General features: G+C 49.3%; 7 protein-coding genes and 1 long non-coding RNA gene across 24 annotated transcripts; 3 read left to right on the top strand and 5 right to left on the bottom strand.

Annotated features, from left to right (window-relative positions):
• Nucleotides 1–3,375: 3,375 nt before the first annotated feature.
• LOC127695197 (alpha-N-acetylgalactosaminide alpha-2,6-sialyltransferase 1-like) lies at nt 3,376–10,111 on the bottom strand. Its single transcript, XM_052197160.1, is given in 9 exon segments — nt 3,376–3,567; nt 3,718–3,817; nt 3,904–3,993; nt 4,189–4,292; nt 4,577–4,715; nt 5,291–5,462; nt 5,554–5,722; nt 6,519–7,005; nt 9,996–10,111. Coding segments are annotated over 9 exon segments (1,569 nt in total).
• A 12,010-nt stretch (nt 10,112–22,121) lies between these two features.
• On the bottom strand, nt 22,122–32,404 carry LOC127695198 (alpha-N-acetylgalactosaminide alpha-2,6-sialyltransferase 1-like). The gene is made up of 9 exons (XM_052197161.1): nt 32,289–32,404; nt 25,305–25,791; nt 24,342–24,510; nt 24,079–24,250; nt 23,363–23,501; nt 22,934–23,037; nt 22,649–22,738; nt 22,463–22,562; nt 22,122–22,313 (listed from the first exon to the last, which is right to left on the bottom strand). The coding sequence occupies exons 1-9, from the start codon at nt 32,402–32,404 to the stop codon at nt 22,122–22,124; spliced, it is 1,569 nt and encodes a 522-aa protein (XP_052053121.1).
• Nucleotides 32,405–55,221: 22,817 nt separating this feature from the next.
• Mxra7 (matrix remodeling associated 7) lies at nt 55,222–79,784 on the bottom strand. The gene is made up of 4 exons (XM_052195792.1): nt 79,435–79,784; nt 68,274–68,331; nt 63,903–63,996; nt 55,222–56,609 (listed from the first exon to the last, which is right to left on the bottom strand). Exons 1-4 carry the CDS (start codon nt 79,714–79,716, stop codon nt 56,495–56,497), a joined length of 549 nt encoding a protein of 182 aa, XP_052051752.1. The 5' UTR covers nt 79,717–79,784; the 3' UTR covers nt 55,222–56,494.
• On the top strand, nt 60,128–68,277 carry LOC127694278 (uncharacterized). Its single transcript, XR_007979820.1, has 3 exons — nt 60,128–60,403; nt 67,708–67,841; nt 68,193–68,277. It is a non-coding gene; the product is annotated as an uncharacterized LOC127694278 (long non-coding RNA).
• A 10,289-nt stretch (nt 79,785–90,073) lies between the features above and the next one.
• Jmjd6 (jumonji domain containing 6, arginine demethylase and lysine hydroxylase) lies at nt 90,074–96,245 on the bottom strand. Of its 3 annotated transcripts, XM_052196500.1 has the most exons (7): nt 95,921–96,145; nt 95,184–95,572; nt 93,640–93,926; nt 93,023–93,120; nt 92,472–92,560; nt 91,623–91,761; nt 90,074–90,402 (listed from the first exon to the last, which is right to left on the bottom strand). In XM_052196500.1, the coding sequence occupies exons 1-7, from the start codon at nt 96,047–96,049 to the stop codon at nt 90,271–90,273; spliced, it is 1,263 nt and encodes a 420-aa protein (XP_052052460.1). In that variant the 5' UTR covers nt 96,050–96,145; the 3' UTR covers nt 90,074–90,270. The 3 variants fall into 3 exon arrangements, with proteins under 3 accessions (XP_052052460.1, XP_052052462.1, XP_052052461.1); XM_052196502.1 differs by lacking the exon at nt 92,472–92,560 and having other exon boundaries at nt 92,985–93,120; nt 95,921–96,245; XM_052196501.1 differs by lacking the exon at nt 90,074–90,402 and having other exon boundaries at nt 91,645–91,761; nt 92,472–92,565; nt 92,985–93,120.
• On the top strand, nt 96,181–101,517 carry Mettl23 (methyltransferase like 23). 2 transcript variants are annotated; one of them, XM_052196503.1, is made up of 5 exons: nt 96,181–96,621; nt 98,654–98,758; nt 99,154–99,391; nt 99,471–99,555; nt 99,647–101,517. In XM_052196503.1, exons 1-5 carry the CDS (start codon nt 96,538–96,540, stop codon nt 99,813–99,815), a joined length of 681 nt encoding a protein of 226 aa, XP_052052463.1. In that variant the 5' UTR covers nt 96,181–96,537; the 3' UTR covers nt 99,816–101,517. The 2 variants fall into 2 exon arrangements, with proteins under 2 accessions (XP_052052463.1, XP_052052464.1); XM_052196504.1 differs by lacking the exon at nt 96,181–96,621 and adding an exon at nt 96,630–96,713.
• Nucleotides 100,170–103,375, bottom strand: Srsf2 (serine and arginine rich splicing factor 2). Of its 3 annotated transcripts, none has more exons than XR_007979866.1 (4): nt 102,802–103,375; nt 102,254–102,564; nt 101,879–101,982; nt 100,170–101,229 (listed from the first exon to the last, which is right to left on the bottom strand). XR_007979866.1 is itself a non-coding variant. In XM_052196506.1 (3 exons), exons 1-2 carry the CDS (start codon nt 103,161–103,163, stop codon nt 102,261–102,263), a joined length of 666 nt encoding a protein of 221 aa, XP_052052466.1. In that variant the 5' UTR covers nt 103,164–103,370; the 3' UTR covers nt 100,170–101,229; nt 102,254–102,260. The 3 variants fall into 3 exon arrangements, 1 of the variants encoding a protein (XP_052052466.1); XR_007979865.1 differs by lacking the exon at nt 101,879–101,982 and having other exon boundaries at nt 100,170–100,612; nt 101,124–101,229; nt 102,802–103,370; XM_052196506.1 differs by lacking the exon at nt 101,879–101,982 and having other exon boundaries at nt 102,802–103,370.
• On the top strand, nt 102,576–123,236 carry Mfsd11 (major facilitator superfamily domain containing 11). Of its 12 annotated transcripts, none has more exons than XM_052196492.1 (14): nt 102,576–102,594; nt 104,216–104,389; nt 104,821–104,876; nt 108,242–108,349; nt 108,953–109,032; nt 109,145–109,241; nt 110,720–110,778; nt 111,231–111,372; nt 113,991–114,031; nt 116,335–116,400; nt 117,441–117,566; nt 119,532–119,706; nt 121,521–121,656; nt 122,066–123,236. In XM_052196492.1, the coding sequence occupies exons 2-14, from the start codon at nt 104,294–104,296 to the stop codon at nt 122,228–122,230; spliced, it is 1,347 nt and encodes a 448-aa protein (XP_052052452.1). In that variant the 5' UTR covers nt 102,576–102,594; nt 104,216–104,293; the 3' UTR covers nt 122,231–123,236. The 12 variants fall into 12 exon arrangements, with proteins under 12 accessions (XP_052052452.1, XP_052052449.1, XP_052052451.1 ...); XM_052196489.1 differs by lacking the exon at nt 102,576–102,594 and adding an exon at nt 103,538–103,879; XM_052196491.1 differs by lacking the exon at nt 102,576–102,594 and adding an exon at nt 103,917–103,960.
• Nucleotides 123,237–139,084: the final 15,848 nt, after the last annotated feature.

Genomic DNA, 139,084 nt, shown 5'->3' with positions numbered 1-139,084 from the left:
TCTGCTACATGGCGTGGGCTGAACCTAGAGTGTTTCCGTCTCTGTACTAACTAGACCTGGGCCTTAGCCTCCGCACAATCTGATCTTCTACAAGTCATGACCTTGGAGGCTTCAGCTTCCAGCCTCTCTGCTAACCTAGGCCTAGAATGTTGCAGCCTCTAAGACTTGTTGCTGGATAAACTCAGTCTTTCTAGCTCTTTCTGAACTCTGGCTGGCTGGTTCAACTCAGCTGTTCTGGCTCAAACTCCTCTCCAAACTGACTGATTCAAATTGGCTTCTCTTGGCTTCTGACTGAATTGCTCTACTTGGAAAGACTGCCTCTGAACTCCATGGACTCAACTGCTCCAAACTCAACTGCTCTGCTCCGAATGGAACTGAACTGAAGTCTCTCTCTCTCTCTCACTCTCTCTCTCTCTCTCTCTCTTTCTCTCTCTCACTCTCTCTCTCTCTCTGCTTGCCTCTCTCCTGCTGTTCTCATGAGAGTTGGGTGTATCCTACCTCTGACTCATTCTGTCAAATCTTTCTCTGATTCCCTTTGTTTACCCTTCAATTGGACATCATTGTTTGGGATTAAAGGTATGCACTAAGGGCATGTTTGTATTGCAGCCAGAGGGATTAGAGGTGTGTGGCACAGCTGCATTCCGGCCAGATCGTGTCTTTGGATGTGAACCCTTGCCAGAGCATCTGTGTTGCTGGATTAACATTCTCTTCAGCACCAAGTGGAGTTTAGAACCCTCAAAGGGCAAAAGGCGTCATTGGATCCCCTGAAGCTGGAGTTACAGGCAGTTTCAAAACACCCAACATGGGCTCTAGGGCTCAAACTTGGTCCTCTGCGAGGGCAGCAAGTGCTCTTGACTAATGAACCGTCTCTCCCACCCCTTATGCAGTATTTAAGTCTTAAATATTCCAGCCATACTGTGCTTCCTTGAATGAATTATTAACTAATTATTTATTGAGTCATAGTTTTGCTGTGTAGCCTAGGCTGGCTCCTGGCTGGGCCTCCCCACTGTTGGGATTACAGACCTGCAACATCATTCCTTCTGTTCACACTTCCTGTGTTTAACTTTTGTTTAGACGGACTCTCCCTGTATAGCTCTGGCTGGCCTATAACTTGTTGTGTAGACCAGGCTGGTGTCTAATTTACAGAGACCTGCCTGCCTCTGCTTCAGGGTTGTACTGTTTTAATTACAAAACCTTTGCAGTATGTTTTAGTCATTTACTTGACAGTTTTCTTTTTCAGATTCCTGGCTGTTCTTACCTGTTTATTCATCCATGGTCAGCTTAGGGACAATTTTCTATCCAGAGAAAACATTTGCCATTTTTGTTGGAATTACACTCTGTATATAAATTAGTGTCTCTGTGCGTAGAGGCAACTAAGAAGTTTATTGCACTGGGTCACCTTCTCCAGGAAGAGTTCTTTACTTGACTGGAGGCTGGAAGTAGGCATTGCATCCCGTGGAACTAGAGTTACAAATGCCTGTAAACTTCCATGTGTGACTGAACTCCAAACCACATGGTGGACTGAGAACCAAACCCAGGTCTTCTGGAGCAGCAACCAGTTATGTAGAGCAGTCATGTCTTAACCACTGAGGCATCTCTCAAGACCATGGCGATCCCCTGTCTTAGGGTTACTATTGCTGCGAAGAAACACCATGGCCAAAGTGATGTAGGGTGGAAGGATTTGTTGGGCTTACAATTCCAGTTCATCACTGGAGGAAGTCAGGACAGGAACTCAAAGAGGGCAGGAACCCAGAGGCAGGGACAGATGCAGAGGCCATGGTGGGTGCTGCTTCCTGGCTTGCTCCCCATGGCCTGCTCAGCCTGACTTTTTTTTCTTTATTCTTCCCCGCCCCCCACTTACAGGGTTTCTCTGTGTAGCCCTGGCTGTCCTGGAACTCACTCTGTAGACCAGGCTGGCCTTGATCTCAGAAATCCACCTGCCTCTGCCTCCCAAGTGCTGGGATTAAAGGTGTGCACCACCACCACCCGGCTTCAGCCTGATTTCTTATAGAAGCCAGGACCATTGATCCAGGGTGTCTCCACCCCCAGTGGGTGTGGTCCTCCACCATCAGTCACTTATTAAGGAAATGCTCTACAGGCTTGCCTGCAGTCTGATCTTAGGGAGTATATTTTCAGTTGCGGTCCCCTCTTCTGTCTAGCTTATGTCACGTTGGCATAGAACCAGCCAGGACATTACCTGTACTATACCTATAAAATATATTGTTCTACCACATCAATACATGCTTTCAGCTTTTCTTGTTTTCAAAATAGGGTTTCTCTGTGTAGCCCTGGCTATCCTAGAACTCCCTCTGTAGACCAGGCTGGCCTGGAATTCACATAGATCTGCCTGCTTCTGCCTCCTGAGTTCTAGAACTAAAATAATTCTTATTCTGCTAATAGCTTTCTTTCTTTTTTTGGGGGGGGGGAAGACAAGGTTTTTCTGAGTAGCCCTGTCTGTCTTGGAACTCACTCTGTAGACCAGGCTGGCCTTGAACTCAGATATCTGCCTGCCTCTGCCTCCCAAATGCTGGGATTAAACGTGTGTGCTACCACTGCCCAGCTAGTGTTATTTCTTAAGGTTTATTTTTATTTTTAAATTATGTGTATATAAGCGTCCTTATGTGGTTATGTGCATAAGGGGGCAGGTGCTGCAAAGTCCAGAGGGAGGCCAGGATCGGAGTTAGAGGCAGTTGTGGGTTGCCTAACGTAAGCACTGGGATCCAAACTCAGGTTCCCTGCTAGAGCAGTGCTCTTAAACCCTGAGCCTTCCAAGTCCTGCTCAGCTGCACTTCCCTGACTTCATCCTGCTCAGCCTTGAACCCTGAGTGCTGGGCAGGTTCCACTTTGCAGAAGTACTGCTCCAGCAAAGCACTGCAAAGGTCAAACCACGCTCTGGCACCCAGTGTTGCTTCCTGGCAGCCGGAGTCACTACTGCACTATCTGAGCAAATCTTAGGCTCTATGGTACCCTACAGGGCAGGGCATTAAGTCTAAATAAAGTTGGCTTTGTTTTGTTTTGTTTTGATTTGATTTGTAGTGTTTTGTTTTGTTTCTCTCCCACCCACTACCAAGCACCTCGATTTGTCTTTTACTGTTATTTTGCTTTCCAGAGTCCAAAATTCTCAAGGCAGTGTTTGAAGAGTAAAGTAAGTGAACTAAATTGTTTGTGGTTTGGGTCAAATTGTAACTGTGGGGTTTGAGCAAGAAATGGCCAGACCCTGCGGTGATTCTAAACCCCTGTCACACACAGTTGTTCCATGAGATTGTCAAAGGGCTTGCAGCAGGTTTGAGTGTGGGGACATGGGTAGGAGCATCTGAGGAACCCTTACATCCTGTGTTGTGAGGGATCGAGGGGGACCCCAGATCTAGGCCCTGGTCAGTTCTTTGCTTTGTCACTCTGCGGGCGCTGGTACAGCCAGATGATGCCCTCATCATGCAGTCGCTTCCAGACCTTTTTCTCTAAGGTAAAGTCATGGTTTATGTAAAAGATGAGCCGTTTCTTCGATGTATCATAGTAGTGGTCAGAGAAGCGCTCGTGGCCCTCCGTGATGAAGCCATAGGCACTCACCTGTGGAAAATGGAGGAGGAGCCGGGATTGCAGGGCCTGCCTCCTGGGGCAGTCTGTCCCTTTGTCCTGGTCCTGGCCCTAGGGCTCTGGATACAGACCCCTTGGGTGTACATGCTCACCCCCATTCCTGTCAGAGGTTTGCAGCCTCACCTTGTCACAGAGATGAAGGGCCGTAAGCAGCAGGAGGGCGCCAGTGGTGGGGCGGTATATTCTCCAGCGGGCAGTGTCCAGGGTCTTTGACCTCAGAAACCTGTTCAGAATACCCAGATTCCCAACAGTCAGGAGCCAGCAAAGGATGTGAGGCCCACGGCCCCTCTGTGGGCTTCCTGCCCTTACCTGTTCTTCATGTAACGGAGAAAGTCTGGGTGCAGCAGCAAGTAGCGATCCAAGTCCAGGGCATCCCGGAACGCTTCCTGGGGCCTGTGTCTGTGGCCAGAGATGGATTTCTCAGGCCCTGTTCTCCTACCTGGCCCGCTGGAGGCCAAGTCACGGTCACGGCGTGACCGCCATCCCTTCTCCAGGAGGCAGAGAGGCAGTCCTACCTGACTAACCCTTTTGAAGTCAGTCACTCACTTCTCAGTGTGCCTGGGGTTTCAGGGGCAGGAGGAGGGAAGTGGGTACCTGAACCAGGAAAGTTTGGTTTTTGCCATGGTCTGATTCAAAAACATGGCTTCCAGCCACTCGTAGTCGCGGGTGCCTTCCAGGAAGTGGAGATATCGGATGTCCTGAAGACCAAAGACAAATGGGAGTGGTCCAGAACTGCCTTGAGGAGCCTGGGCCGAGGGTGGCCTGCCTCTCACTGGGGATTCTGGATCTCCCATGGCCTGAGCGGGTGTTGTCACTGCCCTTGCCCTCCTGTGAACAGAGCTTGGGATGAGCCAGGTTCCAGGCACAAAGAAGGCACTGATAACTCTCCCCTGTCAAGGGGCTGTGTGGCCACGCCCACTGGCAGTCATTGGTCTCCGCTGTCAAGGGGGCTGTGTGGCCACGCCCATTCCTTGCTTCTCACCTTCCCCAGAGGCACATGCTGGAAACCTCTTCTACCCAAAATGAGGATAGACTGGACCAGAGAGAAGGCAGTGAAGCCATAGAAGGATGTCCGGGTCCCCACATCCTGTTCATAGCCTTTAATAACGGCACCACTCAGTCTGCATAGAAAGATCGAACCAGATGATGTGAGTGGAGGAGACACATTTTTTGTGGAGATATGTAAGAAAGATGAATCAGACGGCAGGAATTGTAGACACACTCCATTTCCTAGATGAAGATAGGGGCACATGTCTTAGATAGGGTTTTATACCTGTGAAGAGACACTGTGACCACTATGCCAACCCTTATAAAGGAAAACATTTAATTGCGCTGGCTTACAGTTTGAGAGGTCTAGTCCATCATCATCAGGGAAGGAATATGGCAGATGGCAGGCAGGCATGGCGCTGGAGGAGCTGAGAGTGCCACATCTTGATCCACAGGCAGCAGCAGGAAACCATGTGTCACACTGGACATAGCTTGAACATAGACCTCCAAGCCCACCCCCAGGGACACACTTTCTAAAACATGGCCACGCCTACCCGAACAAGGCCACACCTCCTAATCAGGTCACTCCCCATGGGCCAAGCATTCACCTTGATGAGTCTTTGAGAGCCATTCCTATTCAAACCACCACAGACACTTATCAAGTATCCCATAATAGCACATATTGCCAGGCAATGTAGGGAGAACATACCGGAAAACATAGTCATGGCTGTCTATCTCTTGGCCCATCCGTGAATCATTCAGGATGCCCCCGTTGCCGACTACAGCACAGGTGATGCACTTGGAGAACCCAGAGGGGAGGCTGGCCAGGAGGAGCTGCTGCTGCGGTACCGGCGGGAAGCGGGTCACCACCTTCTGTACCACTGGGACAGGGCAGGGCTCCATTCAGAGCCCCGGAAGGAGGCTGACCCAAGGCAGGAAGCCACCACCCTCTGCCCTGAGGTAGGGACTCACAGGACTGATTGAGTTCCATGAAGCCAAAGGGAGGTGCGAAGTGCTCCAGACGGCTCCACTCGCTCTGGCTGAAGCGTCCAGAGTCCAGGAACAGCGTGAGATTGGGCAGAAAGATATTCTTTAGTCATGGTGACTTGGAAGCCTTGATCTTCACAGAGTCAGGGCAGGTCTATGTGCAGGAAGACAGGTAAGATCAGGCAATGGAGCAGCCCAGGAAACCATGAGCCAGGAGCTACGGATGGGCTCCTGATGACAGAGGCTGGGCTGGGGGGGGTGCAGTTTGAAAGTTTGTGCCCCCTACTCTCTCTTTCACTCTGGACTCCATGGTCTGACTTCCTAACTCTCCATAACTGGGTCCACCTTGGTCCCAGGAAACGTGTCCCCTCAGCTCCTACACAGCTATACCTTACAATTCTGATGGCCACATGTGCATGCAGTGTTCTGTTGGGATGTGACCCTGTTCTGCGTGTATACACAAGCAGGTTTTCAGTATTTCCATCTGGGCAAGGGATTAGGGAGGTGACATGGGGTTGAGCGCTTGCTGTTTTTTTCAGCCTGGAGGACAGTGAAGGTTCCTGTGTGGCCTTTCCAGGGGTGGCAGTGTTCCTGGGAGGGGGGCAGCTGGGCCCTAGGCTGTGTCTCCTTGTCTGTGTCCCATGACCATAGAATAAGGAATCCTGTTCTGGACCCCAGAACTGGCCACACTCCCTTCTCACTGAATGTTGACCTGCCCCAGGTCTTCCTCGAGGGTTCCCGGACAAATCCCTTCCAGCCACAACTTTCTGAGTTGTCCAGACCTTGATTCTGGACCTTCCTTCTCCTCCCTGACTTTCTCTAAGGAGGAAGGATGGGCCAATAGCCAGCGTCAGGCCGAGCACAGGAAGGTCAAGGCTATGACTGAATGCTGAGCCTGGCTGCTTGGGATGGTGGCATAGTACAGAAGCACAGTGAAGGTCCAGACTCACCGTCTGCAGGCTGCCCTCATCCAAGCTATATTCCTCCTCAAAATCCCACCGAGGCTCAGACTTGAAGTCCGAGGCCTTCAGCATTTGTCTTCTTCGTGTGGTGGGGTGTGGGAAAGAGGCAGGGGAGGGGGTGGCCTGGACCACCTTCTCCTCGGCTAGGACAGCTCTTGTGGCCAATGGTCTCTGCCTTGTTGACGGTGCTCCTGTAGCTCTCGATACTTTGTCCACACGTTCTGGAATGGGCATCTTTGCAGCTGGCTCCGCCTTGCTCTGAGGATTCTCTGATGCTGGATTTACAGGCTGCAACTGCCTCTTCTCCCCCTCTCCTCGCTCTCCTTGGGCTGCCTCTCTCTCCTGTTTCTTCAGGTCTACCTCCTTTGTCCTGAGGGAAGTTGTCTCCTCCTGAAGTGACATGATGGGTCCTTGGTGTTTGGCCTTTTGTCGAACCTCCTGCAGACTTGATTCATTGTTCTCTATAAACTGGTACCTGGACAGAGAACAGGTGATAAAGGCTGCATGTTATATAAACCGGTCACAAACATCATGAGCAGGCTGAGGAGATGGCTCAGTGAGTTAGTGTGCTTACTCTGCAAGGATGTACACATGGGTTTGATTTTTGTTTGTTTGTTTGTTTGTTTGTTTTTGTTTTTTTTGAGACAGGGTTTCTCTGTGTAGCACTGGCTGTCCTGGAACTCACTTTGGAGACCAGCCTGGCCTCGAACTCAGAAATCTGCCTGCCTTTGCCTCCCAAGTCCTGAGATTAAAGGCGTGTACCACCACCACCTGGCAGCACACATGGGTTTGAAATCCTCAACTTCCATATTTAGAAAAACAATACACCACAAATACAGCCATTCATGTGCCTGCAAGCCCACATGTTTTCCTGTTTTATCCTCCACATTTTTTATGAGACAGAGTTTCTCACTGAACCTGATGCTCACTGACTTGAGTAGTTGGCCCACCATACCCCACTGATCCTCTGAACATCAGGATTACAGGCTGGTGCCTGTGGGTGCTGAGACTCGAATTCAGGTCCTCACGTCTGTGCACCAATAACTTTACCATCTGCCTATGTCTTACACACAAACAGAATAAAACTCAGAAGTCCCGTAGTTCTTGGGTTCAGGTCTGCTCAGTCTCCCATGAATCTCTCGTTCCTGAGTAGATCCTGGCTTGTTGCCTCCTTAGACTGCAATATCCCTGCTTGCCGAAGTGGCCTCTGGACACCACAGAAATGCTCCTGTCCCCAGGATCTTCTGGCAGGCCCCTTACTTGATGTAACTATCCCCCTTTCTTCTGTAACAAGTGTCCAGCTTCTCCTCATTACTAATAACAACAGCAGACTAATAAACACCAAGTCCCTCATGGTCTTTAGCGACATGTTTTGCTCTCTTCTGATAGACTTTGCATCTCTTAAGAGCTTGCCAGAAAGAAAGGGAGAACAAATGTCACCCACGGCCAGGATCCCTGTGTTCTGCAGCCTCCATGTTGGGTAGGACCATCACTGACCTTTATGGCTCTCATATCCTCCATCCTTGAATAGGTGTGCAAACATGTGTCTTGTACAGTTGTAAAGATCAAAATCACGTAGAAAATGACTCCCATTCTGAATTGACATCATAAAAACGGGTGTCGTCACTTTCCTAATGAGCCTTATAAAGCAATGTAAATCATTCACAGCTCCCTTTCGGCATTTTAAACTTTATTGAATTATCTCTGTGTGTGTAGGTGTAGGTGTATGTGTGTGTGTGTAGACCAGAGGTTGGCCTGTGGTGTTTCTTTAGTAATCTTCTTTGCTTTTTGAGACCGAGTCTATCATTGGCTTAGAGCTTGCTAAGTAAGCTTGGCCGGCCATTGATCCTCAAGGATATACCTTTCTCTGCCTCTCCAGCACCAGGGTTTTGAGAACTCACCACCATGCCTGGATTTCACATGAGTGCTGGAGTCGAACTCAGATCGTCATGCTTATGTGGCAAGAACTTGGCTAATTAAGCCATCTCCCCAGTCCCTGCAAAGCTTTTCCTTTCTTTTTGGGTCTTGGTTCTAAGTGGTGACTGCTGGCCTCAGACTCAGGACACAGCACCCCAGCGCTCGAGGTCATAGCCTGCCCCACCCCACTAGTCTATTGCTATCTGGTTTTTACTTTTGCTGCTTTCCTTCTTCCGTCCCGGCAGCAGCATGGTGACCCCTCCAAGCTGTAAAACCTGTAGTCACCTTTGTGTCCCCTCTTCCTCCTACCACTCCCTTAAACTACCTCCTGAAGTTCACATCTTTCTGGTCCCAGACCCTCCCTGGGCCTCAGTGGCTCAAGTTTCAGCACTTCCTGCCAGAGTTAGCTGCTTAGGCAATCTCTCCACCCCTGCCCTTGATTATCTATTGCTCTGGATGGTCCAAACCCTTGCCTTCTGGAAGCTGCCTTTCTGCCCTAAAAGTCCTTTGCCACCATCCCCTGACCCCACCTTTCTCCTGGGCTAGCAGGGATGCCCTCCACAGTGGGGATGAGACGTCCCCACTGAGGAAGGCTGATGAGATTTCTATGTGGCCCATTCTCTATAGACTCTCCCTCCCCTGCCGCCCATTTACTGCTCACTCACCCAAACTGCATACTGTCTTTGAAGCTTTCCACAGAGCCTCCTAGACTCTCTCTCTTCCAGAGACCTCTCTCCACAGCAACTGTTTGCTCTGTCAATCATTTGGAACTTAATTATATTCACTGTATTGAACATGCTTCAGGTCACAGTAACTTCAGCTGATTAAAACTCATTCTAGGTTTGAGTGGTAGTGCATGCCTATAATCCCAGCACTTGGGAGGCTAAGGCAGGATCATCAATGGGCTATCTTGGGTTATATAGTGAGATATTGTGTGTCTGCCTATTTGAGCAGTAAAACAAACAAAAAAAAGAAGCTATTTCATTGAGTCTGTAAAAGAGGTATCACTGCTGGAAATGTGTGAAATGTTCTAGAAGTCCTTGTGGAGAGCTCACATGGGGCCAAGATGTGGAGGCTCCCCTTCCACCCTGCCAGTGGGCAGTCTTGACTTTTCTGACTCACTTTTCAGGGTGAGAAGGCCTCTGAGACATGGGAAACCCACAGGCTAGGTCTGTGCTTGGGGTTTAGGGGAGTAGAGTGTAAGAGCCAGCGGCACTTCAGCTGCCCTAGTACTCACCAGCCCATGGGGGTAACTTGCCTGAGCTGTGCTGTGTCTGCCTGCCCTCTGTGGACTCAGCCCAGAGTCCCCAACTCCTGCCTGCTTCCCATCCCATCCCCCACCCTTCACCCCCAGCCCCCACCTCTTGCCTGCCTTTGCACTCAAGCCTCCTGGTGTCCCTGGCACCTTGGTCCACACCACCAGCTCCTTCCAGGGCTCTCTATGAGACCCCTGACCTTAACACACATGGAACCTCTAGGTGGCTCAGGGCTCCTCAGGCCTCCCCTCGGGGGCTTTTCCTGGGGGTCACAGCACTGGCATCTTCTTACCTGAAATCCTTTGTGCTTGACTTCTTAATAAAGGAGGGCAGAATGAAAAGCAATGCCAACAGAGTCAGAAGCAGGAAAGCTTGCCTCTGGCAAAGTCCTCCACACCTTCTCTTCATGGTGGGCGGCTGGTCCCTAGAAGCATGTATGATGAGAGCAAGCTTCTGACAGCAGCAGTCAGATGGCCTCCTCGTTCAGGGGAGGGCGACAGAGCCCTGCCCTTTGTCTCTGAGGTGCTCCAAAGAGCAGAAGAGATAAAAGAAGGGTGAAACATTCAAGGAAGAGATAGACCTTCTGTTCAAATAGGTGTCATTTCGAATGGGAGGGACCCTAGGCACAGTTGCCATTTAGGGTCAAGTTTCTTAGGTGCTCAGAAATTGTGACTGGAACTTCACCAGAAATCTGTGTGTCTGAGACTTCCTTTCATTCAGGGTCAATGGACAGCTTCACAAAATTGGTGCCTATAGAGTTCTGGGGGAAAGGCATGGTGGGTAAAACACTTGCTGCACAACTGCGAGGACCTATGTTGAGTTTCCCAGCACCTATGCAAAGCCAGTCAGGGTAGCCCATGCCTGCCCACCCAGTGATTCTATAGCAGGATGGGAGATGGAGGCAAAGGAACCTCAGAACCTCACAAGCCAACTAGCCTGGTGTATGCAGTAGAGAGGGGCCCTGTCTCCAACAATGTGGAAGGTGGTACACACAGAGGGACAAGAAGCCTCAATGACGACTTCTTCAAATGCTGGCACCTGCAAGTCTACCCCTATGCCTACCTGCCTGTTTGTCATGGTGGGCAGATGCGGGGTACAGGGGCAGGTACTTTCTCACTCCAACATCAATCTGAATAAACAGGTTCTCTCCCACACTGGCTCTTCTCAGCCCTGCTCAAAGAGGGGAGGGAGTGGTCTAGGAGGCTAGGGAGGGGGAGGGGCGGAGAGGCTGCAGATTCTCTATTCTTCTCCAGCCCCTGTGTTTCCCCATTCCCAGCTTCTCTTTCTCAACAACCCTTGTATTTCAAACATAAGCCCTCTTTTATCTTAAACTCCTGGCTCTCTCCCTCTCCTCTCTAACCTTTTATTGATTCTTTCTGACTCTCACTCATGTAGTCCAATTCCACTCATCTCCCTATCTTTCCATATTCAACCTTACCTCACCCCAAAACAAAACAAAACAAACAAAATCTTGCTATGGAAGCTGCAGTGTAGTCCATTTACCCAAAGAGCTTTATTTGCAAATGTTCATTGCATGAGCCATTGGTCTGGTATGACATCTCTGGGCTCTGCTATGCTACCCATCCTGGATCCTCACAGGACTCCTCTTATCTAGCCTGATGTTGCCCTGTGTCATGGAGATCCTGCAGCTTTGGATCTCCATCCCCAAAGGATTGGCCTTTTTCACATGCTCCAGCAGTTCATAGATATGGTAGATGTTGGGGTGAGCCAACTCAAAGTCCTGGATCTGGCCCGAGTTGTTCCCCCCTCCAGCACTCCTAAGCACGTACACAAATGTACTCTGCTGTACTCCTCACCCCTATTCCTACCAAGATCCAAACACTGAATTCATGACTCAGGAGACCTACTAGTAAGTAGCCAGCCTGTCATTGTACCCTCATGTATAATCATATAGTCCACTGCTTGTGAGTTTAGATCTTGTGATGCCTACTTACACCTGTTACTTGTGGTTTTGGAGCTTAAAACCTGCTCACCCAGAAGAGTTGGGTCGAAGTATCAGCTCCTGAGTCTGCACTGCATCGCTGGCTGCTCACTTTGCTCTTCAAATCAATCAAGTTTCTCTGGTGAAGAATACTTAGCAGGGTGGTGGTGGTGCACGCCTGTAATCCCAGCACTCTGGGAGGCAGAGGCAGGCAGATTTCTGAGTTTGAGGCCAGCCTGGTCTACAGAGTGAGTTCCAGGACAGCCAGGGCTACACAGAGAAACCCTGTCTTGGGGGGTGGAGGGGAACAACCAAAAAGTTCAAAAAGAAAGAAAGAAAGAAAGAAAGAAAGAAAGAAAGAATGAATGAATGAATGAATGAAAGAAAGAAAGAAAAAAAAGACAGAAAGAAGAAAGCTTGGTGTGTCTGGGTGTTAGATTTTCTTGAGGCCCCACAACAATGCACAATTCAGGCTGTGTGTTTTCTTCTACAAACAAGTTTTGGTGCTTCAGCTACACAGGCTATATGCTTGATCACATGCAGCTAGGAGTTACGTAGAGAGGAAGTATGACAGAATGTATCCTTGCCCCTGATGGGACCAAGGCAAGACGTATATTGCCTTGTGGGCTTTGCTTTTTATACACACCAGACTAACATAATTGGCAACCATAAACCCAGATTAGTACTATCAGGAAACCAAGCACAATCACCAGTGGTGGCATGATCTACCAGAAACAACCAGGCCTCTGCCAAATGGGCACAAGTCACTGGGAGTGACCAGAACCATCCAGGATGCCTGGAGAAGCTGCCATGCCTCTCTCAAAGAAACGAAGACATGAGACCAACAGTGTTGTAAGGCTGGCTATGCAAGCACCCTGACTCTGTCCCTTGAGACCGATTTATATTCTCTCCAAAAATCATGTGTCCTCCCATGGGTCTTACCTCAGCAAAACACCATGTGAGTCTGTATCACATGACACAACCAGAAACTTCTACTTCGATAGGGCCACAGCCATGAGCACCAAACACTAATCATTAGAAACATGGATATTCCTATTTTATGACACAGCAAGACAGGGACAAAGAAGCCTGACAAAGAGCCTATCAAAGGCCTCTCCCTACCTAGGGACTATTCAGGCTCACAGAGGCTGATTTAGGAACATATGGCTTACCTCCTTGTCTTTGCTAAACATATTAGACTTTAGCTATTTTGATAAACTGAGTCATACAAGAAACTGTGATATTCTGCAATGGTCCACCAGGAAGGTAAGGTTGCCAGTGTCCCCATGGGCTGTGTTTCTGATTTAAAGTTTTATTTTGATACTAAAAGAGTATTTAACTCTTAACAATTTAACAATTATTATTTTTTAAGGCTAAATCTACCAGGGGACAAAAAAGCAAATTCTAATTTTATAAGAGCTACTAATTTATTATGAACTGTTAAAAATGTTAACACATGCACCTTAATGATCAGCCACCTCATAAAGGATTAAACTCTAGCTTCTCATTGTAAACAACTTGCATTTGAACCTAGCATAGTTACAAGCACAGTTCTGAGAACATAAAGAGTTTAAGAGATTTTGATCCTCAAACTCTTTAGAGATTCACTGAATATGGCATTTAAAATGTTTATTCAACAGGTTTCCTGTGATGGGCAGAAATGTCACCTCCTACAGGTGGCCACCAAAGAAGACAATGGGGCATAGACTACCTGGGTTGTGGTTATTCTAACCACTGGGAAGAACTTTTCCATCCTCACCTGCTACCAGGACCCTGCCTAAATTGTGGACAAGCAGGACACTGAAGATTTGATTGCCCCACTTTGCCTAGACAAGGCAGCCAAGTCCCCCAAGTTCCTCCTCTACAGGAGAGCCTCTCATCGTTTGGGCCTGGGAGACTAACACTGCCCCGGGATATATCCTCCCAATGAAGTCATCAAGATCATGAGAACCTAGGGTAACTGTCTTAGGGTTTCTATTCCTGTGCAAACATCATGACCAAGAAGCAAGTTGGGGAGGAAAAGGTTTATTCACCTTATACTTCCACATTGCTGTTCATCACCAAAGGAGGTCAGGACTGGAACTCAAGCAGGTCAGGAAGCAGGAGCTGATGCAGAGGCCATGGAGGGATGTTCCTTACTGGCTTGCTTCCCCAGGCTTGCTCAGCTTGCTCTCTTACAGAACCCAAGAATACCAGCCCAAGGATGGCACCACCCACAAGGGGCCCTCCCCTCTTGATCACTAATTGAGAAAATGCCCCACAGCTGGATCTCATGGAGGCACTTCCCCAACTGAAGCTCCCTTCTCTGTGATAACTCCAGCCTGTGTCAAGTTGACACACAAAACCAGCCAGTACAATTGACCCCTTGTCAACTTGAGACACAAACACATCACTGTTAAGCCTAAAACCTTACATTCTTATTCATCCCCAAGATCTAAATAACTTTAAAAGTCCCACAGTCTTTACATATTAAAAGTTCAATCCCTTTAAAATGTCCAATATCTTTTAAAATTCAAGGTCTTAAAAATTCAAAGCCTCTTTACTGTGGACTCCACTAAAATACTTTCGTCCTTCAAGAAGGAAAAATATCAGGGCATAGTCAATCAAAAGCAAAACTCAAACTCCAATGGTTCAAGGTCTGGGATCAACTCAAAATCTTCTGGGCTCCTCCAAGGGCTTGGATCACTTCTCCAGCTCTGCCCTTTGTATCACCCAGCTTGTCTTCTAGGCTCCAGCTGTCTGTTCTCCACTGCTGCTGCTGTTCTTGGTGGTCATCTCATCTCCAATATGCTGGGGTCTTCTGCTGTAACTAGGCTTCACCGATAGCCTCTCATAGGCTATCTTCATGGTGCCAAGCCTTAACTCCTATGCATGACCCTTTCAGTCCTGGGCCATCAATTGCAACTGAGGTTGTACTTTCACCAATGGCCTTCCTTGGCCTCTCACAGTACCAAGCCTCAGCTGCTCTTCATGGCCCCCATCATACCTTTAAAACCAGTACCACCTGGGTGACTCTGACACAGTACCAAGTCCAGCCAGAGAGCAAAGTACAACTGTGGCTATCTCTAGAACACAGCCTCTGTGCTCTCAGAAAACACTTCCCAGAAGATTTCACCTCAGTGATGCTGGTCTCTTCTTAATCACCGCTAATTTCTTTACTCCAGCTAACCAGCATCAATAGTCCCAGTAACACAAAGGTTTGCTTTAGTGGTTCTGGTATCTTGTTAATCACAGCTGATTCTTCAGCCCCAGCTAACCAAAACCACGGAATCTTCTCAATCAAAACATGGCCCTGATAAGAGTCTTTAATCTTCCCTCTGAAATTTCACAAGCCAGGCTTCCATCTTTTATGCTGTTCTCAACATTATCTTCCAAGCTCCTACACAACATCCCACAGAGCTCTTAACACCAAATGGATCGTCTAGCCCAAAGTTCCAAAGGCCTTCCACAGTCCTCCCCAAAACATGGTCAGGTTGTCACAGGAATACCCCACTATGCTGGTACCAATTTATCTTAGTCAGGGTTTCTATTCCTGCACAAATATCATCACCAAGAAGCAAGTTGGGATAGAAAGGGTTTATTCAGCTTACACTTCCACACTGCTGTTTATTACCAGAGGAGGTCAGGACCTGAACTCAAGCCGGTCAGGAAGCAGCAGCTGATGCAGAGGCCATGGGGGTTGTTACTTACTGGCTTAATCAGCTTGCTTTTTTATAGAACCCAAGACTACCATCTCAGGGATGGCACCACCCACAATGGGCCCTCCCCACTTGGTCACTAATTGAGAAAATGCCCCACAGCTGGATCTCATGGAGACACTTCCCCAACTGAAGCCCCTTTCTCTGTGATAACTCCAGCCTGTGTCAAGTTGACACCCAAAACCAGCCAGTACAAGTGGTAATGCTAATATATCTCCTTTTTTTGTAATAAAACATTTTATTTATTGAAAAGGGAAGTAAAAACACTTTATGATAAAATTAAAGATTTACGTGGAAAATATTTCAGATAAACACGTTAAAATTGACAATTTTCATGGGAAATTAAAGAGTAAAGTGATAGGCATGTAAAACATTGCTAAATTAGTTGAAATATGGCATAGAAATATTTTATGATAGAATTGAAGATTTACGTGGGAAATAATTCTGATAAAATTGTAGAAAAATGTAGAAAAACATGTTAGAATTGAAGATTATCATGGAAAATTTGAATAGAAAATTTTATAATAATGGTAGGCATAAAAGTATTCCTAAGCTGATTTAAAGTGGAATTATAAACATTTTCTGATAACCTTGAAGATTTACATAGAAAATATTTCTGATAAAATTGAAGAAATATATAGAAAAACATGCAAAAATTAAAGATTATCAGGGAAATTATATAGATAAAATGATAGGCATAAAGATAATTCTAAGTTGATTGAAGGTGGAATTATAAACATTTTTAGATAACATTGAAGATTTATTTACATGGAAAATATTTCAGGTAAATTTCAAGAAATATATAGACAAACACATTAAAATTGACTGTTTCATGGAAAATTTTACATATAAAATGGGAGATATAAAAACTCTAAATTAGTTGAAGGTGGAATTAGAAACATTTGTGATAAAATCAAAGATTTACATTGAAAACATTTCTGATAAAATAGAGGAAGTATATAGAAAGACATTAAAATTGAAGATTATCATGAAAAATAATGCACATAAAATGGTAGACATAAAAAATATTACCAAATTAATTGACATGGGAATTACAAACATGTTCTGATAAAATTGAAGATTTACATGAGAAATATGTCTGTTAGTCTCTGTCTTTTTATTGGAGAGTTGAGTCCATTGTTGTTAAGAGATATTAAGGAATAGTGATTGTTGCTTCCTGTTGTTTTTGATGTTATTTTTATGTTTGTGTGGGTATCTTCTTTTGGGTTTGTTGGAAGAAGATTACTTTCTTGCTTTTTCTAGGGTGTAGTTTCCCTCCTTGTGTTGGCATTTGCCATCAATTATCCTTTGTAGGGCTGGATTTGTGGACGGATTTTGTGTAAATTTGGTTTATCAAGGAATATCTTGGTTTCTCCATCTATGATGATTGAGAGTTTTGCTGGGTATAGTAGCCTGGGCTGGCATTTGTGTTCTCTTAGGGTCTGTATAAGGTCTGCCTTGGATCTTCTAGCTTTCATCATCTCTGGTGAGAAGTCTGGTATAATTCTGATAGGTCTGCCTTTATAAAGTACTTGCCCCTTTTCCCTTATTGCTTTTAATATTCTTTCTTTGTTTAGTGAATTTGGTGTTTTGATTATTATGTGCCAGGAGGAATTTCTGTTCTGTTTGGAGTTCTGTTTGGAGTTCTAAAGGCTTCTTGTATGTTTATGGGCATCTCTTTCTCTAGGTTAGGGAAGATTTCTTCTATAATTTTGTTGAAGATATTTACTGGCCCTCTAAGTTGGAAATCAATCCTTCTCATTGTATCCTGGAGTTCCTGGATGTTTTGGGTTACCAGCTTTATGCATTTTGCATTTTCTTTGACTGTTGAGTCAATGTTTTCTGTGGTATCTTCAGCACCTGAGGTTCTTTCTTCTATCTCTTGTATTCTGTTGATGCTTGCATCTATGACTCCTGAATTCTTTCCAAGGTTTTCTATCACCAGAGATGTCTCACTTTGTGATTTCTTTATTGTCTCTACTTCCACTTTTAGATCCTGGTTGGTTTGGTTCACTTCCTTCACTTGATTGTTTGTGTTTTCCTGTAATTCCTTAAGGGATTTTTGTGTTTATCTTCTTTAAGGGCTTCTGTCTGTTGACCCATGATCTCCTGTATTTCATTAAGGGATTTTTGTGTTTCCTCTTTAAGGGCTTTTACCTGTTGACTGATGCTCTCCTGTATTTCTTTGAGGGAACTTTTAACGTCTTTCTTGAAGCCCTCTATCAGCATAATGAGATACGATTTTAAGTCCAACTCTTGCTTTTCCAGTGTGTTGGGGTTTCCGGGACTTGCTGTTGTGGGAGAACTGGGTTCTGATGTTGCCATGAGGCCTTGGTTTCTGTTGGTAGGGTTCTTGTGCTTGCCTTTCACCATCTGGTGCTATTGTTGTCTCTGTCTGTAGTTTGTTCCTCCTGTGTGCCTGTAAGCCTGTGTCCTTACTCCTCTGAGCTCAAAAGTGAAAGCACTGCTGGGAGATCTCTCTCTCCTGGTGGGCTATGCTCAGAAGGCTGTGGAGTCTCCAGGCTCCCCAGTGCAAATGGCAGCAGGAAGACTTCTGTCCCAGCTGCTCCACTGAGGATCTTATGCCCTGTGTGCTCCTAGCTGGTCCCCTCCAGACAGAAGGTGGAGATCTCACCTCTGTGCTCAGAAATGGAAGCCCTGCTGGGAGATCTCTCTCTCCTGGCTGGCTGTACACAGAAGGCTGTGGAGTTACCTGGCTCCCTGATGCCATAATCTCCTTTTAGTAAAGTAAAACTTCATGTAACCTTCAGGGAATCAAAGAAGTGATAAAACTTTGATCCACCTGCCTCAGCTCAACTGGACTCCAGTTATCTACAACCAAAGTTTTCTGAGAATGGGGTTTCCCCCTGGTCTTGGGATTCCTCTTCTTCCCCAATTACAAGGAAAATTTAACATCTTTCCTAGTCTGTATTTGTCTCAGCAGATTTTCACTTGTTGACAGGCTCCATCCAGGGAGCACCTGTGCCTGCAAAGTGCTGAACCCTGGACTTGCTGAAAGCTGATGCAAACCTGTCCAACCTATGTGATTGCGCCCTGTCTCTTCAGCTTGGCCAGCTCAGTAGATGCTTCTGATAAATGTCGCATTGCTCAGCCTTTGACTTGCCTTTCAGCCTTCCTGGGCCCTGGCATCAGTGCCCTAATGTGAGCTGGAAGTAGTTACAGAGAAGAATGCCATCACTTGCCTCTGGTCCTCTCCTTGCACCACCCTGCTCCCTCGCCCAACAGGCTGAAATGTCAAGTAAAATTGATTAAATAACTCCCCGTGTAATGCCCCGATTCCTTGTAGGAAACCCAGGAGAGCTCAAGAACTGCAGAGACCACTGTAGTGTAGTTCGAGAGTCTCAACCAGGTTCGCAAACCATCTCATGATGTAGGCCAGGAGTGCGACCCCGAGCTTGAGAGTTAGGCACTTTATATACAGAATAGTCAGAATAGTTAGGAATTCTTTGAAGGTTCAGGGTGAAGGGGGAGGGAAGGCAGGTTAGGTGAGTCATAATTCAGACAGGATACCATTTGGCAGGGTGGAAACCTTGATGCTGAAAGAGGGATTCTTCTGACCTAGAGGTTATCTTTAGTGGAGCTATCATGTACTAGTTTTATGGCTGGCCATAAATGTCTTAGTCTCTAATTGTCCTTTTTTTCCCCCTATGATTTAAGTATGGGACTCTAATCTCTCTACCCCAAGCACAGACACCAGCTGCACCTGGTTTTCTGGGAGAGTGCTGGTCTAGGGCCACTGGAGCTGGCACCTGTGGATCCTTGAGTCCTCTCCAATGGCTAGGGGAAGGAGGGAGGGGAGGGGACGCCCTTCCTTTGCTACAGGGCAGTGAATTGGGAAAAACAAAAGCAGATGCAAGCAGTCCGATTGCACTTAGGGGGTGAGTGCAGAGAAGAGCTGCCAAGCACTTCACCTAGCATAGGGGGAAAGTGGCTACCTACAGGCCAATTGACATACCAGAAAAGTGGGCCCAGATTTGTCAATGTGTAGATTCATTAAACAAAATAGTTCTGCTTTATGATAGGGCACTCGACCTGCTTAATGCAGAAAAAGTTATCATATGGCTTTTTAAAAGTTGTTTCTGTAAAAAACAAACAAACAAACAAACAAAACATTAGGGATTGTAATCTGACTGTATTAGGAAAGAGTATAAAAAGGAGACCAAACTGTAATCCCAGCACTCTGGGAGGCAGAGGCAGAGGCAGGCGGATTTCTGAGTTTGAGGCCAGCCTGGTCTACAGAGTGAGTTCCAGAGCAGCCAGGGCTACACAGAGAAACTCTGTTGGAAAAACCAAATCAAAAAAAAAACAAAAAACAAAAAACAAAAACAAAAAAAACAAAAACAAAAACAAACAAACAAAAAAAAAAAACAAGGAGACCAGTAGCCTGTTGTTCTAGACAGTAAGTCTGATGTCAGCCATCACAGTGCCATTGGTCCTGCTGCTTGTACTAATTTACAATGACTGTTACATCATTGATACAGTAACTAAATGATAATCCCAGTCTGGGTACCATTAAGCTGATGGTTATTAGATCGAAAAATAAACAAAGACCCAAAATAGAGTTGAGGATTTGATCTGAGACACAACTGAAGGAGGGAATGTAATCTCCAAAATTATCTTGAAAGCCCCACCTGCCCAAGGAGCAGGTAATGGGGTGCTGGGAGTTGTGGTTCTTAGGAATATAACAAAAGCCTCATGAGAAATTATGGTGGCCTATGAATTTGCCTTCATATACCCCTGCAACTATCCATCTATATGGTGGTGGACTTCCCTTTTCCCCATCTGAGAGCCTAGGTCAGATCAATCAGTTCTGCTGTTGGGGCTGTCGTATCTGGCTTGGGCCCAAAATGTTGGCATTTTGGTGTTCCTTCTGTAGAGTCTTAACGATGAAGGTGCATTGACTATAAGATCTTGATCCAGAGTTAACTTGTTTGTTTGTTTGTTTGTTTGTTTGTTTTGTTATTAGACAAGCAGTAGCTACCTCAGCCCTTAGACAGGTGGGCCATCCTGTGGCTACAGGGACCAATCAGGTCAGGTACCTCACAGGGCATAGTTCCAAAGGTTGGGTTAGAACTCCTTTTGTAATGTTTTTCTCATGGACAAACAGATGACAAGTTTTTGATACATCTGGAAGTTTTAGTACTGGAAGCCACGTCAGAGCTGTTTCTAAAACCTGAAATGTATCTTATTTCATCTCAGTCCAGAAGAGGCACTTATTGTCCTGTAAATGGTATCTTTAAATGTTTAATAACTCTATTAGCTATATATGACCCAGTCAGCCCCCTAGTAAACAAGGCAGAGTCCTATGGATTGTCTTTTAATCAACTTTAGCACAATTCCTGGGTGAATTACCCTTAATCTATTTTTATATACACTAGACTATTAATTCCCCAGCTGCACTCTGCAAGTTCCTGCTGTGTGAGTCTCACTGGGGTTACTTCTGCTCCATCAGTCCCTCCTCAGAGGGCATTGCACTCAGACTCATGCTCCTGGTCTAAAGACCCCACCTGTCCTCATGTTCTCTCTCTCTCCCCCTTTTCCTCCATCCTCTCTCCTTCTTGGTTTTCCTCTCCTTCTGGAGTAACCCTTCTACCTGGTAACTGAACCCCACTCATCCCTTCTCCCCAGTAACTGTCTGTAGCCACTTTTATCTAGTTCTGAATTGGGGAGCAAGGTTTATGCAGCAAGGGCTGGTATATGCGAGAATCTTCTCATTTGGGGCAACCAGATCTTGGAGTTCAGAATTTAGCATTTGTATATATACACAAGATATGTAAGCCTAAATAAAAAATATTAAGGATGCTGAAAAATATAGAGTAGCAAATCAAGGAGTGTGGATGTCTCCTGTGCTCTTGGCATCGACGGGGCAAGGAAGCAGGGTCAGAGGGTAGTCCCCTTGTTCAGTGGTAGCTCACGGTGCCACATCATCATCTCTGAATTAACACAAAATTCCACTCTGGGGAGTCCTTTGCTGTGGGACAGTCTCCCTGTAACCCAGGCTAAACTTGAACTTGCTGTGCAGCCAAGGCTGGTGTTGAACTCCTGAAAACTTGTAATCTTGTGCATGTACACAGCTATGCATCCAAACCCACAAACACACAAACACACACACTCACAAGAAAAGATTACTAGCATTCAGAGGGCTCACTCTGAAGTTCCGCAGTGCCTTGGATGTGTTCAGCCTACTCACTCAATATATAAGAAATCACATTGTGAGGTTAAAGTGCTTTTGTGGGTGGTGCTGGCCTTTGGGAATCTTTCCTTATTCCTGTTGAAGTAACTTGACTGATTTGATTTATTTATGTATTTATGTATGTATACATGTATACATGTATGTATGTATGTATGTATGTATGTATTGTTTTTTCCAGACAGAGTTTCTCTGTGTAGCCCTAGCTGTCCTGGAACTCACTCTGTAGACCAGACAGGCCTCGAACTCAGAAATCTACTTGCCTCTGCCTCCCAAGTGCTGCGATACAAGGCGTGCGCCACCACTGCCTGGCTGATTTTATTTATTTTAAAGTAAAGCATTACTTTCAATTTTACTTTCCTTTTATTGTCTTTCCTTTTGGGTTTTGTTGTTGTTTTGTTGTGGACAGGGTTTCTTTGTGTAGTTCTGGCAGATCTTGCTCTGTAGATTGAGACTTTTGAAGTGTATGGAGCAGGTCTCAGTCCCGGGAGACAGGTAGGAGCATCTGAGGAACCCTTACATCCTGTGGTGTAAGGGCTCGAGGGGGACCCCAGATCTAGGCCCTGGTCAGTTCTTTGCTTTGTCACTCTGTGGGCGCTGGTACAGCCAGATGATGCCCTCATCATGCAGTCGCTTCCAGACCTTTTTCTCTAAGGTAAAGTCATGGTTTATGTAAAAGATGAGCCGTTTCTTCGATGTATCATAGTAGTGGTCAGAGAAGCGCTCATGGCCCTCTGTGATGAAGCCATATGCGCTCACCTATGGAAAATGGAGGAGGAGCCGGATTGCAGGAGCTGCCTCCTGGGGCAGTCTGTCCCTTTGTCCTGGTCCTGGCCCTAGGGCTCTGGATACAGATCCCTTGGGTGTACATGCTCACCCCCATTCCTGTCAGAGGTTTGCAGCCTCACCTTGTCACAGAGATGAAGGGCCGTAAGCAGCAGGAGGGCGCCAGTGGTGGGGCGGTATATTCTCCAGTGGGCAGTGTCCAGGGTCTTTGACCTCAGAAACCTGTTCAGAATACCCAGATTCCCAACAGTCAGGAGCCAGCAAAAGATGCGCGGCCCACGGCCCCTCTGTGGGCTTCCTGCCCTTACCTGTTCTTCATGTAACGGAGAAAGTCTGGGTGCAGGAGCAAGTAGCGATCCAAGTCCAGGGTGTCCCGGAACGCTTCCTGGGGCCTGTGTCTGTGGCCAGAGATGGATTTCTCAGGCCCTGTTCTCCTACCTGGCCCGCTGAAGGCCAAGTCACAGTCACAGCGTGAGTGCCATCCCTTCTCCAGGTGGCACAGAGGAAGTCCTACCTTACTATCCCTTTTGAAGTCAGTCACTCACTTCTCAGTATGCCTGGGGATTCGGGGGCAGGAGGAGGGAAGTGGGTACCTGAACCAGGAAAGTTTGGTTTTTGCCATGGTCTGATTCAAAAACATGGCTTCCAGCCACTCATAGTCGCGGGTGCCTTCCAGGAAGTGTAGATATCGGACATCCTGAAGACCAAAGACAAATGGGAGTGGTCCAGAACTGCCTTGAGGAGCCTGGGCTGAGGGTGGCCTGCCTCTCACTCGCAACCCTGGCTCTCCCATGGCCTGAGCAGGTGTTGTCACTGCTCTTGCCCTTGTGTGAACAGAGCTTGGGATGAGGCAGGTTCCATGCCCAAACAAGGCTCTCATAAGTCTCAGCTGTCTAGGGGCTGTGTGGCCACGCCCATTCGAACTCATTGGTCTCCCTGGGGCTGTGTGGCCACGCCCACTGGCAGTCATTGGTCTCCCCTGTCAAAGGGCTGTATGGCCACGCCCATTCCTTGCTTCTCACCTTCCCCAGAGGCACATGCTGGAAACCTCGACTACCCAAAATGAGGATAGACTGGACCAGAGAGAAGGCAGTGAAGCCATAGAAGGATGTCCGGGTCCCCACATCCTGTTCATAGCCTTTAATAACGGCACCACTCAGTCTGCATAGAAAGATCGAACCAGATGATGTTAAGTGGAGGAGAGACATTTTTTGTGGAGATATGTAAGAAAGATGAATCAGAGGGCAGGAATTGTAGACACACTCCATTTCCTAGATAAAGATAGGGGCACATGTCTTAGATAGGGTTTTATACCTGTGAAGAGACACTGTGACCACTATGCCAACCCATATAAAGAAAACATTTAATTGCGCTGGCTTACAGTTTGAGAGGTCTAGTCCATCATCATCAGGGAAGGAATATGGTGGATCACAGGCAGGCATGGCGCTGGAGGAGCTGAGAGTGCCACATCTTAATCCACAGGGAGCAGCAGGAGACTGTGTCACACTGGACATAGCTTGAATGTGGACCTCCAAGCCCACCCCCACAGTGATACACTTCTTCCAACATGGCCACGCCTACCCGAACAAGGCCACACCTCCTAATCAGGCTACTTCCCATGGGCCCGAGCATTCACCTTGATGAGTCTTTGAGAGCCATTCCTATTCAACCCACCACAGGACACTTACTGGGTCTCCCAGAATAGCCCATATCGACACACAATGGAGAGAGAACGTACCGGAAAACATAGTCATGGCTGTCTATCTCTTGGCCCATCCGTGAATCATTCAGGATGCCCCCGTTGCCCACTACAGCACAGGTGATACACTTGGAGAACCCAGAGGGGAGGCTGGCCAGGAGGAGCTGCTGCTGCGGTACCGGCGGGAAGCGGGTCACCACCTTCTGTACCACTGGGACAGGGCGGGGCTCCATTCAGAGCCCCGGAAGGAGGCTGACCCAAGGCAGGAAGCCACCACCCTCTGCCCTGAGGTAGGGACTCACAGGACTGATTGAGTTCCATGAAGCCAAAGGGAGGTGCGAAGTGCTCCAGACGGCTCCACTCGCTCTGGCTGAAGCGTCCAGAGTCCAGGAACAGCGTGAGATTGGGCAGAAAGATATTCTTTAGCCATGGTGACTTGGAAGCCTTGATCTTCACAGAGTCAGGGCAGGTCTATGTGCAGGAAGACAGGTAAGATCAGGCAATGGAGCAGCCCAGGAAACCATGAGCCAGGAGCTGGGTGGGCTCCTGATGACGTACGCTGGGCTGGTGGGGTGCAGTTTGAAAGTTTGTGCCCCCTACTCTCTCTTTCACTCTGGACTCCATGGTCTGACTTCCTAACTCTCCATAACTGGGTCCACCTTGGTCCCAGGAAACGTGTCCCCTCAGCTCCTACACAGCTATACCTTACAATTCTGATGGCCACATGTGCATGCAGTGTTCTGTTGGGATGCAGACCCTGTTCTGCGTGTATACACGAGCAGGTTTTCAGTATTTCCATCTGGGCAGGGGATTAGGGAGGTGACATGGGGTTGAGCGCTTGCAGTTTTTTTTCAGCCTGGAGGACAGTGAAGGTTCCTGTGTGGCCTTTCCAGGGGTGGCAGTGTTCTGGGAGGGGGGCAGCTGGGCCCTAGGCTGTGTCTCCTTGTCTGTGTCCCATGACCATAGAATAAGGAATCCTGTTCTGGACCCCAGAACTGGCCACACTCCCTTCTCACTGAATGTTGACCTGCCCCAGGTCTTCCTCGAGGGTTCCCGGACAAATCCCTTCCAGCCACAACTTTCTGAGTTATCCAGACCTTGATTCTGGACCTTTCTTCTCCTCCCTGACTTTCTCTAAGGAGGAAGGATGGGCCAATAGCCAGCGTCAGGCCGAGCACAGGAAGGTCAAGGCTATGACTGAAAGCTGAGCCTGGCTGCTTGGGATGGTGGCATAGTACAGAAGCACAGTGAAGGTCCAGACTCACCGTCTGCAGGCTGCCCGCATCCAAGCTATATTCCTCCTCAAAATCCCACCGAGGCTCAGACTTGAAGTCCGAGGCCTTCAGCATTTGTCTTCTTTGTGTGGTGGGGTGTGGGAAAGAGGCAGGGGAGGGGGTGGCCTGGACCACCTTCTCCTCGGGTAGGACAGCTCTTGTGGCCAATGGTCTCTGCCTTGTTGACGGTGCTCCTGTAGCTCTCGATACTTTGTCCACACGTTCTGGAATGGGCATCTTTGCAGCTGGCTCCGCCTTGCTCTGAGGATTCTCTGGTGCTGGATTTACAGGCTGCAACTGCCTCTTCTCCCCCTCTCCTCGCTCTCCTCTGGCTGCCTCTCTCTCCTGTTTCTTCAGGTCCACCTCCTTTGTCCTGAGGGAAGTTGTCTCCCCCTGAAGTGACATTATGGGTCCTTGGTGTTTGGCCTTTTGTCGAACCTCCTGCAGACTTGATTCATTGTTCTCTATAAACTGGTACCTGGACAGAGAACACGTGATAAAGGCTGCATGTTATATAAACCGGTCACAAACATCATGAGCAGGCTGAGGAGATGGCTCAGTGAGTTAGTGCGCTTACTCTGCAAGGATGTACACATGGGTTTGATTTTTGTTTGTTTGTTTGTTTGTTTTTGTTTTTTTGAGACAGGGTTTCTCTGTGTAGCACTGGCTGTCCTGGAACTCACTTTGGAGACCAGGCTGGCCTCGAACTCAGAAATCTGCCTGCCTCTGCCTCCCAAGTCCTGAGATTAAAGGCGTGTGCCACCACCACCTGGCAGCACACATGGGTTTGAATCCTCAACTTCCGTATTTCAAAAAACAATACACCACAAATACAGCCATTCATGTGCCTGCAAGCCCACATGTTTTCCTGTTTTATCCTCCACATTTTTTATGAGACAGAGTTTCTCACTGAACCTGATGCTCACTGACTTGAGTAGAGTAGTTGGCCAACCATACCCCACTGATCCTCTGAACATCAGGATTACAGGCTGGTGCCTGTGGGTGCTGAGACTTGAACTCAGGTCCTCACGTCTGTGCACCAATAACTTTACCATCTGCACATGTCTTACACACAAACAGAATAAAACTCAGAAGTCCCGTCGTTCTTGGGTTCAGGTCTGCTCAGTCTCCCATGAATCTCTCGTTCCTGAGTAGATCCTGGCTTGTTGCCTCCTTAGACTGCAATATCCCTGCTTGCTGAAGTGGCCTCTGGACACCACAGAAATGCTCCTGTCCCCAGGATCTTCTGGCAGGCCCCTTACTTGATGTAACTATCCCCCTTTCTTCTGTAACAAGTGTCCAGCTTCTCCTCATTACTAACAACAGCAGACTAATAAACACCAAGTCCCTCATGGTCTTTAGCGACATGTTTTGCTCTCTTCTGATAGACTTTGCATCTCTTAAGAGCTTGCCAGAAAGAAGTGGAGTAAAAATGTCACCCACGGCCAGAATCCCTGTGTTCTGCAGCCTCCATGTTGGGTAGGACCATCACTGACCTTTACGGATCTCATATCCTCCATCCTTGAATAGGTGTGCAAACATGTGTCTTGTACAGTTGTAAAGATCAAAATCACGTAGAAAATGACTCTGGTTCTGAATTGACATGTCATAAAAACGGGTGTCGCCACTTTCCCAATGAGCCTTGTAAAGCAATGTAAATCTCTCAGAGCTCCCTTTCGGCATTTTAAACTTTATTGAATTATCTGTGTGTGTAGGTGTGTGTGTGTGTGTGTGTGTGTGTGTGTGTGTGTGTATGTGTATGTGGATACCAGAGGTTGGCCTCTGGTGTTTCCTTAGAAATCTTCTTTGGTTTTGGAGACAGAGTCTATCATTGGCTTAGAGCTTGCTAAGTAAGCTTGGCCGGCTATTGATCTTCAAGGATATACCTTTCTTTGCCTCTCCAGCACCGGGGTTTTGAGAACTCCCCACCATGCCTGGATTTTACATGAGTGCTGGAGTCGAACTTAGAGCCTCATGCTTAAGTGGCAAGAACTTGGCTAATTAAGCCATCTCCCCAGTCCCTGCAAAGCTTTTCCTTTCTTTTTGGGTCTTGGTTCTAAGTGGTGACTGCTGGCCACAGACTCAGGACACAGCACCCCAGCGCTCGAGGTCATGGCCTGCCCCACCCCACTAGTCTATTGCTATCTGGTTTTTACTTTTGCTGCTTTCCTTCTTCTGTCCCAGCAGCAGCATGGTGACCCCTCCAAGCTGTAAAACCTGTAGTCACCTTTGTGTCCCCTCTTCCTCCTACCACTCCCTTAAACTACCTCCTGAAGTTCACATCTTTCTGGTCCCAGACCCTCCCTGGGCCTCAGTGGCTCAAGTTTCAGCACTTCCTGCCAGAGTTAGCTGCTTAGGCAATCTCTCCACCCCTGCCCTTGATTATCTATTGCTCTGGATGGTCCAAACCCTTGCCTTCTGGAAGCTGCCTTTCTGCCCTAAAAGTCCTTTGCCACCATCCCCTGACCCCACCTTTCTCCTGGGCTAGCAGGGACGCCCTCCACAGCGGGGATGAGACGTCCCCACTGAGGAAGGCTGATGAGATTTCTATGTGGCCCATTCTCTATAGACTCTCCCTCCCCTGCCGCCCATTTACTGCTCACTCACCCAAACTGCATACTGTCTTTGAAGCTTTCCACAGAGCCTCCTAGACTCTCTCTCTTCCAGAGACCTCTCTCCACAGCAACTGTTTGCTCTGTCAATCATTTGGAACTTAATTATATTCACTGTATTGAACATGCTTCAGGTCACAGTCACTTCAGCTGATTAAAACTCATTCTAGGTTTGAGTGGTAGTGCATGCCTATAATCCCGGCACTTGGGAGGCTAAGGCAGGATCATCAATGGGTCTGAAGCTATCCTGGGTTATATAGTGGGACATTGTGTTTCTGCCTATGTTCAGTCTACCTCTCTCTCTCTCTCTGTGTGTTTCTCTCTGTTTAAATGTATCTTATAAACATAACTATCTACCAATCTATCTATCTATCTACCTATAAATCTATCAACCTATCTATAAATATATCAACATATTTATCTGTAAATCTATGTATCTATCAACCTATCTACAAATCTATCTATCTATCTATCTGTCTATAATCTACTATCTGTCTGTCTTTCTGTCTGTCTGTCCATCTATCCTTTTATCCACTCCCTTCTTCCTTTGTCCAGGGCTGGAATCAAACCCAAGGCCTCATAGATGCTGGGCAAGTGCTCTACCACTGAGCCACACCTCCTCCACAGCCCTTTCTCCTCCTCCAAGCCTTTCTTCAGGTTATATACATCACAACCTGGCTTAGACAGAGATGTTCCTGCTTGCCTTGAAGATAAGTCAGCCTGTTGGATGTCCCACCTTTTGCTGGCATGACCTCAACAGTCAATATCTGAGGTTTTCCTGGGAAAATCCCTCTGCTCTGCAGAACCTTGAGTCCTTTTCAGGAACCTGCTCCCACACTGCTCTGACAACATCATTGTCTACAAACACATATCCAGGAGTATGTGTTCCACTTCTTGACTTCTCGTGAAGGAGGGAGGCACTAAGCTCCTGTTCCAGTCCTCCCTAGGCCATGAAAACCTGGGACAGAACAGCACAGTTCTGTTTTCTTGTGTTACACAATGGGCAGCTGCATCAACATTCAACCTTCAGAAGTACCTAGACAGCAGTGGCACCAAGCTGTTTGCCAGCCCTTAGCTCAGGTGCATGTGGCAGTGACTGGGTCTGAGGCTCTGGAGTGATTCTCCTGCAGACCACTCCTACTAGAATCTTCTTTCTAGCATCCCTGGAGCCCTCCAAGCCCCTCTCACATCCCCATGTTGTTCTAGGGATGCCCTGACACTGTGACAGTCATTGTCACCTGAAATGCATATTTGAAACTGATCTCTCAAATGACAAAAATAAATAAATGAATAAGTAATACAGAGGTCCGTAAGTGCACAGGCCTGTAATCCTGGTACTCAGAAAGCCGAGGCTGGCAGATAGACCTCTGTGAGTTTGAGGCTAGCCTGGTCTGCATAGCAAATTCCAGGACAGCCAGGGATACACAGAGAGACCTTGTCTCAGAGTCCCCAACAGACACAAACACATCTTCTTACTGTAAGAAGGAACCAAACTGAAGCTGTTTTGAAGAAAACTTCCATTTTTGAATTGGGGTCGAATAAGGTTTTACTCCCAGGGCCTCCCTGGATAACTGACACCGGCTTGGCAGAAAGAGTCATGTACACCGGTAACTTACATCCTGGTTGGCAAGGTGAGACATGAACGGTCTGCGTGTCACCCCACCAGAGTTGAACAACACAACCAATGCCTCACAATAAGTGAGGCACAAAGGCCTGTTCCTGAGGAAGTCCCCATCCCTAAATCCTGATTGGTGGGATAACGTGGCACAGATGTTTGTAGTTTTGTAGTTTGTACCATTCTGGCTTGGAGTCCCAGTTAAGCTCCTGCTTCTGTTCTGTTGCCCTGACTGATCAGTATCGGTCTGAATACAATACAATTTTGCCCTCTGCTTAAATACTTACTAAAATAACCATCAAGTATGCAATCAGCTCCTGTGCCTGCACTGTTGTCCCTGAATGGTTGCTGTTTCCCTCCTAATTCAAATAAAGATCCTGCTTTGCTGGATTCGTGTGCCAGCTTGGGTTGTTTTGGATGATCAGACCCTAACAATACCACAGGCAAAAATAAATACCTTCTAAATGAACTCCTGAAGCTTAGTGAACCAAGGGACAGAGACATTAGCAGGAGACATAAAGTTTTGCATATTTGGGGGGAGCGTGAACCAACCTTTCTCCGTCACAATCTAATGACCATAAAGGAAAGGCACATAATTTAAAAAGTATTCCTCTATCTATCTATCTATCTATCTATCTATCTATCTATCTATCTATCTTTTTTATCCTCTAGATGAAAAGCTTGGCAGTGGTAGCGCGTGTCTTTAATCCCAGCACTTGGGAGGTAGAGGCAGAGGCAGGTGGATTTCTGAGTTCGAGGCCAGCCTGGTCTACAGAGTGAATTCCAGGACAGCCAGGGCTACACAGAGAAACCCTGTCTCGAAAAACAAAAGCAAAACCAAAAACAAACAAAAAAAGTGTTCCTAAGCCAACACACTTACAATCCCAGCACTTGGGTGGTAGACGTAGGGGGACTGGAAATTCAAGGTCATCCTCAGCTGTGTAACCTATGGGCGTCAAACTCAGACTCCGGGATGGAAATGCCGGGGTTTGAATCCCAGCCCTGTGACAGGCAGGGCAGTGTAGTTACTGCTGAGTCACTCACCTTAGCCACCTGTCGTCTTCATAACAAGGAGTGAGAACCTGTACCTCAAGGGTTTAGAACAGGGCCTGGTGCACAGAAAGATCACAGAAGCCTCAGCTGCAGTGTGACGACTTCTGTGCACACCCAGGTCTTAAGGAGTAACAGAGTGGAGTGGCTGTTCCTGGTTGTCAACTTGACTATCTGGAATGAACCACAAGCCAGAATTGGAAGGCTCACCTCTGATCCTAATCTGGAGGCTGGGAGATACAAGTTTCTGACCTGGATCTCAGCATGGAGATCTTGAGGCATAGTGGCTATTAAGATTAAATTCAGGGAGATCTCTGAATTTAAGCTCATCTTGGACAAAACAAGTCCCAGATCTAGGCTGGTGGCACACACATTTAATCTGAGCCACACCTGCTGGAGACCTCCATAAGGACATTGGAAGAAGAAAGACTCTTCTTTGCCTGCTTGCCTTATGGGACTGAGCAACTGCTAGATCCTTGAACTTCCATTTACAGCTGCTGCTGACCATTATTGGGAGTTGGACTACAGACTGTAAGTCACCCACAAATTCCCTTAGTATATGGAGACTACCCATACGTCCTATGACTCTAGAGAACCCTGACCAATACACAGAGTTTGGGAGACCCCACTTCCTGCTTCATTTCTCTGATTTTTTTAAACTAGGTTTCCTGTAGCTCAGGCTGCCCTTGAACTTGCTATGCAGATGAAGCTGAACTCCTGATCCTCCTGCCTCTGCCTCCCCAGTGCTGGGATGTGTCACCATCCTAGTTTGATACCAGGAATCAATCAGACTTGGTTCTTGCTGGGCAAGCACTCTACCTACTTGGCTCAGTCAGACCCAACTTCTCTGAACTCTCCCCCCAGATTCTTAGAGAATGAATATATTGTTTTCAAATGTCAAGAGCAGTAAAACAAACAAAGAAAAAGAAGCTATTTCATTGATTGAGTCTGTAAAACTCAATGGCGTCACTGCTAGAGATGTGCAAAAACAGTCTAGAAGTTCTTGTGGGGCGCAGATGTGGAGGCTCCCTGCCCTTCCACCCCACCAGTGGGCAGTCTGGACTTTTCTTTTCTTTTTTTCTTTTTTTTTTTTTTTTTTTGGTTTGGTTTGATTTTTCAAGACAGGGCTTCTCTGTATAGCCCTGGCTGTCCTGGAGCTCACTCTGTAGACCAGGCTGGCCTCGAACTCAGAAATCCGCCTGCCTCTGCCTCCCAGAATGCTGGGATTACAGGCATGCGCCACCACTGCCTGGCAAGTCTTAACTTTTCTGACTCACTTTTCAGGGTGAGAAGGCCTCTGAGACACTGGAAACCCACAGGCTAGGTCTGTGCTTGGGGTTTAGGGGAGTAGAGTGTAAGAGCCAGCGGCACTTCAGCTGCCCTAATATTCACCAGCCCATGGGGGTAACTTGCCTGTGCTGTGTCTGCCTGCCCTCTGTGGACTCAGCCCAGAGTCCCCAACTCCTGCCTGCTTCCCATCCCATCCCCCACCCTTCACCCCCAACCCCCACCTCTTGCCTGCCTTTGCAATCAAGCCTCCTGGTGTCCCTGGCACCTTGGTCCACACCACCAGCTCCTTCCAGGGCTCTCTATGAGACCCCTGACCTTAACACACATGGAACCTCTAGGTGGCTCAGGGCTCCTCAGGCCTCCCCTCAGGGGCTTTTCCTGGGGGTCACAGCACTGGCATCTTCTTACCTGGAATCCTTTGTGCTTGACTTCTTAATAAAGGAGGGCAGAATGAAAAGCAATGCCAACAGAGTCAGAAGCAGGAAAGCTTGCCTCTGGCAAAGTCCTCCACACCTTCTCTTCATGGTGGGCGGCTGGTCCCTAGAAGCATGTATGATGAGAGCAAGCTTCTGACAGCAGCAGTCAGATGGCCTCCTCGTTCAGGGGAGGGCGACGGAGCCCTGCCCTTTAGTGTGACTCTGAGCTGCCTGGAGAGCACAGGGCATGAATGGGGGTGGAGTACTGCTTTAAGCTGTCATGATGGAAGGAAGATAAACTCCTATTCAAACAAGTTTTTTGTTTTTTTGTTTTTTTTACATCTCTGAAGCCAAATTCCGGAAACTATATGAGACCATGTATCTGTCATAATCAGCCTCGCTTTTATCTGGTCATTTCCTTTCCAGCCTCATCCATAAGTGGGAGAAGCAGAGGCATCCAGCACACTCGTGTGTTCATGGGAGGAACCCCACACAGTCACCATTGGGGGTGTTTAGCCTCTCTGAGGCTGTGACTGGAATATCACCGGGAAGCAGCATGTCTGAGACTTGCTCTCATCCAGGGATCATTAGGCTTAACAAGGAGGTTGTTGTAGAGGGCTGGGGAGAAGGCTCCAGGGGTGAGAACATAGGCTGCTATTGCAGAGGACTCAGGTTCAGTTCCCAGCACCCATGCGGTAGCCTGCGACCAATTACAACTCCAGTTCCAGGAGATCTGCTGCCCTCTTCTGCCCTCTGTATGTTCCTTCACATTCATGCACACACACACACACACACACACACACACACAATATATATATATATACATATATATATATACATATACATATATATGCATATATATACATATAATGTACACATTACACAGATACATATACATATTTAAAGGTGCTTATGGAACCTATCCCCAAAGGATCTAGAAACAATTCTCACCCCCATGTCATAGTGAAGAAAACAGCCTCTGTGTGCCAGGCTGCTCGAGACAGCAGAGCACCCTGCTGCTAATGGTCCAAATTAATTGGTCTCAGCCTCTGCACAGAATGCTCCAAGAAATCATTCATTCTATTTGAGTTTAAAGAAGGGAGAAAAGAAGTGTGAGGTCCAGGGTAACGCCTCAGTGGGTGAGGCACTCGCTGGGGTGACACCTCAGTGGGTGAAACACTCCCTGCACAGCCATGGGGACCTGAGTTCAGGAGTCCCAGCACCCATGCCGAACTAGTCACGGTAGCACATGTCTGCACACCTAGTGCTTCTGTGGCAAGATGGGAGGTGGAGACAGAAGACTCCAAGGACCTCATAGGCCAGCTAGACTGGTATACACCAGAAGCGGCCCTGCTTTAGACAAAGTGGGAGATGTGACCCAATACTGCAGGCAGTCTTTTGCATACATGCACATACACACACACACAAACACAAACATGCACAAACACAAACATACACATACATGCACACAAACACACACATACACAAATACACACATACACATGCACAAACATGCACACACACATGCACACATACACACACATACACATGCACAAACATGCACACACATGCACGCATACACAAACATGCACATATACACACAGGCACAAACATAACTTTTGGGTAAAACAATATGGCATAAAGCAATAAGCTCAGATTTTCAGAAAACAGAAGTGCGGATTATTGGTTAAAGGATCTTGCTTCTAGGGTGCTGTACGGTACAAGCACTCAAGATGCCAAAGGCGTCACTTGGAAGGTGGGGTTCTGATGACAGATGCCTGGGCTCATTGCTTATATCTCTCTGCTTTTGTTTCTGCCCTAAAGTCCTTGGCCTTCGTCCATAGCATGCACCAGTGTGTGCCTCAACCACCCTCCGAGGGGTGGGTGGGTGCGAGCAGATGCTGAAGAAGCTGGCCTTGCAGCGCAAGGATAGGCTTAAATCTCACAGTGCATACGGCAGCTCCTGGCTCCAGAACAAGGGAGCCCACCCCTTTCCAGGTGATGTGTGCGTGTGTGCATGTATATGTGTGTGTATGTGCATGTGTGCGCATTATGTATGTACATGTGTGTATGCATGTGTGCGTATGTGTGTATGTGTATTTGTGTGTGCATGTGTGAATGTGCATGTGTGTGAATGTGCATGTGTGTGTATGTGCATGTGTGTGTATGTGCATGTGTGTGTATGTGCATGTGTGTGTATGTGCATGTGTCTTAGGTTCTGTGTCTGTCTCGCTGTCTTTCTGTCTTCTGTCTGTCTCCATGCACCTCTAGAAGCACTTTCTGAATAGGCTCATGCCTACTCATTGCTCTTGGAGCTGGGGTGATGCCCAGTTGGTGAAGTGCTTTGCAAGGGCGAAGACCTAATTAGTTCAATCCTCAAAGCCACATGAAAGAAGACAGGCGGGGAGGGGGGCAGTGGGGCGGGGGTGGAGGAAGCACCAGGGGCAGGAAAGCTGGCTCAGCAGGCTGAGGTCCTTGCTGTTCAACCCTGGTGATCCCGAGAATCCATGTACAGGTGGAAAGAGAGAACCAACTCCCCAGGGCTGTCCTCTGACACGAGTGCCTCAGCCCCAGTAATAATAAAGTCAAATTAAAATGTAAAAGCACAGTGTGGTGGGACATGTTTATAGTTCTAGAAATGGTGAGTCAGAGACAGGCAGCTCTCTGGGGCCACTGACCAGCACAGGCTACCTGGTAGTGGGAGAGCAAACAGGAACAATGCGCCTTGGGGGTTAAGGGTTCTGTTTCCAGTTAAGATAGTTACAAAGAAGTTCCCATTTGTCCCATGTTAAGCCCTTAGAAGTTAAGGTTTCTATTTGTTATTAAGAAAAAGATCTTGTGGGGCTGGAGAGATGGCTCAGTGGTTAGCCATCTACTACTGACTACTCTTCTGAAGATCCTGAGTTCAATTCCTAGCAACCACATGGTGGCTCACAACCATCTGTAATGAAATCTGATGCCCTCTTCTGGTGCGTCTGAAGACAGCTACAGTGTACTTGTTTATAACAATAAATAAATCTTAAAAAAAAAAAAAAAAGAAAGAAAAAGATCTCGTTCCTTAGGTCTGGTGTATATTCACATGGTGTATATGTTTAGCCTTGTTCCTTCCCTTCCACTGGATCTAACGATGTATAACAGCCAACTCTCCCCTATGAATACCTTATCTCCCTTAGAAAGGGGACTTCAAAAGGCCAGCAGGGGCTGCTTTCACAAATCCTAACTTAGGTTGAGACTTAGGGAGAGACAGCCGGCTGGCCAGTCTGCAAAATACAGCTCGCTTTAATCAGACAATTGTGGATTTGGTCTCTTCTTACAGTTCTCAGGTTTAACAGTGGGTACCCAGCCAGTGAGAGTTCCTGTCTCTGCAAAAGGGGATGGCTAATGGGAATGACAACCAAAGTCATCTTTAATCTCCACCTGCATATGCTCACACTTGCTACACACACACACACACACAGGAACATGCATGCACACACATGCTGTAAGTAGTTTCATGGTGATTGAAGGGCCAAGGTGTTAGAATATGCGATGACAACAGACAACAGGCAGAGCGGTGCTGTCGCCTAGAGATGACCTTGTCTCGTCGTCGCTGGGTCCAAGAGCTGGCTATAAAAGACGATTTAAGCTGTCCAGGGATGCACCTTATGCTAACACAAGGAACACCACAAAGTCACACACACAAGAGATTTATTGGGGCACTGGTATGTGAAGGCTACCTCTGAGCAGGGACAGGAAGGGGGCAGGCTGTGAACATGCGGGGGTGGGGGGTTAGGAGGGGTGTGGGGGTATGGGGGTGGGGGGAGGGGAAGGGTGGGGTAGAGGTAGGGGGTGGGCGGGGTGGGCGGGTGTTGGGCTGTAGCCCCAGGACATGGCTCCAGGGATGGGAAAGCACAGTCTGAGGTTCTGGAGACTGCTAGAGCTGTCTTAGGTCCCCGGCCTAAGACAAGGTCAGGGCTGACATCAGGGCCCTGTGGTTCTCAGGTTCTCAGAGCCGAGAACAGAGTGGGGGCCGCAGGCTGTATCTAGGGCCAGGGAAGAAAAGGGGGAAGCTCCGGCTAGTCCCTAGGGGAGAGTCCTTGCCTTGGCAGAGGCCGTATGTGGGAGATTAGACAGTGGCTCTATAGGCACAGGTCTCCATGTCTCCTCACAGCAGATCCGGATGAGAAGAGGCAGTCCTTAGTGAGTAGTTGTTTGTTTCTTTTTGTTGTTGTTGTTTTGTGTGGGCTTCTTTTGTTTTGTTTTGTTTTGGTTTTGGTTTTTTTGAGACAGGGTTTCTCTGTATAGCCCTGGCTGTGCTGAAACTCACTCTGTAGACCAGGCTGGCCTTGAACTCAGAAATCCTCCTGCCTCTGCCTCCCAAGTTCTGGGATCAAAGGCGTGCGCCACCACTGCCCAGCAGTCCATGGTTTTAAGCATTTATTGTCATGGCAGAAAGTGGATAAGTAAAACTGTACCCCACTTCTCAGGGAGGGCCTGAGGTTACCTTTTGCAAGGAGGAGCGTCTGGGAAGGAGAGCTTATTGGCTACATCCACGCCTTTAAGTACCTCATTAAAATGGAGATCTGTCTTGACCATATAGATTGAGTCTTCTACAAATGGAGGGGCTTGGGGCGTTGCCCTTACATCCCTGATGGCCACAAATCTATGGGAGGCTGTGGCTAGCGACAAGGGCCTGGTGCCTGGGAATCAGGCAAAGCACCAAGCGGTCCCTTCACCAGGGTTTCTAGCCCTAGATCAACCCGGAACCTGGCTGCCTTTCACGGTCCCACAAAGAAGAATATATGATGTGGTGACATTGAAAATGTGGCATTTGGCTAGTGGTGATGATGTGGCCACAGGCGCTAAGTCGCTGAAGCCAGGCTGGAAGAGCATCTCATTTCCGTTTATCAACAGGGACATAATGTGCTCACACACAGGAACACACAAGCACACAGAGTAACAACACGCCCTGTATGCCAATGTCTCCTTCAAATGCTGGCATCTGCAACCAAGTCCCTAATCCATCTGCCTGCCTGCCTGCCTGTCCTGGGTAGGCACTTTCACCACAGCACCTGAATCAACAGTCTCTCCTCTCATCCAATGGCTAGCTGTGGTGCCCATTAGCAAGCTAAAGTCCAAGCTAAGTATCACAGGCACCCATTGCAAAGTGCCTGGATCCTGCCCCTCCCCCACCCTACACTGTACTTCTCCAGCTTGAGGGTTATTCTTCTCCCAGTTTCTCTTCCCACACAACCCTGTCATTTCGGCCTTGATTACTCTTTTGTCTTCCTCTCCGGGGGTCTGGCTGTACTCTCCCTCACAAACTTTCACTGGGCAGTGGTGGCACATGCCTTTAATCCCAGCCCTTGGGAGGCAGAGGCCAGCCTGGTCTACAGAGTGAGTTCCAGGACAGCCTGGAAAACCCTGTCTTGAAAAACCAACCAAACAAACAAACAACAACAACAAAACAATACAAACTTTCTCTCAACCACACCTTGGAGGGGTCAGGTCCTCAGTTGATCCTCACCCTGCTCTCTGAAGAAGGCCCTGGTGGGCAGTGTCCTCCGCCTTGCGCTGGTATGGAAACTGAGCAGAGCTCACGGGGTCACGGGAAACTGTTCGCAGTTTAGGTCACAGTTCAACTCACGCTGTTTGGAAACGGGATAAACTTGGAGATCTGAAAGACATTGATAGAGATTGAATAATCCCTACATTTCCTGGTTCTCAAATTCCAGCCCAAGGCTCTTCTACCCTGGGTAGGGGAGACTCTTTAGGGAAAACTCATTTAAAACACCATTAAGGTCTATGTTTGGCTTCAGCTCTTTTTCTGCTCGCTTTAAACTCAGACACCTCCTTTACCGATGTGTGGGAGCCCGCTCACATATAAGGGACACAACAAGATGCTGTGCATAAGGACACAAAATGCATCATTCATGGAGCTGGAGAATGGGCTCGCAGATAAGAGCACTTGTTGCTCTTGCAGAAGACCCAGGTTTGGGTTTCAGCAGCCATATGGTGGCCCACAACAATCTGTAAGTCCAATTCCAGGGATCCTAACGGTACCAGGCCCGTATGTGGTACATACAGGCAAGACACATTAAATTAATTTTAAAAGTGTGTCACACTTAGAGTTGTGAGACGTGAAAATCTGGTAATACTTCATTCTGCTCAAGAAAGAACCAGGCACTGGAAACAGCCAGTTCAAGAGCGGTGAGCAGGCCGGGCAGTGGTGGCGCACGCCTTTAATCCCAGCACTTGGGAGGCAGAGGTAGGCGGATTTCTGAGTTTGAGGTCAGCCTGGTCTACAGAGTGAATTCCAGGACAGTCAGGGCTACACAGAGAAACCCTGTCTCAAAAAAAACCAAAAAACAAAAAACAACAACATCCAAAAAAAAAAAAAAAGAAAAGAAGAAAAGAAAAGAAAAATAACAACAACAAGAAGAAACAAAACAGAGAGGGGGAGAGGAAGAGGGAGAGAGAGAGAAGCAGAAACTCAAATTAATTCAGAAACAAAATGATTATATAATTTGGGGCAAAGCTAGTTTTTCCAAAGAAGAAGGGAAATCAGAAAGAAGAAATTTATTTTTATCTCTCTATCCACTACCTATTATTTTGATGGTAAAATTCCTCAAAGAAGTTGCAAGGTAAAACCAGCCAATGGGGGGGGGAGGGGAGCTGTCTTCTAGCAACCTGCCTTTCCACAGCTTTCTAGAGTGAGCAAGCCTTGGCCTCCCTCTGATATTGAAATGTGTGTGTGTGTGTATGTGTGTGTGTGTGTGAGAGAGAGAGAGAGAGAGAGAAAGAGAGAGAATGTGTGTATGAGTGTGTGTGTGAGAGAATGTGTGTGTAGTGTGTGAGAGAGGGAGAGAGAGAATGTGTGTGAAGTGTGTGTGTGTGAGAATGTGTGTGTAGTGTGTGAAGTGTGTGTGTGTGAGAGAGAATGTGTGTGTGTGGTGTGTGAAGTGTGTGTGTGAGAAAGAGAGAATGTGTGTGTAGTGTGTGAAGTGTGTATGTGAAAGAGAGAGAATGTGTGTGTGGTGTGTGAAGTGTGTGTGTGAGAAAGAGAGAATTTATGTGTTGTGTGTGAAGTATGTGTGTGTGTGTGTGCACGCGCGCTGGGGAAGAGTGCACTTGAGCATAGGAAGAGGTCAGAAATCAAAGTCAGATGTCTTCCTTGACTACTCTCTACCTTTTCAGAATGTATTGGTGTGTGATGTGTGAAGGCATGTGTTGGTGTGTCCATGTGTATTTGAATGTCTTTAGCTTCACCTTGTCTGACACAGGGTCTCTTTGCCACTGTGTAAGCCAGACTGGCACCCATGTTCCGGGATTCTCCTGTCTCTGTCTCCCATCTTCCCGTAGGGTACACTGGGATGCTGGGCCCAGTGTTTACCTGGGTTCTTGGGTCCAAAGTCGGGCTGGTGGGTTTGCATGGCAAGCACTTTACCCAAGAGTCATGTCCCCGGCTCACCCCCTTATTTTTTGAGACAGGGTTTCCCACTGAACCTGGGGATCACAGACCAGACTGGGCCGGCTGGCCAGAGAACCCTAGGGATCCGCCTATTCCCCTGACTGGGGTTAAATGAAATGCATGCACTATCTACTAAGTGAGAATAAGACCACTCTCGCAATTTTTTGAGGCAAAATTGAAGCAAGCTTTATTAAATACTGGCCAGGACGACAGATGTTATTCCTGGTCCATACCTGGGATTTCCAGAGTATGGCAGCAAATTACTTTAGTCAGAGCTTTCTAAAGGCAAAACCTGCATGGCTACCTTCATCCAATGGGGGACTACGTACTTCCCACGTTCATCCAATTGGAGGGGGAGGAGCGTCCATACTTCCTGCCTTCGTCCTGCCACTGTGGCATGTGACCGAACACATCCGGAACAGCTGGGTAACCACGCTTATTTACAGAAGTGAAAACATGTGGCTTGTCATCTTTCATGAACAAAAGTCGTCAGCCTTCCAGGGCGTTATCTGTCCTTGGGCAAGAGGGGCTTGCAGATGAGAGCCATTTTTGTCTTATAAATCTCTTAAGCACCGTAATTTAAACTGAAAACATAACCTGAGCCATTACAACACCACCACACCAGGTTTTTTATGAGTTCGGGGAGTCGAATTCAGGTCTGTTCTTACAAGAAAAGCACTTTACTGAGCATCTCCTCAGCCTCAGACTGGAATTCATTTTTTAAAAAAGATTTGTTTACTTAGATTTTATGTATGTGAGTGTCTTGCCAGCATTTGTGTATGTGAAATGGTGGGTGAAGTGGGGTGACCACAGACTCAGTCTAAATTGTAGTTGGATGAATTTATTTAAGCTGCTAACCCGCAGCAGCCCTAAAGCCAACTTGAAGGTGTGCTGCCCACAGGGGTTCTAGGAAGGTTTTTTTGTTTTTGTTTTTAACGCTAATACTGTGACAAGCACCTTGAATTTTTGCACAAGCCAAAACTGGTCTATTTTACCAAGATTGAGTGGTTGGAGTGACCCAGAACAATCCTTGAATTTCTGTGTAAGTTACAGACATCATAAAGTGGTCAGTCATAATCTTAACATGACGACGCAAATGGTCATGGCCGCACATTTCTGGGTGGGGCCCTCTGTCAGGGTTGTTGGGAACTTGTCTTCCAGGAATCTGAATCTGGGATGAACAGTTATTAGGTATTAAGATGAAGTCCTGCCACAAAACGGAGTCCCATTTGCCATCACAGACCATACACATGTCTGGTACCTGCAAGTTCCCCTTTGGATTTGGGATCCCTTGTGTTATAAGTTCTTTTTTGTTTGTTTGTCTTTGGAGATACCCTCTCAAGCGTCCTACGCTAGATTCCTCCTCCAGTGTCCAGCGCAGAAGGGATGAATGAGTTCCCACCTGGCAGGGCTCCACTGGTTCTCCTTTCTATTCAGTCCAGAGCCCTGCCCACAATCTAGTGGCACCCACATCCAGGACGGGGTTCTCAACTCAGTTACTTCAATGATGTAAATTTATTATAATCTCAAGAAGAAAAGAATAAGAGAAAAAGAAATACAAGAGTCCGGCCAGTGAGATGGCTCAGCCGTTAAGAGCGCCACCTGCCATTCCAGAGGTCCTGAGTTCAATTCCCAGCAACCACATGGTAGCTCACAACCATCTGTAATGGGATCAGATGCCGTCTTCTGGGGTGTACAGTGTACTCACATACATAAAGTAAATCTTAAAAAACAACAACACAGAGTCAAGGGAAAAGAAACAAAGATTCATTTTATGTGTATGAATGATGTTTTGTTTCAAGTCTGTCTGGGCACTGTGTGTGCATGCTTGGAATTCTCGAAGGTCAGAAAAGAGTGTCAGATCCTCTGGAATTGAATTAGGGCAGGTTGTGAGCAGCCTTGTAGGTGCTGGGAATCAAACACTGGTCCTTTTGCTATAACAAGTGCTCTTAACTACTCAGCCTTATCTCCAGCCCTATAAGTAAAGTCTCAAATAAATAAACAAACAAACAAACAAATAAATAAACAAACAAACAGGCAAGCACACATTGATGCACGCCCTTAATCCCAAGGCTTGGGAGGCAGAGGCAGGAATCTCTGTAATTTTCAGACAGGCCTGGACTATTTTGGGAGTTCCAGGCCCGCCAAGATTACACAGAGAGACTTGGTCTTAAAAACAAAACAAAAGCTGGGCCGTGGTGGCACACGCCTTTAATCCCAGCACTTGGGAGGTAGAGGCAGGAAGATTTCTGAGTTCAGGCCAGCCTGGTCTACAGAGTGAGTTCCAGGACAGCCAGGGCTATACAGAGAAACTCTGTCTTGGAAAACCAAACCCAAAAAACCAAAAAAAAAAAAAAAAAAAAAAAGCTAAGCTTTCTGCTTGTGAGTTGATTCCTTATTTATTTATTTATTTATTTTAAAGATTTATTTGCTGGGCAGTGGTGGTACACACCTTAATCCCAGTACTTGGGAGGCAGAGGCAGGCAAATTTCTGAGTTCAAGGCCAGCCTGGTCTACAGAGTGAGTTCCAGGACAGCCAGGGCTACACAAAGAAACCCGCTCTCTAAAAACAAAACAAAAACAAAAGATTTATGTATTTATTTATTTATTATATATAAGCACACTGTCACTGTCTTCAGACACCCCAGAAGAGGGCATCAGATCTCTTCATGGATGGTTGTGAGCCACCATATGGTTGCTGGGATTTGAACTCAGGACCTTCAGAAGAACAGTCAGTGCTCTTAACCTCTAAGTCATCTCTCCAGCTCCCAATTCCGTATTTATTAAGAGAAAATGTACATGTTAGGTTTCTAGAGGATTGCTGTAAATTGGTGTGTAAATGCACAACGGGAAATGTACGGGTCTCTAGAGTCACACAGGAGGGGGCATCTAATGAGCTCAGTCCAAGCACAGAAAGATACTTCATCCCCTGTTCCCATCATAACAACAAGGCCTGTGGAATAATATGGATCCATCCACCACGACTGATGTTGAGGTTCAGTCAGGCATCGGTCCTGGCCCCGTCTGGTTCAGATCCCCACCATGACGTAGAGGGGCTGGAAAGGAACACTGGCGTCACAGAGTGGCACGGTCGACAAGATCCAGTGCTGACAACTGCTTTGCCTCCATACCATCGTGGAGGGGTTCTCAGAGCTGCCTGGAGCGTTCATCCAATTCCCTGACAGCAGTTCCCCAGAGTGCTATAGACACACAGCCTGGTCCTTCCTGATCAAGCCTTCTAGACCAGAGACAAAAGAGAGAATCAACCAGACAGAACGTGCTTTGGTCTTAGAAGCAAGAGGAAGAGTCAGGCGAGAGGCTGGCTCGTGGCTGAGGAAGGGCTGTGCAGAGGAGAGCAGGCGGAGAAGGAAGCAGCACTGGGTGGAAGCTAGGGGAAAGCTCCTGATTCAGGAGCACGGACTCGGGAATGTCGGGAGCCTGCTTCCTGCTTTGGAGATAACAAGCAGTCAGCATGCCTGACCCAGACAGGATGCCGGAGGGGCCTTGTAATTAAAATCTCCTCCTGACCCAGAAAACCTCTCCACAGAGGAGGAAGAGAAAGGATACCGATTTGCTCAGTGAACGCTCATGTGCACTCTGAGAGGGGGCAAAGATGGAAGGAAGTCTTGCCCTTCCAGAAAGGCCCGACTCATCACATACCTGCTCTCAAAGCGGGCAGCCAGGCCCTTTCCCAGCCAGGATGGCCTCTAGAAGGATATGGTGTGGTGGCTTTTGATCCCAGCACCCCAGGATCAGTGACGAAAAGGTAAGAATAAGTCCAGTCCTGTTTTCTGTAAAACTTGTGTTTGCCCAGGTCTTGACCTGTTTTCTGAAATTTGACATTCCACACCCTATACCTTGACCTCCACCCTCATAATATCTTCTGCCAAGTAATTTTGAAATGTTATACCAAGTTTCTACATAACCAAAAACCCTTGGAAACCCCTTAGTCTTGCAAAAGTTGGGCCATTTATTTTATTTGTTTATTTAATGCCATTTTCTCAAACCCTGCTTTAGGAAGATAGCCCCATCTGGCAGAAAATAGAGCTGGCTTGATTTGACAAAAGAATTTGAGTTATGGTCTGCGGTGCTTTGAGTATGCTTGACCCAGGGAGTGGCACTATTGGGAGGTATGGCCTTGTTGGAGTGGGCGTGGCCTTGTTGAAGGAAGTGTGTCATGGGGGGTGGGCCTTAAGATTCTCCTCCCAGCTGCCTGGAAGAGAGTGGTCTTCTGTTTGCCTTTGAAACAAGAAGCAGAACTCTCAGTTCTTTCTCCCGTGGCATGCCTGCCTGGACCCTGCCATGCTTCCTGTCTTGATGATAATGGACTGAACCTCTGAACCCGTAAGCCAGCCACAACTAAATGCTATCCTTTATAAGAGCTGCCTTGGAGGCTGGACAGATGGCTCAGCAGTTAAGAGCACTGACTGCTTTTCCTGAGGTTCTGAGTTCAAATCCCAGCAACCACATGGTGACTCACAGCCATCCATAAAGAGATCACACACCCTCTCCTGGTGTGTCTAAAGACAGCTACAGTGTACTCATACACATTAAATGAATGAATGAATGAATGAATGAATAAATCTTAAAAAAAAAATCTGCCTTGGTTGGTCATGGTGTCTCTTTACAGCACTGGAAACCCTAACTAAGCCATGGTCTTTACTCTGTTTAGTGGAATTGACAAGAAACAGGGGGATTGTCAAAGATTCAAGATCAGGTGTCTGGAGAGATCTCTCTGGAGAGATGGCTCAGCCGCTAAGAACACTTGTTACTGTCAGCCGGGACCTGAGTTCGGTTCCCCAAGCCTACAATCACCTGCAAATCCATTGCCCAGAGACCTGATGTTGTCTTCTTCACTGTGGCACCAGGCAGAGGCATGCACTGTACATAGACGTACAGATGGGGGGGGGGGCTCATACACAAGATCTATAAGTCCAAATAATAAAAATATCAGTTGTTACAGCTGGAGCGAGGCAGACAAACTGGCGGAATCAAGGGAAGTGAGCGCTGCTCTCTGCCAGTCTCCCCATCCTTGGGAGGCATAGCCAAGTGGCCACATGAGGGACAAGACCCTGGAGGTGGCTTTAGGAATGTAATCTAACGGATTAGCAAGGGAGAGGGCCAAAGGTGCCCTGTTAGCCATGCTCGGGACTGTTCGTGAGTCCTTTACCAGTGAGCTGAGCTATCTCGAACCACTACAGGGCTTGGAGCATGCCTCACTGGGTCAAGATGCCTTCTGCCAAGCTCGAAGCTTGAATTCCATCCCTGGGACTTTCATGTAGGAGAACTAACTTGTGAAAGTTTTTTTCTAACTTACACACACACACACACACACACACACAAATAAAATCAATTAAAACAACAGGAGCAACACACACACACACACAAACCCCAAACCTCACAATAAATAACACAAAACAAACAGAAACAACAAAATAACTGCACTTAGGTTCTAGTTCAACTCGATTTTATTGCTTTCCTTCCTTGTCCCTTACCCCATCTTCCTCTCCGACAGCCTTTATTCTGCAACCTTTGCCTCAGGAAACCCTGCAGCAAACCCCACTACCCGCTGTCTGGGAAATGTTGAAGCTGAGCTGAGGCTGCAGCTCAGTCAGTAGATTACCCAGCACGCATTTGATAAGTCTGCGGCTCAGTCAGTAGAGCATTTACCCAGCATGCATTTGATGAGTCTGCGGCTCAGTGAGTAGCGCATTTACTCAGCATGCATTTGATGAGGCTGCAGCTCAGACAGTAGAGCATTTACCCAGCATGCATTGGGGCCTCGTATCTTATAAATCAGGCATAGCACTGCTCGTCTATTCTCCAGCATTTTGGAAGTGGAAACTGGAAGATCAGACGTTCAAGGTCACCATCACCTACATAATGAGTTCATGGTCATCTTGGACGTGATGAAAACCTATTTTTTTTAAAGACTAAAAATAGCCAGGCGGTCGTGGCACACGCCTTTGACCCCAACACTGGGGAAGCAGAGGCAGCTGGAACTTTTAGTTCCAGGCCAGCATGGGCTACGGAGTGAGTTCCAGGACTGCCAGGGCTCCAAAGAGAAACCTTGTCTCAAAAACAAACAAACAAACAAAAAACAAAACGAAAGAGATGAAAACTTGGAAGCTAAATGTCCCAGAGCACCGGTCCTGAGCCCCACAGAGGGGGGACATTTTTCCTGGATGTTTATTTGTATCTGTGCCCCAGTCCCCAGAGAATGTGCGACCTTAGAGATGGTACAGTGGTAGGAATTCAAGAGCTAAGATTGCATATCTCTAAGGATCTTGGCTGTATTTTAAAAATTCACAAAAAATAAGAGAAAGGGTCACAGAGAGAGAGAAGGCAGCCAGTCCGGAGATTCACTGACCCTATGAGCCCCCTTGTCCATGTCGAAGCAAGAACAGTAACTTCCAGAGCTGAGCAGGCTTGCTGGGTGCCCAGACAGAAAGAAGCCTTTGTCTCTCTGTGTATTTATTGCATAATTATAATCCGAGATGTTTGGCCCAGTCCCCTCCTGCTTATACCCTTAATACTTCCTGGACATCTTATCAATATATATCATAACTCTCTGCTAGTATTATGAGTGTTGACAGTAAATTGAAATGTTAGATAAGAAAGGCAAGTAAATGTAATCCTAAAGCAAAACATATGCTGTCATTAAAAGGCATGGCTTTGGGTTGGAGAAATGGCTCGGTTGGTCAAGGGCCTGCTGTGTAAACAACAGAGCCGGGAGTGCCCTGTGTGTCTGTGATTACAGTGCTAGGGAGATGAGACAGGAGGGTCCCTAAGCTCACCAGCCAGCTAGCCTGGCCATACAGACAATCTCCAGGTTAGTGAGAGACCCTGTCTCAAAAGAATACATTGTTTTGTTGTTGTTGTTGTTGTTGTTGTTGTTGTTTTTGTTTTGTTTGGTTTGGTTTGGTTTGGTTTTTTGGATTTGGTTTTTTTTTCGAGACAGGGTTTCTCTGTATAGCCCTGGCTGTCCTGGAACTCACTCTGTAGACCAGGCTGGCCTTGAACTCAGAAATCTGCCTGCCTCTGCCTCCCAGAGTGCTGGGATTACAGGTGTGTGCCACCACCGCCAGGCTAAGAATACATTGTTAATGGGGACTAAAGAGATCGCTCAGTGATTAAGAGTGTTTTCTTTTCTGCCACAAGACTTGAGTTTGCCCGGGCACTGGTGGCACAAGCCTTTAAGCCCAGTGTTTGGGAGGCAGAGGCAGGTAGATTTCTTAGTTCGATGCTTGCCTGGTCTACAGAGTGAGTTCCAGGGCTACACAGAGGAACCAAAAAAAAAAAAAAAAAAAAAAAGAAAAAAAAAGACTTGAGTTTGGTTCTCAGCAGCAGTCACACATGGCAGCTCACAACCATCTGCTACCCTGCCTCCAGGGGGTTGATGTCTTCTTCTGGCCTCTGAGGGCTCATGTACACATGCACGAGCGCATGTGAACACACACACACACACACACACACACACACACACGTTGGCCGGAGAGAAATAAAATAAATCTTTAGAGGAAAAATAAAGTAGTCATGATTGGGGAATATGCCCAAAGTCAACCTCTGGTCACCACACACATGCATACACCCATGTACACCCGTGCACACCAATACATACACACATGCACACATATACATAAAAACATGGGTAGGAAAAATTAGTTTTTTAAATAAAGAACAAATGGCAAAGTTCTGTTGAGTGAGCCGTGTCCAGAGATGTTCAGGTGTGTGAGGCCCACAAAGCCCCTGGGTTCACCTCTGTGTTAATGTCATTAAAAACTGAGCCATGGGCTGGAGAGATGGCTCAGCAGTTAAGAGTACTGACTGCTCTTCCAGAGGTCCTGAGTTCAATTCCCAGCAACCACATGGTGGCTCACAACCATCTGTAATGGGATCTGACACCCTCTTCTGGTGTGTCTGAAGACAGCTACAGTGTACTCATATGCATAAAATAGATAAATCTTTGAAAACAAAATAAATAAAAAGTGAGCCACAAAGAGCATCTGGGCCTGAGGGTTCCGTGGCTACCATCCATCCATGGCCACCATCCATCCCTGGGTACCATCCATCCGTGGCCACCATCCATCCGTGGCCACCATCCATCCGTGGCCACCATCCATCCGTGGCCACCATCCATCCGTGGCCACCATCCATCCGTGGCCACCATCCATCCGTGGCCACCATCCATCCGTGGCCACCATCCATCCGTGGCTACCATCCATCCCTGGGTACCATCCATCCCTGGCCACCATCCCTCTGCCTGTCTCCTCTCAGCCAGCAGCATGGCTGCCAAGGGGCAGGTCTCCCCTCCAATGTCAGGAGGTAGGAAAGCCAGCCATTTGGAGCAATAGCTCCTGGGAATCTCAAACACGACTGAGCACAGGGCACACACCGCAGGGCACTGTGTTACACCAGAGAGCAAAACGGCTTTCAAAGACTACACAAGCCTCTCCTCAGCCACTGTCTGGTACTCTTTGGGAATGTCATGGTTTCAAAGGCAGAGATACTCAGTCATTCACTGAGAGCAAAGAGATAAGCAAACTCAATGTTTCATCCTGGATGAACCTGGGACCCTAAAACAGACTGCTTCTTAAGTAAAGGACAAATGCCAAAGAGTTGTCATAGGTTAAATGGTAAAATTATACCAATTTCCATTTTTTAATGAAATTCACCAACCCCTTTAACAGGGACATGAACACAGTCCGGCACTGCCACCAATTATGGACTTTCCTGACCTTGAGGAAACTTCAGGAGTCAGCACATCCAGGAGCAATAGCTAAGCCTCACCGTGGGACAATCACCTCTGTGGCCATGCTGTCACCTCCGCCAGGTGACAAGTATTCTAAAAAAAGTTTCGACTGACGATAATTTCGGAGTATTTGATCTTGTCTGGACATACACACACACACACACACACACACACCAAATTCAATTACTGGTAAAGTTTTATGCTTTTGCCTTCAATCTCTGTTGTTGCTGTACCAGCGTACCCCAGACAGGGTAGTTTACAAATAACAAAAGTGGATTTGGAAGTTTAGCTGCAAGCGGCCACTTCTAGTGCAGGCAATCGTGCTGTGTGTGTTTTTAAAAAATGGTCAAAAGCTTACATGCATGGGAGGGAGAAATAAGGGGCCTATCTTGTCAGGAAACCCCTCTGGTGAGAGCCAACCAGCTCCTAAGACAATGGTGTTAATCCACTCACTGAGGCAAAGCCCTTTGACCTGAGCATCTCAGTGGTTCTGACTCTGCACTGGGCCGTGGACACGGTTTCGTTTGCTTTTCCTGTCTCCTCTGCCTTCCGCTCTTGTCCACACTAGGGAAGTGGTGCTGGGCGCCCTGCCTCCTGACCCTCTTCCTACCTCTCAAGTCCTGAGATCAAGGTGTCTGCCACCTCGCCCAGTGGTACTGAGGTCAAACCCAGGGCTTTGTGCGTGCACTCTACAGCTGGAGGGGGAGGGAAGGGGGAGGGGAGCCAGAGGGGGGAGGGAGAGGGAGAGAGTAAATAAATATGATACAGCATTGAACACTGAGTGGTCTGGAAGGAGAGTACTTGGGAATCCTGGATACTGTTTTGTAGCTTTTCCACGAATTTAACATTATTTCCAATTTTTAAAAAGTTATGGACCCAGCACTTGGGAGGCAGAGGCAGGTGAATTTCTGAGTTCGAGGCCAACGTGGTCTACAGAGTGAGTTCCAGGACAGTGAGGGCTACACAGAGAAACTACTCTGTCTCGAGAGAAGAAAAAAAAAAGTTATGGAAAGAGACCATATCACTGATAAGGCAATTTTTTTTTTCAGAATTCTGGTTAAGATATGGGCATGGAGGCACTGGAAGATGCAGAGGTGGACAGTTTTCTTTGAGTTTGAGGATAACCTGGTCTACATAGTGAGTTCCAGTCCGTCTAGAACTACACAGTGACTTTGTCTCAAAACAAACGAACGGAAAAGAATTCTGGCTAAAAGCACACCTGGGTGAATACAGTCTTCAGTTCTGAGTGGGCAGAAAGCATAGTGGACAGAAGAGGAAGAAAAATAATGTCATCAGCCAGATCTTGTTTCTTGGGGCTGAAGAGATGGTTTAGAAGTTAAGAGAATGGATTGCTTTGACCTAGGACCCAGGTCTATTCCCAGCACCCCCAGGGTAACTCAGGTAGCCTGTAACTTCAGGGCAGGAAATGTGACACTCTCCTCTGGCCTCTGAGGACACTTGCCTGGACGCTGTCTGGGTTTAGCACAGACTCCACACTTATCGGACTCTCGATTCACCTCGCCCAGAAGGCCAAAACCCAGTCTAGTGGTTCTGTGTTCGGTCGCCTGGCTCGGTGTGCACACAGACAGTAGAAATAAACATCTGAAAGTGAGATCTGTGCTCAAGTATTCAAAGTTGAGTCCTCCATGCCCAGCCCGCTTCTCATCACTTCTTTTCTTCCTAGAACAATTTTCTTAATTTTGTCAGCTGCTTCCTCTGCTGAAGCCGAGTGTGAGGGAGCCAGCCACCGGCTTGCAGGTGAGTGTGATCAGTTATTAAAAGGGCTAGATGTCTGACAGCCTGGCCTACACGGCTACCTTTTTTTTTCTTTTTTTTTTTTTTAAGAGTATAGCACAAAGGGATGAAAGAGCATAAAAGGAGTGAGAAAAGGACTTTTCAAAATCCCTGATTGCAGACAGAACTCAACATAATTCAGTGCACCTAGCCTGAAAGAGATGGCTTGGAAAGTGCCCAAGCTGGCACCTGGATGCAGATTCCAGTCTGCCTCCTTGGCAAGACATCCCAGGGCTCTGAGGGTTGTTGAAGAGTCGGGGGTGGGGTGGGTGGGATGTGTGTGTGGAAACGCTGACCCGGGAGGATTTCGCACTGAGCGCTGCTTTGTCAAACCAGGGCATAGCACCAAAGGGCAGGCTCGGGTGCCAATGATATGGTGGTGCACGCATCTGTCCTCCTGAGGACAAGGCTGTGCACGGGACTAGCTGGACTTCACAAGCTGGGTGTAACGGGAGTGGATGTTGGCGGCAGGATCGAAGTCTGTGTCCCGAGCTCGAGTCCACTTAGCGGAGAACGCTGGGTGATGGGCTGGGCAGAGAATGTCCCCAATCTTCCTGGCGCTGAGGTGTATTAAGATCATATAGTTTACTGAGTTTAGGAACCAGTCCTTCAGACACCCAGCGGGATGCGGGATGTGGCAGAGCAGCACCCTGTCCACCCCAGAGCCCCTGGGAGCCGCCCCAACCTTCAGTGCTTCCCCCGCCCCACCTCAGTGGCTGGGTGCGCAAAGCTCGGACCTCCTGTGGGTGGGCAGGTCAGCCCTTGCCCCTCACTAAGGAGTGGGAGCTGTCAATCACTGAGGACACTAGACCTTGGCCTAGGCACACGTCTGAGACTTTTAACCACGCCTGAGGAACTGGGATGGAGGGAGTTGGAGGAGTGGGTGGAAGATGCCAAGGCTGGGATCACTGAAGCGCTACATGGGGGCCTGTGTGGCGGAAGCAATCGGCATCTGCGGGGAATGTCTCCTGGTGTATAAAATGGAGATCGAAGCATAATTGAGATGTGTAAATTTCTTAGGGGGTTGGGGCGCAGCTCACTATGTCACTCTGGCTAGCCTGGACTATGTAGACTAGGCTGGCTGCAAACTCACACAAATCTGCTTCCTTCTGCCTCTTGTGTACTGGGATTACAGTTGTGAACTATTCCTAGGGCTAAGATAATTTAAAATGCGTTTAACGTTTGTTTATTTAGTATGTGTGTGTATGTGAAGGCGAGAGGACAACTTGCAGGAATCTGTTCTCTCTCTACTGTGTGGCTCGTGGGAACCTGACTCCAGCCATCTGGCTTGCTAGCAAGCGCCTTTACCCTCTGAGCCTTGTCAAGGGACTGGGTTAAAATATGCTTTTGATAAAACCAAAGCTGCCTCAAGTATGCAGTAGTTAACAGAACACAAGAGATGAGCAGTTTGGGTGAGGTGGAGGGGACAGTACTAAGGGGGGACCATTTGAGAGCAGAGCAGCCCTGTTCTCAGAAGAAAGGATGCTAATTAAAATGTAACTGGAGCTGAGCCCAGTGGGGGCACCTCTTGAAGCCTTCAGGTTCTGATAAGGAACTGGGTGGGGATGGATACATAAAAACAGATAGTTTATTAAGAAGAAGAAAGAACTCTGAGAATGGGCCTTGGGGAAAGCTCTGCTTAAAAACAATCCACTGGGCCTGGAAAGATGGTTCAACAGGTAAGAGCACTGGCTACCCTTACGAAGGACCTGGGTTTGGTTTCCAGCACCGACGTGGTGGCTCAGAACTCTCTGTAACTGTAATTCTAGTTCCAGGGAATCTGATGCCTTTGTCTGGCCTTTGTGGATACCAGGCAAATATTTGTGCATCTACATACATGGAGGCAAAAACACTCATACACATGGAAATAAGATTTTAAAAGAATGTTTTTTTAAAGATTACACTGAGGGCACACACCTTTCATCGTAGCACTCAGGACACATAATCAAGTGGGTCACCAAGTTTGGGGACCCATGTGCCCTCTCAGCACCCACACTGGCTGTCGCACAGTTGCCTGTGACTCCAACTCAAACAGATCTGAAGCCTTCTGGCCTCCATAGCTACCTGTGCTTATGCACACATACATGATTAAAATAATAAATAGGGCTGGAGAGATGGCTCGGTGGTTAAGAGCACTGACTGCTCTTCCAGAGGTCCTAAGTTCAATTCCCAGAACCCACATGGTGGCTCACAACCATCTGTAATGGGATCTGGTGCCCTCTTATGGTGTGTCTGAAGACAGCAACAGTGTATCCACACAGATTACTACTACTACTCCTACTACTAATAATAATAATAAACATTTATTAGTAAACACATTGGGGGAAACAAAGTAACTCATCTTTAATAAAAATTATGCGGCCAGGTGTGGTGGTGCACTTCTTTAATCCCTGTACTTGGGAGGCAGAGGCAGGTGGATCTCTGTGAGTTGCAGATCAGCCTGGTCTACAGAGCGAGTTCTAGGACAGCCAGCGTTGTATAATAGAGAGATCCCATTTCAAAAAGAAAAGAAATTACATTTTCCGATTTAAGAGAAAGTAAAAACGAGTATAGGTGGTCCATGTGGGTCCAAGGGAAGCTGCCATCCACTTGGGTCATGTCTCGTGCTACGGAGGCTGCACACATTCTCCAGCATGGTCCCCTGAAAGCAGGGGACTTTTAGCTCTGGAAACCTGGCACCAGCTAATCCTGTCCAAACCTGGAGGTGCACGGTGGCTTTATGGAAAGAAGAGCCTGATACTGTTCTAACAAAGGAGGGCTCGATCACTAGATATAACTGTCTGGGACTTGAACCAGTACAAGTGTGTCTGGACTGACAGGCCACTGTTGTGTGTTGTCTGGGCAGCCTAGCCAGGAACGGGGTAACAGAGCTGTGTGGTCGGCCAGTGCAGTGCGGGAGCCAAAGGCTTTGGGGCTGGTTCCCATGGCTGGACAGAAGCTCAGAGTCCCAGAGGTCCTCTCAATCAAAAGAACATTCCACCGGGCTTGTTTTCTTCAACTGCTGTGGCTCTGGCCCAGGAACTAGAATCCCTGATGTGATTTGCCACGTGTGTGTCCCCTCTGCTTGCTGTCCCCTTCCTGTCCCAATTTGTGTGTTCGTGCACGCACTTGCCACATGTTCAGGTGCCACAGAAAACAGAAGAATCCATCAGATCCCATGGAGAGGGAGTTACAGGCAGTTTTGAGCCACAGCAACACAGGTGCTGGCAAGCCCATGTGGGTCCTCCGAAGGAGCCCGGTATCTTTACTGCCGAGTCACTTCTCCGCCCTGCCCCCACTTCTTAAAATATTGCCTTCACATTCTTTAAAATTGTGCGTGTTCATGTGGGGAGGACACACTGAGCAGTCATGTGAGGGTCATGTGGGGAATCAGTTCTCTCCCTCCACCATGTGGGTCCCAGGGCCTGAACTCTGGTCGGCAGGCAGTTTTACTTGGCTGAGTCAACTCTCCTGCTGCGTCCTCCTCCTCTTCCATTATTGTTGTTGTTGTTGTTGTTACACAAGGTCTATGTAATCCTGGAACTCATTATGTAAATCAGGCTGGCCTCAAACCTAGAGATCCTCACTTCAGAGAGACTCCCATGTACACCACCATCAATGGTTTTTTTTCTTTTAAAAAAAATGATTATTTTTCTATGTGTCTCTGTGTGTGTGAGTGTGTGTGAGTGTATACTCATGCCTGCATGTGCACATGGAGGCCAAAAGAGAACATCAAGTGTCTGCTATCATTTTCCTCTATGTCTTTGAGGCAGGGTCTCTCTCTCTCTCTCTCTCTCTCTCTCTCTCTCTCTCTCTCTCCCAGAACCAATAGCTTGCACCTTCTCAGCCAAGAGGGGAAGGGAACAAGTCCCAGCAATCCTCCTGCCTCCACCCCCATCAGGACCTAGGTTACAGGTGTTTGCAGCGACACCCAGCTTGGGACACAGATGCTGTGATTCAAACTTCCATCCTCAGGACTGTGGAGCGAGCTGCTCTGTCTGAAGCCCGTGCCCTGCATCTCTCGTTCCTCTCTAAAGTCAGTAACACTTCTCACTGCCATGACCAAGTATCTGACAAGATGTGAATTAAGGGAAGAGGGCTTATTCTGCCTGCAGTGTTGGGGCAGAATCAGTTATGGTGAGGAGGTCCTAGCAGGAGCACGCTTCTGCTGGTCCCAGTGTGTCCAGAGGCGGGAAGCAGAGAGGGATGGGCACCCCGCCAGCCCACTTTCCCTTTGCTGTCCAGTCAGGATGGCAGCCCAGGGAACCTTGCTGCCCACCTTTACCATGGGCCTCGGCTCTTCAGTTAAACCTCCCGGTACAGCCTCCCAGACACAGCCAGGGGCGATTCTAGTTGACAAGAATCAAGTTGACACTTGCCAAGTTGACACTTTGTTGCCAAGTTGTGCTAACCATCACACCTACTTCAGCTTGTCAACAACCCTCCTGGATCATTCTTTCAAAGTCTGTGAGGAAATAGGGTTTCTTCTTGGTTTCAGCTCACGGGGTGGAGTGAACGCTCTGTGTTCGGTCTTACCAGTGATGTCCCGAATGTTTAAGGAAGGCCTCTGAGTCTGCAGATACATCTATTTCATCATTTGTGCACAAGTGTGTACATGAGGGTGGTACCCGTGGAGGCAAAAGAGGAGGAAGTTCCTATGCTCTGTAGTCTGAGGAACAGGAGGCTATGACTGCCTACCATGGGCTGTGGGAACTGCACTGAGGTCCTGTGGAAGAGTAACAAGCAAGCACCCTCTACTGCGGAGTCCTCTCTCCAGGCACCTGCACTCACACACACAATACACACAATACACACACACACACAGAGAAAGAGAGACAGACAGACAGACAGACACATACACATAGACACACACACACACACAGAGACACACACAGAGTTCAAAAGAAATCTTTAAAAGTTAACTCTGGACTCCATACTTCAAGCTACGTCTCTCTATCAATTTAGTTTTATTTTAGCAAATAAAAACGGACCTTAAGATCTTTCCCACTGGCCAGGCAGTGGTGGCACAAGGCTTTAATCCCAGTACTGGCAGGCAGATGCAGTTGGATCTCTGTGAGTTCCAGACCAGCCTGGTCTACAGAGCAAGTTCCAGGACAGCCAGGGCTACCCAGAGAAACCCTGTCTGGAAAAAGAAAAAAAAAAAAAAAAAAAAAAAAAAAAGCTAGCCGGGCAGTGGTGGCGCACGCCTTTAATCCCAGCTCTTCGGAGGCAGAGGCTGGCAGATTTTGAGGCCAGCCTGGTCTACAGAGTGAGTTCCAGGACAGCCAGAGCTACACAGAGAAACCCTGTCTCAGAAAGACCAAACAAAAAACAAAAACAAAAGCAAAAAGACTTTCTTCCTTCTGTCCCTAGGATACTCTTGATTCAGTCTGTTCAGGCTATGAACTTGCTGACAAGTGGGGTGAATGTGGGCATGAAGGGGCTGCTGTGGGCCCCACCCCCATCGTCCCTGAGCTGTCTACCTCGGCACTTATTCTAAAGGACCCCGGGACGCTCTCTCGACCGCCTTCTGGTAGTTTCTCATTCTCCAAAGGCTGTTGGTCTCACCAAAGGGACCGATCGCGTCGTCTTTTTGGGCTGGGGTGGGGTGTGGGAGGAGGGCGTCTGGTGCTGGGGACGGAACTCAGGGGCCTTGAACTTAGGACACACGTGCTCTTCGCAGGGCTCCTGCTGTGTCAAACAAGCTCAAGGTGTGACTGTACTGAAGAGACCACCTTGCTCTGCCCCAGGGTGACGGCTGAGCCTTTCACTCAGTCTTTTGCTAAAATATTGTTCCCCTGCTATTTACCTCAGTCAACACGCAAGATGCTTCCAGAAATACTCCTAGGGCAGAATGAAGAGTGTGGTGTTACTAGATAATGGCTATCCCCCTATAGCATCCTGTATTTTGTCTACACGGAGCACTTAGGCTCCAAACACCAAGCCTCATCATCTCTCCTGGCCCACCCACCCTGAGTCTGTCAACACGGCTGGACCTTCACCAGCAAGCTGAAGCCGGAGGGAATCAGGGGTTTCCTCCTCTGAAGAAATGATGCTGACTCCTCTGACTCGGACATGATATATAAACTGCAGGGACCAAGCCGACCCTTACATGACATAGGGCTATCTGTTTTTATAAGACAGTCTGAGAGTCACAACTGCCCGGACCAAGTCCCTCAGGGTCGTCAGGATGTCCTGGGTCACGTCTTGCCGGGTGACAGGCCTACATGTCATAGAGTCGGAGTTGCTCCTGCATGTCCCCATCCGACATCTCGCCAAAGGTGTCCTTGTTGTCCTTCATGAGCTTGAAGATGGCGGCCAGCTGTTCTTTCTGAACTCTGTTGAGAAGAGAGGATGAGAGGAGGAGGGTGACCCTGGCCCAGGGCAGGGGCGGGGCGGGTAGGGCCCGTGCTGGCAGCCAGGCGCAGACTCTCCTCTTTCCTAACTACTTGTGCTTTCCCGAGTAAGCCCCACTTCAAATGCGGGAGGTGGTTTGCACACACTAACAGGCTCAGCCCTGAAACTCTGGTCTGGGATCCACCGTGCCTCACTTTCTGCCTGGGCTGATGTTCATGTCACAGTGGGGACAGGACGAAGGACCCCTCCCTGTGTCCTTAAGTGACTTGAGGTGCTGAGAAAAAAAAAAGGTTAGGAGCAACTTTGGTTTAGAGGGATGAAGGGAAGGAAATGGAGGCATACAGATGTGCACATACAGATGTGCAGGCCAGAGTGCTGGGTAATGGGCAGGGTAGGTTAAATATCTAGCCCCTGGGGCTAGAGAGATGGCTCAGAGGTTAAGAGCACTGACTGCTCTTCCAAAGGTCCTGAGTTCAAATCCCAGCAACTACATGGTGGCTCACAACATCTGTAATGAGATCTGACGCCCTCGTCTGGTGTGTCTGAAGACAGCTATACAGTATACTTAGATATAACGATAAATAAATCTTTAAGGCTTCTAGAGCAAGCAGAAGTCCTTAATTCAAATTCCCAGCAACCACATGATAGTTCACAATCATCAGTACAACTACAGTATACTCATATACATAAAATAATTAAATAATTAAAATAAATCTAGCCCCTGGGTTCTGCAGCCTAGAGAAAGGGGTATTTCCTTATGTGCACAAAGTAGGTGTGGATGCAGATGCCTCATGTTGGCTGCATGGTTTCCGTGGCTGCCTTGTGGTTTGTGACACCCCGGCCACACCGTCTGACCAGTGCAGAAGGACTCCCGTCGCTAATATTGAGAGTGGGCTGAGCAGCTGAAGTCAGGAGCAGTGTGTGCCCTGTCAGCGTGGATCCTGCAGTTCCTGTCCCTTCATGACACACTACTGCTTTGGGACTTAGAGACAACTGGAGCCATGGTGCAGCTCAGATCTCAGCCCTCCAGGGGCCACAGCTGCTACTGCTGTGCTACATCATAACCGAGCAGGGCTCAGCAAAGCTTTTGCCCACTGTCTGGAGGGGTGGTCCTCATGGTCAGGTCTTAGGCTACAGTTCTCACGTTGTTGATGATACCCTGGCTATCCTGGAACTCACTATGTAGACCAGGCAGGTCTCAAACCCTACAGACCGTTTCTGTCTACAGTGACATCTAGCAGTTGGAGTACCAATGTCCCAGTTCCTACTCTCCTTTGTCTGGACAAACTAGGTCTGTCGTCAGTTCTGCTATAAGGGGCAGAGGAGGCATATAGGCTGTACTCTGTACCCTACTACATGAAGAACAGGTAAGGTGAACAGAGAGACATCCCCAGAGCCATGGACGAAATCACTGTCAGATGCATGGTTAGCACTGTCCCTTAATGAAAGTCTATAAGGTTTTGGTGGCCATGATGGTTGTGTGTTTATAATAATAATAATAATAATAATAAAATAATGCTGGACATTATTATTATTATTATTATTAACCATGTACTTTGCTAGCCTAGAATTCACTACATAAAATCTGCCTGCAGATACTGCGTTCACAGCTGGTTCTACCACTACCCCCTACCAAGAGGGCTGTGGCCTTATTTACTTATTTATTTATTTATACTTATTTGTATGTGTATGGGAGTCTCACATACATGGATGTATATGTAACATGTGTTTGCCTAATGCCCCCAGAGGTCAGAAGAGGGAACCGGATCCCCTGAGCCCAGAGCTATGGATGGTTGTGAAGCATCATTTGATTCTGGGAACCGAATCCATATCCTCTTAGCCAAAGAGCCATCTCTCCAGCCCTGGGATGTGTATTTTTCATCAGGTGGACGTACGGCTCTGTACCCTGCTGGGATCGTCAAAGACATCAAAATGAGAACAGACCTAAACTTTACACCTATTGTTTCCAAAGATTTCTTTAAAAAAAAACACATAAAGCAAACTGAAGAAAGACACAGTAACCAGTATACTCTACTCAATGTTTATTGGCCTGAACACGGACTGGACGCAGAGAGGCGGGCCGCCAGCAGTGCGAGGGCCGGTGGCCCACAAGCCACACTCCGGTTCCACACAAGCCTAGCTGACTATAGCCAGAGGAAGTCACTAGTCTATGTGGAGGACATCCTGGTGTAGGCAGGGACTTGGCTATTGCTGTTTAGGGACAGGCGAGTGTGACTGTGTTGGCCGGATGGCTCTGTGTCTAACTAAGGCAGTGTGTGTGTCTCTGTGGCTGCTCTGCCTCCTGTCAGCCCTAAGCCCTGAACCCGAGTTATCAAGGGGAAGACCGCCAGGAACAGGCATCGTAGGAGTCGAGGCTGGCCATTTCCCAGGCTTCTGTTAAATGGGAAGTCTTCAAAAAACCTAGTGCTTTAGAAAAAGACATTTTCGCCAACATGTCTATGACTTCCAAGTCATCTGCTATAAATACTGTCAAATATAAAATTCTAAAAAAATCTAACCTGGGGACAAATGGGGAGCGATTATCTGCTGAGGTTCTACGTCATCTAGGAAAAAGAAAACCTTAGAAAATGCACAATCCAGAAGTCCACTGGAAGCTAATACTGTTATTGCTTCTGCAAACAAAAACGGAGACTAGGCTGAGCTGATCGGAACACTATTGGAAAGGCTTCTTAGTACTGGGAGGGTTGGACCCGAGACTCCTGCGGTGTGGGTGGGTGCACACAGGGGGGTCCTATTAAAGCTGGTACCTGGCACAAATCATTCCGGACAGAGAGGACAGTGTCCCAGCCCCACATGTGTGAGTGGGCGGGGGTGACCATCTCTGGGTGACCACGCCGACCACGAGTGAGCACCAGTGGGCTTCACTTCCTTTGTCTACGTGGTGGTTTGGCTTCGGTGAGAAACACAGAGGGATTGTGGGAACAGGGTGTGTATGGAGGGGCACGAAGGGCTGTGTGGGGAGCAAACATGGCTGGTAAGAAAAGCACAAGCCCTGTTGTCAAGCTTCCTCCTTATAAACAAACACCTTTGAGAAGGGCAGAGACAAGGCCATTCCCAGGATCCTGCTGGCCCAGGGGAGCCCAAGGAGGGGGCGGTCAACCCTCCCCCACCCCAGCCTGCATCGGCTCCTCCCCAGGGGGGAGGGGCAGCTTTTTTTTTTTTTTTAATCTCTCAAGCTTTTAGGATGTCAAAAGGAAGGAAAGCCATCAGGAAGAGGCTAAGGACACCTTCATTATTCTTCAGTTCTGCAACGAGAAACAGGGAGAGAAAGATCATGTATGTCGCTCCGTTTACTTTAGAGGCAGCACAGGACAGGACAGGAGAGTGGGCAACAGGGAGGAGAAGGAGGATGTTTGGAATTGCAGAGGCCATGGTAGGCTCTGCTGCTTTCTTAGATGAGCAGTTTGTTCCTCCTACGTTGCGGTGACACAACTCTGCACGATGCCGTCCCCCCCCCCACGCCCACGCACAGTCAGGTGGTTGCTGGCCACTTCCAGCTTCTGTGAAACAGAAACGATGCTCAGTGAGTTTGCTAGGCCTTGCCTTAGGTAATTTTCGCTTCCTGCTGCCTGGGTCTTCATCTGCAGTGAGGGCTCGGGACCTAACCCTGCAGGTTCCCCCAAGGACCAAAAGCCTGAACAACGCGCTGAAGGCCAGAGGTCTGATTGTGTGCCTTTGGCGCCCTCTCCTGGAAGCTGGAGTCGTTGCATACTTTCAGCTGTTAAGACGCATGCAGGAGGAGCCTGAACTTAAGGTAGGGCTGGGGGAGGGGGTCCCCACTTCCCTAACTGCCCTAATATGCCATACAAAACCGTCTGCTTGGGTCCTGTCTGTCTCCATGAGCAAAAAGATAACAGACCTACAGACAGATAGCCACAGCAGTAAGGGGCCTGGCCTGGCTTGTCAGTACCAGCTTAGTACACGCTGGGTTCCTCTTTCTCTCTGGGACTAGCAGGTGGGTTCTCCTGCTAAGAAGCAAAGCCCGCCAGACTTCTTGGAATGGGAGAGCAAGCAACAGCCTGCCATCTAATGATCGCAGCCACACTGAGGGAGGTGGCACCCCCAAGAGATGCTTCGGAGAGCACGGCAGGGACAGAGCTAATGTGGAGAGTAGGGGAGGGGTGTGCATGTCCCCCTCCCCCGGAGGGAATTCAAAAAGGTCAGCGTGCAGGGCAGCCGAGATGTAAGCAGTCCCTGCCTTCTCACCTCCCAGGCCCTGAGCTCAGGTGTCTTCTGTCTGAGCAGATCAGGGGGCAGAAAGTCTGGATTGAGAAGGTAGCGGGACCCATTTGGGACGCCCCGCCCCCTAAGCACCTCTCCCTGAGGACCTGGGATCAAGCCTGAGAACAGGTCAGGGAGCCTCGGCAGAGCTGGGTTCTAGGCACAGCTGTGGAGGCCCAGCTAATGATTCAAGGTGAGAGGGAGACAGTTTACCTGCTAACAAGGTGCTTGCCTGTTTATCAGTGGAGGAGCAGAAAGAGGCAGTCTGGTAGGGACAGGCCTGACAGGCACCCTGCCAGCTTGAGAGAGTAGTTCACTAGTTTGATGGTAGCATGGATGGGTATTATTACTGTTGTCATCGTTGTTGTTATGTTTTTTATTTGTTTTGTGTGCTTGTGGAACTCGGGGGACAACCCCTACCACGTGGTTTTCCCCTCTTATTGAACTAGTCTGAGGCTCAGGCACGGTCGCAGGCAGCAGGGTTGCAGGCAGCAGGGTCGCAGGCAGCAGACACCTTTCTTTGTTGAGTCAGTCACCTCACCAGCTCTACACTTGAGCTATCTTTCAGGGCACAGTTCTAGGACTGTTCCCCAAGTTCAGTTGGGTCAGATCTGTCACGTAGCTGACTTCTCTCCAAAACCCAGAGAGAGAAGGGCGTGAAGCCAACCTGAGCAGCCTCTGCAACCCCCAGCATCAGACGTGGCACAGGGGGGTGGTCGGGGGATGCCCCTCCAGCTGGGCCTGCATGCAGGGGGGGGTTGGGGTGGGGAGCAAGCAGGCGTGGGTGAGGCGGGCGGGCTTGGGAGAGCCACGGAGAGCATGCTGGGTAGGGCAATGGGATGAGCATGAACTTGGGTCCTGCTGCGACCTCTACCAGCCCCTCCTGCACGCAGTGAGGACTTCCCTGTGCAGAGGGAGAGTCAGGGACTCCTTCACCCCAGGGGCAGCTCCGTGACTCCTCTGAGGCTCACAGAACAGCCGAGCCAGTCTGGAGACTCCCAGAGACTTGGAGAAGAAGGCCGTCGGGCAGTGAGGAGTCTTTGAAAATGACACAGGAGCAACTTTGCCTTTTCGTTTCCTGGCCTCAGCTCTGACAGGGGACAGACCCCAAGCTTGAGATCTAACTGTTCTCCTACTATGACAGCCCTTCAATGCTTACAGTGCATTAACCTGAGTGGAGAGAACAGGGCCATGGTGCCTCAAGGCCCCACCCCCAGGAGCCTTTCAGAGGGCAGGGTGTCCCGCCCTCACTCTCCTCCCCAGCCTCAGCTGGATCTATGGCAACACCTTAGCTCTGGCTCCGGGAATTCCAAAACAGCATCAGGAAAATGACTGGGTCTGTCCTCTGGATTAGCACCAGCAGGGGGTGGACCGCAGGAGGCTCAGCCTTGGTCTGCAGACCCAGCTCTGAAGATCAACAGCCCTGGCTGTCTTGCACCATGGGAGGGAGGACTGTCCTTCTCACGGTTTCTGTCCTGCACTGTACAGCCAACTGCCTCTCGCCACATCGGGACCTCATAAGATATATGGTCATCCCCATAGCAGCCTCAGTCTCGCATAGGATGGTCCTCCCTTAAGTATACTAGTGCCTGTGTCTGCCGACCTCAGGGAACCTCCCCCGGGGAAAAGTTCTTTTTGTGTCTGGGAGTTCTCATGCACAGGAAGAACAAGATGGGCTCAGAGGAGATGAAATGCATTCATTGGTTATGGAGGTGGTGGAGGAGGGCGGGTTTAGACCACGTCAGTGGCGTTGGGGACACATCGCAGACAATGTAAGGAAGCACTGCTAGTCTAGGAAACCAACCTCCTTACCACAAGGGTTTGCAAGAACATTTGTGGCCCAGGACTAGGGGACTCGCTACAGGGAGGTGAGGTCAGAGGTCAGCTCAATCCTGAAATATAAAGGTGGCAAATGGGGTCACAAGGAGAGGCAGTGTCCTCACACAAAGAGTGGGGGGTGGGGCTCCCATAGCAAGGGCTTCTTCCTGCCTGTGTCTACACTGACATCCCTCTGCACCAGAGGGTACACTCAGCATCTTGATAGGGAGACAGGATCTTGTAAGCAGGTAGTTATGATACTGGAGGGATGCCGGTGGCCCTGGAGCAGCCTAGAGAGGTGGGGTGAGCTGGTGGGTCAGCCTTCTACTCCTCATGAATCGTCCCCACCAGACCCCTCTGGGAAATGGCGCTGTTCTCAACGAGACTTCACTATAACGCAGGGGCTCTGCTCACACTGCTGGGGGGGGGGGGCAGGGCAGCAGGTGCACACGGGGTTGGGGACACGCTGGGCTGTGGTCACTTTGGCCACCCCACTGCCTCTGAGCACCCCTCAGCCACCCATGCAGTCCAGACAAAACATCGAGAGGAAGTTGATGGACATCCTGGGGGCCCTGGCGGTTGAGGGGAGAACAGCCTGGTCCCAGAAGCCAGAAACCGTACAGCTGCGCAGAGCAGAGCTGCGCAGAGCTGAGCGGCGCTGCGCAGAGCGAGAGAGCGAGCGAGCGGAACAGATAGAAAATGACATGGTGGGTGGGGGCGGGTGGGGGCCGGGAGGAGGGAGGCCGCCAGATGGATGAGCACCAAGAATCCCGCTCTGTCCTCAAGTGACAAATTGGTTTTGTCAGGGACTCTACGCATAAGTGAGCAGTGAGGCTGCTCGGGGCCTTTCCTGGCATCTCGCTCTTTGTTTTCCAGGTCGGGGAGGCTTCGGGCAGAGAGAATACAAGAAATAGACTCTCCTCTCCTCTCCTCTCCTCTCCTCTCCTCTCCTCTCCTCTCCTCTCCTCTCCTCTCCTCTCGCACCCTCCTTCCCTCCCTGCTGCCTCCCTGGGGAGCTTCTTCCCTTGGTTGAAGCTGGCTGAATATTCCCAGGATGAGAAAAGACGCACCGGCCCCCATTTCCCAACAATAAATAAATAAATAAATAAATAAATAAATAAATAAATAAATAAGGGAAGAGGGCTTAGTGGGCGGGGCTTGCGGGAGTCCCACCCCACTTGACCCTTCCATTAGAGTTCGAGAAGCCGGCCTACCTCTGTTCCTCCTCCAGTTCTTCTTTGGTCATCATCTTCTTGTACTGGCTTCCCCTCAGCTGCCCAGGGCTGTACTTAAAGGAGAAGGCTTCTCCTGTGGGGACAGTAAATACGGTTACTGATGGCGGGGTGGGGGTGGGGGAGGCGGCCCTCTCAGGGCTTAGCAGTATCCCCTTTCCCTGTGTCTGTAGCTGGGGATTGAACTCACGGCCTTGTATATGCTAGGCATGCGACTTTCCTTGAACTGCACCCTCTCCCTTCATTAATTTTCAAAGAAATCATCCAGCAACCTAGCTCAGTTGGTAGATGGAAAAAAAAAGAAGCCAGAAGGGATTGTCACCTGTCTCTGGAGTCCCAGCACTCAGGGGGCAGAGGCAGGTGAATCTCTGAGTTCGAGGCCAGCTTGGTCTACAGAGTTCCAGCACAGCCAGAAATACACAAAGCAACCCTGTCTCAAAAACAAACAAACGACCCTTTTTTTTTTTTTTTTGGATCTGTTTTTTTCGAGACAGGGTTTCTCTGTGTAGCCCTGGCTGTCCTGGAACTCACTCTGTAGACCAGGCTGGCCTCAAACTCAGAAATCCCCCTGCCTCTGCCTCCCAGAGTGCTGGGATTACAGGCGTGCACCACCACCGCCCCGGCTTTTTTTTTTTGGATAAACGACCCTTAAAACAACCAAACCAAACCAAAAAGAAACAAAGAAACAAAGAAAGGGGAAAAGAGGCCAACAAGCTACATGCTTAGTCCTAGTAGCAGCCTGAACCCTGGAGGCACCACACACACACACACACACACACAGTGACGTCATGTTCTCACCCCAGCACCTGACCCCAGGCTCACTCTATACTTCTATAAACCCCTATGGTGTCTTACGCCTTGGTCTTTAAGGGGGGCACAGGTGGAACTGAGACAGCCAGAGAGAAGCCAACCTCTGCTGCTCCATCTTCCAGAGGGCATTCCCTCCGCAGGCCAGGTTAAGCCAGCCCAGAGCTGTCTGCCTGTCTGCATCCACAGTCCGGCTGTTTGCCTGCAGGGCTTCCCCCAACCCAAGTCTATGCTGACACGACCAATAGCAGATACCATTCACACTGGACCCCAGGGTCTCAGACCTTCCTTTTCTTCTCCTAGGCTTGGGACAGAGGGACGCAGTGTCTCCATCCTTCCCCCGGGTTATCAGCAATGGAAGGCATACACGGGCCAGTGGTGGGATACACAAATGATCAGGCTTGGCGGACTGCCAGCGTCTGAGAGCAGCAGCCTCCAGCCCTGCAGGCTATTAGGAGGACAGGAGGAGGGGAGCGGAGGAAGGCCAGGGCATGCGACACAGCGCCCCAGCAGGCATGGCAGGGCATGCGTGGAAAAGTGGGGCGTCCTGATGTGATGATAATCTGCTTGGAAGCAAAGCCTTCAGTGTCCCTTAATCCAACCTGTATCTGAGACTGAGGAGGGTGGGCAGGCTGGCCGGCTTCTATCTAATGCCCGTCAAGGTAGACCGGCTGGGGATGGCTACAGCCAGTGACGCCGCTATTCTAGAACTTTCTACTGCCTCCCTGAGAGTCTGAGACACCTCCACAGCAGGTCAGGCCACCCCACTCACGCACGCACGCACGCACGCACGCACGCACGTCTTCAGATATATAGATGCTGCCAAGAAGGAAGAAATGCCGCTGGGATTGGGATGCTCTCCTCACCGAAGGGAAGGAGGTTCCAAAGGTGAACTTGGACCCAAACATTCTACAGAGCCACACTGTCCCCTCACCAAGCTTCACTAAGGAGGACTGGGGTCCTACCTCGACAGCTGCCCAGGGCCCGAGGCCTTCCTTGAGAAGCAATCTCTGCTTTTTACAAGGACCTGCTTTGCTCCTAAGTCATCCCGCATTTAGAGAGCACAGTTCTAGGTGCTCTGGTGCTACGGTGACCAGAAATCAAGTGGACAGTTAATGAAGACTCAAGTCAGCAGCTGGTCCCTTACAAGGGTGGAGGGGAGGGGAATGACGTCGGGTATGGGGCTGAAAGAGCGCTGCTGGGGCAGGTGTGGTAGCATCTGTTCATTTTTAGTCCCAGCACTTCAGGACGGGAAGAGGCAGGTCTCTGTGAGTTCCAGGCCAGCCTGGTCCACATCAAGTTTCAGGCCAACTCTACAGAGGATACGGGACACCAAGCTGACTATGGGTGAGGGGGTCGGAGGCATATTGATCGGTTGGGGTTTGCAGGGCTGTCGGGGCTCTTGCTGGGATGAGGCTGCGGCTCTGGGGACCTGAAGCTCTTTGCCTTCTCGGAAACCCTCTGCTCTCCTCTGCAGCTCCCTGGCACGCCAGTCTTAAGCCTAGCCAGGCTAATAAGCATAGCCCAGGACAGCCCTCACCCTCTGGTCTAGTTCCTAGGAACCAAGAGCTTTTCAAGTCCAGGGTGTGGACAGAAAAGGCCGGAGATCGGGGGAGCCTCCCTGAGCAACTGCAGTCTGCTGCCCTGGGGCTGCAGCCTTCATACTGAGGTCTTTGTTTATCCCAGATCCCTGAATATCCTGCATGCCAGGGAAAACAACTGGCGCTGGCTGCTTGAGATTGCAAACAACCCCCACGTCGGACCCAGAAGCAGGCAGGGCTGACAAAACCAATGAACTTCAACATCCGGGTGCCCCGGCTGCTGTTCCAGAAAAAAAAAAGAAAGAAAGAAAGAAAAATAAACATAAAAGGTTCCACCGGCTTGGTGCACGCCTGGGTTCTGGTTTATGGGACGGGTCTGATTAGCCTGATGCTTTTCCAGCCTGCCAGGACAGCTGCCCCAACTAAGGCAGGCTTTAACTCAATCACACTCGGTGGGCCCAATCCAATTTAGTTAGAGCCAGAGGGCCGGGTGTGAGAGTCCCAGGGGAGTATGTAGGGGCGGGGCGGGGCTGGGCTTCCTTCTCCAGGCATCAAGTCACTTGGGGAAGTCATTTTAGCAGCACTAATCAATTAGCCTGGGAGGCTGAACTGCTTATTGCAGGGGGGCTGGTGGGCAGGCTTGCTCCGTTCTAACAGCTGAGCCCGCCGGCCTTCCTCCCCTCTGCCTGGTTATAAATGGGAGGCCAGGAGTGTCATGATGGAGGCTGTCCAAGGACAACACTCAGATGAGAGGGTGGACTCAGGAGCAGGCGGGCCTGGGGCTGGGCACAGGGCTTGTGTGTGTGACTGTCAGCTGGGTTAGGAATGGTGGTCTGTAGGTGCGCCTGCATTGTTTGCGCCCAGTTTCAACTTCCCTTCTGCATGCTCCAGTCACCAGGAGGACTTTGGTCCCCAGGCCAACAGGAATAGATAGACTCGTGGGCCACAGCTACTGTTAACTCCTTCCTCCAGGAGCAGAGTGATCCAGGAGCAGAAAGCTAGGGCCTGGCTGGTCAGGGGTAGACATCCCCACCTACCACTGCCTGTGCCTAAGGGCTACACCAACAGAAAGCCACAGCCCTGCTCTCCTCTGCAGCCTAGGGACTTTCTGGGCCCTGTAGCTGTTGTCACCCACAGGAGCCTCGGTTACCACATTGCTGAACCCTCCGCTTCTCATGGATCCTGCCAGCCACTGGCTTAAAGCTGCAGCCAGTTCTGCTTTAAAAAAAAAAAAGAAAGAAAGAAAAGAAAAAAGGAAAAAAGAACTATCTCTAGGCTCTAGCTGTACTGATCTAATAAATATTAATTTTTCTGGTTTTTTTTTTTTCCTTTTTTTGTTTGTTTGTTTGTTTTGCTCCAGTTTCTCTTTGAAGGAAATAAAATGTGACAGATCAGCCAGCCAGTCAGCCTGTCTGTCTTCTGTCTGTCTGTCTGTCTAGAACACACTGGGGCCTCTTGGTTCCATGTGCTCCTGTGGTTCCCCATCCGAGCCACCCGGGGCTCTGGAGAAGCAGCCCCATCTCCTGGAGGGCCCCTCAACATGATGTACCAGAGACAGACAACAGAAAGACAGGTGTGGCTGGGAGAGGGGAGAAGACACCCAGCAGCCAGGGAAAGCCAGGGAGCTTTTTACCTCTAAGGGGGGCAGGGGGGATCCTCCTGCACCCAAAGATGCTTACATCACAGACAGAAAAGCAAGGAACAGAAGTTCAAACAAGGAATGGAGGGAGGAGAGGAAGAGAGAGGAGAGGAGGGGGGAGGGGAGGGAAGAGGGAGAAGAGGGGAGGAGGAGAGGAAGTTGGGCAAGGAGGTGAGGATGGGCAGGGAGGGGAAGGGGAGGGGATTGAGGGGAGGGGGAAGGAAGGGGGAGCAGCCTTGGTCTCATCATCCCATCGCCCCATCCTCCCACCCACTTGATCCCCAGGTTCTCAGATCCCACTGCCCCAAGACTGGCCCGGGTGGAGACAAAGATGGCAGCCCAGGAGGGAGAGAGGGTGCGGCTCACCATCTTCATCCTCAGCTTCTTCCGTGGGTGGCCCCATCTCACTGTCTGAGTCTTCATCCTGAAGGACAACGGCAGAGGTCAGTGCTGCCTACCCAGCTGAGACATCTCTGAGGCCCAATGTGGGCAGGCCCAGCTGCCGTAGAGGAACCTGGATGTCAGGGCCAACTCAGGGGTGAGGAGGAGGCGGTGGCAGTGGGGGACTCTGGGTACCCCAAGCCCTCAAATCTGTCTGTTCCCAGGTAGTGCCTATCCAGGCATTTTTAAGTACCTTTTAAAAAATGATTTATTTTTATTTTACATGTATTGGTGTTTTGCCTGTGTTTATGTCTGTGTGAGGGTGTTGGATCCCCTAGAACTGGAGTCTAGAAGTTGTGGGCCACAATGAGATTGCTGAGAATTGAACCCAGGTCCTCTGGAAGAGGAGCCAGTGCTCTTAATCAGGAAACCATCTCTCAAGCCCCAGGTACCATTTTGGTAAGTAATTAAACCGAGGCACTGAGAAGGCTGGATACACTACCTAGAGCTGAGGCCACTCAACAGCCCAGCTATTCCAAGATGGCAGCCTTTCCTTGCTTCTTCCAACATCATTTTCCACCTCCAGTCAGCTTAGTGACCATTTTCTCCAAGCTGGAACTCCGCCCCCTTCTCCTGGTCGCTCCCACACATGGATTCAATAAACAGATGGCTGGAGAGAGGCATCCCGTCCTGGGATGGCCTTGGTGGAAGGAAGGAGTGACTCCAACTTCAGGAATGCTTGAGGATGAGAGAGACATGTGACCGGCTAGCTATGTGGGACTGGAGGGCGAGGGCGTGGGCAGGCGAAGAGAGGCCCGAGCATCTGGCTTGGAAGCCTAGCAGGCCAGTGTGGAAACTTGAGGTTTGACGGGGCGGGCATGGGTGGAAGCGAGCTGTCTGCAGTAGAGACAAACACTAGTGTGGGTCTGGGGTGCTCCAAATACCCCAAGAAGCAGCCAGCCTCTGCAGAAGGAGGCTCCACAACAGAACAGCAGGCTGAGCCTGGAAATATAGCTTTCACAAGCCCTATGGTAGTGGGTCCCAAGCGGAGACTTCTGGGGCCTTGAGCTCCTCAGGATATGGGGCCAGCACCCACTACTTAGCAGCTTGTAGACTTGGTGCCTCGTGATGTAGAAACCATACAGCCCAGCACTGGCAAGGCTGTGTCCTGGGGGACCAGACACCTCTCAGGTTTTGCACATCAAAGTATCTTCATGTCTAGGGGAGGTGAGTGGGTTGAAAAGGGAGACAGCCCTGTTGATGCAGGGGACTCATTCCAAAGGGTTTGTTGTCTAGACTGGAAACACCCATGTGGGACTTTTCTACAACAGCAGTAGAGACTGGCAGGGACATCAGCATCCTTCAGCTGGATTCAGTGGGCTAACATGATCTCCAAAATGTCAACCAGTCCACAGTCACCAGGCATGTATACCGCGCAGGGAACAGAGAGGAGGCGTGTGTGTGTGTGTGTGTGTGTGTGTGTGTGTGTGTGTGTGTGTGTGTGGCCAATGAAGCTTGTCAGGTGCTGTGCCCCATCACTCTCTGCTTTGCTCCCTTCAGACTGAGTCACTGAACCCGGAGCTAGGCTGTCAGCCATTACACCCCAGTGATCCTCCTGCCTCTGACTCCTTCAGTTTTAGAGTTATAGGTATATGTGTACACATTGTTTTTCCATGGGCCCTGGGGATTCAAACTCAGGTCCTCACACATGTGCAGGCTCCTACCCAGTGAGCTATCTGACTGGTCTCTAGGATGAGTGTTAATCCAAGGTCCATTGTCCTTATCAGACACACACAGAGAGACACAGCACACACAAAAGATCTCATGTGCACCAGGGAGAGACTCCAGGAGAGATGCTTGGACTTTGGACTGTAGAGCTTTGAGAAAAGAGACTGCGGCTACTCAGGCCCCCAGCCCACGGCATTTTACTACAGCAACCCTGGCAGGCCCATACAAAAGGCTTCCGGTGACAGTGAACCAACCTGGGGGAAACTAGACGCTGTAACACCGGCTGATGCCACCCTGGCTGCTCTCCCAGCAGGCCTGACTGTGGCTCAAAGCCAATCACCTCACAGGCGGTTCTGAGGCTGCCCTGCCTGCTGCTCTCTGCAGTGTACTAAATAAACCTTCGAGCTTTCTAAACAAAACAAAGCAAATGCCGATCATCCCGTTGAGCCTTGGCGAGGTATAACGGGAGGGACACTCTGTTTGAACTGCCTGTGTTCTGAGATAATGTTCCAGGTTAGCTTCTTCCAGAGGCAGGGAGAGACAGAAAGTCTCCAATTAGCATCCCCAAAGACCCAGGCAGACGGTGCTGCAGAGGATGGGTCAGGCAGGCTTCTGGCCGATTAGAGCAATGCAAAGTGTGTAAGTGTGTGTGTGTGTGTGTGTGTGTGTGTGTGTGTGTGTATGTGTCTGTGTTTCTGTGTGTGTCTGTGTTTCTGTGTGTGTCTGTGTGTCTGTGTCTGTCTGTGTGTATGTGTCTGTATGTGTGTATGTATATGTGTGTCTGTGTATCTCTGTGTGTGTGTGTCTCTGTGTGTGTCTGTATGTGTGTGTGTCTGTGTGTATCTGTGTGCATATATGTACATATCTGCTGCCCCAAAAGATGGAACCTACCAAATGATCCGCAGGGACCCAGGTGTGAAGCGCATCTGGACTGGCTTAGATTATGACAGCTCTACCTGGCAGGGGACCCCAGTCTGATTCCAACTCTTTTTGGGGGGAAAATAGGGGGAGGAGACAGGGCCTTTCTGTGTAGCCTTGTCTATCCTGGAACTAGCTCTGTAGACCAGGCTGGCCTTGAACTCAGATGTTGGCCTGCCTCTGCCTCCTAAGTGCTGGACTAAAGGTGTGCGCCACCACGCCCGGCTAGCTGGTCCCAACTCTTCAGGGGTTTTTTCCTGGATAAAAAGTGAGACAGGTGGGGGTGTGGGGTGCCCGCAGATCTCTCCCTCTAACAGAAGGCTCAGTTTTCATCTTTGAATGGTGGCGGGACGGCAGTACGGTTGGGAAGCAGAGCTGGCTAGTGCCAGCCAGTTCAAACCTGGAGCCCTTCTCCACAAAGCTTCCAGCAGATCAGTCGGGCCGCCTCCCTGTCTCTGGACAATGCTTCTGGGGGGGGGGGGGGGGACACTGGACCCCACTCACTAAGTCTACTCTTTTTTTTTTTAAGATTTATTTATTATATGTAAGTACACTGTAGCTGTCTTCAGACACTCCAGAAGAGGGCGTCAGATCTCATTATAGATGGTTGTGAGCCACCATGGGGTTGCTGGGATTTGAACTCAGGGCCTTCGGAAGAGCAGTCAGTGTTCTTAACCACTGAGCCATCTCTCCAGACCCCTAAGTCTACTTACTCTTGCCACTGATGAAAAGATACACTCGTTAGGGCAAAGAAACTGAACCATCCCTTAGAGCTGGCACTCTAAGCCCTTCCAGATCTTCTGGGCAACAGCCCGACACCCGCATCACAGCCTCAGACACGACTCCAGCCAGACTCCCACGTTTCCCCTCACTCCCTGAGAGTCACCGTGTTCTCCATTTTCTGCTGGCCTGCTCAGGCCTCCCTGAGACCCTGGGCCTATTCTCTTGTAATTCTTCTTACTTTGAGAACACATTAGGCAATCCTTTGGACTACAGTCTGTCTTCTTTGTTTTACGTGTGTGGGTGTCTGGCACCACAGTCATGCCCAGTGCCACAGAGAGTCAGAGGAAAACACTGGATTCCCCTGGAAGTAGGGTTACAGACAGACAGATGTCAGCCGCCACGTGGGTGCTGAGAATCAAACCCAGGTCCTCTGGAAGAGAAGCCAGTGCTCTCAACCAGGGAGCCGTCTTTAAAATCAAAACAAGGAAACAAAAAAACCCTGAAAACATGTTTTTTTACTTAGTTTATTTTTGAGACAGGTAGTGCAGCCTGGCCTCGAACTTGCTGTGGCTGACACTAAACTTCCATCCTCCTGCCTCTGCCTCCCAAGCACTTGGATTAAAGGCATGTGGCACCAGCTAGGTACACCATCTTTAGGGTCTGTGATCTGTTCCTTGTCATTCACTCCTGGGTCCCTTGACTCCCTCAGTCTGGCCAGAGGTCCCCCAGATGACAGGGTCTGACAGCTGAGAGCTGTTTTGGATTTGGTTTTGTTGTTGTTGTTGTTTGTTTGTTTGTTTGTTTCGAGACAGGGTTTCTCTGTGTAGCCCTGGCTGTCCTAGAACTCACTCTGCAGACCAGGCTGGCCTCAAACTCAGAAATCTGCCTGCCTCTGCCTCCCAAGTGCTGCGATTAAAGGTGTGCACCACCACCACCGCCTGGCTCAGAGCTGTTTTGGATCCTGGGACTCCAGGACAGTAAGAGGGCTTCCCTGTATGGCGCAGCCCCCTTTGGCTTTGCACAAGGAGCCCTCTGTCAGGCCAAAGAGTGAGAAAAGTACTTTGGACTTCAGCAGACAGCAGAACCCACAGATCATATGGGCAGAGCCCAGTGTAAAACGTATGCCAGTTTCTGCTGGAGCAACTCTCACACTGGGGAGCTCCCTCCCTTACCTGGGGGCTGGGGTGAGGGGGCAGGAGTAGGCTCTGCAGCAGGGGGATGCCAGCTAGGCCACAGGCAGGGAGAGAAGGAAGATGCTTTTCTCCCACTGAGGTTAGAGACAAGGAGACTGAGCCTGCCTTTGGAGAAGAACTAGCAGCAAGTTTTTGTTTGGCTTTTTGTGGGTTTTACACGGCCTTTATCTTTAAGACCTCATGGGTGCCTGCTGTGTGGTGTGGTGGACCTGTCCTGGGAGTGGGGAAGGGGTGGGGGACGTCGTGGGCGAAGGCCTTTTCTCATTCCTGTGTGTAGACATTTCCTCTGCACACACAATGTGCTCAAAAATAAAAGATGACCTCATGCTGGTTAAGTGCTCTGAGGAGAGCCAAACAGGATGATGCATAGAGAGAGAGAGAGAGAGAGAGAGAGAGAGAGAGAGAGAGAGAGAGAGAGAGAGAGGGAGGGAGGGAGGGAGGGAGGGAGGGAGAAGGGTGATTTACATCCGCTACTGCGGTCAAGGGCACGGTGACAGGATATGAGCACGGCTTTTATAAAGATGTCTTATAACAGAAGGCCGGCATACCAGGCAGGCAGTGGGAACAGTGAGCACTGTGATGACGGTCTACCCTCCTGCAGAAGCTGCAGAGGGTTTCAAGCAAGGAAGTTGGGGGTGGTCTCTGGGTTCTGAAAGGCGAGCCCAGAGGTGGTAGAGCTGGGCAGCCTAGGGCAAGCGGGCAGCAGGAGCCTGGGCAAAGGTTACCGGGCAGCCTGCAAGAGCCCAGCATGGAACAGCAGCCAGCGAGACGACAGGGGGCTGGTCCTTTGGGAGTTGGCCCTGGGAGACAGGCAAGGAGACTTGGGGGTGGGGCAGAGAAAAGAGGACTGGCAAGAAGACCTGGGCTTCAGTAGAGAGCAGTGAGGAGGAGGAGCCATGGGGGTGGGGGGTGGGAGAGGCTATGACAGACACCTGAGGAAGATGGGTGACCACAGGAGATAGGAGAAGGCTGCCTGAGTGGACGTGGCTGTCACCAGGACAGTGGTGGTCTGAGTGCTCCACAGAACAGCAGTGGTGGAGAGGACCCTTAAGCCCTCCAGTTGACATTATAGACACGAACCTTCCAATAGGGGGAGGGAGGACAGGGACTGGGAAAGGACAGATTCCAAGCATGAGAACATGGGTAAGGGGCTAGCCTATGCAGGGAAGGTGGGGGCCAGAGGGGAATGAAGGCGGCGGTGGGGGGGGGCAGACAGAGAAAGAGAGAGAGAGGGAGAGAGAGAGAGAAAGGGAAATCAACTCATCTGTTTAATGGCTTAGCATCCATACCCCAACCTCTAACCGGTTCAGACATCCAGTCCCAAAATTCCATCCCAGCCTCTAAGCACACAGCCAGGCAAGGGCACACTTGCCAGCCTTAAACAAACTCTCACTCAAATGAGAAGAGGCAAGACAGACTCAATCCCTTCAGATGAACAGTTTGGGGCAGCACTCTCATGACAGGGTTTAGAGGAGACCAGCTTCATAAAACCAGAAAGAAAGAAACACACAAAAGCCCCGTGGGACACCAACAGCACTCTACCCAAACCCTGGGGCAGATGCTGGGCTGAAGTCCAACCCGCCACGTTTCAGAATAAACAGATTTAAGACAGAGAAGAAAGTCAAGAGGCGATTGAGGAAGTCAGACCCGAGAAGGCTGGAGAACGTTGTCATTCATTCAGGAAACCAAGCTGGATGGCTTTGGTAAGCGGACTGTAACAGGAGGGTGGGCCTACAGCACTTGCTGACACAGGCTCGTCGCACACGGGAACAACAGGTGGGCGGCTTCTAAAATCTCCTCAAGGCCTCTCGGCTGAGGGTAGGCCAGTTTTGGATTCCCCAGGAGTGGGAGACGTGGGCAGTCTGGCCCAGAGCGAGGCTTGCTGCAGACCAGCAGCCGACAGGACTGGAGGAGGCATTTCTATGCTTTCAGATTTATCTCCAGACTCTGAGTTCTCAAAAACTAAGAACTTACACAGGAGAAAACTACTCCGGAGCTCCTCCTTGTCCATGGTTGAGTGTTCTTCAGCCTCTGCTTTTTTTTTTTTTTTTTTTAAGAAAATGTTAGAGCCTGGAGAGATGGCTCAGAGGTTAAGAACACTGGCTGCTCCCGCCGAGAACCTGGGTTCCGTTTTCAGCACCCACATGATGGCTCACAATCTACCCAGTTCCAGAGGTCCAATGCCCTCTTCTGACCTCTGAGGGCACCGGGTACAGACAGTGCATAGGTACCAGGTTCATACTTGCAGGTGAAGCAATCGTACGTTTAAAATAATAATTTTAAATGTAAAAAAAAATTTAATTTTTTAGTGTGTGTATGTGTGTGTTTATGTGTGTGTGTGAGTGTGAGTGTGCACGCATGCCATGTCACACAAGTGGCAGTCAGAGGACAACCACCTGCGGGAACTGGTTCTCTCTTTCTACCATAGAGACCCTAGGTCATCAGGCTTGGCGGCACACACCTTGACCCACTGCGCCAGGCTGCTGGCCCACTCAGGCAGTCCGCTACCCGCTGTTAAGCAAAGGGTGAGTGCTGCTTAGGGGAGGGTGTGGTGACAGGTGCCTTTAGTTTCTATGACGCTGGAGAGATGGCTTAATGGGTAAGAGCACTGACGACTCTTCCAGAAGGTGGTTCAATTCTCAGTCCACATGCGGCACCTCAGAATCCTCTGGAACCCTCGTTCCAGGGCATCTGACCCCTCTCTTGACCTCTGGAGGCCCCTTACATGCACATGGCCTGCAGACATACAGTCAGGCGCACACACGTATACATAAAATTAAAGAAAATAATTTCTAGGATTGAAGAGACAGCTCAGCAGACCCAGCATTTGCTGCTTCTGTAGGGTTCTGTTGCTGGCACCCACTGGGTGGCTCACAACCCTCTGAAACTCCAGTTCTCGGGGGAGAGCTGACGCTGCCTTCTGGCTGCTGTACTATACAGGCAAAACACACATAAAACAATAAGTTTTAAAAATCCACTATTTGGCGCGTGGAGGGGGTGATAGAGACCTATAATCCCAGCACATGGGAGGCAGAGGTAGGCAAATCTCTGTGAGTCTGGGGCCAGCCTGGTCTACAGAGCGCATTCCAGGTAGCCAGGGCTACACAGAGAAACCCTGTCTGGAAAAACCAAATAAATAGCAACAACAACCCCCTCCCCAGTATTTGGTATAGTATATGTGATGGTGCACGTCTGTAATCCCAACATGTGAGAGTTGGAAGCAGGAGGAACAAGAGTTCAAGATCCCAGGCCAGGTAGGTGGTGGTGGTGGTGGTGGCGGTGGTGGCGGTGGTGGTGGTGGTGGCGGTGGTGGTGGTGGCGGTGGTGGCGGCGGCCGCCACATGCCTTTAATCCCAGCACTCAGGAGGCAGAGGCAGGCAGATCTCTATGAGGCCAGCCTGGTCTACAGAGTGAGTTCCAGGACATCCAGGGATATGAAACCTGGTCTAGAAATACAAAGATAGATAGATAGATAGATAGATAGATAGATAGATAGATAGATAGATAGATAGAAAGATAGATAGATAGATAGATAGATAGATAGATAGATAGATAGATAGATAGATAGCTCTGGGGCTGGAGAGATGTCTCAGCACTGACATAACCTGACTGAGGTTAAGAGCACTGACTGCTCTTCCAAAGGTCCTGAGTTCAAATCCCAGCAACCACATGGTGGCTCACAACCATTTGGGATCTGATGTCCTCTTCTGGTGTGTCTGACAGCTACAGTGTGCTCATATACATCTATACATCTAAAAAATTAAATAAATAAATAGAAAGCCTCTGTTCCTATCTATCATCTATCTATCTATCTATCTATCATCTATCTATCTATCTATCTATCTATCTATCTATCATCTATCTATCTATCCGTGGCTTTAAGAAGGCCCAGCTTTCGTCTGGACCCTGTGGCCGCATAGGTCCCTGTGGGAGTTAGGTGTGCTTACCAAGCTTCCTGCACTGCAGGCCTCAAGTAATCCCCCTGCCCCCAGAGGGATGAAAGCACACTGTAATAATAATCCGTGTGCTCGGACTCCCCCAGCCCAGGCTGGAACATGCCAGGGAGTGAGGAGGAAGGCGGCCTGGCCCCCACCCCCAAGCGTTGAGTCTCCTCCACTCAGGGCCTCAGTCTAACTGCCTCTGCGCACCACCTGGTCCCAGCCTTCAGGGCACCCAGCCTGCAGGAGCGGATGCTACCCAAGCCATCTACAGCAGCAGCTGAAGGCTGCCTCCCTGACCCTTTTCAATAATCAGCTTTGTGAGTCAGAGGCTGCAGCTGCCCCGGCTGCCCAGGCCTCACCGGGGAAGGAAGCTGTTGGAAAATGAAAAGGAGATTGAGGTTGTGGGCTGGGGGGGGGGGGGGCGTGGTTGGAGGGGGACGGGGTGTCGAGCCTTTCAGGCTTCTATACTAACAGCAGGTAGGGTGGTCCCCTATCCCCGGCTGCTGTCTTTCACTTGGGGACCACAAAGAAGGCCTTCTCTGAGGGCATCACCCAGCTGCAGCTTTCTGTCCCAACTGGAGTTATCTTCCCCTCGGGCTGGTGGGGGAGCACTCTTCCCAACTGTATGATCATCAGAAGAAAGCCCTGGAAACACTTGGAAATGCCTGAGTCTATTTCAAGACAATTTCTAAGCAGCTACTTCTAGCACTGAACCCACTACAGAAAGCGTGGAAGAGACACAAAGACACCTGTATGTCTCAGTCCCTCTTCCGGGACTCTGTCCACTCGACATTTAGAGCAGGAGTGGAGAGAGTTGGAGCATGCGCACAGGAGATGCTCCCGTGTTGAAACTGCTATCCTGTTGGGTGGATTCCCTCTCTACAGCCCAGCTGCCGTCTTGAACTCCCTGCGTGGTACCTTGTTCTTCAAAGCATCCTGTGATCCTAGGAGTTTGCTTTGTTCTGTTCTTTGGGGATGTGGAGTCTCATTATGTAGACCAAGCTGGACTGGAACTCACAGAGATCTGTTCTTCTCTGTCTCCTGAGTGCTTAGAATAAAGGCAAGAGTCTCCAGTCTCACTCAGCTTAAACCACAGGCTTTGAGAAGCTGAGGCAGGAGGATTTTGAGCTTGAGGTCAACCTTGAATACATAGTAGGTTCCAGGTCAGCCCAAGCTATATACATATCAAGAATCTGTCTCAGTCAACCAACCAACCAACCGACCAACCAACCAAAACAAACACACAAACAAAGAAATCCAAAGTACCCACTTGGGTAAATTACCGAAGGTCCCTGTTTCAACACTATGACCCCATTTGAGGATGGGTGTGAAGAAACACCTTGTAGACAGTCCCTTAAGAAATTCCTCTACTCCAAAGGATCAAGTTAGGGCTGTGCCCTGCTTAAAGACACCTTGGACTTTGGTCTAGAATCTGCTGCTGAGCGATAGGTGACGATTTGAAACAGGGGTGATAGCGACAACGGGGGGGGGGGGGTGGGGGCGGAGAAGGGAGGTGCCTGAGAGGAATCCCAAACCCACCTGGCCCTCCTCATTCCAGGTCTGTGGGCTTCCAGCAGTCCTCCATTCTCCCTGGGTTGAACACAATAGTTCTCCTATTCCGGGCTAGTTAGAAGCCACTCTAACGACACAATTAGTCACCCACTTGTCAAGCAAAGAGCCTGCTAGTGGGGAGTCTGGCAGACTCAGCACAGAGAAAGGCCTGAGCCCAGTCTCAACGCCGCCTCTCCTGTCCCAAGAGCTTCACTCCAGGGTAAACCATTGTATCCGGCGACTGCAGATACACCCAAGCGGCAAGCCCACGGCTTCCACTATGCTAGTTGTCCTGCTATCCAAGAAGAACAAAGTATTGAAATCTGATCAGAGACCAGAGCGGGTGACCTGACCTGGCAATGTGACATCCCAACATTCTGGGCAAGCACGGATCCAATCTACAAAGATGCATCTTAGAGACTAAGCACATGACGGGTAGGTACCCTGAAGACAGGTCAGCTGATGGCCGGCTCCTAGGGGGTGGGAAAGGTAGTTTCGGGTATCAGCTGCGATAACCAGAGCCTCTTCTTGCACCTTTTGTTTCATATAAGCTGGGCTCATCGGACACGCAGGGGGTGGGCACCGAGGGGGTCTCAACGCCTACAAGCAGTTTGAAAACTACAATAACATGGTCCCAGTAAGCGCTTCCTCTCAGTCCTGTCCGTCCAGCCTCACAAAACGCCCACATCGACTCTGGAATCTGGATTCAAGTTGACCTAAAAGACAGGCAACTTCTCTTCCTGCACATCCCACCCCAAAGTACTGTGTTGTCAAGAGTGAGCTAACTCCAATTCAGACCTTGAAGTAGGACACGTGTTCGTGGATTTAGGCAAGGGTGAGCAGAAGCGGGACAAGAGGAGGGTGCAGGGCAGAGTGTCAAGGGCCTTTAGAGGCCCGGGAGGGCCAGGGTGGGGAGGAGGGAAGGCCAGCTCCAAAGCAAGGCACTCGGAGGCACTTTGGGGGAGGATGGAGAGTCCCAGCAGCAGGAACCCTCCTCCTTTCCTGCCGGCCACTGGCTCGGCCCTTCCTAGGGTCTGGCAAGCAGGCTCGTAGATGCCCTCCCGGGGACCCCACGGCGACCTCGGTGCGTACCTGTCTCCCCTCGGCCGCTGGCTCCTCCGCCTCGGACTCCCCCGGCTCCGCCACGCGCTCGGACTGGCACGGCCCCGCCGGTGCGGGCTCCGGGGAGCAGGGCTCGGGAGGCTCCGGCGGCGCGGGAGCCCCGGGGGCCTCGGCCGGGGTGGTGCTCTCCGGGGCCGGAGCCGGGGCTGGGGCGGGGGCCGCTCCACGCCGCAGCAGCAGCCAGGCGAGCAGCAGCGCCAGCGCCGTGACCAGCGCGGGGAGCGCGGCCAGCAATTCGAGCGGCGACTCCATCGCGCCGTGACCGCCTACTGTCCGCCAGCCCGGACCCCGAGGGAGCCCGCCGCGCCCCGCCGCTAGGCCATGCCCAGGGGCGGAGCTTCGTCGAGGCCACGCCCCTAGCGCCCTCAGGGTGGTTCTGAGTTCGGACCTTGGGAGGCGCCGAAAAGCTGCTTGATGCTCTGGGGTACCATCTCAGTTCAGGCTTGCTGGGTGGGGTGAAAGGCTCATTGTTCAGTATCTTTAGATGGGTTTAATTTCAGCCCTGTGCAGAAGTTCGTTTAGAGATGGTGGTGCAAACCTGTCATCCTACTACTTGAAAGGTGCATGGGTACAGGGGGATCAGGAGTTCAAAGTCATCTTCAGTTACAGTGAGCACTGGGCCATAGACGATCTGGTCTCAATACACACCACACACTAAAATGCCCATCTTGGAATATATTGACGATCTGAGCACTATGGGGTTGTGTGGACGCAAGTTCAAGAAGATTCATGGAAACTGAACACTAATTCCCCCTAAAGTCGAGGAAAATTAAAGTGGGACATGCAACTACTTTTTTTTTCAAATACTACCTTTAATGATGGTTCTTAAATACTTTAACCTCCCACTACCCACTAGAAGTAGTGGAAAAGAAAGGATACAGGGGAAGTGGACCTGCTTAGAAAGGTTCTTAGGGCTTACTGCTATGAACAGACACCATGACCAAGGCAAGTCTTATTAGAATGTAAGACCATTTAATTGGGGCTGGCTTACAGGTTCAGAGGTTCAGTCCATCATCATCAAGGCAGGAGCATGGCAGCGCCCAGGCAGATGTGGGGCTGGAGGAGCTGAGAGTTCCACCTCTTGTTCTGATAGCAGCTAGGATGAGGGTCTTAAAGCCCACACCCACAGTGACACACCTACTCCAACAAGGCCACACCTCCTAATAGTGCCACGCCCTGGGCCAAGCATAGGCCAACCATCATAGGTTCTTTGGAGCAACCCCTGTCTATGTAGTCTAGAAATTGGCCGTTTAGTTGACAGGTCAGTAGTGGCAGCTCAAACCACTCTCAAACACTTCACGGATACATTAGCGGTCCAGTTTGGTAGAGTCGGGACAGCAAACACGAATCAGCAGCGGTGGCACTACCTAGCAGAGACAGCCAGGCCTCAGCCTCGGCACGAGTCAGCAGGAGGGACTCCCAGAGTTCTTTGCCGCTGTGTCTCAGCGAAGAGAAGATCAGCAAGCAGAGAGACCAAGAAGCATTGCCCAGCTAGCTCTATGGGCAAGCCTAGCTCAGCCCCTGTCGCTGTCCACTGAGTTCCATCATGCTCCCCGCAATCATCACGTGTAACATCCCTGCAACATCCCTCTATGCGGTCAGTCGGACAAACGGAGCCCAGCTACACAAAGCAAGGCGGGCCAACACGTGCGTCTCCTTAGCAAAGACTCCTTCATCACGTGTCCTTTCACGTGTTGCTTTAGCAGAACATCCTCTCTCCTGAGTCTGCTTCAGCGAAATGTTCCTTCATGAGTCTGCCTTAGCCTTTCACCTGTGTCCCCTTCAGGAAAACACTCTTTGACGTGTTTGCCCCAGCAAGACACCTTCCAACACGACTGACTGTCCAAAGAACCCTTAAGTTTTCACTTCAGGGACATGGTGGCTCTCGCCTTTGATACCAGATCCCAGCACTCCGGAGGCAGAGACAGATGGGTCTGTGTGAGTTCAGATACAGCCTGGTTTACACAAGCAAGCCCTAGGCTGCCTGTGAGACCAGGCCAGGAAGAGACAAGGAAAATCTCTCCTAACGTGGGGGATGTTGGCAGCACTGCCCGTTAAGGCCAGGACTGTGGAATAGAACTGAGCTCTCCCTGATTCCGGGGGTGGGGGGTGGGTGGGTGGGGCTCACGGCTGCGATGGTCCCTTTCTTCTCATCCTGGCTCCAGCAAGAGGATGGGATAAGGTGAAAGAAGGCTGGTTTTATTTTCCCGCATCTTTCCCAGGGCTCTATTGATTAAAGTGTAAAATGCGCTGTAGCAATTGTGTTTTTCCCTAGCGCGCCCCACCTACCTTTCAGTTCCTTTGAATAAATGTAGGGCAAAGTTTATCAGAAACAAGACAAAAAAAAAAAAGTCAACTCTATATGTTAACACGTGCCTGTGATCCCAGCATTCAGGAGGTGAAGGCAGAATTCATTCAAAGCCTGTCTGGGTTACACCACGATCAGTCTGGGTCCGGCCTGAGCTACATGAGACCCTGTCTCAAAAGAACAGAAAGGGGTTCCGAGCCTGGGCTGGTGGTGCGCACCTGTAATCCCAGCTGTTCGGAAAGCCGAGTAAACCAACCTGAGCAGTCTCGGCCCACACAACAAAGCGGGGCGCCAGCTTTGGCGGGACGCCAGACCAGAGTCGCTTTGTTGCTGGCCTGTGGTAGAGGGGAGGGAATCCTAAGCACACCAACATACTTACACATACAACAGTAAGTGCTCTAACATACTTACACATACAACAGTAAGTGCTCTACCACTGAACCGCATCCTACTGGGCAGAGCGATTATCTTACCTGGGAGAAGTAGCAGCACCGCACCTGTGAGCTCCAGCCATGACAGGAGGATTCCCCAGCGGCAGGAAGAACACAATCCTATAACCACAGCCTCTGGGTTTAAGGGGGGGAGCGTGTCTCCTCTCAGTGGTAGTTGATGAAAAAAACTCAACTATGCAAAAAGGCTGTCTCGAGGCTTCTGGCTTCTGACCCCTACAGGATGTGCAACGAGTATGTGAGCCTTATTTTAGTCTAAAACACTGAGCCCTTACAGTGCTGGGATTACAGATGTGAGCTGCCACACCCTTCTGATGCCAGGTTCTGTTTCGTAGATTTATTTACTTTTGAGTGTTTTGCTTTCACGTACGTCTGTGTAACACATGCAATCCTGGTGCCTGAAGAACGTAACACATTCCCTAGAACTGGAGTTGAGGCACGGTTCTGCGTTCTGTTCCGTCTTGCTGCTGGGGTATGAGAACTCCGCTCGGCACCAGGCTACATTCCATCCATCCTTACTGTCATCAGAGTGCAGCGGTGACAGGAGGCAGCCTGAGATGGGGGCCCCAGTTGGGTGAGACAGGGCTTTCCAAACTCCCCAGCATTCAGTCACCTCCGGGAATCTCGTCAAAGGAGTCAGGAACTAGGGGGCCACACCACTGGTGATGGGCCTGGGACCAGGGGATTCTCAAACTCTGGGACATCAGGAGGAGAGGGACACATGGGACAGAGAGCTTAGCCGCCATGTCAGAGCTGGGCGATGGCAGCCCAAGAGGCCTGCATGTCTGGGTCCGGGGCAGCCAAGATGGAATATAGGATTTAGTCAGTAATAACTTGAGATTATCAGAGGGAGGTGGATTAGCTATGTGGAAATTAGGAAATGGCCCAGCCATTGAGCTGATTTAGGCATCAAAATATAAAGGCTGTGTGTGAGTCTTCCACTCGGGAACCCAGACCATTGGGAAGGATAGTGAGGAACACTGCCCACTGGGTTCAGTTTCAGTAATTAATTGGGTACTACTACAGCTGGTGACAAGCTGGGGCCTGGGGGTGTGGAACCTCCACCTTCGCTCAGAGGTGAGTGTCCTGGAGCACAGAGGGGCCTTCTGAGGGAGATTTAGGCTGTGCGGCTCTAAGTGAAGAAGGCTTCCCTCTATGGAGAGACAGTCCTTGCTTGCCCAAGCTGTTTATTTACTGTTAATTGTGGGAAACAGGTACATACAACTTACTCAGGGTGGACCAGAGAGTGAATACCGTTTGCAGGAAGGAACGTCCAGGAAGGGAAGCTGATTGGCTAAGCCCTTAGGTCCATCTAGATACCTTATTAGCATGGAGAACTCTGTGCTTCGGGACTAGTGGTCACAGTCCTCATGTGGGGTGTCACTGGTCAGGATGCAGATGTGCCAAGACGGGAGTGGGTGAAACTCTCACCGTTCTCAGATACGAGAAATACTGGGGTTTTGGAATCTGCTCAACCTTCCCAGTTTTTGTGTGGTGACGCGTGCCCCACACTGAAGTTTAAGTTGTGAGTTACCGTATGGGTGCTGGGAACCAAACCCTGGTTCTTCTGCAAAAGTGCTCTTAACCAGTGAGCCACGCCTCCAGCTCTCTAGCCCAGTTTTAGTGTACCTTTAGTCCAGTGTAATTCTAGCATCCAGGAGGTTGAGGTGGGAGGGTCCAAAGTTGAGGGAAAAAAAAAAAAAAAAAAAAAAAAAAAAAAAAGGTATAAAATGTATTTTAAAGTTCGATGCAGGGTCTCTGTAGTCCTTGCTGTCAACCAGGTTTGGCCATAAATTCTATTATTTATTTATTTATTTAATTGTTCAAGACAGGGTTTCTCTGTGTAGCCCTGGCTGTCCTGGTACTCACTCTGTAGACCAGGCTGGCCTTGAACTCAGAAATCTGCCTGCCTCTGCCTTCCAAGTGCTAGGATTAAAGGCGTGCGCCACCACTGCCCAGCCATAAATTGTATTTTTAAGAGATCTGTTTTGGAGCCACACTTGGTGGTATAGGCCTTTAGGCTTGGCATTCATGAGGCAGACACAGGCAGATCTCTATGAGTTCAAAGTGAGTCTGGTCTACATAGCAGATTTCAGGAAAGCTAGGGCCACAGAAAAAGATCTTGTCTCAAATAACAAAACAAAACATAAAGCCAGTTCTGCTATCAGAGCAGTTCTGCTATCAGAGCACATCCTAATGACCTGACCAGGGGCTTAGAACCGGAAGGGATGAGCGGACACAGGAGGAGACACTGCAAAGCCACAATCCCAAACCCAGTTGCTTTATTCAAAATGATGAGCAAGTTTTATACAGGAGTTAAAACAGGACCCACAGTGAGAGGGGCCACCTGACAACAGGACCCACAGTGAGAAGGGCCACCTGACAACAGGACCCACAGTGAGAGGGGCCATCTGACAACAAGAGACTGGGGCTTAGGGCAATCTGCCTCCTAGGAGGCATTTGGTTACCATGGAGACAGCAGGCTTGGGCAGGTTCTCCCTGGGGAGATGGGGGGGGTGAGTGGGGGGGGGGAAGGAGAATGAGTGGTTTGAGTTCTTGAACTAAACAATGAGACACAGTTGCAAGTCACCAGGGAGGGACCCCACTATTGCGATGGAGACAGTGTATACTGAAATCAGTGTAACATCTGGACAAGGGTGTGGGGATGTTAGGAGGTGCCAGACCCCACCTTGAACTCATCACACACACACACACACACACACACAAACACACACAGGAATCTACAGCTGCATCCTCACACCTGCCTCCTACACGCCATCTTTTACAGCTGCTGCATTTCCTGTTCCATCCTTCTCTTGCTTCAAGCTCAAGGCCTCTGTGCAGCCTGCTGGCACAGGCGTCTGCCACATCCTTAGTGGAAAGCACTTGAGCTCTTCTCTAGCACACGGCTAGGACACTGCGGCTCATGGTCTGTCCTTAGGCCTAACACCTCTATTTGGTGAGAGCTGCACTTGACTCCTGGCTCGAAATGCACTTGTTCAAGCCTCCCACTCTGCCACCTTCCTGGGACTAGCAGTGATCACTGCCCACTGAGCTCCACACAGGCAGGGCAGGGCCTGTGTAGGCTGCACCTGCAGGCAGGCACCCAAGGCTTGAGTATCTGGGAACTGGGCATCTGCAATCACATCAAGACAGGAATGGTGTTCCTGCTTGGTGGCTTTCTCTGTCAGGATGTGATCCTAGGCCCGAAAAGCATGGCATCTGTGCAGTCTGAGACTCACCAGACTGATGAACTGCATTCCTGGAGACTTGGGGTCTTTCTGGTCTTTCCAGAGCTTCCTTTGCCCAGAACCCAGCTCTTTGGTTTAAGACCAGCAACCATGGCTCAGCTGCAGAATTCTCTTTCTGTTACTGTTCTAGCTCACTAGCTCACGTCAAGAGAAAGGGAAGAGGCGGGAGGCTCCACTTCCTTGTCCTGAGCACTTGGCTGCTCCTCTACCTTACCTGTCCTGTCCTCCCACAGAGCAGAGTATTTGGTGCGTGCATCGAGGCAATACGTGGAGATAGGGGTACAGAACCTATCTGGCCCGGGTGGACTAAACCACACGCTTTATCTGTGGCACCGGCAGATGCTCCATCGCTGCTTGCGTTTGGTGACTGGGAGGCACCTCTGGCAGCCGGGGGATAAAGAGAGCAGCTGATTTCTCCATTTGAGATTTCTGCACCTCTCAGCCACTGGCATCGGGTCTCATCGATCCCATGGTAGCAAAGAGAGCTCTCCTTTAGTCGCTTACTTTACTTCAGGTTTTGAAACAGGATCTCATGTAGCCCAGGCTGGGCCCAAACTTGGTATGTAGCTGAGGCTGGCCTTGAACTCCTGAAGCCTTCCTATCCTCCCTTGTTCTGTGGTCCAGGATGGTCTTGAATTGATTCTCTTACTTCAGCTTGCCAATGGCTGCTGTACTACCAGCATACACTGCCTTACTCAGTTTCTTGTTTTATTAATTTTTTAAAAACATTATTATTATTTTGTTGTTTTTCTAGACAAGCTCCACTATGTTCCTTGGAAGACTAGGATTCACTCTGTAGCCCAGGCTGGCCTTCAACCTGGAGATCCACCTGCCTCTGCATCCTAATGCTGGGGTCGAAGCTATGCCACCATGCTAGCTATTTTTGTTTTTTAAGATTGTTGTTGGGCAGAGGTGGCACAGGACTTTAACACCAGCATTTTGGGAGGCAGAGGAAGAGGCAGGCAGATCTCTGTAAGTTCAAGGCCAGCCTGATCTATAGAATAAGTTTTAGGACAGCTTGGGCTAAAGAAACTCAGCCTTGGGAGGGAAAAAGATCTATTTTATGTTCATGAGTGTTTAATCTGCATGTGTGTATGTGTACCATGTGCATGTGTACCATGTGTGTATGTGAACCACTTGTGTGTGAACCATGTGTGTGTACCATGTGTGTATGTGTACGCGTGTGAACCACGTGTGTATATACCATGTGTGTACTATGTGTGTATGTGTACCACATGTGTGAACCACATGTTGTGTATACCATGTGTGTGTACCATGTGTGTATGCGTACCATGTGTATACCATGTATGTATGTGTACCACTTGTGAACCACGTGTGTATATACCACGTGTGTGTGTACCATGTATGTGTACCATGTGCATATCTGGGGCTTGCAGAGGTCAGAACAGAGTGTTGGAACTGCAGGATCTGGAGTACAGAGGGTTGTGAGCCGCCATGCTAGGAACTAAACCCAGGTCTTTTGCTAGAGCAAGTGCTCTTAACTGCTGAGCGACCTCTCCAGCCCTATTTTATCTGTGTGTGTACACATCAGGAGACAACACAGGGAAATCAGTTCTTATTCATTTTACCATGGTGGCCCTACCAGGTGTACTGGAGACACTCGTTTTTCCCTGCAGAACCATCTCACTGGTCATTACCTGTTTTAACAGGCTGGGAGAGGAGCAGGTATAAAGGTGAATGAGGAACTCCAGTAGCAGCACAGGGAATGGCTTCCTGAAGACAAGAGTGCTTTTCAAAAGGAAAAGCCACCTGGACATCACTAGGGATGTAAATCCCGGGTCTCCTCAACCCGCTGGACCAGGAGCCTATGCTGTTCTGAGGACAGTTCCCAGCTGAGCCAGGCCCTTCTGCAGGAGGATGCACACCTTCCTATCCAGCTAGTCACAGAGTTGGATCAAGGGTCCCATACACAGCAACCTGAACCTGAAGTTCCGTGCCCTGGGTGCTCTCGCAGGCAGTACCACAGGTCCAATGAATCTACAGAAGCTTCTAGGTCAGTCTGACTGGGAACAAGTCCCCTCTACTCACCAAAATGCCTTTGGCTGTAGGACGGATTTAGGCAAACAGGTGAGGGTAAAGAGCAAGACAGGCGCCTGCCAGCTGCACAGCCCCAGCTGTAAACGGAACCTTTACTCTTCTGTAGGACTTGCCGTCTCTGAGGCTCACTGCCCCAGGGGGCTAACCTAGGCCTGAAAGCTTCTAGCAGCCATCATCCAGGCCTAGGATGCTTTCAGCCTCTGAGACTTACTGCTGAGTAAGCTCAGTCTTTCTAGTTCTTTCTGAGCTCTGGCTGGCTAACTCAGCTGATTCTGGCTCAGGCTCCTTTCCAGGCTGGCGTCGCTATGGCTGCTCTTGGGTCTCTGACTTTCTGCTTTGCTTGGCCTCAAACTAACTCTGGCCATGTGTTCCCATCTTCCGGCTACTTGTTCCCTGGCTTGTTCTGCCTCACCCATACCGCTAGCGCCCTCCCTCCCCGTCTCCCGCTCTGTGCCTCCTTCATCTTTTCCTTCCTCTCAAGTAGCTTCCCTTTCCTCTCTCTGCTCATCAGCGTTGGGCACATCCTATTCTGTCTAATCTTTCTCTGATTTGTCACTTTGTCTGCCATTCAATTAGACATCACTTCCAATCATGGGTGCTTCCTTGTACAAATTAACGTTTCCTTCACTGTCTGAGATTAAAGGTGTGTACTAAGAACTGAGCCACACCACAACTAGAAACAGGGTTTTTCAGTAAACAGGGTCTGGGGTTCACAGTATGATCAAATATCCTGCAACACCCAGTCCCACCAGAGCTGCTCGGAAGGACCCAGGGATCCTGACCATGCCAGTGGAAACGTGCCCGTTCCACCCAGGGATTTCTTTCCTGCATCGACAAGCTATTGTTGATACATCCTGATGACATGTACGGGACAGAGATCAAGAAGTTCCTTGTGGAGAAGACAGCATCCCTTACTCATGAGCACCTGTGGGAACCCACCCATCAGAACCTGGCCTATCGACAACTCCAGGACCTGCTCCAAGGCCCAAGCATGTCTTCTACTGTTCCCCAAAGTATATCACACTGAGACTTCAGCTTCCCCTGCTCAGAACAACTCTGATACAGCACCGAGTGTTCAGTACTGATTGCAGGGCCTGCAGCAGGTCACTGGCCTGAGCGGCACTTGAATTACAGTGAGATCCAGCATGCTCAACGACAGCAGCACAGTCTTCTTACCCACTTTAGCAGTGCCGGCGTAGCTCTGTGCTAGCTGAGCTTACACATTTCTGCAGATTCTAAGGGAGCATCTGCCCAAAGAAGGATCTTGGGCCAGAGAAGGAAGAGCCACAGTCGAAGTCAGAGGCTAATAGGAAGGAGAACTGAGAACTGAGGTGGGTGACAAGTTTACACAGGAACCCCCCCAGCAGTCTACTGACTCAGGATGCGCACAGCCCCCACAGGGGCTCCTAATCCTGCCAGGGAAAGCGCCACTGCCTGCAGCTGGCAGGCAGACAGCAGAGCTAGCCAACGCTCAACAGCAACAGTAAAACAGAACCCCACCGGCAAGGTGCAAGGCGGCACACGCCTTTAGTCCCAGGAGGCAAGGGCAGGCAGATCTTGGAGCTCAAGGCCAGCCCAGTCTACAGAGTTTTAGGACAGTCAGGACTAGCTAGCTACAGAGAGAAACCCTGTCTTGAAAATGAGATAGCAGACAACTTGGCGGTGCATGATCCTAGCCCTGAAGAGGTTGAAGCAGGAGGATCCTCGGTTCAAAGCCAGCATGATTATGTAATCAGATATTATCTCAACTGTCCCTACCTCAAATGGGCAAAACCTCAGATCTCACATTACAGCCTACTGTCACTTCCCAAGCACAGACGGGGGCGTGTAACATGACTCACAAGTCAGAGAGCTTGTGAACACGGCAGTGGAAAGGACAACCAGTCCCAAAGATTCAACTGAGGATACAACCTGGTTCTCCCCACTTGATTCTTCTAGTCACACCAGGGAATGTAGAAAAGAAACCAGGATCCTGGGCGTTCGCTATGCAGCTTCAGATTGCTCAGACAGGGCGGCCAGGGATCCCCTCCCCTGCAGTGGTGAAGCACTTTAGAATGCCACACGTCCCACATGCAGACAGCACACACACGGTAAACCCACCATTCACCGCGGCCCGTCACTACCCACACAGGAGCAGGAGCTCCTGTGGTTTTTAGTTTTAAGTTAACTTAAATGCAATCTCTCTCGGACTCTTTCGGGACAGGTTTCTTCTGTGTAGCCCTGGCTGTCCTAGAAACTCTGTACACCAGGCTGGCCTCTGCCTTCAGCGTGCCAGAATTAAACACTTAACACCCACTACCCACACCTGCCTTACTTAGAACCAATCTTGTTTAAAAAGAGAAACAAGTCTTGAGAAATGATTAAGATGTTATACAGAAAACCTGTTCAGCCTTCAGAGATGATGACTGCTCCAATAATTCCCCTACTGCTCTAGTCACCTCCCAACAGGATACACACCAGCAGGCACCCCCCCCCTCACACACACACCACAGGGAAGGAGCACAGGAGACTATAGTATGCCCAAAGGAAAGCTGTCCACAATATAAAATTTATTCGTTTTTATTAAATATGTAAAGGGTTTCATTGGCACCTTCCACACACCTTTGCCCCTAAGACACGACCACAGAGAAAAGCCACTGTACCAAATACTACCAAGTCCCTTCGGAGCCCTTGCTCTCTGGGCGCAGGCCTGCCCCCGCCTTGCAGCGAGCACATCCTTGCCGACAGCGGCCACGTGTGGTCACCTGGAGGAGCTGCGCTCCTTGCTCACGCAGTCATCCTGTGAGGTGGTGTCCCCATTTCCCACCATGCTGCAAGTCCTCCTCTTCTTCCTGCGGTGTGCCGTCCCATCACCTTCTGACCCAGATTCACACTGGACACAGGGAGGAAACACAACTCAGGGCCGGCCGGCAGGGACAAAGGCTTGCACTAAGCTTCATGACCTCGGACCAGTCCCTGGCTCACTCGATAGGAGAGCCAACTCCCTCAAGCCATGTCTGCCTCCATGTGTGTGCTAGGGGAAACATGTAAGATGCACAGGCGCACACATAATTCGTCAACGGACCATCAGAAGCCGCAGGTGCTGGAGAGAGAGCTCGGTAGCCAAGAGCACTTCCTCTCTTCTAAACAACAAAATTCACTGTGAAGTTTGTCTACAGAGGAACGATGATCTTTATAGAGATACTGTAAACCAGAATGTTAAAACAGAAAAGACTGAGCAGAGTGTGGTGATGCACACCTTTAATCCCAGCACACAGGCAGCAGAGGCAGGCGGATCTGTGGGTTCAAGAGCAGCCTGGTTTACAGAGTGAGTTCCAGGACAGCCACAGCCAGAGTGGGAGACTGTCTCAACAGCAAACTAAAACCAAAAAAACCTTTAATCCCAGCACCTGGGAGGCAGATTCAGATGACTGTGTGTTTGTCTAAGGCCAGCCTGGCCTGTGTAATGAGTTCCTAGATAGCCAGGGATATGTATAAAGACCCTGACTCAAAAAAAAAAAAAAAAAAAAAAAGGCCAGACCTGATGTTTCATGCCTTTAATCCAGCATTTGGGCCAGCCTGGTCTACAGACTAGGTTCCAGAAAAGCCAGGGATATACAAGAAACCCTGTTTTGAAAAAAAAAAAAAAATGAAAGCACAAAAGAAGAATTCCATGTGGACAAACCCTGTGTTTCTTCCCTTTTTTTTTTTCTGAATTCTTGAACGTCGAGCACAGGTTTCCTAGGCTAGATGCAGTCACGCAGTGGCGCCACAGCAATCCTTCTGCCAGGGCGGACTACCTTCTCACCCTGAGCTGGTGTTAACTAAGGCAGGTCAGTGGGTTTGCCTGTTTCTAGACTTACGTGTTACCATCCACAGGGAGAATTAACAAGGTTCGTGCATGGTCAGAATAAAGACTCTACATCCCTGTGATCACAAGGCCACCGTTTGACAAACCTTCACACACCCCGGGCACCTCTGCAGCGGATGAGCTCACACGTGTGAGACACTGTAAATGGGTACCATCATGGGGACAACGGCACCTGTCCTCAATGAGGAAGCCGCGCTCCACTGCCCTTGGACTGAGGGGGCCTGGGCAGGCGAGGGCCTCACCTCTGAGTCTGAGTCTGAAGAGCTGGAGCTGGAGGAGCTGGAGGAGTCGCTGGAGCTGTCAGAGGCGATGCCTGTGGACTCTTGGAGGTCAACAGCGTCGGCGAGGACTGCCAGCTCAGGGTGCTCCTGCTTCAAGATCCTGAAGGGCAAGAGGTATTGTTCTCAGAGCTGTGACAGCTGGTGGGAACGCCCACTTCCAGTGACACAGACTCAAGTGGAGGCCTCCATTGCTTGTGGTGCCTGGAAATGCCAGTGCTTCGGCTGGAGCAGACCACAGCCTGTTCACATTTGCTGAAGAAAAACAACATTCTAGAGCCACACACCTGTGCGCACCAACCACACATCTCTGGAGGGCCAGTGAGTGTCCTGAGGGAGGGGAGGTCCTTAGGATGTTTCTCTTGAGAGAAACAGCCCCTTTTCCTACTTTTCTCCCTAAACCTTTTCTGGCTCATTTTCCTTTTCCTTTTTTTTTTTAAAAAGCCTTTCCTTCCCAAAGCACGGTGCTAGTGAGGGGGGTGGGAGCTGGTTAGATTATACTAGTAAGAGCAGAAATGATTAGGTTCATAAGAAATAAGATGTCACACGAGACCACCCCGTCCGTCACTCGGAAGAGAGAGCAAGCTGACTTAGAGCAGTAGCCCTCCCCAGCAGCAGCCTAGCCTGGCTCCACTGTGACCAGTGACAAAGGACCTGCTGAGGCCTCGGAGTGGCCTCACTGCAGCACACAGCGGCTGCAGGGCAGAGTATGTAGGCCTCATGCCCGAGAGTCCAGGGGAACAGCAGCCACCACCCTTGCCGGCCTCTCAGCAGGGAGGCACAGCACTGAGCAAGCCAGGATCCCTCTCTTACCCCGAGAGCTGGTCCCTCCAGGTCAGGGTTGGGACACAGTGGCACGGGGTGGCTGGGGGTGGCTGGCACTGCCGCTGCCCGTGCTGTATCTGTTCTGTGGATAAACAGAGGAGCTAAGTCTCCAGGGCAGTTGCCTCACAAGAACTGAAGGTAGTAAGTTCAAATGAATGTTTCCAGGGAAAATAAAAACCTCAACAAAGGCCTGTGTTGTTTTTGTTGTTTTGGCTAGTGCTAGTTTTTATGTTTAAAAAATAACAAACAAACAAGAATAAAAAGAATAAGAAAAAAGGAGAAAAGAGCACGGAAACAAAATGAGAAACAATCCCCGTGTGAGCGTCTTGACTGCGATGTTGAGCACGCATGCAGAGCCAGCCGCACAGCGCCACCTGGAGGCTAGCAGACGCCCTGCCGACTCACTCGCCCTGACCTTGGCCCTCTCTCCCCACAGGGGCAGAAGCCCCAGCTGCTGCCCCAAGAACTGAGGAAGGCAGAAGGGAATGAAAAGTTGCTCACCTATACCACTTCCTTGACAGCTTTGGTCTCCCTCTTACCGTCTTGTGCCACACAACAGGGAAGTTGGTGCTGCTGGCGAAGTTCTGGGTGATGGCAATGGTGGTGTCAAGATTGAGGACAACATGCCACCAGCCCCCTGAAAGCCAACAAAGGAAGAGGGCAGTGAGGATCGGCTGGCCCTGCGAACCCCTGGGTCTAACTCAGCAGAGGGGCCTGCACTCTCCCCGCTGGTTACAGGCCCTATAAGGCAGAGCGGAGCGATGGCGGCATACTGTCAGCCTCCTGTAACCTAGCTGTGACCGACACTGTAGAAGCCAAGGCTCTGGGCGGACCCCCAGCCTTTAAACTCTCACTGCTGGAAACTGCATCCGTCCAGCTCTAGCTGCGTGGGATTTCCCAAATGAACCCAGGCAGTTCTGCACTCAGTCCAGCAGAAAGCCAGGGACCTAGATGACTACTCAGACACAGTCATGTGGGCCACGGAGGTGCTCTCCCTTTGGACTTGAGTCCCTTTGGACTCAAGGGGGAGTGCGCGCACCCACCAGATAGAAAGGGCCTTCTGGGTCATTCTATGGGTCTACTCCAAAATGGCAACACAGCACAAGTCCGGAACAGTCAGCTGGGAGGAACGGAGTTTCTTTTAGCTCATCTATACCTGGTACAAAGACAGTTTCTCCTGGTTTCTGTAATATCTCCAGGGGTTTGAATTCAGGTGGCCAGGTTGGAAGCTGTGTCCGGGGATAAATGACATTAAACCAGGTAATCGCTTCATCCTGCTGGTTCCCTCCTTCTTCTCTGGTCACCTTGATAAGTTCTCGGGGTGTGTTTGTTGGGAAGAGGCACCACCGCTTGTGACCCTGAACTAAGGCATTCCAGGCACTGGTCCCCAGAGGGTCAATGTGAATCCCAGTTCCGGAACGTGGCGGCCCCATCACAAACCACCTGCAGGATGCAAACATGAAGGCATGAGAGGTATTCTGAAATGTGTGTGAGATAGAAGCAAAGTCTCTAGAATACACCATCATGCACTGTGTCTTCAGAGACTCTACATTCTGGTAATCAACATTAAGTGAACTATAAATGAACAAGTGCCTAACAAAAATATATCCGACTGGTGCAAATTATTGCCGGTCTTTTATCCATCCAACGGGCGAGGGAGCCCAAGCTTTTAATCCCTACATCCTGGAGACAGAGGCAAGTGAATCTGTCAATTCAAGGCCTAGCAGGGCTACACAGAGACCCCTATCTCAAAAAACTCAAACCAAGTCAGGTGCCATATTGAACATCTTTAATGCCTAGCACTTAGAAGGCAGGGATAGACAGATCTCTGTGAGTTTAAGGTCAGCCTGGTTAACATAGTGAGTTACAGGACACCACACTTGTGAAAATAGAAATAAAACTTCCTTGGTAAAGTACCCTGGGCCTGGGTGGGAGAGACGCTCAGGTTAGGAGCACTCAATTCCCCAAAGCACCAAGGTTCAATCCTCAGCACCCCGCATGGTCACAATGGCTCACATTCAACCACAATTTCACCTCCAGAGAATCTGACCTTCTCTTCTGATCTCAGGCAGTAGGCAAACACTGGTACACATACACGCAGGAAGTTAAAAAAAAAAAAAACTGAGCATGGCAGTGGTGGAGTACACCTTTAATCCCAGCACTATGGAGGCAGAGGCAGGCAGATTTCTGAGTTCGAGGCCAGCCTGGTCTACAGAGCGAGTTCCAGGACACAGGATAGCCAGGGCTATACAAAGAAACCCTGTCTCGAAAAAACAGAAAAAAAAAAAACAACAAACAAACAAAAAACAAAAACAAAAAAAGAGTGAGACGCCCTGGAGAGTGAGTTTGAGGAATCCAGATGTCTGGAGGAACCAGGACCCCCCCCCACCCCCCATGGAATCCATCTTCCCAAGTAGGACCAGAAAGAAGTCAATGTGTAGGGAAGGCCTTCATTGCTTTTACAAGGTTAGGCAGAGTTCTGCTAACCTCACACTCTGGAAGGTTTTTGGATTTGTGTGTGTGTGTTTTTACTCTGGGACAGGGTTTCTTTGTGTAGCCCTTGGTGTCCTGGAACTCACTCTGTAGCCCAGGCTGTCCTCACAGAGATCTGCCTGTCTCTGCCTTCCAAGTGCTGAGATTACCACTGCTTGTCACTGTCACTGTTCAAGGTTTTTGAACACTTGATGTGAAATACTTTACCTGTAAGGGGGTCTGCGCTTCTCCCCCGCGTACTGGAAAAGATCATCTGTGAAAAACTTGGGCACCTTGTAGTCTTCCAAAAGTTTCCTTCTTTTGGGGTGTTCTCCATAGCTGCTATCAAAAATGTAAAGGGGACTGTCATCGCGGGTGCTCTCCATGTACTCGATGTAGTATTTCATCTTCATCTTCACGGAGTAGCCGTCATTATCCTCACCGCACTTGAACTTCTGGTTCCGGTATTTCCTTTTGAGGCGCTCCAGAGTCCATTTCTCCTGTGCGGACCAGCCCTCTTGTGCATTCAGCAGAACCACGGGCTTGTAAGGCCTTTCGTACCGCTCTACAAATTCTTTCACCGACAGCTGTAAAGCATCTGCTCTCTCCACGTTATCCTGGGGGAACAACAAAAGACCTGTCCCGTTAGGACCCTGGGAGAGGTCCACTTGGCGGATAAAGGTGTCCCACGGGGCCAATTAGCAAAGACACACATTAGCAATGACACACATTAGCAATGACCGAGCCTTGGCTCCTCCAGGGGGAGGGAGGCCCACGTGCGTGAGAGTGAGCACGTCGCACCCGGAGCCACCCCTTCCAGGGAGGGAGGGGCCCGGAGCTCCCACGAATGTGCGAGTTTTGACAGCCCGGCTGCGGGGCCCCGTCGGGGGCACAGGCGGCCCTCGGGTAGCGGGCACCGAAGGCGGACAGCCGCCGCCGCGAGTGGGGTCCCGCGCCCCGCTCACCGGCACGGCCGCAGGGCTCAGCGGGTAGCTCTCGTAGTAGTTGTGCCGGGTCCAGTCCAGCGAGTCCTTGAGCTCGGGCCGCGCACTCCGCTTGGCCTCGCGGATGCGCTTCTTGCTCTTGTGGTTCATCGTGAGCCGCTCGCCGTCCGGTTCCGCCACGACCTCGACGCGGCTCGCTTCCTGCCACCAAATGCGCCCTCCCAGCTGGCGCGGCACCGAAACGCCCTTCGCTCGGCCCGGCGCCTTTAAAGTCGCCTTCCAGAAAATTCACTCCCCAGCCACCACCGGAGCTGCGGGTTGGGCGAACAGCGGCCGTCCTCCCCGCCCCACCGCCTCATGCGGTCCGCCATTGGCCTCAGCGTATTGCCAGATCCGCCTTCACGCGCGCCAATTGGGCGCCATGTTGGGAAGGTCGCGTCGCGACGCCCTGCCCCTCCCTGCTTTGGCCTACGCAACACTTCCGGCTGCGCGTCGCTTCCCTACGGACTGCTTCCGGCCCCGCCCGCGGTGGCCTCTTGTTTCCTGTGTCTGGTTCGGACAGCGTCCGGCCCCGCGCCCCTTGAGCCCCGCCCACTGACCCGGCGTCCGTGGACTCCCCTCCGTGCGAGCGCGGCCTCATGGCCGGGGCCCGGCGCTTTCGGTTCCGGGACGAGCCAGGTCCCGGAGGCGACGGGGCGGTGCTGGAGGTTCGCGTCCCGCAGGTGCGTGCAGCGGCACCCACGTGGAAGCGCCCCATGGTTGGAGCGTTGAGAGTGGGAATCCTTCAGTTTTCGGCTTCGTTCATTAGCACCAGGTCTGGTACGAAGCCCGGTGAGGGATTGAATATGCTGCAGTGATACATTTAGGGACCATGCCAGGAAGGACACTGAATTTTACCAGCAAAGTGGCTATCCTGTCCTGTGATGCTAACTTTGAACTTTTTGGAAGCCTATCTCAATATATCTAACACCGCCTCCCCACCCACACAAACCTCTGGGTGCTCTTGATCGAACCTCTGCCTGTTAGGAAAGAGCTCCACCACTGAGCGACATGCCTAACTCCCCGTTTTATTTCTGAGCTCAGGCAGACTTTGAATTTGAATCCCTGCTTCCTGCTTACGGTTACAGGTGTGCACCACCAAGCCGACTTAGGCAGTGCTGGGGCTCGAACCCAAGATCCATACATGCTAGGTCAAAGTTGTGTGTTTGAGTTTATACCTAACTCCATAACCTTTTCTTGGTTTAAGTTTGGGGACCAGGGATTCCTGTCTCCAACACTCCAATAAAGTTTTATACGTCGGCACTGGCTTGTTCCCACGAGCTCATACCTACCCTAAACCTGAGTAAGAACTCTTCCCAGACAGTCGGTTTTACAAAGGAGTTTCCTGTTGTAAGCAGCTGGCCCATAGGTAGATAGGTAGGTGTTCCTTGCAGTAGTAGGGGGGGCAGAAAGTACAACCCTATGCTGCCACCTATAGCGGTCCGCGTTTTTTCCAGACTTCTACACAAGTGAAGCAGAGATTTTGTTGAGAAAGAGTTTCTATATGTATCCCTGGTTATTGTGGAACTCACTCAGTGGACCAGTCTGGACTCAATTGAGATCAGCATGCCTCTGTTTATGGAGTGTTGGGATTAAAAGTGTATACCTCCTCCCTCCCAGCAGCCTCTACCATTACAGATTCTTGGATGTGTACTGCAGAAAAATATTCCAGGACAAATCAGTGTGAAGCGGAGTTAGAAGATAATAATTATAACCTAGATTTAAGTTTGGGAGTTGTTTTTTGGATTTGGTTTTTTCGAGACAGGGTTTCTCTGTATAGCTCTGGCTGTCCTGGAACTCACTCTGTAGACTAGGCTGGCCTCTAACTCAGAAATCCGCCTGCCTCTGCCTCCCAGAGTGCTGGTATTACAGGCATGCGCCACCACAGCCCGGTTAACTTTGGGAGTTAACACTTAGGAAAAAGACACAGAAGGCATAGGGCACAGGCTTCCTAAGTCAGAATACTGCATTTAAGTGTCTTAATAGCCATATGCATGATTTGGTAACATCTGAAGTTAAATTGTTTAAAGAATTTCTAAGAGACTTGTTTTAGTAAATAAGACCATAGGGTGATTAGTGTAGTGCATTGGATAGGATTACAATGATGGTGCCAAAACCATATGCTACAGGGTCAAAGGAAACTTTACAATAGATCCTAAGGGTGTTGACATGTTTCTAGTCTTGTCAGATTCTCAGAAAGTTGCAGGATACAGCTGGAAAAGCTGTGAGTTACATTCTGTCATACAGCTTCACAGGAAGCTTGTTTGTTGCTGTTTTGAGGGGTTTCAAGCCTAGCTGTGGCTGTCCTGGACTTGGTTCTGTAGACCAGGCTAAGCTACAAGAGACCAAGTGTCCTCTGACTTCCCCATATGCCCCCACCTCTAACAAGGTAAATGCAAAAAAGATAGCCAATTTTGGTTTAGAAGAAACCTTCCAGTATCCTCTTGTACTTTGAAATGGCCAATAAAATTCCAATCTCCCACTTACCGCTGTAGTCAGACTAAAGACACTTGTTTGGGCAACCCTGTCTCCTGCTGCTACACTTAACATCATCTTGCTTTATTGTAGCCTTTATTACTAACCAGATACCCATTTTTGCATAACCAGATACCCATTTTTGCATATCATCGTCTAGTATGTAGTATGTACAGTGTATACTCTAGTCCAAATATTCTAGTCCTGATTCTCAATGTATGTCAATGATTTTCTTTGCAGGTCCTGCATGTCCAGTATGGGATGTATGTTTGGCCCTGTGCTGTAGTCCTGGCCCAGTACCTGTGGTTTCACAGAAGATCTCTGCCAGGCAAAGCTGTCTTAGAGGTAACCAGTTAGCAGAACACTGGGTTATATTTGCTGTGCTTTCATGCAGCTAATCAGTTAGTTTGTCGAAGTTTCGTTTTTAAGATTACTTAAATGACAGCCTGGAAACTTTAGCTGTAAAGGGAATACCAGTTAGTGGCTAAGTGGCTAATAATGCAAGTCACCTTTTCTGGTACTACATGCATCCAGGTGCTTTTCTCTTTCATACCCTACAAGACTGGAAACTACGGTAGGGAGTATCACAAGTTTTAATATGGAAGTAGAAGCCCTTTAAATTTGAAACAAGCACTTTCTCCTTAGCAACCTTTAGTCCCAGCTTTGAAGATCTCATACCTAGAACATGCAAACTCTCATTTGGGATGGAAAAACTATTCTTAAATACCCTTTTTATTTAGATTGGAGCTGGAGTGAGCCTTCCAGGGATTTTGGCCGCTAAATGTGGTGCAAAAGTAGTATTATCTGACAGCTCAGAGTTTCCTCACTGTCTGGACATCTGTTGGCGAAGTTGCCAGATGAATAACCTGCCACAGGTGCAAGTTGTAGGACTGACATGGGGCCACATATCAAAGGACATTCTGTCCTTGCCACCACAAGACATCATTCTTGGATCTGACGTGTTCTTTGAACCAGAAGGTGAGTATAACTTATATAACAGTCTTGAACAGATGTGTCTGTCTTATAAAGTTCACTTAAAACCTTACCCCCTCCCCAGACTTTGAAAGCATTTTAGCCACAGTGTACTTTCTGATGCAGAAGAACCCAAAAGTTCAATTTTGGTCCACATACCAGGTCAGAAGGTGAGTATGGACAATTTACTGGCGGCTTTATAACAAAAGTACATTAAAACAGAAAATACATAAAATCATAAAACAATTTATTTCTTTTAAGTGCTGACTGGTCACTTGAAGGCTTGCTCTACAAGTGGGATATGAAATGTGTGCACATTCCTCTGGAGTCTTTTGATGCAGACAAGGAAGATATAGCAGAGTCTACCCTTCCAGGAAGACATACTGTTGAAATGCTGATCATCTCCTTTGCAAAGACAGTTTCTGAATGAACTGCACCTTAAGCTGTTCTGGGACTTAGTAACCTGGATGAATTATATTGAGGAAACTCAATGGATATGAAGATTGTCAATTCTGCAGGCCTTATGTCTATGATGTTATGCCTAGGGTAGCATTCAACATAAACAGAATTAAACACTGAAAAGGACTTGGACTGCTCCCAGTCATTAAAGTAGGACCATGTTGACACTGAAGTACCAGGAAAGAGTCCAACCACACATTTTCCTGTTGAGGGAAAGGGAACTCAATATTTTCTATACAAGGCCATTAACATTCAATGTAAATAATCGCACAGGACTTAGATTAAATGAGGAAAATAAAAGAACAGGACATATTCTCAAAAAAGCTAACACCAAGAAAACACTTTAATCAAACTACAGAAACAATGGTTATAGTACAGAATATTCATAAGCAAAAGATACACCATGTTTTAAGTACTTACAAAGTTACAAACCATTTGCTTCCTTAACATTTTCTGATTTTTTTTTAAGTTCACAACACAAGGATGATCAGATTTACCATTTTGCGCTTTTTTTTGAGGGAAGGGGGGGTGTATTTATCATCAGCTAGATGTGCTCACTGTATGCTCCATTATTTATATGCAAGGCCCGGGTGACTGGAAGTGCAGTTGTCAGGCATTTTAATAAACTGGACAGCCATTTGTTTCTGCACGACAAGGCATCTTTACACAGGAGCAATCAGGAGAAAACAGGAAACAGCCAAGCACTCTGCACTGCAACACGCCACCTTAACAGCTAACCAGCATTACTCAACTGCTACACAACTGCGCCTAGTGCACAAAAATACATAAGAGAAGAGATTAGAATTGTGTCGGGTAAACAATCCTTTAAAAAAAAAAAAATTAAGTCTTTTCACCTGAAAAGTCTTTATACAAATTTGGGTTCAGATTATCATTTAGACCTGAAGGTAAATAACATATATGAACAAATTACACCAACTTTAATAGGTATTTAATTTTTAAGGAGTGAAGGCAATGCTGAGTCAATCTGCTAACAGCTTTATCTTTAGCTGTATGTAAGGGCTGCACATGTTTCCTTATTAAGTCAGGAGGCCACAAATTAGGTTACCAATCTGTTTAATTTCAAACAAAAAAAGTCAGCACTATAAACAAAAATGAAATTTTACCTCAAATATCCAATCCAATAATGAAATCTGAAGTCGCTCACCTCACTAAATTACAAGAAATTTGAATAACAGCAACACAATGGCACATAAAATGAAGTTTGCCACCTGAGGCAGATTAAAACAAGTAAAAAGTTAGACAAATGTTACAAAATAACCTTTTTAATAGCCAGTTGCTTGTTCCAAGGACTCTTCCATGGACCGCTGGACTGAGTTTGTGGTCCTTTCCCCAAAAGTCCTCTGTTAAGCCGCTTGCCGATCCATCTAGGTTTGAAAAGAAAGAGGTTCAGTTTACTTTCCACTATTACAAAGGAACCAAAGTGCACATGGTTTCAGTATCAGGCATGTACTTACTAAGGCTCTGGTGAAACAAGTAGGTTACAGAAGGTTCCACCTGGCCATTTCAGTTTTTTTTTTAAAGGCCCAAATGGGAGTTTTTCCAAAGGGTACCACCAGTACGTTCGAATGTATGTGATTCTTGGCCAAATAACCAAGGCAAAAGAAAAAGGCAAGGGAGGGTTTAAAAGAATTAAAAAAAAAAAAAAAAAAAAAGGGAGGACAGGGGTGGGGCTGTATCCAAACAAAAACTTGCTATCAGATATTAGTCTACACTTTTAAGATGTTTGAAAATGAAACATTTGGCAGTTGAGGATGTTCTTAATCAGCTACTTAGGGCCCTTTCCTTTAAAAAGAAAAATAGGACCAAACAATTTAGAGTTAAAGACACACTATCCTTTCCCCACCCGGTGCGATCAATACCTGTAACTTTCTTTTGGGATTCCAAAAGTTCATTGCTTCTTAATTGCAATTCCTTTGCCACATCCATTAGAGTAAGAAGTCCCAGTCAGTACAACAGTTGCACTGATTGTTTCTCTCTATGAGGATAGTGCATCTTTAACATTTAAAGACAAACCTGCTCCAATACACGCCCACAGAAACTGGTCCCTGGAGGATCAGCCAAATCAGTTAAAATCTGCAATACTGGCCAATATTCTTTTATCAAACAGGAGACCGCAGCTTTAAAGGGGGAAAATGCAGACGTTGGATAAAAACAGCAAGAAATAGTCATTTTCATTAATAGGTCTCAAACAGCATGACACAGCCATTACTATCTAAGCTTTCCACAATCCTCTCTGCAGACCCCTCTTGAGCATCACTCCCAAAGCCGAGTAACTTCAGAGCAGCAGCAGCACTCTTAACACCAGGAGTCTTTACGCTAACACGGCTCAGAAAACCTACTCCATACCCCAGGGAGTCAGGGCGTGGCTCAGATCCCCGCAGACATTACCATGCTCTTAAGACGACACTGCTCCCTCTTCCTCTGGAGACTTGGGTGGGCTCTTGGACCGCGACCTAGACTTGGACTCTCGCTTCGACACGGGCGGAGGGCTTCTGGATCTCGACCGAGACCGGGATCGCGAGCGCGATCTGGAGACCGACGAGGACTTGGACTTGGACCTCCGGGCGGATCTGGACTTGGAGGTGGACCTCGAGCGCGAGCGAGTGCGGGACCGAGACTTGGAGCGGCTGTAGCGAGAGCGGCTCCGGGACCTGGACCGGCTGCGGCTCCGGGACCGGCTGCGTCGGCGGCGCCGAGGACTGCGAGGGGAACGCGAGCGACGCGACAGGGTGAGCCGCGGGCCGTCGGTCCCGCCCCGCCCGCTCTACCCGCCCCGCCGCCATTATCTGGCTGCCGGGCGCCATTTCCCTCGCCGCGAGGCGGGGTCTCGCACCGAGTGGCCCGGCCGCGGCCACGAGGGAGGGAGGGGCCCGCTCCACGTGCTCCGCGTACCTTTGTGCCCGGCGGCCCCCCGCTCCGCCCTGGGCCCTGCTCACCTGCGGCTCCGCCGCCCGTAGCCGCCGCCGCCGTACCTACGGGGTGGCGGGCCCCGGCGGCTGTGGTGCGAGTCAGGCGGGCGGCCGTAGCGCGCCATCTGCACCCGCAGCTCGCGGCCGTCGAGCACGGCGCCGTCCATGGCGTCCATGGCGTCTTCGGCGTCGCGCTTGTCATGGAACCGGACGAAGGCGAAGCCGCGAGACTCCTTGGTGTAGCGGTCCCGCGGGATGTACACGTCGCCGACGCGCCCATACTTCTCGAAGACGCGCCTCAGGGTGTCCGGTGAGGTGCGGTAGGTCAGGTTGTCCACCTTGAGGGAGGTCATGCCCTCCACATCGGGGGGCGGGCGGCCGTAGCTCATGGCTGCGAAGCGGCGCCGAGACCCAAAAGTCCTGGACAGGCCCTCGCCCTCAGTTAGCGCGGCTCCCTCCGGCTCTCAGCAGCGACAGTCCTCGTGGGTTAGGCGGGAGCCGCGAAGCCGTCGCAGAGCACCCTCACAGGAAAGACTCCCGAGCAGCAACTATGCGGGCGGGCGGCCCCCAGCGCGGATTTATATCCGCACTCACAAAATGGCGCCCGCGCCACCCGGAAATGAATCTCCTGATTGGCTCATCCCGCCGCGTTGCGTAACGTCGTCGCCGCGCGCCTCGCCCCTCCCGGGCGCGCCTGCGTACAGCGCGGCGGGCGGGCGGAAAGCGCGCAGTCACTGCTGTGGGGAGGGGGAGCGGCCCGTGAAGACAGTTAGAAAGCCCGCCAAATGCTCTCCCGTGGGCGAGGCCCGCGAGGGCGGGGGGGAGGGGGAAGAACTAAATTCTATGGAGGGAGCGAGAGAAAGCGCTCTTCACCAGGGCTCCGCCCTCCTCCCCACGCCAATACCCGGGCTTCACGCGCCGTTCCGCGCAGCCTTCAGCCCCGCCTGTCAGAGAAGGCTCTTGTGCTCCCTCTTGCCTGTGTCCCGGGCCACCTCACGTTCCCCTCTCCCGCCGCTTCCGACTTAGGCTCGCTGGGTTGGGCTATCTTGGTTTCACTTCTCGGGGCCTTTCTTCTCCCCGAGGCTACGGATAGTGTAAACCTAAGGTACGCGCTAGCCACGGGACTACATTTCCCAGCGGGCCACGCGCCCACACTGTGGTCAGGTGACCGGTCTCCTGACCTGCTGTGAGTCAGTCGGGGAGGGCTGGACCCCCAGCCGCGGCTACTGCTTGTCCTTACCCTGGATCCCTGGATCCCGGCCCCTGCACCTGGAGCTGCTGCTAAGGGTAGACCCCGGGTCTCCTCTGCACTAGGTCGTGTCCCTGGAGTGTCCCGACTGTGCCGGGGGGGAGAGCTTTCCCCTAAGCCCGCGATCCCCATCCCGGGACTGGAAATCGGCAGTCTGGCTGCGTGGTTCTCTCATCTGGTTTCTTCCCTCAGGACTGTCAAGGGGTTCGACTGGAGGAGAAGAGGTGACTGTCCTGGGCCGTTACTGGCCTCCGAGCAAGCGGAGCCAAAATGTCCCCGGAATCTAAAAAGCTTTTCAACATCGTTATTTTAGGAGTTGCCTTTATGTTTATGTTCACCGCCTTTCAGACTTGTGGAAATGTGGCGGTGAGTTGGAATCTGTATTCTTTTGAAATGCCTGTCAGAATGCACTCCAGTTGTGACAATAAACGTTTACATCCGCTACCACGCCGAGATCGCACCTCCTGTTTTTTAACCTATCCTTCCTCGCTTTCTTAATTCCGAGTATCAGATATTTCTCATTGATGTGGTGTTAAGCACTGCCGTTTATGGCTCAGATGGAGTTTGGGCCGTAGTTACTTTAATTTTTGTGAATGCGTTTAGTGCTCGGGTGGCTTGTGGTACAGCTGATTGTCGGGTTCCCCATCTCGAGTTCTGCAATTGAGTCTTTTTTTTCTCCTCTCATGGTGGGCTTGGGTGAGAAGTGTGGATCATAAAATTTTTCTGAGTATTTAGCCTTTCCCGCGGGGAGGGAGATGGCAAGATGTTTTCGTTGATTAGTTTTATCTTCCACACAGCAAACTGTCATCAGGAGCTTAAATAGCACAGATTTTCATGGCAGTGGATATACCAGGTATTGTACTATGTGCATGATTTTATTTTGCATGTCGTAGTTCCATACATCTCAGGAAAACCAGCAGTAAAATGTTGTAACTGAAGAGTAGCAATGGTTGTGTCAAATCTGTCTCTTTTTCATTTTTGAGCCAGCCAAATAGATCAGTAGGTACAGACCCATACCTCCGAGAGTACTTGGAATTAATCCTCAGAACTAACATGGTGGAAGAGAACCAACTCCTGCAAGTTGTCATGTGACTTCCACACAGGAGTACGTCTTTCTACCATACAAACATAAATTTTAAAATGTAGTAATAAGAAAGTTACAGGCCAGGCATGTCTTCATAAATTTCTTATGATGATGACTTCAGGTTTTCTGTAGAATTAGACTTTGGGATTGAAAGCCTGGCTTCAGAACTAGAGCTCTTTGCTACACTGGGCAGGTTATCCCAGTGACCTGACCCCCAGTTCTCTGCTACGGACATGGCTATACAGGCAGCACAGTGCTTCCTGCTCAGTATGCATGCAAGTGTTTGGATTTTTGTGGCTTTGTAATCTCATTCTCAGTTTGTAATCTCATCAGAAGCTTTAAGATTTTTAAGCTGTTTAGACCCAATTTTATAGGCAGAGAAAATGAAAACTTCACAAGTTTGTAGTACTTTGGGTTTGTAGCTGGAAATGTGCTGAATACATGCATATAAGCAGCTCTCCCTCCCGTTGCCTCTGACTGAGTAGTCTTCACCCCGTCTGCCCTTGAGCTTGTAGCATAACACAAGATAACCTTGAACTTCTGATCTCTACTTCTACTTCCTAGTGCTAAGCTTAGAAACCTGTAGCTTCAGGCCTGACCTCTGGGTTTCCTTTTTTCCTCTTTCCTATAACCTACACCAAACAGTTCCGCATCCTCCGAGAGCTCTCCTGGCCTCACCCACTGTTGTCAGGAAGGTGACCATGATGCCTCTGTCAGCCTAGCCTTACCTTCTGCTGAGAGATACAGGACAGACTAGACACAGGCAGTGGCTTTGTGGTCTGCAGGGTCTCACTCTGTAACCCTGGCTGGTCTTATTTATTTAGTTACTTTGATTTTTTGATACAGGGTTTCTCTTTGTACTGTTGGCTGTCCTTAAACTCACTCTGTAGACCAGGCTGGCCTCAAAATAGCTGGTCTTAAAGTCACAGAGATCCTCTTGCTTCTGCCTCCCAATTGCTCGGATTAGCCAAATGTGCCTCCTCGTCTAACTCAGGGTTCTCTTTAAAACAGAAAACCAAAGCTTTTAACGGACGAGAGTTGTACATGTTGATCTCTAGTATGTATGTATTGTAAACTTTTGAAGCTAAGTTATATAGCTTCAAATCTATATACCCTTTAAATCTACTTGATTGACTTAAGAAATTTGAGAAGATCCTAAATTGTCGTCCCATCTGACCTGGAACCCAGCCTTGATTAGCCTGCTGAGTACCAGGACGGCAAGCAGGCCTTCCTAAGGCCTAGGTACTTTCTCTTAATTTCTCTATGCTTATAGGTTTGCTGTATCCCCCAATTCTAGAACTCTCCTTATTTTGGTTCTTTATTACCTAGATATAGTATATGGTATCTGAGGTTAAGTGGAGGTTAGTGTCCACTTTTTTAGATAATTGTTACAACTGCCAGGCAGTGGTGGTGCACGCCTTTAATCCCAGCACTTGGGAGGCAGAGGCAGGTGGATTTCTGAGTTTGAGGCCAGCCTGGTCTACAGAGTTTCAGGACAGCCAGGGCTATACAGAGAAACCCTGCCTCGAAAAACCAAAACCACAACAACAAAAAAAAATTTTACAACTTTGTAGTACTGTGTTTTCTGTGTATTTTAAAGAACAAATGAAAGAATACATTCAATATTTGAGTGTCTTATGGAAATAGGAGTTTACAGATTTGAATGAATTAGGCAGATAAACACTGCCTGGTAATGAAATGAGGCCTCTCAAGACAGCTTGAGTTCAAGGGTTGTGTAGTAAACGGGGTTAATCCCAGCACTTGGGAGGCAGAGGCAAGGGGAAATTTGTGAGTTCAAGGCCAGCCAGTCTACAGAGAGGGTTGCTGTGCATCCAGAGCTACATAAGACATCCTGTCCCAAAATAACAACAAAAATATGTATATTAGCAAGGGGACAAAAAGTCACATGTAGTAGGGTTAGGCATTGTGTGTGTGCTTGTAATCCTGGTGTAAGGGAGGCTCAGACAGGAGAATTGTGGGTTCAAGGCCAGCCCTAGCACATAGTGATAGCCTGTCCCAAAATCAACTGCCCATATAGATAACTCGTATGTTTCTATAACCTATAATATGTATAACTGGGCCGTGTATATGTGACAGGGCTGAGGAATGATTGAAAAAGTGCTCAGGCAGGTGAAATAAATTCCTGCCTAAGCATGTTATAACTTGGTTCATTATCTGTAGCAGCCATGCAGCTCCCAGAAACTGCCACAGAGCAGACCACTTGCAGGCCCCTGGACCAAAGTCCCCTGGGCTGGAAGCTGACTCACCACTCCCTAAGAACTGTCTGAGAGGCCGCTTGCTCACAGCAGTTCTGTTTTCTATAAAATGAGATTGGGTAGTAATGCCTTCCTTCTAAAGCATCTAGACTTAAAAGAGGAAACATTTGTAAAGTGCCCGGGCAGTATTTCTTACCTCTCACTTTTGTTAAAAACAGTACTTGAAATCATGTTCCAGGAAAGGTGACTGAAAGAAACAGGGTACAAATGTTTAATACAAGCCAGATGTAGCACACATCTGTAATCCCAACACTCTCCTGGGACAGACAGACAGGAGTGTTGCTGCAGGTTTTGAGACCAACCAGGGCAAGATTTAGAGACCTTGTCATAGCCAACAAATAAAAACCAGCCAGTTTTTATTGTTTGCATGCCTGTAATCTTAGCACAGGGGAAGCTGAGGCAGGGGTGCCCTTAAGTTCAAAGTCAGTCAGTGCTACACTGTAGGTCCCTGTCTCAACAAAACCTTTATCTATCTATCAATAACTAATATATCCATGAAGTAAATGTGTATTTTTGTATGTTAAATAAATGAGAACTTTATTCTAAGGATGTAAATATAAATTCTGACTAAAGTCTGTGACTTTTTGGTGAACTTATAAAATGTACATATTATGAATAGACTTTTACATTATCATATTTTGTGTATGTGAGAGCAGGTGTGGAGATCACAGGGCGGCTCAGGCATTGGTTCTCTCCTTTCTCGTGGTGGGTTCCGGGGATGGAGCTTGGTCTCCAGGCTTGCAGAGGCGCCTCTGCCCACTGGGCCGTCTGGCCGCCTAGGCAGAATTTTAAATGTGAAGTCTTAGGCTGTTACTTAAGGTTCTTGTTCTTTTTTCCCCCCTTCTGCCGATTGAGCAGCTTGGCAATTATTTATGGCGTGTTCTCTGCTTCAAATTTGATCACACCGTCCGTGGTCGCCATTGTCGGACCTCAGATCTCTATGTTTGTCAGTGGTTTGTTTTACAGGTGAGTGGGTCTTTTTTTTTTTTTCCCATCACTTGTTTAATGGTGAGCACTTGATCATCTCTCAAGCGCGTAGGAAGTAGTTATTTCAGGGGTCTGACCCTTGGGTTGTGGCTCAGGAACACTGAAGTTCTAACCAACGAGTGTATCAAGTTGGTTTTTGTGTTTGAGGCCTGGTCTCAGGATAGCTCAGGCCCAAACTGGCCCCACACTGGAGATCCTCCTGGCTCAGCCTTCAGAGTTCTTCATCTTATCATCAGGTTCCAACCGGTCTGGCAGATCTCAGCATTTGTCTTACTGTTAATCAGAATCCAGAAATCTCTCTCTGTTGGGGTTGAAAAGAACCTTCTGTGAAATAAGTTTGCTTTCTGCCACATTGGCAAGCAGATTTGTGTGGAATTAGGAGATGCTTCAGGGCTCAACCTTCATTCTGCACTGAGCTGGCGGCCCAAACCAGCTCACACTTCTGCCTCTTAAGCCCACACTAAGAGGACGCTTTCCAGGTTGAAGCCAAGAATGCGAGCCTCTGCGCTGGCCCTGGGGCGGCATGCTTAGCTCTGCCTCACGTACTGTTTGACTGTAATGCACTGACCTGTTGTATTTTAGCATGTACATTGCCGTTTTTATCCAACCTTTCCCATGGTCCTTCTACACAGCATCTGTCTTCATCGGAATTGCTGCTGCTGGTGAGCATCTCATAAAACACACTACCTCCCCAGGGCGCGAGTGCGGTGTGCATGCTAGTACCGGAAGCCACCTGATATCATGCCTCTAATGAACGTTTGGTTTGGTTTTTAGTCCTTTGGACAGCCCAAGGAAATTGCCTGACGATAAATTCTGATGAGCACACAATCGGGAGAAACAGCGGAATTTTCTGGGCACTCTTACAGTCTAGGTAATAATTCCTTTGGTGCTTAGTCTCCCCCTGGGTTCCTTGTGACGTCACTTACTAGATCTTTACTGTGTGGTGCAGATTCCCTCTGTGATTTACGTAAAACGCGCGACCTATTTTACTAAAATTTAAAACTAACAAATAGAAGACATTAACCTCCATGTTAGCGTCCTCTACAGTTAAGGGCTTGGGGTTGTTAATTATATTTACACAAACTTAGAGAGGTGGGAAGTCGTATCTGTAGTACACAGGTGAGAAAACGGAGACTAAAAGTTAACCTGTGTAAATACGGCTATCTGGAGTCCAGGAGCCACACCCTCCTGCCAAGCTGTGCTGCCTGATAGCTGTGAGCAAGTACGCTCGATTCAGAAAGGAGAAGGGTGGAGCCGGTCTGAACCGTACAGCACAGGAGATAGTTTCTGAGAAAGAAGCCACAGCAGTCCTTCCTATGCATGTTGGTTTCAGTAGCACGTCCTGAAGAGCTGGGAATAGTGGAGTGTACCTGTAATTCCAGCACTCAACAGGAAGATTGCAGTGAGTTCAAGGCCAGCCTGGAGCCAGCGAGATGGCTCATGGATAAAAGCTCTTGCCACCAGACCTCATAGCCTGAGTTCTGTCCCTAGACTCATGTGGTAGAAGGAGAGAGAGGACAGCTCCCTCGACAGGTTGTCCCCTGACCTCCACTCATGCCCTGTAGCCCTGGCACACCTCTCCTATACAAACAACTAAATGCAATTTAAACAAACTTAAAGATTTTTGGGTTTTCATAAGACTTGATTTTGAATGTTTAGTTGGGGGTGGTGGAAGGGAGTGTGTGTGTGTGTGTGTTGTTTTCTGTTGGTTGGGAGTCTCCTTAGGCTGGCCTTGAACTCCTGGACTCTGTGTGATTATTTTGCCTCAAGCCTCCCACAGGTGCACCCCATCATGCGAAACAGAAGTTTAGCTTTAAAGAGTTAGAGACTGAGAAACAGGAGAGCTAGTCCTTAGGAAAAATGCCAGAAGGTTGGAGGTGTGGCTACTTAAATCACACGACTTGTTCATAGACTCTAAACTTTACAACTTAAAAGTAGCATAAGTTTGTTTCCAACAATTGAGTCCCAGTAAGTCACACTGTTGGAGTGAACCAAGACTTGCAGGGCGGGGCGGGGCGAGTCAGGTCACTGTCACATGCTTACGGGTCAGTTAACGTTCTCAGAAAGTCAGGTGGCTCAGGAACCTAGGGCAGGCAGGTTCTTACAAAATCGCCTCCGTTTTTCTCACTGGCTTCTTTCCCCTCTAAATAATGGGAGTGGCTTTAAAAGCCCTAAGTATGAGCTGAGCAGGTGACCCAGGCCTTTTGTCGCAGCGCTCAGGAGGCAGGGGGAGTTCTCTCTTGAGTTCAGGGCCAGCCAGGGGTACATGGTGAGACCCTGTTTCAGGTAAATGAACAATGACAGAGGGCTGCAGTGATGCCCAGCGTCTTCTCCCTTTCTCCCCCACAGCTTGTTCTTTGGAAATCTCTACATATATTTTGCCTGGCAAGGGAAAACCCAGATTTCAGGTTGGTCTGATTCACGTTGCTTTCTTTATTCAGATGGTCTTGGAAGTAAGTGAGCGGCCGTTCACAGACAGGCCCATCTGCTCTGAGCGTCACTCTGGGGAACTTTGGCACCCTGAAGTTTCTTCTGATACTTGCCTTTGCCCAAGCGAGCGTTGCCTCAGACTTATTAAGTGAAGACTAGAGTCTGTGGCTCTACTCTGCTAGCACGTGCCAGCTCCCAAGGGTCTGCGCACGCTCCCGGGTTAGGAGAGAAGGTTCTGTTCCTGGACTGTTGTTTCTTTTGCTCGTAGTCTTCTCTAGCTGAATGCGAAGATGGAAGTGGCTGTTTCCCTCTTCTACCTTTTTACTGATACCTTAAAATTAAAACGTAATGAGGAAATGTTTCACTGCCCAGGGACAGCCAGTGGGAGGGACACTAACCCACGGCCTCATCTACTCTCTCCTGTCCCTAGAGAACGACCGAAGGACAGTGTTCATTGCTCTGACAGTGATTAGCCTCGTGGGGACCGTTCTGTTCTTCCTCATTCGGAAACCAGATCCTGAGAATCTTGGAGAAGAAGAGTCCTGCGATGACCAGGACATGGAAGCCATCGAGTAAGACACCCAGACCGCTCTTCTTCTCGTTAGAGTAGATAGGGATTACTAAACCGGTTTATCCCTGCTACTCCATGACAGACAGGCATGGGGAGAACTTTCCAGTCACAGTGAAGGAGAGCCACGGGGAACAAAAGGGAAGGGCCTAGAAGGGAGGCTATGAAAGGTCCCCGGGGAACTTAGGTCCTTCCCCAGCAGTCAGGTGACCCTCACAGTTCCCCCATTTCCCTGTGGGAGGCTACGCTGATAGGGGAGGGACACAGATGCTCTGCCTTCAGTTCTGGGCCCGTGGCCCAGTATTCAGGCTTCCTAGCGCTTTGGTGAGGGTGAGCGTCAGGGTCCTGTTAAGTCTCAGGGCCTGGGCTCCTGGCCCACAGTCATCCATATGTGAGGTTTCCGACATTGTAATTACCTGAGCCATTTCCTTCTGTGTTGAGATGGGATCTCACTAAATATCTTAGGCAGGCCTGGACAGGAGATCCTCCTGCATCAGCCCCTGCTGCTGGAATCCCAAGGGAGTGCCAGCACACTCAGTTACCTGAGCACACTTCAAGAGTGACATTCTTTCAGGTGTCAGGTCACCAAGCAGAGCGGCACATACCTGTAGTCCCAGTACTTGGCAGGTGGAAGCAGGGGGATTAGAAATTGAAGCTCACCCTCTACTACATAGCAAGTTCAAGGCCAGCCTCAGCTACATCAGAGCTGTGTCATAAACCTTACAAACCAAAAATCCTAGGAGAGAGGGAGAAAAAAACTAGAGACTTATTTTGTTTACCGAGTTGACAAATTACGAAAATATTCCTCACAACTTTTCATTCATCGTTAAAAACTTTTGCATTACACATTCTCTATTGCCATTTATTTATTTGTTTGTTTGTTTGTTTGTTTACTTGCTTAATTAATTGTTTGTCTGGGAGACAGAGTCTCATAGTGTAGGCTAGGCTGACCTCAAACTCAAAGATTTACCTGCCTCTGCCTCCTGGGTGCTGGGATTCAAGGTGTGTGCCACTATGCCCAGCTACTGTGCTACTTTTAAAAAAAAAAAAAGACATATTTATTTATTATATGTGAGTACACTGTAGCTGTCTTCAGACACTCCAGAAGAGGGAGTCAGATCTCATTACACATGGTTGTGAGTCACCACGTGGTTGCCAGGATTTGAACTCAGGACCTCTGGAAGAGCAGTCTTAACTTCTTAACCGCAGAGCCATCTCTCCAGTCCCCCTGTGCTGCCTTTTTAACAAAGAAATCATAAAACTCTCCAGTTGAAAATGTACACTGGAGCCGGGCGGTGGTGGTGCACACCTGTAATTCCAGCACTCTGGGAGGCAGAGGCAGGCGGATTTCTGAGTTCGAGGCCAGCCTGGTCTACAGAGTGAGTTCCAGGACAGCCAGGACTGTACAGAGAAACCCTGTCTTGAAAAAAGCAAATCCAAAAAACCAAAAAAAAAAAAAAAAAAAAGAAAGAAAGAAAAAAAAAAAAAAAGAAAATGTGCACTGGGTATTTAAAATGAAGGACAGTGGTCTTTGGGCTGAGTATATGTTCACACAACATGGTCACGGCATCACATGAAGGGTCTCCATTAGTGATAGACTGCCAGATGACAGCTGACCCATAGAGGATGTCACCTAGCGTGGCTCAGCAGACTTTGTGTTAAGCAGTCTGTAAGGTTTGTTTCTCTGCTCTGTGTCACAGCGGTAGTCAGCAGGAAGTCCAAGGTGGTGGGGGTTGTCAGGAATGCTCTGAACTGTCACCTACACACAAAACTTCTAGGTCTTTGTGTCACTAATACTACCAGCCGGCCGTGTGCCAGCCCCGGCAGTGACGTGTTCTTTGTTTTTGTTTTTGTTTTTCGAGACAGGGTTTCTCTGTGTAGCCCTGGCTGTCCTGGAACTCACTCTGTAGACCAGGCTGGCCTCAAACTCAGAAATCCGCCTGCCTCTGCCTCCCAAGTGCTGGGATTAAAGGCATGCATCACCACCGCCTGGCTCAGTGACATGTTCTTAATGTACTCAGTTTTAGAGGCGGCAGAAGTAACACACCTATAAGAAGACCTCAGAGCACCCCATCCGTGCCACTCAGATGTTCATGTTCTTGTCTTATGTCAGAAGATTAACTTTATTTTTAAATTTAAAAAAGTTGTTGTATTTCATGTGTGTGGATATTCCGTCTGTAGTGTACCTGTGGGTGTGCCTGGTGCCCTCGGGGGATGGAAGAGGGCTTTAGAGCTCCTGGAACTGAAGTTCCAGATGGTTGTGGGTAGCCATGTGGGTTCAGGGAACCAAGCCCGGGTTCTTGGGAAGAGCAGCCACTGCTCTTAGCCACTGAGTGACTCTCCACACCCTTACTTTCAGCCTTTAACACATTTGTTTTTTTGTGGGTACATGTATTTGTGTTTGAGAGAGGGTCTCATTTTGTAAATCTGTCTGGCTTGGAACTCCCCAAGAGCCACCTGCCTGTGCCTCCTACATGGTGAAATTAAAGGAATGTGGCATCACTCCCAGCTGAGGCCTGAGATTTCACAGACCTCAGTAGACGTGGGGCGGCCGCTGGCCATGGGCCACTTTTTCCCCTTGGGAGTTTCCCAGGGAGAAATGAGTCTGTTTTCTTTTCCTAGGTCTGCCCAGAACAATGTGACAAAAGCAGTCGATGCATTTAGTAAGTATTCTGTGTCTGAAGTGCAAGAGCTATTGGGGACCACCTTCCGCACTTGCCTGCCCCCCTTTCCTTGGTAACTGGATTCACGGTCCCCAGGGTTTCCGTCTTCCAGGTATGCCCTTCTAAAGTACGTCAGTTTCTCCGCCAGTGTCTCCAACATGGAGCTGATAGGAATGTGCGCTAGGGCAGCCCACCTAAGGCGTGTGCGAGGGCTGGGAGGAGGCCTGGCTGTGTGCTCAGTGTGAGGTTAGAAAACCCAGGCTGCTCCCTGGAGCCTCTGTGAGGCTTCTTGCTGCCCTGTGCCCAGGGTTCTAAGGATTCTGCAGCTTTGCATTCCAGAGAAGAGAGGTTTCCAGAGTCTGCACTGAGCCCTCTCAGAACTGTTTACAAGTAATTAGTTCTGGGAGCGTGGAGGAAATGTTACCCAGTGAGGTGGAGATGGGGAAGGAGGGGGGGACTGGGTGGCGCAGTGGTGGGCAGCCGGCGTGTGTGATTATCCGTGTCCACTATAACTTTTACCAACAAGCACCATCTATCTTACTGATGGGACAACAGGAGTCAAGAAGTCCTACGCAAGGTCAGTCAGCTGGTAGGTTGGCTCAGTCGGTGGCTGAAGTGTCTCGAGCCCAGACCGAGTCACATGAGAGGCAATCGTCCCACGGCCACAGGCAGGCTCGGGCTCCAGCCTCTCAGCTGCTTTGATTCCCAGGAGAGACCCTTGCTAAGACGGTTACTCTGTGGAGCCACCAGCTCTCGGAACTTCACAGTGCCTGTTAAGTCCCTTCTGCCAGAGCGGAATGTTTTTTTAAACATATTTATTTATTTTATTTATATGAGTACACTGTTGCTCTCTTCAGATATACCAGAAGAGGGCATTGGATCTCATTACGGATGGCTCTGAGCCACCATGTGGTTGCTGGGATTTGAACTCTGAACCTCTGGAAGAGCAGTCAGTTCTCTTAACTGCTGAGCCATCTCTCCAGCCCCTAGAACAGAAATTCTTGATCTCATCAGCTGATGCCTGGCTCAGAGGTCACAAGGCCTGCTTTTAGAAATAACCTAGGACATGGGGCATGTATACTCTGTCATTAGAGCTGTTTAATCTGGCTTTTAGACACTGCCTGTGTTTGAGGGATGCAGTCATAATTATAAATTATAAATTGGGGGTTTCGTGTATTAGCAAATAGGGTATAGCTGGGTTCCCTGCCAAAATGAGAGTTCACCGGAGGTCTGGCTTCCCAATTTGTGGTCTAGGAACTTGTTTACCAGAAGATCCACTCCCGGCCAGAGATCAAGATTAACACTCACAGAAACAGCAATTTAGCTTTAGACTGACTTGCAGAGTGTAGCTCAGGCCTGCCCGAAGTTATGGATCCTTCCATTTCAGCCCTGTAATTCCATTACTTGAGGGGTAAGAGGGTCAGTCAGTCATCATCCTCATACTGAGGAGTTTGAGGCTAGCCTGGAATACAGGAGATTCTCAAAAATAAATAAATAATAATCCAGATGCAGTTTAGCATGTATGGTTGTCTATGTCTGTAATCCTAACACTCAGAGCTTCGACAGGAAGACGGACTTGTTCCAAGTCATCTTGGACTGCATAGCATATTTCAGTATAGCCTGGGCCAGAATGTCTTCAACGGGAGGGTTGGGGGAACGGGAACAGGTCCACTGTGGATCTCGTCCACACCTCGAGGTGCTGAGGCAGAGGTCTGCAAACGCCAGAGCACAGACACCGTGGTCCAGCCTGCAGTCAGTCTCTGACCCAGGTGCTCTGTCGGCTGGCTCCTCCGTAGCCTCAGTAGTGTGTGCTCAAGTCTTTATTGTCTTGAGTAATTGTTTTGTCTTTATTGTCCCTCTCCTCCCTCCTTAAGATAGAAAAACACGTGGAGGACAGTGTGTCTCTAGCACGTATTTAAGCACTTGAAATAGGCATTCTGGTTTTTTAAAATATTTGTTTGTTTGTTTGTTTGTTGTTTATTATATGTGAGTACACTGTAGCTGTCTTCAGACACACCAGAAGAGGGCATCAGATCTCATTACGAATGGTTGTGAGCTGCCATGTAGTTGCTGGGACTTGAACTCAGGACCTTCGGAAGAGCGGTCAGTGCTCTTACCCGCTGAGCTATCTCTCCAGCCCCGGGCATTATTTACACGGCAGGCTTCACTCGTGTCTCATGCACTGTCCTCTGGAGGTTTAGGCTCTCTGCTTACTGGCTTCAGCGGTGAGAGGAATGTTTTGGCTGAAGGAAGCAGTTGCTGGTTAAAATCTAGCTAAGTCTGCCCAATTTTTCTCCTTACAGAAAAGTCTCTGAAGTTGTGCGTCACCAAGGAGATGCTCCTCCTGAGTGTTACGACCGCCTACACAGGTACAGCACTCCTCCTGCCCTGTTGCTGCGTGGTGATGGCGGGCTGACTGCACAGTGCTATCCTGTGTCACCTCCTGGGGCTGCCTTCAGAGCAGCTGCCACCAGAGCCTTTAAGACAGTTTTGTACCCATGTCCAGTATCTTCCTAGTGTCCATTGCCATCGGGGCTCAGCCCTGCTCTCTGAATAACCTCCTCCCTCCCTGACTTCTTCATGTGAGTGACAGGAGAGCCAGACTTCCGAGTGGCCAAAGGCCCCAGAGAGACAGCAGGAGAAGCTGACCAGGCTTTCCTGACGGCCCTTCCTGAACCCAGCCTTGTGTCACTTCTACTGCGTTCTCTTGGTGGCAGCCAGTCACAGGGCTAGACCAGATTCAGTGTGGGAGGATCAAGGGGGTAGCCTGGACCATCGAGGTCAAAGCAGCAGGGAGCACTGGATGGACCCAGATGACTCTGATGTCACTTAGGGAACTAGGGGCGTGTGACACTGAGGGATGGGGACCGCTGCTGCCTTGGTCTCCACTGCTGACTTGGTCTCTGGAATGAGGGGGGTGAGGTAGTGCACACCTCAGCACAGTCCAGCACTGGGAGGCTGAGACAGGAGGATTGCTGCAGATTCAAGGCTAGCCTGAATGCAGTGTGAGATTCTGTCTCAAAAACAAGCAAGATGAGTCAGACAACCTGAGCTGACTGCTGTGGAAAAAGCAGGAAGCAAGCGATCCGCCCTGGTGTCTCCTGCCAGAGTGCCATCCCCTCGTGAGGGGGCTGTCACATGATCCAGTCATCTGAAGGCTGCCATGCACAGCCTCCGTGTCAGGAAGTTCAGTTTCAGGTGGCTTTGGGAGAGGGCTGTGATCAGTTGTACAGCATAAAGCCACCCACTCCAGAAACATCCCAGGCTCTGAAGTCTGTCTGTGTGTCCATTGTCTGTGTGTCCTCATGTACGGCATGCTCGGCTGCTCATAGACACAAACCAAAAATAGGGAAGAGCCTGGCCTATAGCTAAACTAACCCTGCTTTCTCTCCCCCCCCCCCCCACCAAGGTCTGGAGCTGACCTTCTTCTCTGGGGTGTACGGAACCTGTATTGGGGCCGTAAACAAATTTGGGACAGAAGAGAAAAGCCTCATTGGACTTTCTGGAATTTTCATCGGCATTGGAGAGATCTTAGGTAGGTTGTCTTTTAGTTTAAAAACCTTTCATTCAGAGTCAGGCTGGACAAGCTTGTTCTGTAGGAGGTCACAGCTAGTCTGGGCAATAGGAGGAGACCCAGATTCAGTTTTAAAACGGAAGAAGAGCCAGGCATGATAGCTCATGACTACATTCCTGAGTCTTGAGAAGTGGGAGCGGGCTGACGGTGGATTCAGGGTCATCCTTGGCCGTATAGTGATTTTGGGTCAGCCCTCCTTGCAGCTGGCCTTGGGTGCTGGGGTCAGAGCCCTGGCTAGGGTGAAGGGACCCGGGCAGGAGGCGTGTGATTAGGCAGGTGGGGCTATGCCATGATGCTGGTTCTGCAAGTGGTTCAAAGGAGCCTTATTGCTTAAGGGGACAATCTGGTTCTCCTGGAATGATTGTTCCCGCTTGAGGTGATGTCATCATGGGGTGAGCTGTCTGAAAGGCTCTGCTGCTCTCTAAGTTAGAAACCTGCAGGCACCTCTGTGGGGGTCTGGAATGGACGCTCAGTGTAAAGGCTGAGAGTAAGGCGCCTCAGCACTCTTAGCTCTGTGCTCGCTTCAGCCTCAAAGCAGCGTGAGACAGGTCGGGTGCCCTCAGTGCCCACAGACTGATGGTGGCCAGTGTGTGTGCAGAGCTAAGAGTGTGACCCAGAGCGCAGGACAGCAGAGACTGATGGGAAGCGGGCGGAGCAGGGCGGGGCGGGGAGAAGGGGCAGGCCTCGTCTTGCCTTCAGTTTCCTCATGACCACAAGTGAGTCAGCAGGGTTAGATGTAGCTCACAGAACTCAGGAAAATTCTAGATGTACTCTGTTGCTTATTAAGAAGAATGCAGGTTAGCAGAACGCTAGGCACACCAAGAGTTGTTATTCAGAGGGGCTGCACCAACAGTGTGGGCACGAGGGGCCAGGGCACCGTGTGGCATCTCATTGTGTAATGACCCGATCCAAAACAGGGTTATAGGCATATCAGCCACCTCAAGTCTGTATCATTTCTTTGTGTTGCAGAACTTTTGAAATCCTTTCTACTAGCTATTATGTAGCCTACAGATAATTGTCATTAGCCATAGTTACCACACTGTGCTGTAGAATATCGCCTTATTTATTTATTTATTTATTTATTTACTTTTGAGGTAGTCTTGCTATGTAGCTCTTGGCTGACTCGGAACTCACCATATAGAATTAGGCTAGCCTCAAACTTGTTTCAAGTTTGTATCATAAGCCCTATTCACGTTAGAAGTTTTTTAACTGCTTACTCTGGGGGAGAGGGGATGGTAGGAATTACCTGGGCAGAGCCTTGTACCTTCTAGACCAAGCACTCAACGCTGGCCTCGCTGCTTACCCCATTCTGTTTTAAAAACTCTGAGACACAGTCTCACGAAGTTACCCAGGCTGGTTTTGAACCCCGCCTCCCCCAGCCTCCTCGGTCCCTAGATCTATAGGACACGCCTCCCCCCCTCACCTGGCACTAAGCTGATATGATGGGTGAACCTTCCTAAGAGCCTTTGTTGCCACCCTACAGTTTGACGGCAATCCATCCTGTCATGAAGTGGACAGCTGTGATCAGAGCAAAAGCGTGGGGTGGGCGATGTGTCCAATCCACCACCGTGGAGGCCGAGGCAGGGTCAGCACGGGCCTGGGCTGTCCGAGACCCAGTCTCACCACAACAGTGGGAGTTGATGAGTTGCGTACACCCTTTTGTTTCTCTGATAGGCAGCCAGCTTAGGAGGTGTATTGGTAGTCACAGCCTAGCAAGAGCAGTGCTGGCTGGAAGTACAGCTCACAGCAGTGCCGGGCCAGGCCGGGCCGGGCCGTGAGTGTGGCATCCTTGCTGTTTCTACTGTGATGGTCTGTTTCAGGGCAGACACTGGACATCTGAGATTCACTCTCTGGCTGCGCACTATAACCTGTGACTGGTTCAGCGGTGGGCGGAGCCCTGAAGTGTCCCTGTGTCCTAACCTACAGGTGGAAGTCTCTTCGGCCTGCTGAGCAAGAATAATCGCTTCGGCCGGAACCCGGTGGTGCTGCTGGGCGCCCTGGTGCACTTCGTAGCCTTCTACCTCATCTTTCTCAACATGCCCGGAGACGCGCCCATCGCCCCCGTGGAAGGGACCAACAGCAGTGCGTACATCAGGCCCAGGTACACTGCCTGCCCTTTGCCGGGTGGGTCCAAGTGAGTGCTTAATCTTCCTCAGAATCTGTCAGCTTTGTGAGGTCACATGTCAAGAGTTGAGAGAGCAGAGTTCCAAGGTAGTTTTTCAATGGTTGCTTGTAACCTCTGCCCTCCTGGATCCTCCCTTGATCCGTGAAGGATGCAGAAGTATCTGACGAGAATTTTATCCTCAGCTTTTTTTTTTTTTAAAGATGTATTTACTTATTATATGTGAGTCCGCTGTAGCTGTCTTTAGACACTCCGGAAGACGACATCACATCTCATTACATATGGTTGTGAGCCACCATGTGGTTGCTGGAATTTGAACTCAGGACCTCTGGAAGAGCTGTCAGTGCTCTTAACTGCTGAGCCATCTCTCCAGCCCTGTCCTGGGCTTTTTAGCAGTGAACTATTCCCGCATTAGAAAGGGACATGGAGGAACAAGGCTGCAGCTGTCGGCTGAGCAGCTGCTCAGTCCTTTGTGGTTTGAGGGTGTTGGTTGATTCCATTCGACTTTCTCATAGACGCTGTGTCTGGGGATAAATCCACAGACCCAAGGGAGCTTCGCCCGAAAGACAGTATTTGCTTTCCAAAGAGAGTAGAGCAGTATTTGCTAGAGCATGGAGGTCTGTGCTTGTAAGCAGGATTGTTCACTATGCAGATTCTAGTAGGGAGGCTGGAGTTGGAACCCTGGCTGTAAATGTTTGGTTGGCGCTAGGCATGGTGGTGCATGCCTTCTATCCCAGCACGCTAGAGGCAGAGGCAGGTGGATCTACCTTAGTTTGAGGCCAGCCTAGTCTACAAAGTGAGTTCTAGGACAGACAACCAGAGTTACACAGAGAAACTCTTGTTTTGGAAACAAACAAACAAGTGTGCCTGGAATTTGGGAGGCCTTGGGTTCAGTCTCCAGTAGGACAGAAAATGCCTCAACCACGTTAGTATTCATTCATTCTTGTTTGGGGGCACGGCTGCGTGCACACTTGTGACCTTACCCCTGAGGAGACTGAGGCTGCAGGGTCACACATTCCGGGGCAGCCTGGGGTCTGTACAGGGCCTGGGGAGTGGTACAGTGGCACGGCTGACCTGCCTTGCTCTAAGGAGCCCCTGGGCTCCACCCCCGCAGCCTCTGCACCAAACAAAGCATAAAACAATTCAGACTGCTTGTGTTGGGAGCACTGTTTTATATTTTGGTGATACTAAATATTGGTGCTACACATTTAACTTTTTTTTTTTTCATGTATGTGAGTGCACTGTAGCTGTCTTCAGACATACCAGAAGAGGGCATCAGGTCTCATTACGGATGGTTGTGAGTCACCATGTGGTTGCTGGGATTTGAACTCAGGACCTCTGGAAGAGCAGTCGGTGCTCTTAACCACAGAACAATCTCTTCAGCCCCAACTTTTTTTTTTAAAGATTCATTTTTGTTATTTATTTATGTATTTATTGGCACAGGTCTTTCTACATAGTCCTGACTGTCCTGGAACTTCCTATGTAGACCAGGATAGCCTTGAGCTCACAGAGGTCCACCTGGCTCTACCTTTGGGATGCTGGAATTAAAAGCATGTACCACCACCCCTAGCAGGTTTTTTATTTAAAAATGTGCATGCGCGCACACATGCATACACACACACACACATAAACGTGGGGGTATGTTTGAGTTCAGGAGAGCATTGGGTCCTCCGGTGCTGGAGTCATGGGTTCTGAGAACCAAGCTCAGAAGCAGTGCACGCCTCTGACTACTGAGCCATCTTTCACATAGAACTCTTACGTGTTTTGTTTTGTTTTGTTTTGTTTTTCTTCAGCAAAGAAGTTGCCATTCTGTGCAGTTTTCTGCTGGGTCTGGGGGACAGCTGCTTCAACACCCAACTGCTTAGCATCCTGGGTTTCCTCTACTCGGAAGACAGCGCGCCGGCCTTCGCAGTCTTCAAATTTGTTCAGGTAGCCGGGCTTGTGCTGCTGTCCGTTCCCTTCCTGGCTTCCTCGGTCACTCCGCCCACGGGTTCAGATGAACGCTGGCATCCTGTGGAGGGGGTTGTGAGGAGAACCGGGCAGAGTGGACTCAGTCAGGGGAGGGGCTTTAATTCTGGTCTCTGCACTTGGGCATCGGATGCTTCTTAGGTGCTGGCCGCATCTCTCCAGAGTCTCAGACTTCTGTGCACTGCATTGTACCATTGTAGTGCCACTGCTTGCTGGATTATTGCTGTCGGGCAAGTTGGGATGCATTTGTGAGCTGGGGACCAGTGAAGTCTGCCTGCATGGCCACCGCCGGTTGCAGATGTCCTTTGGGCTGGCTGTGGGGCAGCTGAGGCCCCAGGGTCCACTTGGCAATTTATCTTGTTTCTTCCAGTCGATCTGCGCAGCCGTGGCTTTTTTCTACAGCAACTACCTCCTCCTTCACTGGCAACTCCTGGTCATGGTGATATTTGGGTTTTTTGGAACCATTTCTTTCTTCACTGTGGAGTGGGACGCTGCTGCCATCGTGGCCCGCGGCTCAGACTACCGAAGCATTTGAGGAGAGGAAGCGTCTCCAGGAAACACAGCTGGTCACATGACACAGCTACCTCCTGTCAGAAGGACGATGCTGAGTGGATAGTGAGAACCAAGACTGTTAAATCAGGCGGGTCTGTAGTCGAGTTTACAGATCCTAGCGGCTCCTGCTAGCGGAGGGAGGGAACCGCTCTGTCTGTTACAGCTGTTCTGAGATGTTCACCCATCCCCTCCCTCAGTTCCTCAGAATGGCGGCTCTTCTGTGGAGAGATCCGCGCCTGGCTCGCCACGTGTCCCAGAATTCTTGCTGGCTGTGGAGTATGTCTCACTCTTTCAACATAGGAAGCAGATGCCACAGGGTGCGTGGATCTGGGAACGACTTTCCGATACACAGCAAGGATGCTGACACACAGTTGTCTGAGACAGGATCTCACTGCATCGTAGCCCAGGCTGGTCTTGGACTTGCAGTTCCCTCCCCAACCCCCCACTGCGCCTCCAGTGTTGGGGTTATCCTAGGTGCCCAACACAGGGTTTAAAATGCTCCAGTCTTTTTTGAGTTAGGATCTTGATATGAAGCCTTGGCTGGCCTGGACTTTGTACACCAGGCAGTGTTCCTGCCTTTGTCTCCAGAATGCTGGGGTGGTGAGAATGTGCTGCCACACTGCTTGGCCTGAGACCTCAACTTCTTTAAATGCTTTGTTGAACAAGTCTTACCTTGTCACTCCTAGCAGGTTATGTGTCATGAGGTAAAGACTGTATCATTTGTCAGTTAATAAAAGCATATTTAGAGAAAGAAAGAGTATTTACTGGGGGAGGACTTCTATTGTGGTGGTCCTGACCTGTTATGATAAAGCAAACTCCATCCTCTAGTGGGCTCTATGCAGCCATCCTCTCTGAGAGAATGCTTAAGTACTGCAGACTGTCTCCCATAAGAACTGACGCTTTCACGATTGAGATATTAAATGAATTAAGCATCAAGATAGGCCTATGTACTACAGATTGGCCTCCAACTCACACTCTTCCAAGCCACAAAACAACGTCTGGCTCAAATTCACCAACTTAGCGTGTGCGCGCGCGCGCAGGTTGTATAACTGTCCCTATATCTAATGACCAGTTTTGGCTTTAAATGCCTTCTTTATTTTATTTATGAGTGTATGTGTCTGTCTGCTTGTCTGTATATGTGTTGTGTGTTCGCCTGCCTGCAGAACTCCTGGACGTCAGAACAGGGACTGCAGATAAGGGCAGTTGAACACCATCTGCTCAGGGGTGCGGCGTCTTAGTTACTTTCCTCTTGTCGTGAGGAGATCACCAAAGCAACTTTTTTTTTCTTTTTTCTTTCTATTTTTTCTTTTAATTTTTTTGGTTTTTCGAGACAGGGTTTCTCTGTATAGCCCTGGCTGTCCTGGAATTCGCTCTGTAGACCAGGCTGGTCTCGAACTCAGAAATCTGCCTGCCTCTGCCTCCCAAGTACCGGGATTAAAGGCATGCACCACCACTGCCTGGCTGCAACTTTTTTCAAGACATGGTTTCCCTGTGTAGCACTGGCTGGCCTCGAACTTGGAGAACTGTTTGAGTGCTGAGATTAAAGGTGTGCACTACCAATGCCCAGCCAAGGCAACTTCCTTAAGGTGTATTGGGCCTTAAAGTTCCAAAGAGTGAATCTGTGCCCATCTTGGTGGCAAGCATGGGGGGGAGGGGAGGGGAGGGGGACAGGCCTGGGGCTAGAGCAGTAGCTAAGAGCTTACATTTTATCCATAAGCAGGTGGCAGAGAGAACTAACTGGGAATGGCTTCTGCTTCAGAGATTTTTCTAATGTAATTTATGTATATAGATGTTTGTCTGCATGTATGTTCACCAGGAGAGAACATCAGACCCCATGGGACTGCAGTTACAGACGGTTGTGAGCCTCTCTGTGGATACTAGAGTTTGAACTCAGGACCTCTGGAAGAACACCTGGTGCTGTCAAGCACTGAGCCACCCCTCCAGGCCCTGGCTTGGGCAGTTGAAACCTCAAAAACCCTAGTGACACTTCTCTCAATTCCTCCCAAGCAGTTCCTCCAACAGTTGGGTGGGGGGAGGGAGGGGGGAGGAGCTAAGCATTCAGTTAGATGAGCCAGTGGGAGGCCACTCTCATTCAGAACACACAAATACCAACCAAGAACTATCCTGAGCCATCTTTACAGTGCCACAATTACAGACCTCTCTTGCCTTCTCAGGTGTGGCAGCCACTACCTTCCTTCCCAGGATGTCTGGATCTGCTGGACATTCCATATAACAGGAGCCATCCCTTTAAACGTGACATTTATCTGTCCACACTACAGCGAACCCAGCTCGGAGAAATATTTTATCTTTTCCATCTGTCTTAGGGTTTCTATTCCTGCACACACATCATGACCAAGAATCAGGTTGGGGAGGAAAGGGTTTATTCAACTTACATTTCCACACTGCTGTTCATCACCAGAGGAAGTCAGGACTGGAACTCAAGCAGGTCAGGAAGCAGGAGCTGATGCAGAGGCCATGGAGGGATGTTTCTTACTGTCTTGCTTCCCCTGGTTTGCTCAGCCTGCTCTCTTATAGAACCCAAGGGCACCAGCCCAGGGGTGGCACCACCCACAAGGGGTCTCCTTGATCACTAATTGAGAAAATGCCCCATAGCTGGATCTCATGGAGGCACTTCCCCAACTGAAGCTCCTTTCTCTGTGATAACTCCAGCCTGTGTCAAGTTGACACAGTGCAGTACACCATGACTTTGGGGTTGTTTTGGTTTTTAGAAGGATTTGGGTGTCTGTTCTCTCTGTCTCTGTCTCTCTCCCCCTCTCTCTCTGGAGTGGCCCGAAACATGCTGTAAATCTAGGAAGTATATAGTTGGTTGGATGGTTGGGGGAGGGTGAGATTTATTCTTCTTGTTATGTGTATATGTTTGTGTCAAGGGCAGAGGGGTCGGATCTGCTGGAGGGAGAGTGGGTGTGAGCCACCCAGTGTGGGTGCTGAGGCCTGACCCCACTCACATCTTCTAGAAGAGCAGTGCACACTCTTAACCCATGAGCCATCTCTAGCTTCATGATTTAGTTTTTGAGATAGGATATTGTATAACCCAGGCTATCCTCAGTCTCACTATGTGGTGGAGGCTAGTCTCCTGTTCCCACCTTCTGAATTTGGGGATTACAGACATGCACCGCCATGCCTGGCAGTTTTGAGTATTTGATGGTAGGGTAGGAACCCACAAAGCCCTGCAGTCAGCTGCAGTCCTTACAGAGGTCACCTGTGTGGAACATTGGGCTCCTCCCTGGGTGTAAGGTGCTGGCTTTGTTTTTGTAAGGCAGTGTTTCGGGTAGGCAAAACTAGCTTCAAATTTGTTATGTAGTTGAATTTGGCCTTGAACCCTAGTCTACCAATTTCTGTTTCCCAAATCCTGAGTTGCCCCACCATGCCAGGCTAAGGTCTGGCTTGCTTTCTTGAAGCTGAGATAGCCCATGCTGTTGTCCTTACAGTTCTCTGAGTAGCTTTTATTTACCCAGGTATCTTTGATTTCTACCACTCTCTGAGTAAGCAGTTACTCTCAGGCAGAGGTTCCCAATGGCCCTGACCCCTGACCCTTTCACAGGGGTTGCCTAAGACCATCAGAAAACACAAATGTTTACATGATGATTCATAACAGTAGCAAAACTACAGCTATGATGTAGCAACAAAAATAATTTTAAGGTTGGGCCTCACCAGGAAGTGAGGAATGGTATCTCAAAGGGTCGCAGCATTAGGAAGTTGAGAGCCACAGCCCAGGCCTCGTTGGTTAAGACAGTCCACTCTGTACTCAGAGGTGCCCAGGGTAAGAAGTCTTGGCCCAGCCAGCAGACTTCTTAACCCATCCCTCAGGGCTGCAGTCCACGAGTGGGTGGCTCTGTGAGGAGGACCCAGTGTTCAGCTCGCTCAACTCTTGCAGCAGGAATCAGCTGAGGACCGTCCTCAGAAGGGGCTTCCTCAGGACAGCTCACATCGGGGCAGCTGTGTTCACCAAGCAAGAAAAGCCACAGACAGAGCAAAGGCAGGACGGAAAGCCCTGGTCCTTCCTACCTCTTGGAAACGACATCCCATCACTTCTGCAGCTGTGCCGGCCCCTGCATTCAGCCCACGCACACACTACAGACACCAGGGTTGATGGTTGACTGTCAGGCCAGAGCTTCCGTGTGAAGAACCAGCCACTTGTTCCTGAGCTTGTGCCTCGGGATGGGCTACAGAGCTGTGTGGCAGAGCAGTCTACCTGTCCCTAACACCAGGCGTCTTCATATGAGGAAGCCACATCTTCTCAGCGTTTGGAGGATTGCTGGCAATGACTGTCAACAGGGAGAAGACACATACTGAAGTTGGGACCTAACTTCTTCTGGTCTGTCTCCTTACTACTGTGCCGTGGTTCTCCTTTTAAGCTCTGGATGAATTGAGCCTTGTAAAGCAATACCTTGAGACCCTGTCTCAAAGCAGTGACAACCAAAGCCCCAAAAGCACAGAAGACAAACACAACATGTGATTTGTGCATGAAGCAAAATAGTGGCCATCCTTTAGAGTCTGTGCTGTGACACAGCTGTCTCCCGGTGAGGACAGATGGAGCCCCCTTCAGTAACCCTTCCACGCACACCCTGAAGCTGCTCCCAAGACCACGAGGCCCTGTGCAGTGAAAGCAGAGGTGCATGTAGCTGTCTGGAAGGAATGGGGGATGAGGGTAGGAATCAGGGTCCAGCGACCCTCCTTGCCGGCTCTTACGTGGGGCTGTCAGCAGGCAGCAAGCCCAGCTTTGGGGTGTCACAGCTGCTTGGACGAGGATGATGACCAAGATAGCGCTCTATAGCAACTTGAGTCTCAGGAGACCCAAGGGTCATCCTTGCCTGACAAGGGACATCTGATGGGAAGATGCACATGATTGCATGTGGTCACACTCACGGCTAAGGCTTATTCCAGTGTAAAGTATCCACAGCCACGGCAAGGACCAGGACCCAGAGTCTAGAGGCGCTGTGAGTGGACCCATATATGCAGATATGTACACAGGGGCACAATTCCACAGCCACCTCTGCTGTGTGCCTCCAGGGAATGGACACTGGGCCAGACCTTATATGAAAGGGTTTCACTGGGGTCTGATGACACGCACAGCCTCAGCCTGCCTCCTGGCCACCAGCCAGAGTGGCAGAAGGAAGGCAGGTGTATGTTTTGCATAAACGTATTGTTGGCCCTCCCAGTCCTGCTCTCCGCAGGGCGGCTGGGACTGGCAGTTTTACAGCTTCATTGAACATGGCTGATTAACCAATGAGAATCTTTGTGGCTGTGGAGAGTTGGAATGTTGCAGGTCCATAGCCTAATTATCTCGGGCCACTTTTAGCCCTCTTACCAACCATTTTTTTTAACCCTCTTCTGTATGTGAGCCTACATCATCGTGACCATGACCATTAAGTAAATCCTCTGGCATGTACAGAAACCTGTCTCCCATTAACCAGGGCTTAGTAGCTCCTGAGGCCTGTAAAAGATTTTTCTTGGATTTGCATTAACCCACACACTTCATGTTTCCACTGGTATATTTAACAAGTATCTCAGCCTTTAATAACAGTGATCACCTTTAATCCCAGTGCTCAGGAGACAGAAGCAGGAAGATTCCTGGGTTTGAGGCTAGCCTGGTTACAGAGCAAGTTCCAGGATAGCCAGGGCTACACAGAGAGACTTGTCTCTAAAACAAAATGAAACGAAAAAGAAATAATGAAACATCTATCTTAGAAATAGTGTTTTGAGCTGCACCATGGTGGCACACACCTGTAATCCCAGCACTTGGGAGGCAGAGGCAGCCAGATTTCTGAGTTCAAAGCCAGCCTGGTCTACAGAGTGAGTTCCAGGACAGCCAGGGTTACACAGAGAAAAAAAAAAGAAGAAGAAGAAGAAGAAATAGTGTTTTGAAGCTGGCAGATGGCTCAGCGGTTAAGAGCACTGGCTGCTCTTCCAGAGGTCCTGAGTTCAATTCCCAGCAACCACATGGTGGCTCACAACCATCTGTAGTGGGATCTGGTGCCCTCTTCTGGTGTGTTCTGAGGACAGCAAAGGTATATTCGCATACATAAAATAAATCTTTTTTTTTAATTGACTTTTGTTATTCATATTGTTGTTAACTTTGGGGATGAGATCCAGGATCTATGGCTTGCTTTAAAAAAAAATGCTGCACCACTAAGCACGACCCCTAGCCAGTAGTGCTAAATAATGTGCTTACTTATGTGTGTGGTTGCACGCACCTTCCACCGTGTACGTCTAGGGGTCAGAGGTCAACCTGCAGGAAGTGGGGTCTCTCCTGCTCTATGGGTCCCTAGGTCCCCCAGCTTGACAGCAGACACCTTTATCTACTGAGCCATCACACTGGTCCCTCCAGTTTATTTTTTAAAGTTACAGCTTGTGCGTGTGCATGTACATACACGCATGTTTGATCAAGCACCCACCGCGGTCCAGAGGCGGCATCAGATCCTCTGTAATAGGAGCTGGGCATTGAACCCAGGTACCTTAGAAGAACAGCTTGTGCTCTTAACCACTGAGCCATCCATCCCTCCAGCCTCCCGCCCCCTGGAAGTGTGGGTTAAGAAGCAGAAGTCCTGGCTGCTGGCCCACTTGGCTTTCTCTCCAGGTCCGCTGCTGGCTGCAGGTGGTGCAAAGAGGCCACACCTCTGTGCAGGAGAAGCTGGCGCCTGGCTTGCTCTCCTCTTTCTGAGCTGGAAGGTCTGACGCTCCGGTAAGAACTGGTTCTGCCCAGTTCTGTGTGAGCCGAGCCAGGGAATTTCAAGCACTGACTGCAAGCTGCCACCCCTCCTTTCCTTTCTAGTCGTCTCCATTCAAACATCTCCTTTTCCTCCTGAAAATCAGCTCCCCCTCATCCTTGAGTCTTTTTTTGTTTACATTCTCAGCCTGATTGCCTTTTTCTTTTTTATTGGATTAGTTCTCCGGGTTCTGCATTTGAAAGCGCTCTGCTGGGACAGTTGTTACACCAGCTGAAAGCCAAGTCTCCTGACTCATTTTAGATGGAGTGGGAGCCTGAGAGCATATGGAGTTAAAACAGGCCAGCCCCAATGTGTGTGTGTGGTGTGGTGTGTGTGTGTGTGTGTGTGTGGTGTGTGTATGGTGTGTGTGTGATGTGTGTGTGGTGTGTGTGCATGGTGTGTGTGGTGTGTGTGTGGTGTGTGTGTGTGTGGTGTGTGTGGTATGTATGTGGTGTGTATGTGTGTATAGTATGTATGTAGTAATAGTGTATGTATGTATGTATGTAGTATGTATAGTAGTGTGTGTTGTGTGTTGTGTGTGTGTTGTGTATGTATTTTCTCTTGGTTCCTCATTTCTGTGACCTAATAACTCAGAAGCAACTCAAGGGAGCAAGGGTTCATTTTGCTCACGGGTTTTAGGGGACAGTCTGGTCGGTGGGAGGCACTCCAGCCCTGCATGCGCCCGCTTCCGCTTGCACTCAGGAGGCAGTGCAAGCCGATCACCCACTCTGGCTTTCTCCCTTTCCCCCTCGATCTCGTCTGCCCCCTTCCACCCCCCCCCCCCCCCCCCCGACTACCCTGCCCTCTCACTGACACCCACAATCCTGTCTCACTAGGAAAATACAGGCCCGGGGCATGCACTAATTCAGTCAGGTTAACTGTCAAACTTGGGGTGTCGGGAGACATTCACAGGGTCTGTTGTCATTCTGAGGATTCGCACTGTGCGTCCACACTGTGTGTCAGGACTGGGCCTGCTCTTGTGCAGGATTTGTACTTTGGCTGTACCAGGCTCCGTGTGTGCTCGAGCATTTGTGTGTAGGCTTATGAGCACGCTCGTGGGTGTAGTTTGTTTGAGGTCAGAGAACATTTAGCCTGAAGGACAGACATCCTTTGGCTCTGGCTAACCTTTTACTTAGGGGGTGTTTGGTTCATCCTATTATCTTGTAAGATTAAGTGTCTTGTGTTTGTGGGCAGTTTAGTTTCTTTGGTTAGTGACTTGTTTCTGAGTGTCTGTGTATGTGTCTGTGTGTGTGAGAGAGAGAGAGACAAAGAGAGAGAGAGAGAAGAAGAAGGAGAGAGAGAGAGAGAGAGAGAGAGAGAGAGAGAGAACAAGCACACATGTGCACCAGTGTGTTTGTGTGTGTAGAGGTCAAAGGTTAACCCTGGATGTCACATAAATGTCATCCACCTTGTTGTCTTTAGTAAACTCCTTTTCTGTCTCTGGACCACATCTTTTGGATACATTCACATACAAATAATACATTTATTTTATGTATTGTTTAATTTGAAAAAAATCTTTTTGAAATTCTATTTATTTGTTTGTTTTCAAGACAAGGTTTCTCTCTGTAGCCCTCCCTGGCTGTCTGGAACTCGCTCTGTAGACCAGGCTGGCCTTGAACTCACAGAGATCCTACCTGCCCCTGCCTCCCAAGTGCTGGGATTAAAGGTATGTACCACCACCCCCGGCCTGAAATTTTATTTTTATTAGATACATTTAATTTATATATGAGTCTGTAGATACATCATGTGCGTCCATTGCCCACATAGGTCAGAAGAGGGCATTGGATCCCCTGGAACTGGAATTAGGGATAGTTGTGAGCCACCATGTGGGTCCTAAGAACTGAACCCCAGTCCTCTGCAAGAGCAGCAGGTGTTCTTAACTGCTGAGCCATCGCTCCAGCCCTCTTTGTTTATTTTTTTTAGGTAGGGTCTTCCTCTGTGCTTCTATCTAGCCTGGAACTTGCTTTGTAGACCAAGCTGGCCTTGAACTTTCCTCCTGTGTGCTTAGAGTAAAGGTATACACCACCACATTTGTTTTTGTTTTTTTTTTTGTTTTTTGTTTTTTGTTTTTGAGACAGGGTCTCAGATAACTCAGGCTGGCCTTGAATTTTTTTGTTCTCTAGGAGGACACTGAGCTTCTGATCCTCCTGCCTCCACCTGCTGGAATTATAAGCATGTTCCACCATGCCTGATTTTGTGCAGCGCTGGGGATAAACCACATTGGGAAACCCCTCTACCTACACTGTCCCAGCCGCAGCCCCAGCCCTGGCCCCACCCACAGCCCCAGCTCCATGCCCAGCCCCAGCGCCAGCCCTCCTAGTATCTTTAAGAAAGGAAGAAAGTGGGTCAGAATCAGAGAAAATTTGACATCAGTTGCAAAGATCAGAGAGGGGTAGAGAGGACATTGCTGTGACTGAGGACTGAAGTAGGGGACTTTCTGGCTTTGAAGATGAAGGCATCATGAATGAATAAATGCAGCCAACCTTTAGCAGTCAAGGAAGCAGAGCCTTCCCGAGCCTCTGGATAGCACAGTCCACTACCTTGGTTTTAGCTCAGAGAGGTCTACTCTGGATGTCTGAACATACAAATGTTAGAAGGTATATAAGTTTTTAGACAACAAAATTTGTTTAGTAGCCCTGGCTGGCCTGGAGCTCTGTGTAGTTCAATGTAGCCTTGACTGATAGCAATCCTCCTGCCTCAGTCTTCTAGGTGCTGGGATGAAGACAGGTTACACCTCCCCCCCCGCCCCCACCCTGCAACTATTTCATGTTGTTTCAAGCTTTTAAGAGTTTTGTGGTAGTTTGATACAGCAGTCACAGATCCATACAGTGCCTCTGTGTGCCTATGAGTTTCTTTCAAACACAGGGTCTCAATATGTAGCTCTGACTGGCCTGAAATTCACATGTAAACCAAGCTGGCCTGGAACTCAGAGAGATCCACCTACCTCTGCCTCCCAAGTACTGGGTTAAAGACATGCACCACTGCTGCCCAGATGAAGAAAGTCTTCTTAAAACCCGGCAAACATTGCGCAGGAGCCAGATTGCTGGCTCAAAGGATAGAGGTGTTTGCCACGCAAGCCTGGAGACCTGGTCTTGATTTCCCGAAGTCACATACAGATGGAGACCCAACAATATACACATTTGACCTCCACACACATACCACGGTACAGACACCCACTAATATTTAATTTTTAAAATTTATTTATTCATGTATTTTATTTATATGAGTGATCTGACTTCATGTCCATCAGAAAAAGCAATCAGATCTCATTAAAGATGGTTGTGAGCCACCATGCGGTTGCTGGGAATTGAACTCAGGACCTCTGGAAGAGCAGTCAGTGCTCTTAACCACTAAGCCACCTCTCCAGCCCATAATTAAAATTTTAAATTTTGTACACCACATGCACACCTGGTGCCTGTAGAGAACAGAAGAAATCGTCAGAAACCCCTGGACTGGAATCACAGACAATTCTGAGTGACCGCGTGGTGCTGGGAATCAAACCCTGGTTCTCCGGAAGAGATGTCAGTCCTCTCAGCTGCTGAGCCATCTATCCAGCCCATAAATAAAAACGTAAAGGAAAGAAAAGAACTGTTCCTGTCAGACCAGAACTAGGATGGCCAAGGTGATTCCTGTCTTGTATCCTGAAATGCGGTGGGCATGCCTGCCCTGTAAGGTCTCCATACACTCTGAGACCCTTTTTTTCTGGACTAACCCTGGAGGCCGATGGGTCTGGATACCCAAGATGGTCTCAAACCTGAGCTGTAGAGTGCTTGCTCAGACTCCTAGGTTCCATTCCTCAATGCTATAAAAAACAAAAACAAAAACGGTGTATTAGGGCACATGCTTTAGTCACTCAGGAGTCAGAGGCAGGTCAGCCTTGGCTATGTAGCCAATTTGAAGCCAGCCTGAGCTATAGACTCCAAATCAAATCAAATTTAATTTATTTCACCTGTCTGGGGGGCGAGGGGGTGAGTCTCAGCCACTGCTGTCCAGCTCTTGAATCCGCTAAGAGTGCAGAAACCAGTTCTTGGTATGGAGGCTGGGTGCATATCCTTCAATCCCCAGCAGAGGGCAACCGACCCTTGCGATCTGTTTTTGCAGCTTTGGACCCAGGTCGAGACTGAACTGATCTGGGATGCTCAAGAGATGTGGAGCCGGCATAGTAAACACAGATATAAACCTCGGTTTAAGAGACGCCTCTGCTGTACTTCAGTCGCCCATGCTTAGGTCTCCATGGGTCACTGTCCTATAGTCTGTTGTCTCGATGTGAATCTCTGAGTTTATACGTTGACTTTAGGAAAGAAGATCTTTACATTTCCCTAATGACTAATGATGTTGAACATTTCTTAAGGTGCTTCTCAGCCATCTGAATTTCTTCAGATGAAAATTCTTTGTTTAGCTTTGTGCCCCATTTTTTAGTAGGGTTATTTGGTTCTATGGGGTCTAACTTCTTGAGTTCTTTGTATATATTGGCTATTAGCCTTGGATATAGGGTTGGTGAAGATCTTTTCCCAATTTGTTGGTTGCTGTTTTGTCCTTTTGACGGTGTCCTTTGCCTTACAGAAACTTTGTAATTTTATGAGGTCCCATTTGTCAATTCTTGATCTTAGAACTATAAGCTATTGGTGTTCTGTTCAAGAACTTTTCCCCTGTGCACATCCTCAAGGGTCTTCCCCAGTTTCTTTTCTATTAGTTTCAGTGTGTCTGGTTTTGAAGGACCTGTGGAGGTCCTTGATCCACTTGGAGTTGAGCTTAGTACAAGGAGATAAGAATGGATCAATTCGCATTCTTCTGCATGCTGACTCTAGTTGAACCAGCACCATTTGTTGAAAAGGCTATCTTTTTTCCACTGGATGTTTTCAGCTCCTTTGTCAAAGATCAAGTGACCATAGGTGTGTGGGTTCATTTCTGGGTCTTCAATCCTATTCATTGATCCACTTGCCGGTCACTGTACCAATACCATGCAGTTTTTACCACTATTGCTCTGTAGTATTGCTTGAGGTCTGGGATACTGATTCCCCCAAAAGTTCTTTTACTGTTGAGAATAGTTTTAGCTATCCTGGGTTTTTTGTTATTCCAGATGAATTTGAGAATTGCTCTTCCTAACTCTATGAAGAACTGAGTTGGGATTTTGATGGGGATTGCATTGAATCTGTAGATTGTTTTGGCAAGATGGCCATTTTAACTATATTAATCCTGCCAATCCATGAGCATGGAAGATTTTTCCATTTTCTGAGGTCTTCTTCAATTTCCTTCTTCAGAGACCCCTGAGATTTCACCTCACACCAGTCAGAATGGCCAAGGTTAAAAACTCAGGAGACAGCAGGTGTTGGCAAGGATGTGGAGAAAGAGGAACACTCCTCTACTGCTGGTGGGATTGCAAGCTGGTACAACCACTCAGGAAATCAGTCTGTTGGTTCCTCAGAAAACTGGGCATGACACTTCCGGAGGACCCTGCTATACCACTCCTGGGCATATACCCAGAGGATTCCCCAGCATGTAATAAGGATACATGCTCCACTATGTTCATAGCAGCCCTATTTATAATAGCCAGAAGCTGGAAAGAACCCAGATGTCCCTCAATGAAGGAATGGATACAGAAAATGTGGTATATTTACACAATGGGATACTACTCAGCAATTAAAAACAATGAATTCATGAAATTTTTAGGCAAATGGTTGGAACTGGAAAATATCATCCTAAGTGAGGTAACCCAATCACAAAAGAATACACATGGAATGCAATCACTGATAAGTAGATATTAATTAGCCCAGAAGCTCTGAATACTCAAGACACAATTAGCATATCAAATGATTCCCAAGAAGGAAGGAAGGAGAGGGCCTGGAAAGGCTTGATCCAGCATTGTAGGGGAGTACCAGGACAGAGAAATGGGAGGGGGGTGATGGGGGAATGGTGTCGAGAAGAGGGCTTACGGGACATATGGGGAGGGGGGAACTGGGAAAGGGCAAAGCATTTGGAATGTAAACAAAGAACATAGAAAATAAATTAAAAAAAAGAACAAAAGAAAAATTTAATCATAAAAACAAAAAAGGAAAGAAGAGCTAGTGAACCCACTGTTCTGAAGCCCTGTGTGTGTGTGTGTGTGTGTGTGTGTATATGTGTGGAGGGGGGCGGGGCACGGGGGGTTCTGGGTACTGGCATCCTCTGGCTCTGCTAAGACCCAGTTGAAAAGAGACTCCTTCACACTGAACTCCCTCAGTGCCTCTCCAGTAGGGGTGGGGGTGGAGGGGACCCAGTGAAGAGGAGGGGGGAAGAGGGGAGGGGAGGAAGGTAACTGATCCTCTGAAAGGGAATATGGAAGACCTTGACTGGCCTCACAGGTTGCTAAGAAACAGGGGGCCTCAGGGGTGCTCTGCCCGTGAGCTGGGTCCCTTGCCAGCTGTCTGCCTGTGCAGTTTCTGTTTCCCGTGGAGCGCAGGGTGGGAGGGGTGGTTAGCAGATCTACCTACTTTAGGAACAAGCTGAGCACCTGCCTCGGGCTGGCAGGGGCCCAGGTGGGACAACAGGTTTACTGCAGCTCAGTTCCTCCAACGTCTTGAGTTTTTTTCTCCTTATGAGGGTTTTAGTTTTATGTAGGTAGTGGTTAAACCGGGCTTTACGCATGCTAAATCAGCACACTGCCACTAAGCCACACCCGCAGTCTAAAGGCAGGTGAATATTGTTGTTGTTATTGTTATTGTTGTTGTTGGGCATGTTGGCACACAACTTCAATTCCAGTTCTTGGAAGACAGAAGATGACAGATCTGTAAATTCAAGGTTGGCCTGCTCTGCATACCAAATTTTAAGCCAGGAATGCATAGTGAGACCCTTCTTCAAAAACAAAAGTTATTCTTTGACAGTTTCATACGTGTATATAGTGTATTTTGGTCACCCTCTCATCTGTTTCCCACTCACTGAACCACATCTTCCCCCCAAAAAAATCCTGTTAGCTTCGTGTGTGTGTGTGTGTGTGTGTGTGTGTGTGTGTGAGAGAGAGAGAGGGGGGGGGGAAAGAGAGAGAGAGAAACTCAGGAGCTGGGGTTTCAACCCTCGTCCAGAAGTAGTTACTCATTCAGAATGACAGAATGATACTGTCCCTGTCACTGTGTCACTATGGTTGGAATTGGGACTTGGGGACAGATAAACTCCAGTTCAAGTTACAACCTGTCGCTCCTCAGGTGTCATTGTGGGTGAGAGTTCTTAACCGTCCCTGGGCTCAGTTTCATCAAGTTAGAACCTGGGAGAAATGACAGGGTGACGGAGTCCTTGTGTCCCACCCTGCAGGGAGCTCAGACCATCATGGGCCACCAGAGATGGTCACAGAGGACACTGTGCTCAGTGAGTGGACATTTCATCTCATCTCCCGGGCGGAGGGTGCTATTGGCCAGGGCCCACTCAGGTGGAAGTGCTGTACATCCTGGGTCCCAGGAGAGTGATGGGGAGAACTGGGGTCAAGGCAGGGACAGTGGGAGGGGACGGGGTGTCAGCTGATCCAAACCTCTGCGTCTGTGCCCACAATCCTTAGATCTGCAGTGCCTAACCAAGCAACAGGATGGAGTTATTTGGTTCTGCAGGTCTCCTGCTTCTGCAGGTGCAAGCTCTTGCTGTGGGGAGAGGGGGTACAGATGGAGCTAGGGGGTGGGCCTTGCTTTCCTGAGGCACAGGCCTAGATGTCAGAATGAGGCAAAATTGGGAGGAAATGAGGGAGGCACTCAGACTGCTCATTTCAAAGCCTTCCTGGAGTGGGTGCATTCCTGGTTTCGTGACCTCAATTCCCATGTTCCCCCAGTGGCATCCTGGGTAAAGAAAAGCAACTTTGCATATAAGGGGCAGAGTAGAGAGGCCAGGCTTCTCTGAGGGGTCCCAGGACTGCTGTCAAGTCCAGGTCCAAACCTCTGTTTTGATCATATTGCTTGGATATAGTGGATTCTTGCTGTTTGTAGGCATTAGTTTTATAGATGTGAGGAAAATACTCAATTTTCGAGATTTCTCTGCAACTAAGCATTTTGGATGTGCTAAATGGCCCTGAGCTGTGTCACCAAGACACTTGAGAGGGTGTGGATGAACTCACCCTCCTCTCATTCCTGCCTGACTCAGCCTCCCTACTCCTGCCTCCACCTGATTTTCCATCCCCTCCCCAGGCTCCCTACACCCTGATGGACCAGTACACGTGGTCCTGCCTCACAATCCTGGGTTCACCAGTCTCTGGCTTGGCACAGCTTCAAGATCTTCTGGGCCTCTAGCTGCAGGGTGGGCCAGAGACCCCTCTCCTGCCATTTGTCATCTGTCACGGTGGAAGAGTCAGGCTGGCTTGATCAGACTTTTATGTGTGCAAAGTAACAATTCTGCCAACGAGATCTCATTCACAAGTTCTGCAATGTGGGCATGGGTTTTTTATGGGAGGGGTTTCTTATTGATATAGTGCAGGGGAAAGCAGGTTTGTACTGGGATGCAGCCTGAGTTTCTTAGCTGTATCCACTTCTGCGCCATTTTTGTCCTTTGTGTGTGATGTGTGTGTGTCTGTGTGTCTGTGTGTTTGTGTGTCTATCTGTTTGTATGTATGTATGTATGTATGTATATATGTATGTGTCTTTCTGTAGGTGTGTGTGTCTGTCTGTCTGTCTGTGTCTCTCTGTAGGTGTGTGTTGTATCTGTGTGTTTCTCTCTGTAGGTGTGTGTCTGTCTCTCTGTGTATGTGTCTCTCTGTAGTTATGTGTGTGTGTCTGTCTGTGTGTGTCTCTCTGTAGATGTGTGTGTCTGTCTCTCTGTGTATGTGTCTCTCTGTAGGTGTGTGTGTCTGTCTGTCTGTCTCTGTGTCTCTCTGTAGGTGTGTATGTATCTGGTGTGTCTGTGTGTGTTACTGGAGATGGGACACAAGACTCCACATATATTAGGCAAGCAATCCATTGCTAGTGCATGTGTGGTAGGTACATTGTGCCATGGCAAACATCTGGAAGCATAGACAACAACTTTAGACCAGACTGATCCTCAGGCTGGACAAGCACCCTTGCCTGCTGGGCAGTCTACAGCACCTTTGCCTGGTTTTAAGCTTTGAGACAAAGCTGCCTAGGCTGATGTTGGACTCTAATCCTCCTGTCTTAGCCTCCAGAGCAGGTGGTAATCTAGGCCTTTGCCACCAAGGACAGATATCTCTAAAACGCATACTGACTGACTGTCTTCTCTTGGCCGCAGCCCTCCCACAGACCTATACTCTCCCCCTCCAGCCCCTGCTCACTTTATCAGCCCCTAAAGCAGACTGAGGGCGCTTCCTAGAACTCCATCCACCCATCTTCCATCTTCCTTGGCTCTAGTGCTGCCCAGTAGAGCAAGATCATCCTTTGATTCTCCACCAGAGGCTCCCCCTACACCTCGGGCTAACTGAGCAAGCCTTTGTAAGGAAGGCCGGGATGTTGGGGCGGGGCGGGGCGGGGGCTGGGGCTTCAGAGCACGATTCTGGCCTCACCGAATTCTGTATGACGGCAGTCTTTCCCAGCTGGAGCACACAGGTATCTCATCTGAGCAGTGTGGTGACTGAGCCAGGTTCCCCTCCTCTGAGTCCCTTGCTGCACTTTGAGGGGACCAAGGGAAGGTTGGAAGGACAGAGCATCCACTGGGGCTTAGTTGCAGGGATGGGGTGGCCATTTCTTCCTGTGTACTCAGGATCCAGGCCTCAGGTACCTGCTTGTGTGGCTTTTTTTTAAAATTTTACTATGAATGTGGGTCTGCATGTATGTATGCATGCATGTATGTGCACCATGTGCATACATGGTGCCCACAGAAGCCAGAAGAGGGATCCATCTGGTGTTTCAGACAGTATTGAGCCTCCGTGTGGTTGCTGGGAATTGAACCTGGGTCCTCTGGAAGAGAAGCAAGTATGGCTTTTTCTGGCACATGGTGGGCTGTAGCATCTTTTACCTTGCAGGCAAGCAAGGTAAAGCCTGCTTGCTCAGTCCAGGCCTTATCCTTTTTTTAGATGCTGGCTTCTTCCTCTGAAATCTCTATTAGCAGGCAGTTCGCGCCCTGCATGAGACTCTGGTTAACGAGCTCAGAGCTCGTACCTGCTGAGGCCAGGCTGGAGAGACGTACATCTCTGCCGCCCGCCGCCGCTG

Source organism: Apodemus sylvaticus, chromosome 10 (genome assembly GCF_947179515.1).
Source record: "Apodemus sylvaticus chromosome 10, mApoSyl1.1, whole genome shotgun sequence".
Lineage (NCBI taxonomy): Eukaryota > Metazoa > Chordata > Mammalia > Rodentia > Muridae > Apodemus > Apodemus sylvaticus.
This window is presented reverse-complemented; position numbering and strand designations above follow the sequence as displayed.

What these genes read in the sequence shown, in the direction of transcription:
- LOC127695198 (XM_052197161.1), bottom strand. Translation starts at nt 32,404, where the DNA reads ATGAAGAGAAGGTGTGGAGGACTTTGCCAGAGGCAAGCTTTCCTGCTT. An exon ending in TCAAGCACAAAGGATTCCAG is followed by an intron (nt 25,792 to 32,288) that starts GTAAGAAGATGC and finishes TTCTCTGTCCAG; the next exon opens with GTACCAGTTTATAGAGAACA. An exon ending in CATGGAACTCAATCAGTCCT is followed by an intron (nt 24,251 to 24,341) that starts GTGAGTCCCTAC and finishes GCCCTGTCCCAG; the next exon opens with TGGTACAGAAGGTGGTGACC.
- Mxra7 (XM_052195792.1), bottom strand. Translation starts at nt 79,716, where the DNA reads ATGGAGTCGCCGCTCGAATTGCTGGCCGCGCTCCCCGCGCTGGTCACG. An exon ending in AGAAGCTGAGGATGAAGATG is followed by an intron (nt 63,997 to 68,273) that starts GTGAGCCGCACC and finishes CTGTCCCCACAG; the next exon opens with GAGAAGCCTTCTCCTTTAAG. An exon ending in GAACTGGAGGAGGAACAGAG is followed by an intron (nt 56,610 to 63,902) that starts GTAGGCCGGCTT and finishes TCTTCTCAACAG; the next exon opens with AGTTCAGAAAGAACAGCTGG.
- Srsf2 (XM_052196506.1), bottom strand. Translation starts at nt 103,163, where the DNA reads ATGAGCTACGGCCGCCCGCCCCCCGATGTGGAGGGCATGACCTCCCTC. An exon ending in TACGGGCGGCGGAGCCGCAG is followed by an intron (nt 102,565 to 102,801) that starts GTGAGCAGGGCC and finishes TTCCCCTCGCAG; the next exon opens with TCCTCGGCGCCGCCGACGCA.
- Jmjd6 (XM_052196500.1), bottom strand. Translation starts at nt 96,049, where the DNA reads ATGAACCACAAGAGCAAGAAGCGCATCCGCGAGGCCAAGCGGAGTGCG. An exon ending in AAGCGCAGACCCCCTTACAG is followed by an intron (nt 93,927 to 95,183) that starts GTAAAGTATTTC and finishes TGCATCCTGCAG; the next exon opens with GTGGTTTGTGATGGGGCCGC. An exon ending in AGAAACTGTCTTTGTACCAG is followed by an intron (nt 93,121 to 93,639) that starts GTATAGATGAGC and finishes GTTGGCTTTCAG; the next exon opens with GGGGCTGGTGGCATGTTGTC.
- Mfsd11 (XM_052196492.1), top strand. Translation starts at nt 104,294, where the DNA reads ATGTCCCCGGAATCTAAAAAGCTTTTCAACATCGTTATTTTAGGAGTT. An exon ending in GTCAGTGGTTTGTTTTACAG is followed by an intron (nt 108,350 to 108,952) that starts GTGAGTGGGTCT and finishes GTTGTATTTTAG; the next exon opens with CATGTACATTGCCGTTTTTA. An exon ending in CAGTCTTCAAATTTGTTCAG is followed by an intron (nt 121,657 to 122,065) that starts GTAGCCGGGCTT and finishes TGTTTCTTCCAG; the next exon opens with TCGATCTGCGCAGCCGTGGC.
- Mettl23 (XM_052196503.1), top strand. Translation starts at nt 96,538, where the DNA reads ATGGCCGGGGCCCGGCGCTTTCGGTTCCGGGACGAGCCAGGTCCCGGA. An exon ending in TGGAGGTTCGCGTCCCGCAG is followed by an intron (nt 96,622 to 98,653) that starts GTGCGTGCAGCG and finishes TTTTCTTTGCAG; the next exon opens with GTCCTGCATGTCCAGTATGG. An exon ending in CAGGCAAAGCTGTCTTAGAG is followed by an intron (nt 98,759 to 99,153) that starts GTAACCAGTTAG and finishes CTTTTTATTTAG; the next exon opens with ATTGGAGCTGGAGTGAGCCT.